Source organism: Oppia nitens, unplaced genomic scaffold (genome assembly GCF_028296485.1).
Source record: "Oppia nitens isolate AA-2021 unplaced genomic scaffold, nextdenovo-longstitch-racon4-pilon3 scaffold7_pilon_pilon_pilon, whole genome shotgun sequence".
Lineage (NCBI taxonomy): Eukaryota > Metazoa > Arthropoda > Arachnida > Sarcoptiformes > Oppiidae > Oppia > Oppia nitens.
In genome coordinates this window covers 3,926,245-4,070,423 of record NW_026533251.1, presented here as the reverse complement: position 1 = coordinate 4,070,423, position 144,179 = coordinate 3,926,245, and the positions used below count along the sequence as shown (strand labels likewise).

Genomic DNA, 144,179 nt, shown 5'->3' with positions numbered 1-144,179 from the left:
ATTTGTTTTTTATATAAATTTGTACAAAACATCTAATTTTTGTAGTTTGTATTTGTTGTTGATCAACAAATTAATTAAAAATATATATATATATAATTTATTTCCATATAATATTATTGTTAAATAAAATTGTTTTATTTATTATAATTAATTACATCATCATAGATTTTTTTGAATAAAATATATGTTTTAATTCATAGTAATCTATTAAAATAAAATATTGAATAAAATTTTACAAAACAGATTTTGATTAAATAATTATAATAACTGTATTTTATATATAGATATACAATTTTATATACTGTAGTAGTATTGTACATATAGTATAATAATATATGTATATTATTATACCTCATTGATATAGTATTACAATAGTTATAGTTATGGGGATCCCATTGTATTATATATTAAATTTCTATAGCAATAAAGTTTAATTTCTATAGAAATTTATTCTTGAGAAATTTTCTAGAAATTTTCTCAAAAGAATTTATTAGAAACTTACTATTTGTCTATCTAGAGGTATAAAATATATGCTGTATTTATTTTCAATGCACTTATTTATTAAGTTTATTTAAGTAATTTTTGTCTAATAAATTAAAAGTTATTAAACAATCAATAAGATTTTTTTGAATCAAATATTCTCATATTAATTGATTTTATAATTTATTATTTTTATTAATTATTGTTAACAATCAAAACATATAAATATATTATAATATATAATTATGAATAAATTCTAAGAAAAATAATAAATTTATAGATTTATAAATAATTATAACGGTATATGTATTGAAATAATTACTACATTTTGTGTTCAGTTTTGATATGGCATTAATAAAATAAAATAATAGTTTAATTATTATTTAACAATAAACTTTACATATATGTATATTTAGTATTTAATATAAGTTTTTCGAAAGTTAATTAAGCCTTAATTCCTAAATTAAATTCATAGATATTATTTAAATAATAAATATGTTAGACAAATTATTTAAATTAAACAATTATCTAGGTGAATCGTATTTAAGATCATTAAAATTCAACAGTAACCGTAATAAATGGTCGAAATTTATTAGTAGTTTAATTTATTTTTGTCATTTAATATATATTATTATTTGTCTAATCTGTTTGAATGCTAACTATGAAACTCGTTATGAATTATTTGATATAACATTATTCATTGGTGGTCTCTATCAATACAATTTGTTGGTACTATTAATTTTTAGCATATTATCACTAATACTTTATTATGTTTTACATAATACTGATAAAAATTTAGTTAATAATTATATTGACTTATTTAATATGTTAAGAAATGATAGAGTTGTTAGAAAATTGCGATTTAAAAATCAATATTTTATAAAAACTAATAATGAAATTTTCAATGTATTTTGCAATGAAAATTATATATTAAATAAATCAGCATGGTTAACAAAAATATTGATTTATGTTTGGTTTTTCTATGCGATATGTGCAGGTAAATTAATTATTCAACAAAAAAAACATTAATTATTAATTTTAAAGTTAATTATTTTATTTTTTTATATTTATTAAATTATTAAAATATTATAAATCTAGCACTGGGTATTGCAATTTATATTATTCAATTACAAATAGCTAATTACAATCATTGGACATTTATTCCTATATTAATTATCCAATTTATAATTATGACAATAATATTTACTATAGCTTCGTGTAATATTGCATTTATATTGACATTATTGCCAATATTATTATATATAACAATAGCCAAAATCAATATAATTAACAGCAAACTTAAAGACAATATTATAACTAAAATATTTAGTCTAAACGATATATGCGAAAGAATTGGTAGTTTTTTAGACCAACACAACCAGTGTTGCAATCAATTGAATAATTTTAATAAAATAGTCTCTAAATTGAAATTTGCTGAAATGTTTTGCTTATTGCCATTTAATCTGTTGTGTTGGCATCAGGTGTTGTTTGAAGACATTGTTTTTAATCTAAGACTAAGTTTGTTGGCTAAAGCTATAGCAGACATAAACTTAATATTAGGCAATAACTATCTAATGGCATATCTGTCCTCAAAGTATCATCAAAAGTGCAAACCATTGGCTCGTATTCAGTGGCGTATAAATAGTCGGTCATTTGGCTTATGTTTTAAACTAAAACTATTGGCATATTTTGAACGTCTGTCGAGTAATCGTAAAATCGGTTTAAATGTCGGACCGTTTGGTGCAATGACTTATCCAATGTTTCAAACGGTTTGATTATTTTTGTTATTAATTTTTAAAATTAATTATCTTATAATGTTTTTTTTATTTTTTTTTATAGATTATTGTAAAATATATACGATATTTCATATTAATTCATACATTATCTGCAAAAATACGAATTGAAGAAAAAAGTTAATTATTATAATTACTATTATTATCTATACATTTTATTTAATTTATTAATTTTTGTTGCTGTATAATTATTTTACATTAATAATAATATTTATTTGTTTTAATAAAGATTTTTTTATTAATAATAAATAGTAATGAATTTGATAATAATCAGAAAATAATTTAAATGATAAAATTAATTTTTATAAATTGTAAATTAAATAAATTTTATAGTAAATAAATTTAAGTTAAATTTAAAACAAAATTAATTAGTTGCATTATATTATACATTTAATTTTTTAAACTAGATGTTTGAAATAATATGACCGTATAATTGAGCATAAATATAAAAATGTTTAAATAATAGAAACTATTTAATAATAATATAAATAAAAATTAATTGTTAATAAAATACCGAAAAAAGTGTTGATTTGTTTTAATAAAAATATTGATAATTTCAATAAAAAAGATTAAACAAGTAATTAGTATTTAATATTTTAATTTTATCATTTTAAAAACTGTTGACTTTAAGTTTTTATACTGGATGTTTGAAATAATATAACCGTATAGTTTAACATAAATGTAAACATCTGTAAAAAGTAGATAATTAGTTAAAAATATAGATAAAATCGATTTTAAATAAAATACCGAAATAAGTGTTGATTTGTTGAGTTTAGCGAACCCTCCGATTGTCGGACACATTGTCGCTGTGTTTCCAATCATAGCCTTCAATGCAATCCATTGTCTAAACTCATAGTCAGTCATCACTCGGGTATTGATTTCATTAAACGATTGTTCAATTAATTTCAAACGCTGTTGTATTGAATCACTCAGAAAACATATTACAATAACATATATTGTGGATAAAACAATATCAATGATCATAAATATATCTTGATTTTTTGTACTCAAATATTTCAAATTAATTTCATTAATATAAACGGCACAAAATATACCAGACATTATTGTTAACATATAATAAACTAAATAAACAGGCATTACATACATCATTGTACTATTTAGTTGATTAATTAAATTAGTTAAGTTAGTAATTATTATTTTGTAATTATCAAAACAATTATTCAAACAATTCATATTTATATTTGAATTGTTAACTTTTTGTTTGTTTAAATTACTATTAGTAATGGTAGTAGTAGTAGAAAATGTTTCAACTGTATTATTAGTAATATTGAAATAATCTGTAAATAAATTAGATTTATTTATTTATTTTTATTAAAATTATAATAGAAAAATTAATTATTTAATATTACCATGTTCATTATTATTTATCATATAATATATATACAACATGATAAATATGATTAAATATATAAATATTTCCAATGCAATAGATTGCATTACAAATGGTAATAAAGTCATATAACCTAATACAGTAGCACCAATGTAATTTGTTAACAATAGATTAATATAACGTACTATAGTTTTCTGTATAGATATTAACCAACAAATTAATAAAATTATTTGCCATACATTTAGTTGTTTTCTATAACGCAAACTACAATTATTAACTATTGTTACAATTAATGTATACATTGTTTTTGAATTGATTGTACAAATTAATGCAATTAACAAACTACATGAAGTAATTGATAGTATAATATAGAGATAGATTAATATTTTACTACGATTTTTCAATAAATTAGATAATTGATAGATAGTAATGTTAGTAACTATACATGAGTAAAATGTTAGTAATACAATTATCATCATGGTAATATAGCCAAGATATTTGAATTTATTAGATTGACCAAGTTTGTTTGTTTTAGTATTAAAACTAAATCCACCAAAAGTTATACCAATAAATCGATGAAATATTAAAATTATCCAGTATAATTTTATTAAAAATTTCATTTTTATTATTTTAAAGTAAAGGCGTTTATCTTAAAAAAATCTAAATACACAATAAATGATTTTTTTAAATACAAATATATTAAATAAGATAAAATATTTGTTATAAAAATAATCAGTAATTAATTAAAAACAAATAATAAGTTTTTTTTATATAATTACTGTTTAATACTTATGTTGTACTTAAATTATTATTTTTTATCTTGATAAATATAGAAATATAATTATTTTGTTTACAACATAAAATTAATTGTATTTCAGATAAAATAAAAATTTATTTTATTTATTAACAATATTGTAAAAGCAAAATAATTAAATAATATAATAATCATTAATTATATGCTATATAATTATGTCACTATTAGTGACAGTATATTATTAAGCAAATAATTAAAGTTATTAATAATATTTGAATTTAAAAAATATTTTTAAACAAAAATAAGCAAAAATATCGTAATTTCGTAATCATAAATTTAATATATACAATTGTGATAAATATATATTATTAATTAAAATATTTTTATATAAAATTAGAACATTGCTAACATATTAATTATTTTAATTTTACGTCAAACACTTTTTTTTAATTATTTTAAATTTAAAAATAATTTTTAAATATAAATTTATATAATATAAAATATTATACTAATGAATTAGTCAATATATAAATCTAATAAATAATGTGACCGTATAATTTAGCAAAAATATAAAAATCTGTAAATTATTTAATAATAATAATAATTAATTGACAATAAAATACCGAAATAAGTGTTAAGTGTAAAACATAAATTTTTATTTACAATAGATTGTTATTTACATTTTTAATAAAAAAATATTGATAATTTTTCTAAACTAAAAAAGATATAATAAGTAATTACTACTTAATATTTTAATTTTATTATTTTAAATAATGTTAATTTCAAGTTTTTGTACTGGATGTTTGAAATAATATAACCGTATAGTTTAACATAAATGTAAACATCTATTAAAAAATTAAATAATAGTTATCATTAGTTAAAAATATAAATAAAATTAATTAATAATAAAATACCGAAATAAGTGTTGATTTGTTGAGTTTAGCGAACCCTCCGATTGTCGGACACATTGTCGCTGTGTTTCCAATCATAGCCTTCAATGCAATCCATTGTCTAAACTCATAGTCAGTCATCACTCGGGTATTCATACAATAAACTGATTGTTGTTGTATTGAATCGCTTATCAAACAAATTGCGATAATATTTATTGTCGACAAAACAATTTCAATGTTATAAAATACATTTTTATTGTTAGGGTTATTAAGTTTTAAATCAATTTCATTAGAATAGACGACACAAAAAATACTAGACATTATTGTTATTATATAATTTATTAAATAATTTGGCATTACATAAACCATTGTAGAGTTTTGCAAATTAATCAAATTAGCTAGGTTAGTAATGATTGTTTTGTAATTATCTAAACTAGTCAATTTATGAATATCTATACCATTTACTAAATTATTAGTATGTAGATGATTATTATTAATTGATATATTATTAGTCGTAATTGTTTTTAAATTTATAGTATTTGTAGTATTTAAATGATCTATAAATAAATGATAAAATTTTAAACAATTAACATTTTAAACAATTAATATATGTAAACTTTACCATGGTTGCTATTAAATTTATCTATATCATTTTTTAACGTTTCTAATACATAAAATGTTTGCATAGTTATTAAAATCATTAAATAAATAAATGTTGCCAATGAAATAAATTGTAGTAAATATGGTATTGTAGTTATATAATCAATTATTGTAGCATCAATTAACATAGTTAAATGATTTATATAATAAGTTATAAATTTTACAATAGATATTAACCAAAAAATTAATAAAATTATTTGCCATATATTTACTAGTTTTGTATTATAAAGTTTGCGATAATTATTGTTAACTACTGTTGCAAGTAATTCATACATTGTTTGTGAATTGAATGTATAAATTAATGCAATCAACAAAATACATGAATTAATTGATAATATAAAAAAGATATAAAGTAAAATTTTACTCTGATTTTTCAATATAATTAAAAATTTAAACAAATTAATATTAAAGACAATACATGAGTATAGACTAAAAATTGATATTAGTATAAAAATAATATAACCAAAATATTTCAATCTATTAGATTGACCATGTTTGATTAATCTATTATTATTAATATTATTTAAAATAAATCCACCAAACGTAATACCTATACATCTATGAAATATCAAAAATACCCAGTATAATTTTATAATCATTTTAATATATATATATATATATATATAGTGAAAAAAATATTTTAAAAATAACAGCTATTTTAATAAAAACTTAAAAACATTTATTACATGAAAAGGTTTTTCTATTAAATATAAAAACATATTAAATGTTTTCAAAAATACACTTATATTTTATATTATGATTTCTAACAAATCAATAAACTTATAAATTTAATTATTTTGTTTACAACAAAATATTAAAATTAAATGCATTGACAAAGAAATTAAATTAAATTATTATCGTATTAATTATTTTATAATAATTATGTCTTTTTACTATATATATAGTAAATCTTATTATAAATATTAATAAAAAAATATATGTTGAAATAATTTATCATAAATGTCTAAATTAATATATAATATATTATATGTTGTAATATTAATTTATAGAATCTATAGAAATTTAACTTTATTGTGTATACTATGGGATCCCCATGTAATATATATATAGATATATATATATATATATACTGTATATCATAGTCTAATATAACTAAATTATTTATTTACTTTAATTAATAACTAAAATACTAATACTAATTTTTAATTATTACTTATAAAAACAATGTGTTGTTTACAAATTAACAAATATGTAGTGAAAAAATTAATATGGGGAAAAATAGATAGAAATTTCTTTTAGAAACTTTCTAGACGTTTCTCTATTATTTTATAAATTTCTATTTTTTGCCAACACTAACAATAAATAGTTATTTAAATTTTAATAATAAATAATAATATTTTTTGAAAATGTTCAATAAATAAGATCTAAATAGTACTTAATAGTTTAATTTTATCATTTTAAAAAAATTTTAACTAAGTATTTATACTGGATGTTTGAAATAATATAATCGTATAGTTTAACATAAATGTAAATATCTGTAAAAAATTAGATAATAATAATATTAGTTAAAAATATAAATAAAATCAATTTTTTTATTAATTACCGAAATAAGTGTTGATTTGTTGAGTTTAGCGAACCCTCCGATTGTCGGACACATTGTCGCTGTGTTTCCAATCATAGCCTTCAATGCAATCCATTGTCTAAACTCATAGTCAGTCATCCATTGAGTAGTCATTTCATTAACCGATTGTTCAATTGATATCAATTGTTGATGTATTGAATCGCTTATCAAACAAATTGCGATAACATTTATTGTCGACAAAACAATTTCAATGTTTAAAAATATGTCTTCATTTTTAGTGTTCATAATTATTAAATCAATTTCATTAGAATAGACGACATAAAAAATACTAGACATTATTGTTAACATATAATATACTAAATAACAGGGCATTACATACAACATTGTAGTGTTTTGTATATTAATAATATCAGCTATTTTTGTAATCATTATTATTGAATTATCTAATTTAGTTAATACATATATATTAGTATTGTTTACTAAATTATTATTATTATTATTCAATGTAGTAGTTATTTCTGTATTTAGATGTTCTGTAAATAAATAAATAATTAAGTAATTAATTAACTTTTTTATATTAATTTTTATTTTATAGTTTTTAATATATTTTTTTATAGTTATTACCATGTTTATTTAAATCATTTTCAATCATATAAAGCTCATAAACTGTATGCAACATTATAAACATTATAAAATAAATAAATGTTGCCATTGCAATAAAATGCAATAAATATGGTAATAAATTTATAAAATCTAATACTATATTAGTAATAGATGTTGTTATCAAAATGTCAATATTATAAGTTATGGCTTTTATTATAGATATTAACCAACAAATTAATAAAATTATTTGCCATACATTTAGTTGTTTGCGAAAATGTTTTCTACAATTATTGTTAACTAATGTTGTAATTAATGAATACATTGTTTTTGAATTGAATGTATAAATCAATGCAATCAACAAAATACTTGTTATAATTGTTAGTAAAATAGATAAATAAATGACAATTTTGCTACGATCTTTCAATATACTAACTAATTGAAACATATAAATATTATTAATAGTACATGACCATAATGTTAAAATTATTATTAACACCATAGTAATATAGCCAAAATATTTCAATATATTTGAATGACCATGTTTGTTTGTTTTTATATTTAAAACAAGTCCACCAAATGTAATACCGATAAATCGATGAAATATCAAAATGATCCAGTATAATTTTATTGTGTATTTCATTTTTAGCTTATTAATTTTCCAAATACTTTTTTTACAAACTAATATATTAAAATTTTACATTAAACTATCTATCTGTAAGAAATAAAATTATACAATAGGATAAATGATATATTTTTTAAATTTTAAAAATAATTTACTGATATTTGTTATTTTAATTATCTATAATGGATTATAATCATTAACGATAAAAATAACTATTAAAATAATAATGTTCTTTAAATTGTCAGGGTAATAATATATATATATATATATATAATTATGCACAATCATAATATAGCTAAAATATAATGATTAAATATTTTGTTGTTGTTGTTATTATTATTAAATTTAGTAATTACTAGTAAATTGTTTTGTTTACAACATAAAAGTCATTGTATTTATAATAATTTGTCTATTTAATTATTATTATTTTTAATAATAATACTGACATCTAGATGTCACACATACATACATATATATACAGTACTCTCTTTCTCTCTCTTTATCTATCGCTTCCCTTTTTCCTTCAGTTAGTTAGACACACACACACACACAGTCATCATATTTTAATTTTTAATTTAATTGTAATTTTGATAATAATAATAATAATAAACTAATTTTGATTATTTGTTGTGTTGTTGTTGTTGTCATCAATTGATCCAAACATTGATCACATTTGGCGCAGTCGAAACGGATAACATTTTGTTAAAATTTAATTAACAAAATGTCTATTAACTCACAAAGTAATGCTCAACTGCCACGTGTACAGCAGTCGCAGCCATTAGCAATGCGTTCAACGCGTAGTCACAGTGCAGACCGGGTGGACAGTATAGCCAATAGAGACATACGGGAGATAGCCGAAAGTCTACTGAAGTTGAGCACAACTGTTCCAGCAATCGCAACCACTGGTACTACAGCAACTACGACCGCAATGGCAGCGGCAGCTCAGTCATCAGCAATGAGTGCACCGGTAATGCAACCGATACCGGCTCAACAGCAAATGTCTACACAAAGGTATTACTGTACTCCTGATTATCATATGCCCGCATATTCATTGCCGGCGCATTCCGAAGTCAAGCGAGCAAATCCATTGCTATGTGAGATATACAGCGGTACCGAGTCTAAAACAGATGTCAATGCATGGCTCGAGTATTTCGAAATGGTTACTGAAAGCTATTCAGACAGCGAACGCATAGTAGCGCTCGGCAGACACTGTACTGGTCAGGTAACTAATTGGCTATATAGGGAGGTATTCCCAATGCGATTAACGATGACATGGAGTGAATGTCGTCTTCGGATGAGTAAACGTTTCGGTCAACTCATCAACGACCCTTACAAAGAAGCAAAAGACCGTAGATTGACGGCAAAAGAGAACATACAGTCATATTATTTAGACAAAAAGCGTTTAATGGAATTGGCCAACATTCCCGAACACGTCCAGATATCGATGTTGAACGACGGTATTCCGTATAACTTGCGTGTACAGATCGCTGGCTTCATGCMTGGAAATACGGAACAATGGCGTGCCATCGCATCGAGTATTGAAGGCGCCAAAGACAAGAATTACGGCCGACCACAGAACACTAGCGTAACATTGACTGGTATTGCAACAACRCGACAGCATAAGGATAACAAATGGCAGAGCAAAAGACCCGAAAAACCTAAGTATCCCTGTCGTTATTGTRCTAAAGACAACCGGATTGAATATCATTGGGACGACAGGTGTCCATCAAAAACTCAACGTAGAACTGGTCCACGAGATCGTAACAATAGACGAAACAATGATAACRAACAGTTGGCCATCGATGGTGGTCCACAGATAAATGAAGTCAATGCTATACTCATCGATGACTTCATTTACATAAACGATGTCTATGTCAAGGACGTACCGGTACAAGCATTTATGGATTGTGCCAGTACGGTGACATTAATATCACTGGATGTGGCTAAGCGTGCAAAGCTATGGCCAATGCCTAACACTTCAATAACAATTGAAACGATTGCCGGAAAAATCGATTCGATGGGACGAGTAGACGCAAAACTAAGTATCGGAAAAACAGTGCATACCGCAAGATTACATGTACTCCGAGACTTCAAACACGATGCACTATTAGGTATGGACGTGATCCGTAACTTTGAATTATTAAATAAGATACCGGATCGCGAACTCATCCCTCGCAAACATTCGTGTCATATGGCAAAAGAAGCTGACAATCAAATTGTCAAACCGATAGTCACCTTATTGGATAAATTTGACGTGTTTTGTAAAGACGACAAAGATGTCGGTCAAATACGTGACGTCGAACACAAAATAAGACTAATGCCGAACGCACCGATAATACATGAGAAGCCGTTTCGTATGTCATTGAAACGAGAACAGGAACTAAAGCAACACATTGATGAAATGCTCGACAAAGGATTTATTAGCCAGTCCCGATCACCATATGCGGCACCAATATTTTTAGTACCGAAGAAAGGTGGTAAAACACGACCAGTAATTGATTACCGTAAGCTAAATGCGGTGACATTCAGTGAACGTGAACCGTTACCTGTCATTCAACAACTAATTGATAAGTTAGCCGGAGCTACAGTTTTCTCAAGTCTTGATATAGCTTGGGGTTTCTGGCATATCAAAATGGCCGTCAACTCTATCGAAAAGACAAGCTTTGTTGCACCATTCGGTCAATACGAGTTCTTGACAATGCCGATGGGACTTAAAAACAGTTGTCCTGCATTTCAAAAAGAGGTGAGACATGTTCTCAGAGAATATATCGGTAAAGGAGTTGAATGTTATGTCGACGACATCTTATTACATTCAAGTACAAGACATGAACACGAGATACTAATTCAACAAGTGCTTAAAACATTAGGCGACGCTGGCATTAAGTTACGAAGAGAGAAATGCAAGTTTTTTGAGACCGAATTCGAATTTCTTGGCTTTCAGGTAAGCGCCAATCAAGTGCGCCCGAATCCTACAAAAGTCAAAGCAATTAGTGATTTTCCGGTCCCTAAAGACAAGCTTTCAGTCCAATAGTTCATAGGTCTGGGTAATTTTTACCGACAGTTCATACCTAAGTTCAGTGAAATTGCCAGACCGTTAACAATATTAACTGGAAATGTAGACTTTGTGTGGTCCAATGATCAACAGAAGGCATTTGATTCACTTAAGTTAGCATTGACTACACCGCCGGTACTATAAATTTATGACCCGAATCGTCCAATAATACTACAGACAGATGCGTCTGCTAAAGGACTGGCCGGTATACTAATGCAAGAAAACAAAGAAAACCAATTGAATGTCATTAGCTATTGGTCACAGAAAGAAAAGTACTCGTCTTCAGCACTTGAATGTTTAGCTGTGGTCCGAGCCGTCGAACAATTTCATATATACTTAGAAGGAGTCCATTTCTCGATATACAGTGATTGTCATGCGTTGAAATGGCTTTTTAATATTAAAAACCCGAGTTCATTACTATTTCGTTGGTCAGTTAGACTCGGCGTTTACGATTACACTATATCACAGACCAGGCAATAAAAATCAAGCCGCTGATTGCTTGTCCCGTAATCCAACAGTTAATGTAGCGAAATAGCTTTACGTCAACACGAAATTAATGAATACAATGTCCGTAAACTTAAGTATAAAAATGGTGTGGCTATGGTTAGATACAAAGGTGTGGATCACGTCATCGTACCGAAGTCACTCACTATCGAAGTACTGAAACAGTTTCACGACAATATGAATCACATCGGTGTTGATAAAACAAAACGACTAATAAGTGCCCAGTATTGGTGGCCTAACAAAGACAAAGAGATAACAGATTATGTAAAAAGCTGTCATACATGTCAGACAATTAAGCGATCACACGAATCACAATATGGTACACTCAATGCTATTGAAACTCACGCAGAACCAAATCAATTGTGGGCTTTGGATACCATAGTTATCGGAAAAGCAGCTGACAACAGCTATGCTAAATACATATTGACATGTGTCGATCACCACTCGCGATATGTGTGGGCAAAACCTCTAAAAAGTAATACAACCGAATCGACAATCAATATGTTGAACTCATTGTTCACATGTGTCCGCAAACCTAAAGCTATACTGACAGACAACGGAACAAATTTCACTTCAAAACGATTTAAAGACTATTTGAGAACACACGGTATTAGACAATTGTTGACCGCTCCATACAGACCTCAAAGTAACGGACTCTGTGAAAAAATGAACGGCAACATCGCTAATGGTATACGATTGGCAATGATAGACAAGCCTACACTCAAGTGGTCATCGCATGTCGGAACTGTTGTCGACTCAATCAATGATAGACCTCATGACGTCACCGGTTTCTGTCCCAGGTATCTTCAAACTGGAGAGGTAGCCGATGGACAACCATTGCCGAACGTATCAGTCAACGAAGCCAGACGTATAGCTACTGAAAAGTCACGAAATGCACAGACAAACCGACAAATTAAACATAATGTTTAACACAGACAGTCTGATTTCAAAATTGGCACTTACGTCAAATACAGGTTACCAGAAAATCATCCGTCACGTGGTCGCCGACATTCATTGGTCCTTGCATTGTCCGCGAAATACTTGGCAAAGAGACGTATCGTGTCGATCAAGTCGATGTTAAAACAAAAGATACAATAAAGACATTTGTTTCGCATAGTGCATCACTAATGCCATACTATTGTCGTATAGTAGACAGCAGTAGTACAAATATTGACAAAAATGTCAACAAAATCAATAACTATACGAAAACAAGCGATAAAACTACAAAAAACAACGAAAATAACATAAAAGTCAAAAAAGAGGTGACACCTGGTGTCAAATCGGTCGATACTGATGCACGCGCAATGAACACGTATTGTATTAATAATAATAATATGAAATATTATTGTTATACGGCAAATGTAAAAAATCTCGCGCGTCGTCATTTACTACCGAACCGCTACAATATTATCAATAATATTAATAACAAAACTGTAAACAGTGAGACAACAATTGATAAACAATGCCTTTCAGTCATGATCAGTACGAATTGGGCCCGAGTGGACATCATTGCTACCGATTCGAGACAGCTGCCGATTTTCATTGGCCATCGGCACCCAAATGTTTGGTCGGCACCCGCAAGGTCGTGGACACCTATATCTCCGAAGACACGCGACAGGCATCATATCGTTTGGCCCGACAATGGCTGGAAAGGACCGTCGCCACAAATTTGCCGTATCTTGTCATCGAAGTTAGGAGTCATCAGGGACACGTCTTTGTCAGAAGTCTCGAACAGGTCCAGACGTGGCTCACACAAGTCGTCTTCGATGTCGATGGCAACCCAATCGATACATTTGGTGCCAAATTGGACGCCGGTTTGGTCACCGAAACAGATATAAAACCGTGGTGATGGCCACTTCAAGGACACGGGAATGACATCTAGTTGTCACACATACATACATATATATACAGTACTCTCTTTCTCTCTCTTTATCTATCGCTTCCCTTTTTCCTTCAGTTAGTTAGACACACACACACACACACAGTCATCATATTTTAATTTTTAATTTAATTGTAATTTTGATAATAATAATAATAATAATAAACTAATTTTGATTATTTGTTGTGTTGTTGTTGTTGTCATCAATTGATCCAAACATTGATCACAATACCAAAATAATTAATTAGTTATTAATTACAATATATATCTATTAATGTATGTTAAGTATATAATAAAGTCATATATTAGATTAGCTAAAAAATAAATAATATAATATTAATTTCTATAATATTTTATGACTTATATAAAACATATTTTTGTTTTAATATAATTTACAAATATTTTTTGTTATCAATTATGTCGTAGTTAAATTATTAATTTATTTTTATCTAGATCAATATAGAAATATAATTGTTTTGTTTACAATATAAAATTAATTGTATTTTAGATAGAATAAATATTTATTAATTTAACAATATTGTAAAAGCAAAATAATTTAAGAAATTAATAATATTTGAAATTTGAAAATACTTTTAAACAAAAATAATCAAAACCAGTTGAGAATGTTAGAAAGCATTTCCACATGAATTCCTAATCATAATTAAAAATTAAATTCAGTATGACAAAATAAACAACTATAGTTATGTGGGGTATCAAATGATTCAGTATTACAAAATAAACTACTATTTTCCTAAAAAATAAACTTAAAAACGAAAAAAATAAAAAATCAATATTTAAAAAAATTCAAAAAAAAATTCAAAATTTTTTTAATTAATTTTTGGACACCATTTTCTTCAACTTTCTAAAAAATAAAACTTAAAAACGAAAAAAATAAAAAATCAATATTAAAAAAAATTCAAAAAAAAAAAATTCAAAAAGAAATTCAAAATTTTTTTAATTAATTTTTGGACACCATTTTCTTCAATTTCCTAAAAAATAAACTTAAATAAAAAAAACAAAAAACAAAAAATTTAAAAAAAATTTGTAGCGGAGTGGATTCGAACCTATGTCCTCGTGGGACAGACAGACAGACCGACAGACCGACTTATAGAATGCATATACGTATTCCTTTCAGGAATTCGTGAAAATATAGTAAATAAGTTTTTTAAGAGTAATTTAAAAAAATACAATTTTATTAATTAAAATATTTTCATATAAAATTAAAATATTGTTAACATAGTTTTAGGTTAATTAACATTTTTTTATAATTATTTTAAGTTTAAAAATACAATAAATAATTTTTAAATATACAATTATTTTATATAAATTATTATACTAATGAATTTAGCCTTAAATCTAATTGTTTTGTTTATAACAAAACGCTTGATTTATTACAAAAAAATTAATATATTAATTAATTGAATAGTGTGTGTAAAATGTATAACACATATAATTATAAATATTATTGATAATATTTATAATTAAATAATATTTAAGGTTAAAATAATACATATGAATTAATTAAAAAAGATAATTAGTTGCAATTAAAAAATAATCTAAATAATAAAATTAATTTTTGAGTTATTAAATAATTAGATTAGTTGCATTATATTATACATTTAATTTTTTAAACTAGATGTTTGAAATAATATGACCGTATAATTGAGTATAAATGTAAAAATCTGTAAATATAAGAAACTATTTAATAATAATAAGAATAATAATATTTATTAGAATTAATTGTTAATAAAATACCGAAATAAGTGTTGATTTGTTGAGTTTAGCGAACCCTCCGATTGTCGGACACATTGTCGCTGTGTTTCCAATCATAGCCTTCAATGCAATCCATTGTCTAAACTCATAGTCAGTCATCACTCGGGTATTCATACAATAAACTGATTGTTGTTGTATTGAATCGCTTATCAAACAAATTGCGATAATATTTATTGTCGACAAAACAATTTCAATGTTTAAAAATATTTCTACATTTTTACTGTTCATAAGTTTTAAATCAATTTCTTTAGAATAGACGACATAAAAAATACTAGACATTACTGTTAACATATAATATACTAAATAACAGGGCATTACATACAACATTGTAGTGTTTTGTATATTAATAATATCAGATAATTTTGTAATCATTATTATTGAATTATCTAATTTAGTTAATACATATATATTAGTATTGTTTACTAAATTATTATTATTCAATGTATTAGTTATTTAAGTATTCAAATGTTCTGTAAATAAATAAATAATTAATTAATTTTTATTTAATTAGAAATTTATAGTTATTACCATGTTTATTTAAATCATTTTCAATCATATAAAGCACATAAACTGTATGCAACATTATAAACATTATCAAATAAATAAATGTTGACATTGCAATAAAATGCAATAAATATGGTAATAAATTTATAAAATCTAATACTATAGTACTAATAGATCTTGTTATCAAAATGTTTATATTAAAAGTTATGGCTTTTAGTATAGATATTAACCAACAAATTAATAAAATTATTTGCCATACATTTAGTTGTTTTCTAAAATGTTTTCTACAATTATTTCTAACTAATGTTGCAATTAATGAATACATTGATTTTGAATTGAATGTATAAATTAATGCAATCAACAAAATACCCGTTATAATTGTTAGTATAATAGATAAATAAGTTACAATTTTGCTATGATTATTCAATATACTAGATATTTGATACATATAAATAATATTAATAGTACATGACCATAATGTTAAAACTACTATTAACACCATAGTAATATAACCAAAATATTTCAATTTATTAGAATGACCATGTTTGTTTGTTTTTATATTCAAAACAAGTCCACCAAACGTAATGCCAATAAATCGATGAAATATCAAAATGAGCCAGTATAATTTCATTTTTTAGCTTACAACTTTTAAAATACTTATTTTCAAACTAATATATTAAAATTTTAACTTAAACTATCTGTGATGAAAAAAAATTAAATAATAAGATAAATGATAATTATAAAAATAATTTACAGATATTTATTATATAAATAATCTATTATATCATTAATCTGGATTATAATCATTAACGATAAAAATAATTATTAAAATAATAATGTTGCTTAAATTGTCAGGATAATAAAAATATATATATAATTATGCACAAACATAATATAATTATTAGATGTTTTTTGTATTAAATTTTGTAATTATTACAAACTAAATAATTGGTTTGTTTACAACATAAAATTGATTGTATTTATAATAATTTGACTATTTAATTTTTAGTATTATCATTATTATTAATAATTATATCAATTTTGTATGAAAACAAAATAATTAAATTGTCATTAATTACAGTATATAGCTATTTATGTATGTTAACTATATAATAAAGACATGCATTTTATACTCTACTATTAAAAACAATTATTTTAAATATAAATATTATAAAAATAATAAAATATAATTTTATCAGAATTTATATTTTATCATTAAAAATTTTTAATAGTTTAAAAAAAATTAATTATTTTTTATATGAAAAACATCTAAATAATAAAACAAGTTATTATTTTCAAAAAATACATTAATATTTTTTTTATATAAATAATCTATAAATTATTATAAATCTAAAAATAGGTATTAAAATAATAATAATAATAAATCTATATTCTGAAATAAATATTAAATAAAAAGTATATTAAGAAAATGTTAGTAACTATAATATATAAATATTTAAAACATAATTATTTTATTTACAACATAAAATTGAGTGTATTGAATTGAGTAAATTGAAAATTTTAACAAAAAGTTGTCAATTAAATTTTATTTCAATAGTATAATACATATAATTTATTAAACAAAAATAGTCATAATATTAATATATTGATTATGTTTGAAATGTTAAAAATATTAGACATAAAGTATAATACATATTCTACTATAAAGTTAACACAATTTAAAAAATAAAATCAAGTTATAGTTGCAATAATTTTTTATATGAGAAACATCTATCATTTACAAAAACATAAAATTATTTATAAATTATTGATTTTATAATTTAAAATTTCTATTATAAAATTAAAATTGTATTTAAAACTATAATAAATCACTTCATACTTTCACTATTTACTTATTTACATTTTATATTTACTTTTAGTTTGACAGTAATAAAATTTTAAAAAAAAAATAATAATAAATATATTTCTAACAATCTGTTTTATTGTTAATTGTTATATTTATTGATTTATTTAGTTATACATAGTATTTTACATATCGCATTTCAAACATTATGACTATAATAAACAATTATATTTTGTTATATAACAAATAGATTATTATTATAGATTGTTAAAAGTTTAATACATTATATATATACATACATACATATACGGTATATTTTAATAAATATAATAAGTGTAGGGTTATTTAGACACAGTCAAGATACAAATAATCAATAATAATTAAAAAAAAAATATTATTTTATTATTTGAATAACTTTAACTATTATAACTTTTTAAATAAATTTTTTTTATTTAAATTAAACAATAAGCATGTTTAAAATAGCCAGTTAACAACAATATTGAATATTATAAATAAGATTTTCTATTCAATTATTTTATTCTATTTTTTAACGTTCAATAAAAATAAAAATTCAAATAAAAAATAATTAATTTATTATTTTAATTAATAATTTAATGGTTTTATTAAAGTTTGTAAACCTATATAGAATTGATATTAAACTGTAATAGAAAACCAATATATATTTCATAATAAATTGATTTTTAAATATAAACTATTCTCTAAATACTGTACAATAATTGTTAACAATAATTATAATATAAAAAATGATAATAATTTTATAAAATATGTTATAAAATAAAATTTATATATTATATGTTCTTATTGTATGTTTTATGTTTTATATTTTATAATTATAATTATTTTAGTTTAATAATTATAATTTATACACTAATATATTTGTAGATTATTATTATATTATAGATTATTAATCATGAATATATTTAAGAAATTAATTAAATTAAATTATAGTTTAATAGATTTGTTTATAACATCATTAAAATATAAGAGTATTCGTAGCAAAAAGTCTGCAATTATTGAATTTGTAATTTTGTAATTAATGTTATTATTGATTTATAAATTATTTTATAAATTATTTTATAAAATATTAATTTATTAATGTAATTGTAGATTATGGCATATACCAATATTGAAAAAATATTATTTGTAATTATTTAATATTAATAATGTAATATTAAGATATAAATTATAAAAAAAATTTATTAATTTAATTGATTTTATAATTAATTTATATATAATTGAATAATTTTTACTTAGACTTACAATTACATAATAATTTTTAAATTAATATAAAATTTTTATTTTTATATTTCGATAGATTTTATTCTATTATTTCTATAGAATTAATACATTAATATTTATAAATGAATTATTATTGTAGACTTTATTATAAAATAATTAACATATAGTAAAAAATACACTACTCTATAATTTATAAATAATTAAATCATGAATATATTTAAAATATATATTATATTTATTAATTATTTAGTTGATTTGTATTTATCATCAATTAAATACAATCCTAATCGTAGCAAAAAGTCTAAAATTATTGAATTTATAACATATTTTTGTCATTTTATGAATATATTGAAATGTTTAATCTGTTTGAATGCTAACAATGAAATTCGGTATAAATTATTTGATATAACATTATTTATCGGTGGTCTCTATCAATACAATTTAGTGGCATTAATAATATTTTTTTTATTAATAACTATTAACTATTATATTATACATAATAATTGCAGTGATAAAAGAGATTGGATTGTATTGATTGACATTATTAGAGAGCCGATTGATATAAAAACATTGAAATTAAAAAATCAATTTTTCAATATTTTTTGTAATGATATCAATGTACTACAAAATGTATCATGGTTGATCAAATTAAGTTATTTAATCTCGATAGAATGGATCATATTTTCAGGTAAATTATTTATTTTTTTCAAGTTACTTATTTAAAAATTAATAAATATTAATTTTAATTTTAAAAGTATTAGTAGCCATTATCTACATATTAAAATTGCAAATTATTTATTATATCGATTGGACTTATATACCAATATTATTAATTAATTTCATAATTATTTCATTACCTTATACATTATGTTTATGTAATTTTGCATTTTTAGCAATTATAATACACTCTATACTATATCTAATATTCAATAAAATTAGCAAGCTAAATCGTGAACTTAAAATCAGACTAAAATTGAATTACAGTAATAATAATAATAATGATATCTATAAGAGCACATGTAGTTTTATTAATCAACACAATCAATGTTGTTATCAATTGAAAAATATCAACAAAATGGGATCAAATTTGAATTTTGCTGAAATGCTTTGTTTTTTGTCATTCAATCTGTTGTGTTGGCATCAGGTGTTGTTTGAGGAAAGTATATTCAATATTAAATTATTATTATTATCAGTAGCAATATCTATGATGTGCTACTCGTTTGGTGTAATTCTACTTTTTGCATACTTGTCCTCCAAATATCACCAAATGTGCAAACCTTTAGCACGTATTCAATGGCATCTAAAGCGTCGGCAAATTGGCCTACAATTCAAACTACAATTAATGTCATATTTTGAACGCCTGTCGAGTAAACGTAAAATTGGTATAAACTGTGGACCGTTTGGTGCCATAACTTTCCCAATGTTTCAAATGGTTAGTTAGTTTTGATTTCACTTTAGAGTATTAAAATGTTTTAATTAAATAAATAATAACAATTTTTTTTCATTATAATGTAGATTGTAGTGAAATATATAAGATATTTCATATTAATTCATAAATTATCTACAAAACTACACAATTAAGCAATATTAACTAAAAACTTTTGTAATTAATGTTATTATTGATTTATAAATTATTTTATAAATTATTTTATAAAATATTAATTTATTAATGTAATTGTAGATTATGGCATATACCAATATTGAAAAAATATTATTTGTAATTATTTAATATTAATAATGTAATATAAAGATATAAATTATAAAAAAAAATTATTAATTTAATTGATTTTATAATTAATTTATATATAATTGAATAATTTTTACTTAGACTTACAATTACATAATAATTTTTAAATTAATATAAAATTTTTATTTTTATATTTCCATAGATTTTATTCTATTATTTCTATAGAATTAATACATTAATATTTATAAATGAATTATTATTGTAGACTTTATTATAAAATAATTAACATATAGTAAAAAATACACTAATCTATAATTTATAAATAATTAAATCATGAATATATTTAAAATATATATTATATTTATTAATTATTTAGTTGATTTGTATTTATCATCAATTAAATACAATCCTAATCGTAGCAAAAAGTCTAAAATTTTTGAATTTATAATATATTTTTGTCATTTTATGAATATATTGAAATGTCTAATCTGTTTGAATGCTAACTATGAAACTCGTTATCAATTATTTGATATAACATTATTCATCGGTGGTCTCTATCAATACAATTTGTTTGGATCAATGATAATTGTTTTGTTTGCTACTATGAACTATCATATTTTACAAATTAATTACTTTAATAATACTATCAATAATCATAATAGAGATTGGATTATATTGTTGTATTTAGCTAAAGATCCGATTGCTGTTAAAAAATTAAAATTTAAAATTCAGTTTAATGTTGACATTAATAATGAATTTTTAAAAATATTTTGTTATAACTATAGTTTATTAGAAAATATATTATGGTTTATTAAATTGGCTATTTTCTGTACAACAAACTGGATAATCAATTCAGGTATTATAGCTAACTATAAATATATTACTAAAAATATAAATAAATAAATAAAGTATTTAAAAAATAATGACATTTATTAACATAATTTTTATTTATTTTTTTTCTGTATATATATATAGTATTAACATTTATTTACTTTATTGTTAAATTTCAAATAATTTATTACAATTGGAAATATTTACCAATATTAATTATTAATTTGTTTACAATGTTAATACCATTAATAATAGCATTTAGTAATTTTTCATTTATATTAATCCAATTAACAATTTTATTATATTTAACATTTAACAAAATCAATATAATCAATGGTAAGTTGAAAATGATCCAGCTAGTTGCTGCTAATAAACACAATTATTTACAAAATGATCTATATAAAATTACCGATAATTTTATGAAACAACATAATCAATGTTGTTATCAATTAAAAACTATTAATAAAATTGCTGCTAAACTCATATTTGCGGTAATGTTGTGTCTATTGCCATACAATCTGTTGTGTTGGCATCAGGTATTGTTTGAGGACATTGTTATTGAATTCAAATTGTGGTTATTGGGTACAGCAGTGGCCAATGCAAGTATTATATTTGTCAGCACCTTTCTAATAGCCTACCTGTCCTCTAAGTATCACCAAATGTGCAAAACGTTAGCACATATTCAATGGCATGTTAAGCGTCGGCAAACTGGACTACAATTCAAACTAAAATTAATGTCATATTTTGAACGCCTGTCGAGTAATCGAAAAATTAGTTTAAATGTGGGACCGTTTGGTGCCATAACTTTCCCAATGTTTCAAATGGTTTGTTAGTTTTTTTTTATTTTACTTTAGAGAGTATTAAAATGTTTTAATTAAATAAATAATATTATAACATTACCAATGTTTCAAACGGTATACTTATTAATAAATTAATATTTATATATATATATAAAAAATTTAATTAATTAGTATTTAAACAAATTTTAATTATTATTATTCTTAATTTCTAGATTGTTGTAAAATATATACGATATTTCATACTAATTCATACGTTATCTGCAAAAATACGTAATTAATATTTTAACAAATAACTTATTAAAATTAATAAATTTAAAAAATATATAATTTTATTGAGTTTTAACTGACTTTAATGTAATAAAATTTTAATTATTTAAATTTAGATATTTTTTTTGTTACATTATGAAATTGTAATTAAAATTTTATATTAATTTGTACGATAATATAAAATTATATCACTAATACAGACTATATATCATTGAATAATGTAGTATTAATTAGCAAAATTATGTGTAATATATTAATTATATGTTGAATTTGATTGAATATAAATTTTGTATAAAAACACAGTTGAGAATGCTAGATAGCATTGCTAAAAAAACTGTAAATTCAAAATTCGTTTAATTATAATTTTTTTGATTCAGTAATTAACAATATAAAGTTAATTAGAGTAATATTAATTATCGTTAACTATTGTAATAATTATCTTGTTATTTATAATATTAATATTATTTAAATATTATAAATAATTTTACCAAAAAAATGCTTTGCATGTTTTAAATAAAATTTATTTTTAATGTAATAATAAATGTCTATAATGTATTGGTATATAAAAGTATTTAATTAATATTATTTATTTTTAAAAATTTACATAAATAAACTTTTATATTATATAAATCTAGCAAAGTATATATCATTACTTAATACTAATTATTTACAATAATAATCATTTGCATTACTATAGCAATGGCTTTATTTCATTAAAATAATTGAATTTTTAGTTAAGTAAACAAAATAAATACTATAAATAAACTGTTAATAATTTGATTTATATAAATGTATTTAGTTATAGTATAATATTAAATAAATAATAAACTGTTTATATAATCTATATATGATATATATTATATTCTATAAGTATATTATTTATAGTATACATTGATTATTTGTATTATATTAAATTATACTAAAGCAGTATTATAGTATAGTATAACAACTAAAAAGTAACATTAAATAAAATATAGTTAATAATTAAATCATTTATTCAAATTTTTTTTTAAATATTTAAACATTGAAATTTTAAAATTATGTCTAAATCAAAAATAAATTTTAACAAAACAAATAATTCAAAAACACATAGCTTTAGCATTATGTCATGGATTCAAACAAAATTGCCGATTATTGTTTGGACATTAATATGGTTTCATCGGATATTTTGTATAACATTTGGTGGACTAGTCTATGATCGAAAAACTGGTAATATCTATGTTCAGAAACAATTGAAACTATTTGGCCAGTTAGCTATTTTACCAATAGCTGTTTGGGACATCTACATAATTGTCAATCAATTTGATGGTTTATTTAGTAAATCATTTCAATCGGGACTATTGATAATCTTACTATTTAGTGGTACATGTTTACTACAGTTTCTAAGTAAACTGGTCACACTAGTTATTGTAAATACCTGGGGCTACGATATTATCCAGATGTTTTTGACAACAATAAAATTGTTGCAACCAAATAAAATTACTGTAAAATTGCTATGGGTGTTTTTATTGTGGCTAGGTAATATTATGGCAGTGGATATAATTTTTGTAAAAGTAAACATCGAAAATTGGCTTAGATTATCAATTAATGATAAATTATCTGGTACAGTTTTTGCACAGTTTTTATTTTATTTTTGGATATCCTCATCGCTAGTATGGTTGATATCAATTTATTATAGTCAAGTACTTGATTTTATTATAAATGAGCTAAAAAATAATCCACAACAATTTAATTCATGTAAGTTTTTTTTATTGTTTTCTTATTAATTATTATTATTAAATTGATTTTTTTCTCTGAAAATTAGATTCACATTATTTGTCCAAACGATTGACTCCAAAACAAAATAAATTATTAGTATTTAAGACAACATTTGTAACAATTAGTACGACTATTATGAAAATGGATTTAATTATAAATTATAGTCTATTATTGAATGTAATATTTTCAATCTATTCACTTATGGTTAATATATACAGTGCTACACTATTAACTGACCATGATGGGATAGTTGATTTTGCACAGATAATTATTTTGAACACAACATCGATTACTGTTTCATTGATCGTATCGTGTTTGGTGTGCGGTTGTGTCCAACAGAGGACCGACACATTGGCCAAAGTGTTGGATCAAATGGACGCCCGAGATATGGATGACTGGCATTACAAGGAGTGGCAAATGTTTGTCAAAATTGTTCACAAATCGCATTCAATTGGCTTCTCTATCGCTGGTTTCGCCAGATTTAACAAATCGACATTAATTGCGGTAAACATTTAATTTAGTTTTATTTTATTGAAATTAATTTATTTTTTGTTTTATACAAAATTATTAATTATTTTTTTGTTTATTTTTTTCAATATGATATCAGATATTTTCATTTGTACTAAACTATACGGTCATTTTGTTACAAACTCGACTTAAAGCATAATTTTAAATAAAATATAATTTAAGTAATTTATTAATATTTCTAATATTAATCTATATTACTGTATTGTTATTATTATTATATACGAATAAAATTATTTATACAAATATTTTTAAAATCACTAAATAATTTTGTTCTTATATTTATGTTTACTAACTTTTTTACTTTATTAGAGATAACATAATATCTTGTTATTAGAAAATTTATTTATTTAATTATGAAACTAAATTAAATTTTGTAAGTTATAACAATTATTATTTAATACTGTATTAATAAAAAACACTATTTTTGAGATATATGGAAAAATATGAATTTGTATCTAGCATATTTTTTATTTTGCTTGTTTTTTCATATACCTTATAGTATTTGAGATATAACACATGCCAGTAATCAACTACACATAAACTCATTGATAGTAAAAATTATTAATACTTTAAATTTAAGGCTCCATAACTACATGAAATTTAATTTTTATATTTAAATTAAATATATATATATATATATATATATTTTAAAACCATGTTGATTATATAAGACTACATAATCTTTACTAATTTTTTACTAATCTTTACAATACTGTATTTACTATATAATAATTATTATGTATATTACTATAGCAATGGCTTTAGTTCATTAAAATAATTGAATTTTTAGTTAAGTAAACAAAATAAATATTATAAATAAACTTGTATTTAGTTATAGTATTAAATAAATAATAAGGCGTTGTTCACATATTACGTTCGCAGTTTTAAAAAATCTAGACCCCCCCCTATGTTCGCAATTGTTCGCATGTAATGATATTTAAAAATTACGTTCGCATGTCCTTAACTCCCCCCCCATCATTTAAATGAATATTTTATAAAATTATTTTCACTTTTAAAATAATCAAATAATAAAATAAATTAATATTATTCAAAAGTCATATATTTATTCAAAATTAGTTATTAAACCGTTTATCAAAGGATTAAGTTTACTCAAAATTAATCCCTTAAATTCATTCATTATTTAAATGCGAACGTTCGTATAGACTTTACCCCCCCTCCCCCCCTCGCCTTCGTTCGCAAAAGTTCGCTTTGGCCGACCCCCCCCTCCCCTCAAGTGCGAACGTAATATGTGAACAACGCCTAAACAGTTTATATAAATTATATATATTATATTATATATGTATATTATTTATAGTAAATATTGATTATTTTTATAATATTAAATTTTACTAAAACAGTATAATATAACAACTAAAAAGTAACATTAAATGAAATATAGTTAATAATTAAATCATTTATTCAAAAAATTGTTTTAGTATTTAAATATAAATAATATTTAAAATTATGTCTAAATCAAAAATAAATTTTAAAAAATCAAATAATTCAAAAACACATACCTTTAGCATTATGTTATGGATTCAAACAAAACTACCGATTATTGTTTGGACATTAATATGGTTTCATAGGATTTTTTGTATAACATTTGGTGGACTAGTCTATGACCGTAAAACTGGTAATATCTATGTTCAGAAACAATTGAAACTAATTGGCCAGTTAGCTATTTTACCTATAGCTGTTTGGGACATCTATAATATTGTCTATCAATTTAATGGTATTTTTAGTAAATCATTTCAATCGGGACTATTGACAATATTACTATTTAGTGGTACATGTTTACTACAGTTTCTAAGTAAACTGGCCACACTAGTTATTGCAAATACATGGGGCTACGATATTATCCAGATGTTTTTGTCAACAATAAAATTGTTGCAACCAAATAAAATTACTGTAAAATTGCTATGGGTATTTTTATTGTGGCTAGGTAATATTCTAGCAGTGTATTTAATTTTCGTAAGAGTAATCATCGAAAATTGGCCTAGGTTGTCAATTATGGATAAATTATCTGGTACAGTTTTTGTATTGTATTTATTTTATTTTTGGATACCGTCATCGCTAATGTGGTTGATATCAATTTATTATAGTCAAATACTGGATATTATTATAAATGAACTAAAAAATCATCCAGAACAATTTAATTCATGTAAGTTTTGCTTTTTATTTGTTATTAATTATATTAAACTGTTATTATTATTTTTTTAAATAATCAGATTCACATTATTTATCTAAGCGTTTGACTCGAAAACAAAATAAATTATTATTATTTAAGACAACATTTGTAACAATTAGTACTACTATTATGAAAATAGATTCAATTATAAAATACAGTCTATTATTGAATGTAATATTTTCAATTTATTCAATTATGATTAATATATACAGTGCTACACTATTAACTGACCATGATGGGATAGTTGATTTTGCACAGATAATCATTTTGAATACAACATCGATTACTGTTTCATTGATCGTGTCGTGTCTGGTGTGCGGTTGTGTCCAACAGAAGACCGACACATTGGCCAAAGTGTTGGATCAAATGGACGCCCGAGATATGGATGACTGGCATTACAAGGAGTGGCAAATGTTTGTCAAAATTGTTCACAAATCGCATTCAATTGGCTTCTCTATCGCTGGTTTCGCCAGATTTAACAAATCGACATTAATTGCGGTAAATATTTAATATATTAAATATTTTTTTATTTTAAACAAAATTATTAATTATTTTTTATATTATTTTTTCAATATGATATTAGATATTTTCATTTGTACTAAACTATACGGTCATTTTGTTACAAACCCGACTTAAAGCATAATTTTAAATAAAATATAATTTAACTAATTTATTAATATTTCTAATTATAATCTATATTATTGTATTGTTATTATTATTAATAAACAAATATTTATACAATCAATAAATAATTTAATACAGTTTATTAAACTATAGTAAAAAATATAATGAAAAAATTGTATTAATTTTTTAGTTTATTTTATATTTATAATATTTATGTTTAATAACTTTTTAACTTTCTTAGAGATGACATAATATCTTGTTATTCAAAGTTTATTTATTAAATTATTAAACTAAATTAAATTTTGTATGTTGTAATAATTATCATTTAATATTAATAAAATGCACTATTTTTGAGATATATGGAAAAATATGAATTTGTATCTAGCATATTTTTTATTTTGTTTGTTTTTTCATATACCTTATAGTATTTGAGATATAACACATGCCAGTGCTCTTTACTACACACATAAACTCATTGATACTAAAATTATTATTAATACTAAATTATAGGATCTTATAAATACATGTTACTAATAAAATTTAATTTTTATGTTTAAATTATATATTTATATAATCTTTTAAAATCTTATTGATTATATAAAACTATGTACACTACATAATCTTTACTAATCTTTACTAATTTTTATTAATTTTTACAATATTTAATATATAATAATTATTATTCATTTTACTATAGCAATAGAAATATTTAATTATGATAATTGAATTTGTATTTAAGTAAATAAAATAAATTGCTAAAAAATATAGTGAATTGACATTGTGTTAAACAAATCAATATATTTATATGAATTATTTAGTTATAAAATAGCATAAAGCAAATAATATTTATCAATACTATATATAATTTGTATAATTAGTATATTGATTAATATTTATAATAATAAATTATAATACAGCAGAAAAACAGTATAAACTATAATAAATTATAAATAGTCTATATTATACACTGTATAAATTAATTATTTTATTTTATGCAAGATTTTGATTTTAGTATTTAAATATTAATAATAGTATTGAAAATTGTGTTTAAATAAAAAATAACAAGTAATATAAATTTACAATGAAAAAAACAAATAATTACATTAAAAATATAAAGATATGGATTGAAACAAAATTACCGATTATTGTTTGGACGTTAATATGGTTTCATCGGATTTTTTGTATAACATTTGGTGGTCTGGCCTACGATCGAAAAACTGGTAATATCTATGTACAGAAACCACTGAAACTATTTGGCCAGTTAGCTATTTTACCTATAGCTGTTTGGGAGGTCTATATTATTGTCAGTCAAGTTAATGGTGTCTATAATCAATCATTTGAATATCAATATTTGCTAACATTACTATTTATTGGTAGTTGGTTACAACAGTTACTAATTAAACTGGTCACTCTAGTTATTTGTAATACCCAGGGATATGATATTATCGAAATGTTTGTGTCGACAATAAAATTGCTAAAATCAAATAATAAAATTACTGTAAACTTGCTATGGTTGTTTTTATTGTGGCTAGGCAATATTATGGCAATGGAAATAATTTTTGTAAAATTATTAATACAATATTGGACCAGTGTATCCATAATAGATAAATTATCCGGTTTAGTTTATGCACATTTTCTATTTTATTTTTGGATACCCTCATCGTTGATGTGGTTGATATCAATATATTTTAGTCAACTGTTGGATATTATTATAAATAAACTTAAAACTGATTCAGAGATCCAATGTTTTAATTCAAGTAATATTTAAGTAAAAAATATGTTTTTATACAAAATTATTTGTTTAATTTTTTTTGTCTCTAAAAAATTAGATTCACATTATTTGTCCAAACGATTGACGACATCAAAACAAAATAAATTATTGTTATTTAAGTCAATATTTGTAACAATTAGTACGACTATTATGAAAATGGATTCAATTATAAAATATAGTCTATTATTGAATGTAATATTTTCAATTTATTCAATTATGGTTAATATATACAGTGCTACACTATTAAGTCACCATGATGGTTTAGTAGATTTTTCACAGATAATCCTATTGAACATAACATCGACTACTGTATCTCTGATCGTATCGTGTCTGTTGTGCGGTAGTGTCCAACAGAGGACCGACACATTGGCTAAAGTGTTGGACCAAATGGACGCCCAAAATATGGATAATTGGTATTACAAGGAGTGGCAAATGTTTGTCAAAATTGTCCACAAATCGCATTCAATTGGCTTTTCTATAGCTGGTTTCGCCAGATTTAACAAATCGACATTAATTGCGGTAAAAATATTTGATTATAATTAGATATTTAATATATTAATTATTATTAATTATATCAATTTTTATTTGCAATGTTTTTTACAGATATTTTCATTTATACTAAACTATACGGTTATTTTGTTACAAACCAGACTTAAAGCATAATTTTAAATAAAAAAAATTAAATTAAAATATTATAATAACTACTGTTCTTAATTAAATATCTTTATATATTAATATATATTGTATTATTGTTGTTATATTTATTATTCAATCTACTTTACAATCATTACAATATATATTTGAGTTTAATATTATATATTATTATTTAGCTTTTTAAAAGTAATATACAAATAAATAATAAACAATAAATTAGTGTACAAATAATATTTCATTTAATGCTAGAATTAAATCTCTATCAATCAATCAATTAAAGAGTACAGTATTAATCAAAAAAAAATAAATATCTGATTATTTTATTATTATTATTAAACTAAATTAAATTTTTATACATTTTATCTCGTATTTATAAATGTATATTATATTTTGTAAAATAAACATCTATACAGTAATGTTATCTAATAAACTATTAATATTATTATTTTATTTGCTATTTAACTTTAGTAAAAATTAATTAATATATTACTGTTTTAAATTACTTATTTTTATTTATTACTAATTATTTTTAATTTGCATTAAGTTATGTATTTTTTATCATTTAAGTTATTTTTAAAAATGTACTTAAGCAATGGCATTGAATTTATGTTAGTTTTTTTGTATGGACCTATTATTCATATTACAGTATAACGTAAAATTTTATACTATATTACCACCAATTTTTATATTATTACTGTATTATGTAAACTCTCTTCACTTTAAGGCGTGGCTTTAAGTAGGTCTATATAATGGGCCGATATTTGAGATACTGGTCTCTTGGGTTTTGACTTTGCTATAGAAAGTAGAAGGATTTCACATATGGGTGCGAACTTTTTATCTGCATATTGTATTAAAAGTAAAGCTAACACAGAAAAAAAATTTGGAGAAAAAATATTTTTAATTAAAAATGCGCCTAAAAATCAAGTAAAATAGATATTACAATTCAGTTATATATACTGTATTTTATAGGACAAATATACAGTTATATTTTGAGTTTATTTGATAATCTTTATTCTAGTATTGAAAACATTTATAATAGATATTCAATTATTGAAAATAATACATCTATTCATGAAGTAGTAGTTAATCCTGCATATGGGATACTTGAGTTACACATAGTAGAGAAAAAGTATAGTCATAACGCAGATGTTCGCTTAAGAATCAACTAAAGTCCTTAAAATTCAAAATTGATGATATTGTTTTTGTTTATACTCCTACTAGAAAGTTAAACAAAAGCGAAAAATTATTGCATCGATTCTACGGTCCATACCGTATAATAGACATAAAATCCCCTGTTAATGTAAAAATAATAAATCCAAAAAATAAAACCGAAGTTTTACATATAAGTAGATTAAAAAACTACCAATATGAGACAGATAATTAATTAGATATTCAATATAAAAGCAGTAATATAAATGTCACAAACAAAATAGATAACAATGAATTCATAAATATATAGATTTTTATTAATTTAATTTTATTACCGAAAATGTATTATTAAACCATGAAAATATATATAGGTATACCCTGAAATTGTATTATTAAACCATGAAAATATATAGGTATACCCTGAAATTGTATTATTAAACCATGAAAATATTTAGGTATACCCTGAAATTGTATTATTAAACCATGAAAATATATATAGGTATACCCTGAAATTGTATTATTAAACCATGAAAATATATAGGTATACCCTGAAATTGAATACAATACTATGAATATGAATATACATAATATAAAAATGCATAAACATACCGTGAAAATATACATAAAAACCATTAAAATGTAAAAAAGTTTAAAACTTTATAATATAATTATCAAAAACCCCTTAAAAAGGTTAATTATTTTAACAAAAAAATACAAATATTGCAAAAAAATAAAGCAAATCAAAAATTGAAAAAAATAGTTTATTAGAAAAACAGTTATATATTAATTATAATTAATTACTGTATATAAGATACATTTATAAAACCTGTAAATATTTATATAATATTAAATATTACAACAACAAAATTAGTAATTATGAAATAAAAAAATATATATATATATAATATACACCAATATTAAGAGAAACGATTAAAGAAAAACAAAATTAAGAGATCAATTTAAGTTTAATATTGGCGTTCACCGGTGCTTTATTGCCGAGACAATGATGTTTCTTGGATTCATTTGAATGGGAACTAATATGGTCGGCACGAAAAAGACGCGTGGAATTCAAGATAACACCACATATGGGACAGACCGGAGAGTAGTCGCGCCAATATTCGAAAACAATTAAAGAGCCTGATTTTTCAATTAACGAGACCCTCTGGTACGACTTAAACATTGAGTCGGTAATAGCTTTCGAAAAGCTGGAACCAGCAGATACGCAAATAAATCCTATCTGATTAACAATTTCGGGCACTGGCGGAAAGTCGCAATCGCAAAGAAGTTCATTTGACTGGTGAACAAATTCTCGGACACCAGGAATAACCACAAGCTTTCGAGCTCCTGTCATCAATGTGCGGTCCAGATACCATCCTTCCGGCACAACTGTTTCTCTCCAATGTTTCAGTCGTTCAACAACGGCACTACCAGCAGCTACAGGTAAAACAACATGATTATCGACTGCCTCTACAACAATGGAAGCGGAATCGGAATTTTCGGGGATCAAAACAATGTCACAATTGACAAGAGTTTCTAATATTCTTGACTGGTAGGCAATGTGCTTATTCAAGGAAATCAAGTTATCATTGATTTCACCGATGGCGGCACACATAGCAGAGTTCGTTTGGGTTACACTTTCCCGAAGTTCGGTTAACTCTTCCTTAAGTATACGGATTTCTTTGGGTACTGTATTATCGAACACCGGTGGAAATAAACCAGCAACCGGTGGTTCAAGAAAGTCCTGAAAATAAAAATAATAATAATGATTAACAATAATAATATCGAACCTCAGAAATTTTGGGATTTTGGACACCCCTATTGATAAATTGGCGTACGGTATGCATAAATATATCGCCAAATCATAATAATCTGGTTCATCCAATTGGGGGCTCGAATATATCGGGAAATTAGGCTGTCAAATCGCGGGCTAAATAAATCATCGTCTCCTGAAACACCACTTACAGACATTGTGAGTAACTAAAGGATAAAAAATAAATAAATAAAAATAGTTAAAAAATAAATTTCGCATGATAATAATTAAAAATAATTAAAGTTTATCAAATAAACAGATAAATAAAAAAAATTAAATTAATAATATAAAATTAAAATAACGCTGAAAATAAATGACCTAAGCATGCAGGGACAAGGTAGGTATTTGGCAAAATTGGCATCTATTTTTATACTAACTTATTTTAAAACCCTGGTTATTTAAGTTTTTTTATTATTTAAAAATTAATAATTTAAAATTAAACACTAATATATTTAAAAATAAAAAAAAATTATTACTAAAATAAATAGATATATAAAATATAAATCAATAATTTTTTAATAATTAAAAATTCAAATTAATTTTACAAACAAAATTTAATTAATAAAATAATATTATATATATAATTTACAGAGATAAAATTATTAAAAAATTTATTAATAATTATACTTGATTAATTAATTAACTATTATAATATTAAATATATATATTTAATTAATTTTGTAAAATTTTTTATAGTATAATGTATACTGTTTTTTTTTATAATTTTATATATATATTTATTGATAAAAACAGTTATCATAATGCAATCAATATTAATAATTAAAATATATATTTTGATTATATTAAATTATAATATTATATCTGAAATTTTTATATAAACAAAAAAATATTAAGAAAAATTAATGATATTAAATAGATTGAATTTAAATAAATAAAAGTATAATAAATTATTTTAATGCTATTTATAAATTTATCATGATTAATAAATAATAAATTAAGTATTTACTAAATATTAATTAATTAATAAAAAACTAAATATTAAATAATAAATTAAAATTAATCAAATAACTAATAATTAATAACTAATAAATTAAATAATTTAAAAATATTTAGAGAGAGAGAGATACTATATAACTTATTTCTTTATGAAATAATAATAAGATTTAATTAATTAATTTATTAAAAAATTTAAACTCAATATTAAAATAATAAAATCAAAATTAATTATTAAATAAATATAATAAATTTAATTATTATAAATTTAATTTTAAAATTTAATATAGTAATCATTTTAAATATAATAGAAATTTATATAAAAAATTTTTTACTATAATATATTAGACTATATATTTTTAAATATTGTTTTTTTTCTTTTAAAATTATTTAACAACTTATATAATTACTGTATATTATGATTTTAATTATTATAATAATAGATTATGTAATTAATTTTTTTAACTAATTTTTAACTTAGTATTATTAAATGTTTTTATAACAAATATAAATTAATTTTCTTATATTTCAATATAATAGTGTAAAATTTTGATATATTTATTTTTTATATACAATATTGAGTTTATATGATTTATATTTTATATAAAAAAATAAATAATAATTAATAAATTGCAAGAATTTATATTAAATTTATTATAAAATAAAATAAAAATATTTATCATATTTAAAAATAAACATTAATCAATTAATAAATTAATAAATTTATTAATTAAAATTAATTAATAAAATTTAACTAAATAAATAAAAATATATATATAAAAATATATATATATAAAGACTTACATATATCACGTGACTATTGAAATTGAAGGTCAATGAATTGTTTGTTATAAACAGCTGATTTAAATTTCAAATAAAAATAAAATTAAAACAAAAAAAATTATATTAATTATAATAATTTAAATTTAATTAATTATCTAACTATATTTATCTAATAAATTTATATTATTTTATTTCAATACAGTTTGACCAAAAAAAATAAATAAATATAGATATATTAAAATTTAATTTAACTAAACTTACCGAAATGTATGCAGTAATTAAATTATCCAATATTAATTTAACACAAATTAACCAAACAAAATTAAATTAATAATTTTATTTTAATAGTTATAGTTATAGTAGTAATTATTATTATAACTATAAGTAATGAGAGATATTATTGAAATGACAATACTATCACTAATTTTAATAAATATATATACAGTATATATAGAGTATATATACAGTATATATAATACAAAAAGTCCCAAATTTAAGGTCAAAAATTAAAAACGTTTTTAATTATTTTTTTAATTAAATCGGGTACAGTAAGGGGTCAATTGGTGGATGTCCTCAATACAACTGTCCGTCAATTTCTAAACATACCGTATGCCGAACCACCAGTTGGTCCGCTAAGATTTGGCCATTCGGTACCACTTAGTAAACCTAAACCGGTAACAAAATTATTATTTATTACTAATTTTTTATTAATGTTTTATTATTATTATTATGTTGTTGTTGTTCATTAATTTGAAAATCTTAATAATAAAAATTTTTAAAAAAAAATAATTCAGAATATAATCGATGGCACAAAACGGGGAAATCTTTGCTATCAATCACCCGATACTCACGATCCGTATGAAAGCGAAGACTGTTTAGTACTAAACATATGGACACCAAATGCTAAGACTAAGTCTAACATTAAGCCAAAACCTGTTATGTTTTGGCTATACGGCGGCGGACTCAACACCGGCTCCATATTTGGCGGACTATATGATGGTCATCGGTTGGCCGCTACTCAGGATGTTATTGTTGTTACGGCTAACTATCGTCTCGGGAAACTCGGGTTTCTCTACGGTGCGGACAACTCGGCACCGGGCAATGCCGGACTATCGGATCAGATAATGGCGTTACGATGGATCAGAGACAACATCCAGGCATTCGGTGGCGACAGAGATCGGGTGACAGTGTTTGGTCAGAGCGCCGGTAGTCGATCGATATCGGCGCTGATAGTCTCACCCGAAAGTAAGGGACTGTTCAGACGTGTAATTTTGGAGAGCGGATCATTCATGCATTGGAAGCAAAGAGGATCACAAACAACCAGTGAGGCCCTCCAGGAGGCACAGTCTATAGCCCGACAGTTGAACTGTACAGTACATGACAACCACACCAACAACAACAACAGCAACAACAACACAGATGATAAACAATGGTTGGACTGTTTGCGCAAATGTAAGCCAACAGAGTTTAGCAAATTTTATAAAGAATTTACATTTCCATTGGACGGAACATCATTACTACCCATACCTATACAACAGGCATTTGAATCGGGAAAATACACAAAGGGTTAGTTATTTTTTGCTTTATAATTGACTTTATTATTATTATTAAACTGATACTATAATCTTTATTATTAAACTCACTTAGGTTTGGATATTATGGCGGGTGTGACACTCAATGAGGGTTCAACGTTAGCTATGGGTGGCTATCCTTTGTTGCAAAAAAATATAACTGAATCCGATTTTCTTAAGTTGATCGGCGAAGTTGACAACACTTATCACGGACTGGATGTCCAACGGGTAGCCGACCACTACTTAGCCGGAGTCGACCGCAAATCGCCAGAATCCCTACGACTGGCGTTTTTCGACTTTTTCGGCGATATTCATGTCAAATGTCCCCTATATTTGTTTAGCCGACAATACGCTCGGTTGTCCCATAACTCTAGTCGTCAACAACAAAACAACTATTTCTATGAACTAACCTATCAGAGCAAGTTGGCTAAAATGTGGGGATGCGGTGACGGTATGGGTATATGTCATGGCAGTGAAATTGAATTTGTTTTCGGTGTACCGTTGACTATGAACGACACCATACATACCAAAGTAGACAAAGAGTTTAGTTTATATGTCATGAAATTGTGGACAGATTTTGCTAAAAATGGGTAAACAAACAAATAGTTTTGATTTTATACTAAATATTATTATTAATATTTTCTTTTATATTATATAAGTTTTTATTAATATTTTTTGGCATTTGTTAGTAAACCCGATACTACTGGCACGTGGCCATTGTTTTTGTCGCGCGATGACAGTCCCGATCAGCACATGTATATCAAGGACCTTAATCCGTACAATAAGACGCGCGTGTTTACCGATTTGTTTAAAAACTCGTGCGACACGTTTTGGTACAATTATTATTTATAGTGTTATATATATGTATATACTTAAACAAATATTATAAACAGTTTGTCTATTAATTGCATTTATTTTTTTTCTAAAAAAAATATAATTAAATTAATAGATTACACATTAAAAAAAATTAAAAACAAATATTTTTTAAGTTTAATACTTATCTTTTTTTAAAAAAATAAATTCTACTACTGTAATCATATTTTTTTTAATTATTTTTTATATAAAATTTTATATTATCAGTTAAATAAAATTTTTAACTTCTTTGTGAATTATTTTGTTGTTGTTGTTATTATTTAACTTAAAAATAATAATTGTATTTAATTATATATTAATAAATGTTAAGCTATGCATTAATGCAATATTATATGATATTTAAAAATATATATATTTAAGTTTAATTAATAATAACTTATGACCATTTATATACACTAATCAGATAATCATTATCAAATATAATATATATATATCATAATTTATACTGTATATATTGTATTAACTAAAAAATACAATATTACAAAACGGATCTACAAAATATTTAAAAAATAATTGTTAATAAATTCTATATAAAAATATCAATGCTTTAAGTTAATGATAATTAAATTGTAGTGTATTATCTATTAAAACATTATTTTATAATTACTTGTTGGTTATTTTGCACAATTTATATTTTTTATACATATTTGTAGTGCACAAAAAATATACAATAAGTAAAAAAACATATGGAAATAATTTTTTTATTTCTCAATTATGGAATTATTTTTTTATCTAACAATAACTTCACTTTATTTAGATAATAATTTTATTAAACTATATATATATATATATATATATAGCTAATATTTAATATTTATAAACTACTAAAAAATATATTTGCAAAATTAATTAAAATATATATATAAATATTATTTGTGTTAAAAATGTTTAATAAACTATACAATAGAATCTGTTTATTAGTAATATTGTGCATACAATGTATAATATGTTTGAACAATGATTTCAATTTGGATGTCAAAACAACATCGGGTACAGTAAGGGGTAAATTGGTGGATGTCCTCAATACAACTGTCCGTCAATTTCTAAACATACCGTATGCCGAACCACCAATTGGATCGCTAAGATTTGGCCATTCGGTACCACTTAGTAAACCTAAACCGGTATTTATAAAAAAATAAGTTATAAATTTATTTATTAACTTTTGTTTTTTGTTTTTGATTAACTTTGAAAATCTTTTTTATGACAATTCAGAATATAATCGATGGCACAAAACGGGGAAATCTATGCTATCAATCACCCGATAGTCACAGTCCATATGAAAGTGAAGACTGTTTGGTACTAAACATATGGACACCAAATGATGTAAAATCGGATAATAAACCGAAAGCAGTCATGTTTTGGCTGTACGGCGGCGGACTAAATGGTGGCTCTATATTTGGTGGATGTGATGGCCATCGGTTGGCCGCTACTCAGGATGTTGTTTTTGTAGCAGCCAACTATCGACTGGGGAAACTCGGGTTTCTCTACGGTGCGGACGACTCGGCACCGGGCAATGCCGGACTATCGGATCAGATAATGGCGTTACGATGGATCAGAGACAACATCCAGGCATTCGGTGGCGACAGAGATCGGGTGACAGTGTTTGGTCAGAGCGCCGGTAGTCGATCGATATCGGCACTGATAGTCTCACCCGAAAGTAAGGGACTGTTCAGACGTGTAATATTGGAAAGCGGATCATACATGCATTGGAAGCAAAGAGGATCACAAACAACCAGTGAGGCCCTCCAGGAGGCACAGACTATAGCCCGACAATTGAACTGTACAGTACATGACAACCACAACAACACGAATAACAAACAATGGTTGGACTGTTTACGCAAACGTAAGCCAACAGAGTTTAGCAAATATCATAAAGAATTTACATTTCCATTGGACGGAACATCATTCCTACCCCTACCTGTCCAACAGGCATTTGAATCGGGAAAATACACAAAGGGTTAGTATGTGTTTTTTTTAAGTATATCGCTAGTATATTATATACATTTAGGATATTAAACAGATATTGTGTACTGTCATAGGCTTGGATATTATGGCGGGTGTGACACTCAATGAGGGTTCAATGTTGGCTATGGGTGGCTATCCTTTGCTAAGTAAAAATATTACTGAATCTGATTTTCTTAAATTGGTCGCCGAAGTTGACACCACATATCACGGACTCAATGTCAATCGGGTAGCTGACCACTACTTGACCGGAGTCGACCGTAAATCGCCAGAAGCCCTACGACTGGCGTTTTTCGACTTTTTCGGCGATCTTCATGTCAAATGTCCCGCCTATATGTTTAGCCGACAGTACGCCCGATTGGCCCATAACTCCAGCCAACAACAAAATGTCTACTTCTATGAGCTGACCTACGAACGAAAAAACGGCTGTCCCCAGGGTATGGGTGTTTGTCATGGCAGTGATGTTGAGTTTGTTTTTGGCGTACCGTTGACCTCACACGACTCGGTGTACACCCAATTGGACAGAGATTTTAGTTCAGATATAATGAAAATGTGGACAAATTTTGCTAAAAATGGGTAATTTTTTTTTAAATTGAAATTATTATTATAAATAATAGTTTAGTTATATATGTTTATAATTAAGTCACTTAATTAACTTATAACGTATATTGCTTACAGTAAACCCGATACTACTGGCACGTGGCCCGAGCTTTTGTCGCGTGATAGTCCCGATCACATGAAAATCAAGGATCTTAATGCACACAATAAAACGCGCGTGCTTGTCGATGTGTTTAAAAACTCGTGCGACACGTTTTGGCATGATTATTATTTGTAATTTTGAGTTTTATTGATAAAAATTACACGAAAATAATTAATATTTTTATTATTATTACATAATAATAATAGAATAAATTAAATGAAACTTGTTAAATAAAATAAAACTTAATAAATAATATAAAACTAAATAAATAAAATAAAACTTATTAAATTCAATATAACTAATTGAATAATAAAAACATTAATAATAATAATTTTTATGATAGTAGCAAAATATTTTTACTAAAATTTATAGTTTTTATCTTGAATTAATAGTTAATAAAAATGTTACTACATTTTTTCAATAAATATAAAACAATGAAATTAATTTAATTAATTAATATAATAATTAAAAATCTATAAAAATATTTATACTAGTACTTTTTATTTTATTATTTTAATGATTTTGCAATTTATTTATTATCAACATTTACTTAGATATTTATTTAATGTAATGTCATTAAAAACAATTTCAAATTTAATAGTACTGGTATACTATAAAAATATATTTTATATATTTTTTATTCATATAATTTAAAAGTATAAAATTGTATTAATATATTGCAATTTTCCATTCAATTCAGTAATATTACTGTATTTTTAAAAATACTTGAAATTTTTTTTTAAAAAGGGAAAATAATTTTAATATTATAATCATTTATTTTTTTATTATAAAAAATGTTTAACATTTTAAAATTATTTGCTTTGTTATTGTTATCGGTATCTAATGAATGTCTCAAAACAAATAATACGATAACTATAAAGACAGTTAGTTCAGGTACACTGAGAGGACAGTTAGTCAAAGTATTGGGCCATCAAATCGGACAGTTTCTGAACATACCTTACGCCGAACCGCCAGTCGATAGATTACGGTTTGCTAAACCGGTGCCATTAAAGGCCAGTGCCACTGATGTAATAGTTTTTTTTATTAAGTACTTGTACTCTATTAAGCACCTTGATATATATGATTTATGATTTATGATTTAATATGATTTTTATTGATAGACTGTCCGCGATGCTACCAAACCGGGTAACTCATGTATGCAATCGCCCAGCGATTCAAGTTTGCATGAAAGTGAGGACTGTCTAGTTTTGAATATATGGACACCGATTATTGGGAGCACCGGCAATAGTAGTAGCAGTAGTGTTGGACACTTGAAACCGGTTATGTTTTGGATCCACGGTGGTGCCTTCAATCGCGGCTCAATATTTATGCCACAATACTACGGCCATAGACTGGCCACGTATGATGTGGTAGTAGTTTCGATCAACTATAGACTCGGTATGTTTGGCTTCCTATACGGTGGCTATAATGATGAGTATGAGGAGGGGGCGCCCGGAAATGTCGGATTGTATGACCAGTTATTGGCACTCAAATGGGTTAGTTAGATATAAAAACAGACATTTAGTTAATATACGTTTGTTTTATTATTAAGTAAGTAATTCAACATTTATTTGTTTGGTTTGATGTACAGGTGCGCGACAATATACACATGTTTGGCGGCAATAAATCGGCGATAACACTATTTGGTCAAGGTGCCGGTGCTATATCTACCACTGTACATATACTGTCACCACTTTCCCGGGGACTGTTTGCCCGGGCCATCATAGAGAGCGGTGCAGAGTATCACTACTGGGGACGTCCATACAGGACTCCAGAAGAGTCACTCGACGACACTCATTGTTTGGCCAAACAGTTTGGTTGTAGTGCGGACTGGTTGTTGTGTTTGCGTAATGTCAGTGCCGACAAACTAGTCAAATATACCGATCATATTACCTATCCGTTAGAGGGAACTCCTATTTTACCAGCATCTGCACAATACGCGTTCGGTAACGGGAGTTATGCACAAAGTAAAGCTGATATAAAATTTTTATTTTGCAATAGTAGTAATAATAATAAAATAAATAATTACTAGACATAGACATTATGGCTGGTGTTGTCAAAGATGAGGGCTATCCTGGCATTGAGTACGACTTTCCCGATGTTTCGGACAGTATGACTGAACGGCTATTCAATTTGTTGGTCAACGAAGCCAACGACCAGCTTCACGGCATTGATGTCAAAGCGGTTGACCGATTTTATTTGCAACACGTCAACAAATATAACCCTGATCAACTATGGCACGCGTTTGCACGTGTTTACGGTGATGTACAGATCAAGTGTCCGACATATCTGTTTGCCAAACAGTATGCACTGCACGATAAACACCACACAACTAATAGTAGTAGTAGTAGTGTTGGTAGTCGTGTATACTTCTATGAGCTAACCTACCGAAGTCAAGTGAGCACAGATTGTCAGACGACAGGCCGAGTATGTCACGGTTCAGACCTGCCGTTTGTGTTTGGAGTTCCTCTGAATGACACAACTAATTACAATATAACTGATATAACGTTCAGTACGGCTATTATGCAAATGTGGACCGAATTTGTCAAATACGGGTAAAAGAGATAACTTTTTAAATATAGTTTTCTAGTTTTAATGACACATTTATTTATCTGGTTGTTAGAGCACCGGGACCTCAATGGCCATTGTTGCTGAACACCACAGCAAACAACATAACCAATTATACCAGTGATGTTTCATCAATGACTAATGTGCGCGAACTGAACCCGTGGACTATGGCGACGACACGTGATTTGCACCATACGTTTGCCCACACGACGTGCGATACGTTTTGGCGAAATTATTTCCAACCCGAACCGGTACCCAAACCATTGTCGTCGACTAACAGCACCGGTATGGATGTGCACCCGTTGTTTGCCGTACTAAGTTTATCAATGTCATTTTTGATTTATTATGCTATCAATATATAAAATGCTGATTATTTATTTTTTATTAAAAATAATTTTTTTGGTAATGTTATTAACATATTTTATTATTTAATAATTAGATGATCCAAATTAAATAATGTTATGTAATGTTAAGCACACAATTATATTTATATATTACATAATATTAAAACATCAAATTGTTTATAACTGTTATAGTAATAATTATATAGATAAAGATTTATATATTATATAGTTATAATTTTTAAAATAAGAAATTATATTAACAATAATAATATAACAAAATTATTAAAATATATTAACAAAAAATTAATACTAATTTTATCGTAATCTCTAATACCTGTATATTATCTCAATACTATTTCATATATTTTTTATAACTTAAAAATTTAACTATATTTTATTATTTTATTCATAATAATCAAGTTTAAAATAAAGATAATTAATATTTTTATTCAAGTCTATAGACAATTATTATAACAAACAAACAAACAAACAAACAAACAAACAAAGTTTGTTCAAAATTTTTATTAATTTTTTTAAATTTTTTTTTAATAAATATTTATATCTGGTATAACATTATTGTCGATATTATTATCGGATAAAAAATTATTTTCATTATCTGGTTGTTGTTGTTGTTATTGATCACTGACCACCTAATCATATAATCTGATTCAATCAATAATAAATCGCAAAAAATAAAATCATATACTTTTTTTGTTAATATTTCTATACTTAAGTAGCTTTTATTATATTATAAAAACTTATTAAAACTTATATTATAAAAATTTATTAATTATATACAAAAAATATATACTTAATTTTTTGTAGACATTATGACTTCAAAAATTAAATTATAATAAATTATATTAATTAATTATTATATCGATTCCATAGACTATTACAATAGTTATTTTTTAAATTTTTATTATAGTTAGTCAAACGTTTGGGTTTATTACTAAACTCATAGTACGGTGCGATGACACTACTGTCCAATGAGGTATAAAATTTAGGCCAATTCTGGTTATCCATAAAACCCGGTTTTCTATAAGTTTACAAAAAAACAACAAAATAAATATACTGTATATCATGTTATTTTAAGGAAAATAGTTTTTTTTAAATAGATATAAATACCCGGTTTTAGCAAAATTAGTAAATATTTGCATCATTTCTGCGGATATTTCCCGTTCGCGATCCGCGTATTTTTTTGCCATAAGAAAGGGTTGTCCAAACACTGGGAGGACATCAGTTGAATGACAGGCACCCATCCATTTGGTACACAACGAGCCCAACCATTTAGTCAGTAGACCAGCTTTTGTTGGATCAACTATTTTGGTATTATAATAGTATTGATAGACATTTACATCGGTGTTGTTGTTTTTGGTCAACAATTTGCCGAATCTAGTTGTCGGACACGTCATAACGTAGTCGCCAAACGCCTGACCAATAGTACGGATCAGCTGATCGCTACTAGTTTTATTGGACAGACCCTTGAAGTAAAGTTTAGACACTTTATTACCATCAATGGGACGATTAGCTGAAAGACGGGATGAAAATTGTTTCAAATAATCATAGGCTTCACTGTATGTAAACTTTTTGGGTGTAAAAAAGTTGAATGTTTTCGGATCGACTAACAGTGCCAACAGTAATGATCCCTCATCTCCGGTATTACCAATCAATAGACTAAAGTTTTGTTTGTGTTCACCCTTTTCCAACATTTTCAAACCGCTAGCTGTTAATAGCTGTCCATCTTTAACTGCTACAGGTATTAGTTTGCCTGAACTGTCAAACGGTGTACTGGGATGTACAGCCAATTTATCTGCCGGCACCTGACGTAGACAGTCAACCAGTTGTTTAGTGAATTTACTTCTACTTTGATTTAATTTATCACTACTACTACTACTACATCCTAGTGTTTTGGCCTGACTTAGCCAATACCGTATACTATCAGTTGGCTCTGCAATGCTCTTGTAGACAGTGGCGGCACCGGACATCATAATTGCATTTTGAAACAAATGTCGACTTTTCGGCGATAGGATTAGTGCACTAATGGATATACTGCCGGCACTGCCGCCAAATACAGTAACTCTATTGGGATCGCCGCCAAAATGTCCGATATTTTTTTGTATCCATTCCAGTGCCTGTATCTGATCCCAGATAAACATATTGCCCGGTGCCTCATCAGAACCCACGTTTATTAGTCCTAATAGACCTAATCTGTTAGATAAAAAAATATAATTTATGATTATTTTTTATTAACATAACAAAAATTTTTCATATAATACCTATAATTAATAGTAACAACAATTACATCTCCTTGAGTGGCCAACAACATAGGATTGTAGACGTCCTCACTGGACGAGCCCATAATAAATCCTCCTCCATGTATCCAAACCATTACCGCTCGTTTACGGTTATTATTATTGAAGGACGACTTTGCGTTAAAAACATTAAGATAGAGACAGTCCTCACTGGGTTTCGGATTTTGCATATACACCAAAGCTAACGGTTCTTGTTGGCAGGGTGCCGGCCATTGGTAGGCATCTAACGGTTGCAACCATTTCCTAGCCGGCAGCGGACGCCGAAATCGTAGCGCACCGACCGGTGGTTCGGCGTATGGAATGCCTAAGTAGACCTCAACTTCTGTACTTCTGTTGTTGTATGGTTGGGTGCGACCATTGATACGACCGTTTTCTACCGTTACCGACACATCGCCAGCTATGACAACATTGATCAAAATTATTACATTCAGTATAGATTGTAATGATTTTTGTTGTATTGTTGTAATAAACATTATTTTATCAAATATTTAGTAGCAATATATTCTTATACTTGATTTAAATTTTATAATTAAAAAAATCTCTCAAATTTTTATATACAGTTTGTTGCACTATATGTTGCACTATAGCACTAGTTGTACCCTGGTATTTTTACTGCACTTATTAAGGTACACTAATACAGTATATTAATATACAGTATTTTTTTAAAAAAAAATTACTGTATATTAATATTGTAAGTACAATATACTGAGTAACCTTGTATATAATTGTTTATTTATTTATTTTTTGAAAACAATAAAAATTTTATAATTTTTACATTTATTATACATAGGATTGCCAATTATACTCCAATTGATTATTATTAAGTAAAATGCAATAATACATATTAGTACTTCTACTAATAAAAAAATAATTATATTTATTTACTAATAAAACATTTTTTTAATTTATTTTATATTTTAATTATAATAATAATAAGTTTTTTATTAAATTGAACTAAATTTTTAAAATATATTAAATTAGAAATGAAAACATAATTGAATACAATATAAGTTAGAGTTTTATTTATGTTTTGAACGCATTGTTATTGTAAATTACATTATAAAATAATTTATTAATCTAACAAAAAAATAATAATAACAAAAAATAATTTAAATTTAATAAAGTTTTTTATTTAGTTTTATATATTTCAATATTTAACATTTGATTAATTAATTAATTTATTAAACAAATAAAATTATAAAAAATTTTGAATTTTTATATACAATAATAATTAGTTATATGAATTCCATAGATTATCACAATAAATATCTTTTAAATTATTATTATAATTAGTCACTGGATTTGGTTGATTAGCAAACTCATAGTACGGTGCAATTACATGACTGTCCACTGAATAAAATTGTGGCCAATCGTCGTTATCCACAACACCCGGTTTGCTATTTAGTAAATATTTGAATGAAAAATATTAAATATTAGTTATGATATTAAATTTTAAAAAATTGTTTCTATATTTATATAAATACCCGGTTTTAGCAAAATTTGTAAAAATCCGTATCATTTGTGTGGATATTTCTCGTTCGCGATCCGCATATATTTTTGCATTAAGGAATGGCTGTCCAAACACTGGGAGGATATCAGTTGAATGACAGGCACCCATCCATTTGGTACATAACGATGCTAACCATTTGTCACCTGTTTTTGACGGATCAACTATTTTGGTATTATAATAGTATTGATAGACATTTACACCAGTATTATTGTTTTTGGCTAACTGTTTGCCAAATCTTGTAGTCGGGCAGGTCATGACATAATCGCCAAATGCCAGACCAATCGTACGAATTAATAAATCATCGGCTGTTTTGTTTGATAGTCCGGTGTAGTAGAGTTTGGCTACTAGTTCGCCATCGATGGGACGGTTAGCTGGAAGATGTGATGAAAACTTTTTTAAAAAATCATAGGCTTCACTGTATGAAAACTTTTTGGGTGTAAAAAAGTCAAATGTTTTCGGATCGACCAACAGTGCCAACAGTATTGATCCCTCATCGCCGGTGTTACCAATCAATAGACTAAAGTTGTGTTTGTGTTCACCCTTTTCCAACATTTTCAAACCATCAGCAGTTAACAGTTGGCCATCATTTACAGCTACGGGTATTATTTTGCCGGTAGTATCGAATGGTGTAGTGGGAAGTAATGCCAATTTGTCTGCCGGCACCCGACGCAAACAGTCGACCAATTGCTGACTTGATGTATTACTATTAATACTACATCCCACTATTTTGGCCTGACTTAGCCAATATTGTTGACTATCGGCCGACTCTGCAATGCTCTTGTAGACAGTGGCGGCACCGGACATCATAATTGCATTTTGAAACAAATGCCTACTTTTCGGCGATAATATCAGTAAACTAATCGATACACTACCGGCACTGCCGCCAAATATTGTTACTCTATTGGGATCACCACCAAATTGACCGATATTTTTCTGTATCCATTCCAGTGCCTGTATCTGATCCCAGATAAACATATTGCCCGGTGCTTCATCCGTACCAGCGTTGAGCAAACCTAACAGTCCTAATCTGTTAGATAATTATTTAAAAAAAAAAATAAAAGTTAGTTTTTCTTCAATAACAGTTCATATATATATATATTCTAATACCTATAATTAATAGTGACAACAATAACATCTCCCTGTGTGGCCAACAATAAAGGATTGTAAACGGTCTCAACCGATGACCCCATAATGAAACCTCCGCCGTGTATCCAAACCATTACCGGTCGCTTTCGGTCATCATTTGTATTTACCGATGACTTTGAGTTAAATACATTGAGATAGAGACAGTCTTCACTTGCATTTTTGTTGTGCACAGACACCAAACCAAACGGTGTTTGTTGACATGGTGACGGCCATTGATAAGCATCTAACGGTTTCGACCATTTTGTTGCCGCCAATGGGCGCCGAAACCGAAGCGCACCGACCGGTGGTTTGGCGTATGGAATGCCTAAGTAGACCTCGACATTGGTACCGTTGTATGATTGGGTACGACCATTGATTCGACCGTTTTCTACCGTTACCGACACATCACGGGTCACTACAGTAGTGATTAATAAGGATATTAAAAATACGTTTAATATAACTAAAAATGATTTTTGTTGCAATAATTTTATTTTTATAAACATTGTCTAAATTTTTCAAAATTTATTAGTATCTAATAATATAAATATCATTAATTTATTTTAATTTATTAACATAAGTTATAATTTGCTAATAATTAATAAATAACATTAATCAATTAACATTACATTATATATAGGTATAGTACACTGTACTAAACAAAAATTTGCACCCTGGTATGTAATTGCACTTAAAATCTTGTACTATGTATAATTTACTAGATTATTTAAAAAAATTAGTAACTAAGTTTTACTATCTAAACATCATATTAAATATATAATATCAATAATGCAGTACTTTGTACTAAATGTATATTATGTACTATTTATGTGTATTAACATCCAAAATAACCTTGAATAATTGAAAAAAATAATTTTTCCAAAAACAGGTAGTCATAAGTATTTTATTGACATTTTGTATTAACAAACAAACATATATTAATATTACATAAAGTAATTCTAAAATATTATATCAAAAATTTATTTTTTTAAAATGACTAATCAATCAATCAATATAATCACAGGTAATGTATTTTTTCAATATTTCAATATAAATAACTTTTACTTTTGTATTTTGAAAAATAAAAAAATTAATTTGCTATAATTAGTTATTATCATAATGTTGTTTAAAGTAATTATATATTGCTTTAATTATATATTGCTATACTTATATATTGCTTTAATTATTTATTATTTATCTAATTAAAAAAAGTTTTTATCATTTATTTATAGTATAATAATTATAAATTGTTAAAATATAAATAATATAATTTTTTAGTCTTTTTTAATATGCATTGTTAACATAAATTAGTATTTATTGTATAGTATAAAACAAAATACATTATAATTGAGTAAATTTAACAATAAATAATATTATTAAATTTCCGTCTATTTATATATCAATAGTATTAAGAATATTATATGAATTTAATTATTTTTTAGTTAATTTGATTGATTCCATAGATTATCGCAATAATTAGCTTTTAAATTATTATTATAATTAGTCACTGGATTTGGTTGATCAGTAAACTCATAGTACGGTGCAATTAAGCGACTGTTCATTGAATAATATTGTGGCCAATCGTTATTATCCACAACACCCGGTTTGCTATTAGTATACAAAATATAATGTAATTATAATAAACTTATTAAATTAAAAAAAATTATATATATATATATATAAATACCCGGTTTTAGCAAAATTTGTAAATATTTTCATCATTTTTGCAGATATTTCCCTTTCGCGATCCGCATAGATATTTGCGTCAAGGAAGGGCTGACCAAACACTGGGAGGATATCGGTTGCATGACAGGCACCCATCCATTTGGTACATAACGATGCTAACCATTTGTCACCTGTTTTTGTCGGATCAACTATTTTGGTATTATAATAGTATTGATAGACATTCACATTGTTATTATTATTATTATTTTTAGCCAATTGTTTGCCAAATCTAATGGTCGGACAGGTCATGGCGTAATCACCAAATGCCAGACCAATTGTACGGATCAAAAAATCGTCGTCAGTTTTATTGGACAGTCCGGTATAGTAGAGTTTGGCTACTAGTTCGCCATCGATGGGACGGTTAGTTGGAAGATGTGACGAAAACTTTTTTAAAAAATCATAAGCTTTACTGTATGTAAACTTTTTGGGTGTAAAAAAATTAAATGTTTTCGGATCGATAAACAGTGCCAACAGTATTGATCCCTCATCGCCGGTATTACCAATCAATAGACTAAAGTTGTGTTTGTGTTCACCCTTTTCCAACATTTTCATAACATCGTCGGTTAATAGCTGTCCATCATTGACTGCTATGGGTATTATTTTACCGTTAATATCAAATGGTGAACTGGGATATAATGCCAATTTATCTGCCGGCACCTGACGCAGACAGTCTATTAGTGATTTACTAAATTTGACTCTACGTTTACTTAATTTATCACCACTACTACTACATCCCACTGATTTGGCCTGATTTAGCCAATACTGTATACTATCTTTCTGGTCTGATATGCCATTATAGATAGCTGTAGAGCCGGACATCATAATTGCATTTTGAAACAAATTGCGACTTTTCGGTGATAATATCAGTGCACTAACCGATACACTGCCAGCACTTTCGCCAAATATGGTAACCCTATTAGGATCGCCACCGAATTTATCAATATTTTTTTGTATCCATTCTAGTGCTTGTATCTGATCCCAGACAAACATATTGCCCGGTGCTTCATCAGTACCTCCGTTAAGCATACCTAACATTCCTAATCTGTTTACAAAATCAATAAAAGTTTAGTTTTAGTTTAGATAGTTATTTACAATGAAATTTTTTTGTTGTTGAATACCTATAATTAATAGTGACAACAATGACATCTCCCTGTTTGGCCAACAACAATGGATTGTAGACTCTTTCGCCGGACGATCCAATAACAAACCCGCCGCCGTGTATCCAAACCATTACCGCTAGTTTTCGGCTATTGTTTACCGACGACTTTGAGTTGAATACATTCAGATAGAGACAGTCTTCGCTGACATTTTTGTTATGCATAAACATCAAACCAACCGGTCCCTGTTGACAGGGTGCCGGCCATTGATAGGCATCTAACGGCTGCGACCATTTTGTTGCCGGAACCGGACGCCTGAATCGTAGCTCACCGACCGGTGGTTTGGCGTACGGAATGCCTAAATAGACCTCAACTTCTGTACCGTTGTATGATTGGGTTCGACCGTTGATTCGACCGTTTTCTACCTTTACTGACACATTACGACTCAATACAGTAGTGATTAATAGAGTTATTAAAAATACATTCAAAAAAATTAAAAATAAATTTTTTTGCATTTTTTTGTTGTTGTCACTAACTTAACTTTTTTAGTAATAATTTTATAGGCTATAACTTATAGCAATTTTTTTTAAATAGATATTTGATTATTTTTAGTATTTTATCACTTATCTACAAATTTATTAATATACTGAAACTATCTTTATATATATATAGACAAATATAAATTGATTATGATTTTACTAAATAATAACATGTTTGCCCACTGTTTTTTTTAATACTCAGAAAAGATTGTATTCAATGGTATTATTTATTAGATTATATCAGGGCATTGTAATTAAGATATACTATACTAGATAGATAATATATACTAATCTATAATATTAATATTGTACAATACAGTGATATTAATTATATATATATATTTGTAAATTTTTATGAATTAACATTTGATTTACCTTGAAGGAAAAAATATGTCAAAAAAAACAAGTATTATTAATAATAAATGTATAATACATAAGAGCTACAAAATATTTGTTTAAATCTATTCGTACTTAAAAAGTACTTATATATATATACATGCAATAAGTATAATACAATTTAAAAGAAATAATTCGCTAATATCTAATTAATAACAAAATACTATATTTGTTTTTATATGTAATTTTTAACATTTATTTTATTTTACTTTTTTTTAATAATTTGTTAAAGCTAGTTATCATTATATTGTTGTCTAAAGTAACTATATATTGCATTAATTAAATATATTATTTAATAAACTTAAATAAAATTATATATCTAGAATATATTTTTTATTTTTAAACTTTTATAATAAGATTTTTATTCATTATTTAAAAAAAATTATAATACAATATATGTAGTATAAATTAAATCTTTTGTATTCAATAAACATAACATAATTTATTGATTATTAATAAACTAAATAAAAATGACCTGAAAAAATTAAGTGATTTTTTTCATTTACATTGTTTACATTAATCAATATTTATTGCTGAAAATACAGTACAACTTAAATAAACATTTTAATAAAAATAAAATAGTAATAAAATATTTATTTAGCAATATATACAATAATAATAATAATATTGATTTATTTAGAAATATACTGTATTAATGGTATTCAAACTATCATATTATATGAGTCAGTAAATTATATTATAAAATTTGTTAAAATTAATAATTGAAGTTATTTTTTTCAATATAAAAATATTCAATATTTAAATTCAATTAAATCATACATTTATATACATACAAAAAAATATTTATTAAATAATTAAAAAATTAAGTTTGTTTAATCATGGTAATAATAAGGTCAAAATTTATTCAAGTGTACATGCTAACTTTTATATATATCTATCGACTATGTGGTGTAACATTTGGTGGACTAGTTATAAAATTTAGCAAAACTCATCATGCTAGATTAAGCCAAAATAAATTATGGCAATTTTATGGCTATATATTCTATGCACTTTATATCATTGCATTATGTTTAGCTCAGTACAATCAATTTGTGCATGATAATTTTTTTCACATTACCAATAGCACTATTTATAATTGTATGTTTTTGTTGACAAATCTATTGCATTGTCTACACAATCTATACTTATTGTATCATTGTAATTTTAAATTATTTACACTGTGCACTGTATTTAATAAGTTAATTAAAATTGATATCCATAGTAAATGCACTAAATTTTCAATTAAATTAATCATGCTAATATTATTTTCAACATTATATATTATGGGCATTTTATTAATGTCAATAATGGGATTAGTAGTGGACAGTTATATTAGTCAAACATTTCAAAAAGTTATACATGTTATACATTTTAATATAACATTTATACAATTAAGTGTACATCCAATACTCTATTGGTTGATTACACAATACAATTGCGATCTATATGATTGTCTTATTATAGACCTTGATAATCATATACAACTAAAATTAAGTAAGTAATATAATTAATATTAATAATTAAAAATTTTTAAATATCTAATATGTTATCTATTATTTTAATCTATGTAATCTAGAAAATTCATTATATGATATGACTAGAAAACTAAAACAATTACTTAATATTATTGATAAAACTAAACAAATATTTAGTAGAATCAATGATAATCTATCATGGTTAATTACAATTTTAATATTGCGTTCAATTATTGTTATAATGAACGGCATATATGGTATTATAGTATACATACATATAGATTATATTAGGACACAACTAAATAATTATGTGTTTATTACAATTGTATCGATTATGGAGATATTGATGTCATGTTTAATATGCGGTGCTATTGAGGACAGGGTTCACAAACTTAATGATCTATTGGATTCATTGGTAAGCCGTGGGCTAAGAGATAATGAACACAAACAATGGTTGGTCTGTAAGCAAGTGATGGCAAATACTAATAGTTTGTATTTAACTATCGGTGGTTTCGCTAAATTGAATAAATCAACACTTATTGGGGTAAATATTTTTATTATATTTTCAATAATATTTTTAAAATAATTTTTTAATAATTTTGTTATTGTTATTGAAACAGATATTAACATTTGTGTTGAACTATTCAGTCATATTAATACAAACATCAAAAAATTAATCTATATAAAAATTGAAAAATAATTAATTATCATGCATTATAAAGTATAAATTTTTATTTTTATAATAAGAAACAATTAGCAAATTGTTCATGCTAACTTTTTACTTATTCTGTTACAATAATATTTATATATTTAAATAAAATTTTTAACTTTAAAATAATTTTTTATAACAAACATTAAATAATTTGATGACAAATTAATTTGATAATTATTTTGTATTATTTTGTATTATTTTTATTATAATAATTACAGTATTATTTACTAATAATTATCTATAGCTTTATTTTATAATATCATATTAATAACTTATTGTAAAATAATTAAAAAAAATTATTTTTTGTTTACATAATATAAATATTTTCAAAAAAATGTTTATTTGTTGTGCATTAATTGCATTATATATTATTTAATGTTAGAAATATTTTAATTATACTTCAAATAAAAAAAATATTAGTTGATAAAATAAACATTTTTAATAATAAAAAAACATAATAAATATTTATTTAGCAATGTTTACATTACAATATTAATAAATTTATAAATAGATTAACCAAGAAAAATATATTAGATAAAAATAAAACAAAAAAATATTTGATAATTTTTATAAGTATTGTTTACTAAATAAAAATAATTAATATTTATTTAAAAATAAAAAATATTATAAAATTGTTATTTTATTAAAACATTTTTAAGTAAAATATTTTTTTGAATAATGGTGTTAATAAACTCTAAAACTATCAAATTAACCATGCTAACTTTTATATATCTCTATCGACTATGTGGTGTAACATTTGGTGGACTTGTTATAAAATTTAGCAAAACTCATCATGCTAGATTAAGCCAAAATAAACTATGGCAATTTTATGGCTATATATTCTATGCTCTTTATTTCATTGCATTATGTTTAGTACAATACAATCAATTTGTGCATGATAACTTTTCTCATAGCACTATTTATAATTGTATATTTTTGTTAACAAATCTATTACATTGCCTACACAATCTATATGTATTGTATCATTGTAATTTCAAATTATTTACACTATGCAACCAATTTAACAAACTAATCAAAATTGATAATTATGCCAAATGTCATAACAATTGTAATTTGTCAATTAAAATGATCATGCTAATTTTATTCTACACACTATATTTTATTGTTATTTTAATTGTCACAATATGTGCTATCATTGATTATAATGCTATTAAAATATTAGAAATATTTGTTTTTTGTATAACATTTACACAACTAAGTGTACATCCAATACTATTTTGGTTGATTGCTCAATACAATTGCGATCAATATGATTGTCTAATTGTGGACCTTGATAACCATAGACAACTAAAATTAAGTAAGTAATATAATACTTTTTAAATTATGAAAAAATATATTTTAAAAAAATATTTAATATGTTATCATAATTTTTATTATTTTTTTTGTTTAATTCATTAGAAAATTCATTATATGATTTAACAGTAAAACTAAAACAATTGATTAAATTTGTTGATAAAACTAAACAAATATTTAGTATTATTAATAGAAATTTATCATGGTTAATTACATTATTAATATTGCGCTCCATTGCCGTAATAATGTCCGCTATTTATGGCATTACATTATACAGACATACAGATTATGTTAGATCACAATTGAATATCTATTTGTTTGTGGCTATTGTATCGGTTTGTGAACTATTGATGTCTTGTATTATATGCGGTGCTATTGAGGACAGGGCTCACAAACTTAACGATCTATTGGATTCACTGGTAAGCCGTCGACTAACAGATAATGAACACAAACAATGGTTGATCTGTAAGCAAGTGATGGCAAATACGGACAGTTTATGTCTAACTATCGGTGGTTTCGCTAAATTAAATAAATCACCACTTATTGCGGTAAATATTATTTTAAAATTATTAAAATAATTTGCTTTTTTTGACAATTAACAAAACTAATTAAACATTCAATTTTTTTTAAATAGATATTTACATTTATATTGAACTATTCGGTCATATTATTACAAACATCAAAATATTAATCTACTTTATAGAGAAATTAAATAATTATTAATTAGTTTATATTAATGTTTTATTTTTATTATAATAACAACAAAAAATATTGATTCAAATATATATATATTATACAAATAATAAAATAAAATAAATTATTGTTTTATTTCAGTTTTATAGTTAGATTAGTATTTTATAAACTTTTTACAAATATTTATAATATAAATCTATAAAAATCAACTTATTATTTATTTATTTTTTTGAAGTAATAAATGTATAATGAATATTGATATATTGATAAACAAATTACATTTACAAATAAATTATTATTTGATATATATGATTTACAGATATTAAATTAATATTAATAATATTATCATAAAAATGTATAACTCAAAAAATAAATAAATTTTTTAATTAAACTATTTTATTAAATATTCATAATATGTATCTTTTAGATAAACAAGTATCTAAAAAATATATATTTAATTATTGTTAGTTTTTAATATTTCAAAATTATTATAATAAAAAGTTGTAAATTAAATTTGTGTTTTTGTCTAATTATTAATAATTACAACATTTATTATTATTATTACAATTTATAATTAATTTTTTGCTAATTAAATAATAAAATTGTATTTTGAAAATTTTAACACAATTGTTAACATTATCATACATTAGCATTGATATATATATACAAAAAATTAATTAACAACATTGTAATGGGTGCAGAATTTTAGTATAATTTTATATTTGTTTTTTACAAATTCAATTTGAATTACACTAATTAATATACAGTATTATATTATTATTATTATTATATTGCTTTTTATACACATATTTATTGCATTTTGTGTAATATATTTATAGATTGAATTATATACATTGATTTTTAAAAAAAAATTAATTAACAAATATTTTGAATGTATTAGAGAAATTAGTAAACCATAGTGATATATTTTATGATATTTTTAAAGTATCAATGTTAATTTAAACAAATATTTAATTAAATTATATATATATATATTAATGATTGTTCCATAAAATTATTTGTATTGTATAAGTAGGTTATGTTGGCGTCTGAAATGAGTCGGTTGAAAACTAAAAAAAAAATATTTATTATTAAAAAAAAGTATTTTTTAATAAAAATTAAGATTTTTATAATTAATTTTTTATATATAATTAATTTACTCGTTGAGCAAAATGATTGGCGCCAGTGATCGACATTTGAAGATTTGTTTGTATGGCTTCCATAAAACTGATCTGGGATCATTTAGGAAACAACAACAAAAAACAACATATATAAATTTATTTAAAAAGCATTTTTAATATTAATGCAATTATTTTTGTCATCATTTAACAAAAAAATAAAATTAATAAAAGTACATTGTTGCGTTTGGCTTCCATGTTGGATTTGAGCACAAATTCAACTAGCGCAACCAACATTGCCAATATTAGGCCACCAATTAGTATGTAAAAGCAACCGGCTACATTATCCAATGTTAGCTCGCTTTGGTTAGCATCCTGTTTGCAAAAAAAAAATATTTTTTAAAAATTAAAATTTTAACAAAGATAATAATAATAATATAACTTTATATATATATATATTAAATTATCTATGTACCTTTTTCTCTCTAATTTTACACTCACTCCTATCGAACCACCATTTATTTTCTAGTTTAGTCAAATCGCCATTTTCTTTTAGAAATAACACTGCTAAATTTAACGAGTCTCTGTTTATTAAAAAAAAATTATTATAAATAATAGTATTATTATTAAATATATATTTTTTAAAATTAAAAGTTTTTTTTATTGTAATTACCTTATCGATGAACCCAATGGTGTGGCCACACCATAACCTTTTGCATCTAATATATATATAAATTAATCATTTTATTTATAAATATATTAATTTTACATTTGTTAATATTAAAAAAGTTACCTAGATTGCGTCCCACTTTCATAGTGTCACATGGATATCTAATCAAAAAATTATATAATAAATTAATCTTAAAATTTTTTTATAAAATATATATTTGTAATAAATTAAAAATTATAATATATGTTAGTAAAATCAATTAAATAATTTAAAGTTATTATAAATTTTTAGAAGAGTCTATGATTTCTAATCTAAGATTCAAATGTCTAATATTTTTACTAAATATTTTTTTTAATACATAATTACATTATTACAATTTAAAAACTTATTTCATATCATTATTTTGTTATTTATAGTTTTTTTATTAATCTATATATTAGTTTATTTATCTATAGTTTAGAATATATTAAAAATAAACTCAAAATAATTTAACTATTTGTTACTATAATTACTTGTAGTAATGATTAGTGTCAAAAAAAATAATTAGAAAATTTTTCTAACAATAAAAAATAATCACAAAAATACCTTTCATTCACGTAATCATTTTGAGTGCTCTCTATAAGGAAAGCATATTTTCCTTTTGACTCCCGAACCCTACGTATGCCTTCCTTTGATGAATTGACAAAAACATTTTGTTTGGAACTCATAAACTCCCACATTCTCTGATGGACAGCTATTTTTGATCTCTAGATTTAATTTTATTTTTTAAATAAATTAAAATTATTTAGAAAAAAAACTAATAATTAGTATGAATAATGTAAAATACTAACCCTAAAAAAATCCATAGTTGATCCATGTTTTAGTACACCGTACTCGACCTCTGTTTGTTTGGCCAAATCATCGGCCGAATTAATAGGGGTAACCATACGTTCAACCTATAGGTTAGTTATTTTTATTAAAAATAATAATAATTATTATTATAATGTTTAAGTTTAATTGTGTTTTATAAACATAGTTTCTATTGTATTTGTTAAAAAAATATATACAGTAAAAATTTTTATAAATAATAATAATAATTATATTTTGTTGTTGTTTTTTTATCATGATGACTTACTGTTAGAAAAGCGGCCAAATTAGCTGTATATGATGATAATAGTATCAGGGTAAAAAACCACCAAACACTGCCAACAATACGACCCGGAACTGATCTAGATTATTCAAAATAAAATTAATTTTATGTAAATTTATTGAAACTAAGTTTATTTATTTTTTGATAACTAAGTTTCAATTAACAATAATACTATTATAATGTATAAAAAATATTCAAATATGTAGAAAATATGTAGTATTTAAAGTTTATAATGAATAATGTTGTTTGCAATAATTAGTAATTAAAAATAATAATTTTATTAAATTTAATATTTTATATTTTATATAATAATAATAATATTAATAATAATTAATACTATTAATTAAACAAAAAAAAACTTTAGGTAAAGGCTATTAGTATAGCAATAATATCTAATTTAAAATATATAAAAAAATATTTTTTAAAAATCCTAATCAATCAATCGTAGATCACAATCATAATTAATACTACAAAAATTATTTATATTGTCGGCCAGTTAGCCGACAATTGCGTAATAAAAACGAAACGATTAATAAAATTAATGTTTATTTTAATATTACACAAAAACGATTGATTTATAATAACTGAAAAATACGATACAATTACGTTATCTTATATACGATATATTAGTGTCGATTAAAGTGCATAACTGTCGACATCTGGTCGACAATTCCCCGACCGCGAAGGCCAGCGTCTATACGGTGCGGACGTATCGGGTGAATGTTTGCCAATTTGTACGGCCAAATGGACGGTCTATGAACACTTGAAACGTTAACATCCGCTGATGGATTGATGGGCGTCGTTGAGAATCGGTTCATAATGCGATGACTTCGATGTTGTTGTTGTGATTGATGGCGATTAGTGACCAAACGATTTGACGGCGTGAACGACATGTCGTTACGTCGATTATCGGTAGTCACAAACGATTTGATATCCGATAAATATTGCGAATTTGATAGCATCTCGTGATTTATCGATAACATTCGGCGATCTTGTAGTGTGTTAGGCGTTGTTTCGACGAATACCGTATTGTCTATGTATTTATCGGTGGTGTCGGCGATTTCTTGTCCAAATGTGACGCTGTCTGTCGCCATAACAATGTTAGGGATAGTCGTTGTCTCAATAGGACGACATGTTTCGGTAGTAGATTCGAGTTTAGGTGTCGACCGAATCGGTTGTTTGCATTCGTTTGCATCGTTAATTGTATTGATATGAGAATCGATATGTGGTATTACTTGAACGCAAATCGTGTAGTCTTCGGGTGATGAGCTCTCAGATGAGCTTTCGGTATAACTGTCGTCTTGATTACGACCAGTGTTATGTCGTGAATGTTTGCGCTTTATTTTTGCGGACTCGATATTGATGGCGACCTCATACCAGTCCTGAGGTGTCTTCAAGCGAGACGCGCCTAATATATGTCGATAACTATCGGGCATACCGTCGGTAAGCAAAGCGACGGCGTTGATGTCGTTGAGACCGGCCTGTTGTGTCAGTCGTCTCATATCGTTGTAGTAGTCGATGACGAACTCATTTTGGTTGAGTTGTCGATGAATTGCTTCGACTAAAGGGTTCGTTGATTTGCGACTGAATCGGGAAATCATGAGATCTCGGCACCGATTCCAGGTCATGGTGTGCCAGTTCGGCTCGATTTCCTCGGCCATCCATGAGAGCGCTTCTCCGGACAGGTGGCGGGCGAATACTTTAAGTTTTTCTTTGTCATCGTTGACATCGATGGTGAGCAACGAAAACATACGTAACCATTCTTCGATGGTGATGTTCGGGTCGGGACCGCTATATTTATTGCATACCAGACCAATGATTGGTTGATATACAGTCGGTATAGCGGGTGTGTCATCGATATTGTTTCGTACCAATGCCGAGTGAGATGTGTGTCGAGTGTTAGCGCTTAAGCTCTGTTTGATCGGTGGTTGCGGTGGTCGTATCGGACGGTTGGATGTGGACATCCGAGAGACCAGTGAGATGGTCTCGACATCGGTGTCGCTGACTCCAGATACCGGATACTTACCGCTTTTCGAGTGATCGTTAGCTCCTATGCGACGACTAACACGTGGTTTCGGTGTGCCTACCGCTCGGGTACGGCTGCGGGTGCTGTATGTGTACGGCATGACGGTTGATACGATATTATCGATGACTGTCGTGACGATGAGTTATTTTACCGACTGCGCCAGAATGTCGGCCAGTTAGCCGACAATTGCGTAATAAAAACGAAACGATTAATAAAATTAATGTTTATTTTAATATTACACAAAAACGATTGATTTATAATAACTGAAAAATACGATACAATTACGTTATCTTATATACGATATATTAGTGTCGATTAAAGTGCATAACTGTCGACATCTGGTCGACAATATTTTACTTATTATTTGAAATTTATATTTTACAGTTTGCAATTCAAAAAAAATCAAAATCAAATTAAAAACAAACACATATACAGTAGTAGTAGTTAAACAAAACAAATAGACTGTACATACCGAGGACAGACATCACATCCCTGCGACATAATGGCGCCCAACGAAAACCATAGGGAATTATAAAATGAGAAATCATTGCTAACGTGTGGACCCATTAGGGTGTCCTCATAGCGCCACTCTTTCGGTGAAAATCTTGAAACCAGAAACAGTACAACCGATACACCGACATATGATAGTATAACACACATCCATATTTCGCTTGACAATGGATTCATAAACGAAAATATACCCGGGTTCTTTTTTACCGGTTTCTTAATCATTATGGATATACCTAATGACATAAACGGTTTGGTAAAATCGATGACCCGTTCCCGGGCACTGGTAATTGTTAACGGTGCTATAGCCATATCAGCTTCCTATTATTATTATTAGTAGTAGTAGTATAGTATTTTTAGCATGGTTAATTTTGTAAAAAAACTAGTAGATTTTTGTTTTGTTGTTTTTAAATAAAACAATTATTTCTAAACAGTTATGTTTATATTAGTGTCTATACATACATGTCTGATAAGTTCGCCGACCATACCGTTCCAGCCGTGATGAGAGATGACATCCAGACTGCCATACTTTCCATCTTTAACCAACCGAAGTTCGTAACCGATTTGCAAATTATTGGCAATCAAATCGGCTAAATCTTTACTGTAGCCCTCAAAGCGATCGTTGCCTTTCAGTGTTTCGCCCGTTTCCTCTGATTTCATCATTAGATACGGTTCCTCCTATGTGTGTGTATATATATATAGCAGGGATAACAACAACAACAACAAAATGGGACAGTTATGTTAGAATTGTATACATTATTTATATAATTATATATATATAGTATAAATATTTTTAATACCAAAATTGATGTCACAATATATGTTTTGTTATCAAATTTTGTCTTTTCCTGTAATACCCGATGATATTTGGCCGGAACTATTGTCAAGCCTTTCTCCTGAGTCCACTGTGCTATCTATACATATAAACATATTTTTAGAAAAAAAAATTATTTCTAATAATAAATAATTGTTTTAAATGGACAAACCTTTGCCATTTCGCTATTGATGGTCATCTCGACGACATCTACCGAAAAGTTTTGCCGATATCCCTGTTCATCGAACTCTAATACACCGGTCAGTCCATTGATATTTGTCTAATAAAGATAATTTTATTATTATTTTTTTATTTAAATAAAACTATTTGTTATTACCCCTCCCCAACCACCCAACCCTCCCATTAGAAAATACACACACTGTACCTTTCGCATAAATCGGGCAACATTGTCGCCATGTTCCCATTTGACAATAGGCTCAGTCCTACAGTCGATACCCTTATATCCACTGTTATACATTTCCCCGCGTCGATAGTTGCTGCGAAACGTGTCCGCGTGTCGGCTATACAGGCGCTCATAGGTGTCCAGCAATACTTTAGCACCGTCATACATCATGGCAGCATCGGCCTAGTTTTATATCATATATATATATATATACAATATATAAATTTATATTATCCAGCATTTTAATCAACAAGGATGGTATGCACCAAAAATAAAAATAAGTATATTTTAATTATTTAATAAAAAATGTAAGTTTTTTTTAAAAAAAAAGACATTATTTGGTAAACTTATTAAATCTATATAAACTACAATAATATAAATTAGTTATTTTATATATATATATTTATACTACAACTATTAGTACTACTATTAATACTACTACAGATGTTATTATTTTATACTGTATAAGTTATATACCATATTAAACTACAAAGTAGATAAGCTTATTAGTTTTATACTGTATACATGTACTATATATAGGTATAGACAGTATAATATATATTATATATACTGTACTTGAGTTACAAATTGTAACTTACAATAGTATAAAATAAAATACTAGTAAAATTATAGTAATGTAAATATATCTATTAATTAGTTGGCAATAATAATTAATTCATAGAATTTACAATATTAAATATAAATTATATTTATTAATATAATTCAAAAAAACAAAATTGAAATATTCTATACTCTAAGTATAAAATAAAATTACAGGTAATAAACATTTAACTGAAATACTCACTGATATGATTGCTGGCACCTTCCTATTATCATCATAAGGCGGTTCCCGGCGCTGCTGCTGTTGTTGTTGTTGTCTGCCATCCGACTGTTTGCGCCAATGATTGAAAAATTGTCTAAACTCTTGAGTGGCCGGTTTGAGTATACGAAACCCAGTTATATTTACGGCACCAAATTCCGAGACTTTTTCATTCAGATAGTCATCCATAACCAGTGAGGTTAGCAAAAAATGGAAGTTCCTTTTGCCCATATAGATATCCCGGACATGATTTATGATTATAGATTTGGCTGTAAGTGCATCGCACTCCAGGATTACATATTTTTTATCATAAGTATTGTTAAATTCAATGTCGCGCAGGTAGTTGTTGGCCTCGTCGACCGTAATAAACCGTTTGACTGCCCGAAGCTCTAGCGTACGATTGGTGTCGACCAACGAAAACAGATGCTGTAGTTTTAGTAGGCCTGTCCCACCAATGAGTTATGAATAGTCAATAATAATAATATGTTTTTTGTTTTTGTTTTTTGATTATTAAATTACTAATTATTATAATATTAAATTAAAATCTTGTATTTATATATACTATAAAAGTTTTTTTTTAAAAGTTAATAATTTGCAACTAAAAAGTCAAAATTGAAACTAATTAGCAAAAAAAAGTAATTATGTTATATAGTCAAATGAAAGTGCATATATTATAAATGTACAGTATTTCATATAATATACATTGTAATCTAAAAAAATCACTATTTTAGATAATTTAGATTAGTATAGTATAGAGAAAAATAATAATAGTTTAGCATTTTTCTGTTAGTTTTATATTATAATTTTAACTTATAGATTACCAACAAAAAAAACAGTATTAATCTATTGACAATGCGCTAATTTGGGAATTAAATAATAATGATAATAAGTCTAATACACACATACACTCACACTCACACACACACACACACACACACACACACACACACACACACACACACACACACACACATATACACACATATACACACATACACACACATACACACATACACACATACACACATACACACATACACACATACACACATACACACATACACACATACACACATACACACATACACACATACACACATACACACATACACACATATACACACATACATAAACACACATATATACACACATATACACACACACACATACTTATACACACACACATACATAAACTCACATATATACACATATAATACACACAAACATACACACACACATACATACACACACACATACATACACACACACATACATACACACACACACATATTGCTTGATTAATTATTCATTAATTTATGTTGAAATGCTCATAACATTGTAATGTTGTTATACATTTAAAGGCCGTACTGACTGTACAATAATACCATATAATATAAATAGTATGTTATTTAAGTTATTTTATTTTGTCTTTATTTTCTTTACAGATTAATACAACATAGATTAATGTAACAATTAGTAGTGAATAGGAATTTAGTGATGGAGTGAATAAATAAAATAAATAACTAAATAATTGAGTGAAACATAGAAATAAAGAGAGAAAGAGAGATAAAAGAAAGATAGAAAGATAAATAAAAGCAAATCTTTAATATAATAATAATAATACACAACTAATGTTATTATATATTACTTTTATATATTGTAGTATAAATAAAATTTAATAATTAAATTATTATTATTATCATTATTATGATTGTCTATAACTTCTTAGACAATGTAATAACAATTTTCTGTGTGTATACACGTCTTTAATATTATATTTAGCAAAAGTTATTATTATTAAAATCATTTATGTATGAAAAGCATAGTATTATTATTATTATTAAATAAAGTTAACATTAAAACTTGTTTTAATACTTATAAGATAAATGTAATTATTATAATTAAACAAATTTATTTTATTTAAATAAAATTTAATTATGATTTATGTCAATGATAAATTAGAAACTTAATTTTCTAATATAAATAATATATTATATAATATATTATAATTAAATATGTGATTTATAATAATAATTTGTATTTTAACTTACAATTTTGTTAAACATTCTTTTAGTATTCAGATATGTTTTTATATGTTATAAAATATAATATGATCAGTAAGTTATTAAAATTTTATATTGTTACATTATGTAAAAAATAAAATAAAATATTTTATTCCATATCTATAATGCTTACTTATTTTTATGAATTGTAAGCAAAATTATGATGATTTTTATATTGCACATACTAATGTGTATGTGCAATATTCATGTATGATTATTATATATGTGCATTACTATAGATAGTAATTATATATATATATATATTTATATATAAAAAAATCAGTTATTACGATATACATGTATATATATTATATACGTGAGCATATTGTGCTGATGATGTAGATCTAACGTAAACCAACAACAAAAAAGTGTTAAGAGTCAAATAGTGGACGAGTGGGTGAGTGGGTGAATGAGAGAGAGAGAGAGAGAGAGAGAGAGAGAGAGAGAGAGAGAGAGAGAGAGAGAGAGAGAGAGAGAGAGAGAGAGAGATTAATATTAAGGCAATTGCAACACAATTATAGCTAATAGAATTCGTGCGGCAATAAAAATAAATGCAATCCTAATAATAAACATAAGAATTGAGGCAATGAATGATAGAAAAAAATAAGTTTTTTCTACATTCAAACAATATATATATAAATATAAATATATTGTAATACATGTACTGTATATATATATATATAGTATAACCTTAAAGAATATAGATTTCTTATATTATTAGATTTTCTAAATATATACTGTATTTTAATATATATAGTATATTACATAATGTGAGATACGATAGTATCATACAATATATTTATCTTTTTTTACTGTATATTATATCATATTATTTATTAGTGAAATATATTGCTTATCGGTTCAAATATATATATATATATATAAAACCTCCCAATCGTTGCAATCATTGAAAATTAAATTTTCTCTCTCTCTCTCTCTCTCTAACGAAAAATTTCATCTGAAAAACAAAATTATTTTTCATATAAAAAACTATAGTTAAATCAATTTTTTATATTATAGCTCAAAAATAAATTTTTATATTATATTATAATATAGTTTTTTATCGATGAATAATACATAAAGATTGTATAGTACCAAAATAAAATACAGTAAATGTACAATGATAAAAATATAATAATAATAATAATAATAATAATAACAATTGACTTTATAGGATAGCACAACAATAATAAAAATAAATATAATAAGATTTTTAAAATTAAATTAATTTTTTATGATATTTAAAGTGTGTTTGTGTTGCGCTAACAAATTTATTTATTTAACTTAAATATATCACAATATAAAATTTATTATATTTTCTAATAAATTTATTAAATTTATTGCCTATTTTTTAAAATAAAGTACAATAACTATAAAATATATTGTATACTGTATAATATATATATATTTATTTTATAAAAGTATAAATAGAAAATGATTTTTATATATAAATTTTTAAAATAGTACATAGATACAATATTTATAAACATAATGTATGTAAAATAATAATAATAAAATATTTTGTTTAATATCTTATATGTAGCTTTTTTATATTATATAAAATAAGATAAAATAACTGTACATTAATAACAAATAGATTGTAATAATAATAATACACATACTTACCTGTATTTTTGAGATAAATGATATATATATATACAGTATATATATATTATATTTTATTTAACAAAAATAATATCCCACAGATTCCCGTTCCCACTCAATCATCGGTCGGTTTTTTACACAAAGAAATATATATTTTCATTGAATTTTCTCTCTCTCTCTCTCTCTCTCTCTCTTTATATATAAAGTTTTTCCGCATTAAATCACTTATATCACAGTAGTATCACTTAAACAAAACAATATATCATACACTTTATTATATAATAATATCATATATATATATATATATATATATATATATATAGTATATTATGTCTTTATTTTCTATTTTTTATATAAAATATTTTCAAACATACAGTACTATTGTGTGCAAATAGAGTAGAAAAAATCGTTTATTGTATGTATTTTTTTATATAATTTTTCATTTCTTTATCATTTTTAAAAAAAACTAATAGTTATACTAAAATAATATCTTAATTTAATTTTTGAATTAAAACTTCAATCTTTATGTTAAAAAAATTTTATCTAAAATTTTGTTTTTTTCTATGTCTTAAAATTTTGCATAAAAACATTTAAATTCATTTTTATTATTTATTAATATTTTTTAGTTAAAATTTTCTCCATCACTATTACTTAATAGTAAAATTAATATAACTAACTATTTATTATTTTATTATAAACCATTTAATAATTTTAAAGAAAGTTAAACTATTAATTATTATGTATAAAAAAACTAAAGTAGCCAAAAAAAATTATTTATATTTACTAATAATTTAAATTAATAATATGATTTTGAGGACACATTATTATATAGTTGAGACATACTGTATAAACTGATGGATAGTTTAGTTTAATATAATATTACACATAATAAAAATATGTTGATTATTAAACATTATTATGTAATAATGAATTGCTATTTCTATAATAATAATAGTAGTGATAATAAGATAATATTAATATTTATTTTCTTGCACTCATCAAAATATTTATGATATATATATATATATGTATATAAATATGATATAATACATAAATAATTATTAGATCTTATATTAGTATAGGAAAAACATATTAATAATATAATATATTGGAATTTATATTTATATATTATCATAATAATAATAATAATAATATATTATATTATATAATAAAAAATAAATTTATTAAAGAAAACGTATATTATATGACCCAAAATTTTTTATGCAATATTTTTAGCTATTTTTGTCAAACAAAAATATAATAGACTTTTCATAACATATTTATTAGTATATTAGATATACGTATATATGATATATACATTTTAGTATTGTTGACCACAAATATTATTATTTTATTTTATAATACATTAGTATAAAAACATAAACAGAAAAAATCAATTTATAACTTTAAAAAAACATTTTATGTCAACCATAAGTTATAAAACCTGATACATAACTGTAATAATTTTTTTTGTGGATATTATATACCATATAACTTTTATCGTATACAATATTATATAAAGCAAACAAGTCTATACTTATATATATATATTATATATAAATATATTATTGATATTTTTATATTATATTTAAGATTTAAAAGTAAATCCTGGTTGAAAATCATTTTTTATTTGCTAAATCTAAAACAAAAACAATAATAATAACAACAAAACAATATAATAAATAATTTTACGTCTCATTTGCCAATAATATAAACTAAAATTACAATATTATAAAAAATAAAACAAATAAAATACTAATGCTTTCAGAAATGTTTGAAAAATACTTTAAAAATATACTTTACTATACATTTATATATAGAAAAATTATTTTAATATTTAGAAATTTAAATTTTTATTCAACCTATTAGGCGTATAACATATATTATTAAGTTTATAATAAATTAATTAGTAACTCAAATAATTTTTAAAATTTATTAATTGTATTAATTTTTACTCAAAATACTATATATTTGTTTAAAGTGCTAATATTGTATACATGAGTTTAGAGTACGGTATATATAATTTACAATTGCTAATAAACTATAATAATTTAATTTTTTTCAAATGATACACTTTTGTATAATAATTAATAAATTATTACAGATGTTGTATATACAGTATAAATATTACAATAATTTACATTTCATTTAAATAATTTATTATTATTAATATTTTTAATTTATGTAAAATGTTATTAGAGTACTGTATTGAAGATTTTTGAGGACATCAAAAAATATGTAATTTCATTAATCTTTTAGTTATATCTTAGTATATCATATGTAAAGTATATGTAATATATATATATAAATATATGAGCGATTAATAATATATTGTACCAACAAATATGATGATTGATGGCATATTATTTATATAATATTATATACCGTATTTAATATATAATATATAAGTTATGAATATAAGAGATGTTATGGTTTTTTATTGAGCCAAAAATCCGGTGCCTCTAAACAATCAACGATAACTCTCTCTCTCTCTCTCTCTCTCTCTCTCTCTCTCTCTCTCTTTCTCTCACTTATCAATCATTTACTAACCCGTTCTCCCTTTCTCTTAGATTTATCTTTAAATCATTGACTTATTAATGGAAAAAATGTCGTCATATATACAGTAATATATATATATATTATATATATATATATTTTAAATGTCATACAAAACTAGAGTCTTATTTAAAAATCAACAACAATATAATTATACATTCAAATTACAAGTTATTTAATTAATAAACATTTTAATTATAATTTTTTTAAAAATATATTTCAATTGTCTTAATATAATTATTAAATAACTGTAATTAAATAATAGTTTAAATTGATAATATATTTTTCATAATTTTAAAAAATATATATTCAATTAATAAATCATATAATTAGAGTACAATATTTAATACAGTATAAATATATATTGTACTGTAGATTCCCCTAAGTATAGTACAGTAAATGCTGTTATATTTAATATAAAGGATAAGCATAAATAAATAAATGATAATAACAATAGAAAGGACACACATATTAAATAGCGGGTGAATACTGTATATTGTCTCCGACACGACATAAAAATATTTTTTGTTTGTTGAGCCCTTTCTTTAATAATTTTATTATTATTATTATTATTATATTTTTGTGTTAGTTTATTAATATTAATAGTATACCAGAATATTCTTATTATGAAAGTTTTGTATTATTAATATTTTTTTTGATAATTATATTTAATCATTAATACTTATATATTAATATATTCAAATTTTTCTTAATTAATATAAACATTTATTAATCAATTAATTAATTTATGCATTCAATTTATTTTCCTTAAATAGATTCATAATTAAATCTTATTAACTGATTAGTAAAACTTTTTTATCAATTTATTTATTATATTATTAAAAATATATATATTATTAATAAGTGTTAGAAAATTTAATTATATTTAACCAACAACAACAACAAAATGTAAACATTTAAAAAAATAATTATGCAAATAATAATAATTAGTATATTAATATCAAATCTTTGTTTAATAAATATATCAAAATTTTTTACTACAATATCTTTGATTATTAATAAACAATAATATTAATAATTATTAAATATATATATTTTTTGTATATCATTTTCACAAAAACATACCTTCATCTGAGTCGTACAAATAGATGATACCTCTCCAACCATAATATTTGATAACATCGATAATGGCCGGCAAATACCGGGGTCTCAATGATATGCCATACAGTGCCGGCCGAAAATGGGAGGTCTGCGAAAAGCCCGGGTGTATAAAAGGCATCTAAAAATAATAATAATAATAATAATAATAAACAAAATAATTAAAATATTATTATATTTATTTATTTACACTAATGTTAATTAATAAATGTTTGTAAATAAATAAATAAATAACAAAATTAACCTGGAACGTATTTGAATATGATACTAGTGTCTCATATGATGGTCCAGTCATAGGCGATACCAATGTAAATATACCACGATTCAATTGTATGCATACTATATAAAACAAACGAGTATATCAATAATATAAAAACAAATTATATATATTGTATTATATTTATAGTAAAATAAAGTAAATTTAACAAAAAAAATTATATTAAATAAAATTGATACTTTAGAAATTTAGTAATAGAAAAAAATTTTTTTTTCTCTCTCTGTATATCAAATATTTATGAATTTTTTACGATTTTAGATTTTTAGTCTATATATTGCCTATATATTGCTTAGTCTCTAATATTATCTCCAATTTTGATTGTGATTTATGTAAAAAAACAAAAAAAAACCAGAAAAAATGTTAAAATTTTTTTGAAGTTTAGTTGTCAAAAAATAATCTATGAGTTTTATATTTAAAATAGTAAACTCTAAAATTATTTATTATTGATTTATCAGTGTATTGTTTAATCACATAAACAAAATTTATATATATATATATATTCAATTATCTATTGCAATTTTAATAATTTTTACTTATTATTAAAAAAAATAATATAATAATATTATTATACAAATTTTACAAAAATTAATTATTAAAAAAAATATTTTATATACATAAACTTTATATCAATTTATATTTACTACAAACTATTAATATAATAGATATACATAGTATGATATTTATCATACTGTACTACAATTATTATAAAACCATTAAACTATCATTTAATAAATATTTTTAAACAAATATTTATTATAAATATATTTTTTGATGAATTATTTCATCTAATTGAAAATATTTGCTTTATATATTTTTCATCCATAAACTATTAACAGCAAATATATTGTACAACAAACATATAAAAAGTACATAATTTAATGATTTTATTTTCGGGTAATAGTTATTTTGTCAGCTAAATAATCTCGATGTCCTAAAAATATTATACAGATTATTATACTGTATATAATATTTATATTACTGTATATAATATAATACAGACATACATACATACACACACACATATATATATACAAGTCTAAATGCATTATAAACAATACAGAGAAATATTTATATATACAATATATAAGTATGTTTGTGAATCAAATAATAATAATAATAATAATGAAAAAATTGTAGACATTTTTTCACCATAAACTACATTTATATTTATGTTTTTTTGGCCAAAGATTAGAAAATGCTATCCATTATAATGTTAGTCAACAATACTAACAACAACAACAACAATACTAAGATAAGAAACATATATATATATATATATATATATATTATATAACTATACAGTATATATATGTCACTGGGAGTCCACTAATTTTAGGTTTGAGCTCAACATTTAACGTACATATAATATATAATATAAATATATTTTTTATACAATAAAATTTCTTCAAACATTAGTTTATTGTTTTAGTTTTGTTTTATGTTTTTTTATTTAATTTATTGTCTAATAATTTACTTAATAATTAATTAAATAACATTTGTTTTTGTTTTGTTGGTATGTATTTGTGTGTGTTGTATGAGTGTATGCTATAAATTATTGTTTTTTATTTTTATTGTCACAAAAAATCTTAAGTAATATTATATTTTATATATATATAAACGTTTATGTGACTAAGCTAATAAAATAAAAATTATATATTAATATAAATTGAATATAAATATACAGTAAATGTATAAAATGTTGCATTTGAGAGAAATAAAAATTCATAATAAAATATGCTAAAAATGTTTTTTTTATAATACATTATTACTTTTTCATTGTTTTTCAAATAGTTTTCTAAATTTTTTTTTTATATAAAACAGAAATAAACACTAAAATCATAAATAGAAAAATGTTATAAATATTTTTTTAAAAACATATATAAAGTAGAATATTATCTAAAATATTCACATAAGAGTTATATTAATAGACAAAGTTTTAAAAGCAATTGTCATCTAATATGTCAAACAAAATTATATTATATGTATGTGAGCGAGTGAGTGAGTGAGTGAGTGAGTGAGTGAGTGAGTGAGTGAGTGAGTGAGTGAGTGAGTGAGTGAGTGAGTGAGTGAGTGAGTGAGTGAGTGAGTGAGTGAGTGAGTGAGTGAGTGAGTGAGTGAGTGAGTGAGTGAGTGAGTGAGTGAGTGAGTGAGTGAGTGAGTGAGTGAGTGAGTGAGTGAGTTAGTGAGTGAGTGAGTGAGTGAGTGAGTGAGTGAGTGAGTGTGTGAAACACATAATTTAAATGAATGACTAAAGAAAAAACATAAAAGACTAATAAAAGCAAAAAAATAAATAACATTAAACTAAAAATAACTTTATTTTCTGTATATCTATGAATTTAAGTTTATAAAAGACAATATAATACAAATACACCTTTAATTGTGAGATGAAATGCCCAATACGTTAGTGAGTGTGTGTGTGTGAGAGAGAGAGAGAGAGATTATTATATATCTGTGGCAAAAAAGTGGTCTCAAAGTGTATAAATCATTGTTAAATTCAATTGTTTGACACTTCATGTTAAGTAAAGTTAAGATAAATTTTATATCTTTTTTTGTGTGGCTTTTCACCAGAAAATCTCTGTTAAAAACTTTTCTTTTATATAAGGCTTTAGGCATTAATATAGAACTGACACTCAATCAGACACACAAACTGTAAGTATTAAATACTAATAATAATAATCGTTTATATATATAGTATTTATAGATTATAATTATAAATTATAACTCAACTATTTTTGAACAAATAATATTATATTATATTATTATAAATATAAAGATAATTAATATGAATAGTTTATTATTGTATTTTATTTAAAAGCATATATAAAACTTTGAAAATAATAATCTTATTTACAAATGATTACTTTTTTGAATATGATAATAATATTTGTACAGTAAATATTATTAAAATAAAATTATTATAGTTATATAATATATATACTGTACTGTATATAACTTATATCTTACTGTACATTAAATTTATTATACAGTATACAACTTGAACTGGGTAAATAGTGTTTTGCTTTAAATATAAATAAATTAAATATATTAAATATATAATTCAATATATTGAAATAAATTATTGTCAAATATTTCGTTTTAAAATACTTTAAATATATTAAAAATTTTACTGTATTTATTTATTTATTGTGTGGATATTAAACTAAAAATTTATTTGCATTTCATAGTAATAAACAGATTCAGAAATGACATGCTCTCTCTCTCTCTCTCTCTCTCTCTCTCTATATATATATATATATATATATATATATATATATATATATATATATATATATATATTCTGTATATAAATATATAAATTATTTTTTTAATACCAATTTTACTTTTATTTTGTGGTTTTACTATTGTTTTGTTGGACAGCAGCTGTCTAGACAATGCCTGAAGCAATAGTGAAGTATTGAAAATAAAAGTAATCACTTTATAAAATCATATATTCAATAGACATCATCAATAGACAGACAGTAATATATTATTGAGTGTCATATTTGTTAAGCATCTAAACACAACACAACACAAACACAACATAACATACAAACAACACTTAAGTCATATCAGATAAAAGAGTTGTGTTATTATTATTTATGTTTTCATACAAACATCAATTCTTGACAAAAAAAATATAGAGAAAAAAATCTTATTTTTTAAAAAATATTTTTTTGTTCAGTTGTTAAAAAAAATTCAATCGTTTTTAATGTGATTTTTATCCGCGAGGGATATCTACTACTATTACTACTACTTTCACTACTAGTATGTCATTTGGGAGCAACATATGTTTATATGTGATTGTGTGTGTGTGTGTGTGTGTGTGTGTGTGTGTGTGTGTGTGTGTGTGTGTGTGTGTGTGTGTGTGTGTGTGTGTGTGTGTGTCTGTATATGTGTGTGTCATATCATTTTTTATAAAAAAAAATTGTCAAAAACTTGTTTTTTATATTTACTATTTATATATATATAATTACAAGTACAGTACTACATAATGTATAAACAATATGGTATAAGATTATGTGTTTAGTTTTTAATTTATATTACAATGTATTATATAATAAATTTTTCACAAACATAAATATTGTTTTATAAGAAAAAATAATTAATTATTTATTTTATTTCATAAATTCATTAATTTAATAGTAAAGTAATAATTGCTTTATATAAATTATTTAGCTAAAATCAATTAATATAAAATACAATAAAACAGTTTATTTAACAAATCATTTATTAAATTATTATATATAAAACTATTAGATTAATAACTAATCGGACATTAAAGTATTTAGATTAAATTTTATAATATAAAGTTAAATATTATAAAATCTACAACATTTTAAAAAGTAATTATTTATAAATTAGTTTTTTTAATAAAAAATAATAATAAACATTTATAATTTACACAATATTTTGTTTATAACCCTTAAAGCTGTTGAAAATTATTTATCATTTTGGTATAAAAATTATTTATCCGTAAATTACTTTTTAGTTTTTACATTTGTTGTAATTTATTTTATTTTTTTGAATAACTTGAATAAAATGTAAATTCATTGAAAGTCTTATGCAATGTATATTTATATATAACTTTACATTGTTTTTGTTAAAAATCAAAAAATTAAATTGTATGAAATATAATATTGTTTTTTTTTGTTTTTTTCAAAATAATTAAATAAGTTTTTAAAAAAAATTATAGTTAAACAATACTAAAAAAATTATTGCTGTTTAAATTGACTTTTTTTGAATGAAAAATAATATATTAAAAAATAAAATTTTGAATTCTACAAAAATGTAAATATTAAACAAAATTTAAGTAAACATTAATATATTATATATATGTTTTAATATATATATATATATATATATTCTGTATTATTTTGTTAGCTATACATACTTTAATATTTCTAAAAATGTAATAAAAAATTGATTTTAAATTTTTTATTAAATACATTTGAAAGATTGAAATAATATAATAATAAATTTTTTAATACGGCACTGAATTTTTATGGATGTCTACAAAAAAATATTTGGTAATGTTTTTTCAAAAATAAATATCATATATTTATTTATTTACATATTGTGTTTAATATTATTACATTTATTGGAATATTTTATGTTTTATTTTATATATACAGTATATTCTGTATTAAAGTTATTTTATAACAAAATTACTTGAAAGCTAATGTATGTTATATGTTGTTTTTGTTATTAATATTATTATTATTACCACTGTATTATGTTTATCTATAAAAAAAACATTACATATAAAAAAAATTATATAACATTTTTATTTGTTAAACTATACCATATTTATATGTATTGAAAACTTATTAAAAAAATTCAACTATGAAATTTTAATGTTTTTATTAAAGTAAATAAACTATATTATTTTTATTAATATAAAACATTAGTTAATAGTAATTATTAAAAATAATATTAACATTTATCTATTTGTTTAATATTATACTTTTAGTTATTTATTATATTTTGTATATTTTTTCACTACATAACAAATAATAAAATATTTTTAAATAATTATTATAATATCAAAATAGATTTTATTGAAAGATATTGTGATTTCAAGTAAAATACTAACGTTTTATTTATTTCTATTGATTTTATATTTAATATTAAAATTTATATATTTAAGCTTACAAACTATACATCATATAATTGAAATATTTATAATAATATTAAATCAATACAAATGGGAAAACTATTGATATGACAATTTTATATATTTTATATGTTAAATAAAATCATTAAAAATATATTATGGATTTTAATATATAAAATATTTTTTATAAAAAAAATTATTTGCAATTTAAATTTAATTTATACTATTAATTTTCTAAAATTTATGGACTATATATTATTGACATAAATAATTTATAGTATATGGTACTAGGTAATGTAAAATTACCATACCTTTAACATACAGGTAATTGAATTATAATAATTGAATGTTTATTATAAAAAAATATGATTTATTAGACAATTTTATTTTTAAGTAAAAAAAATAAAATCATATATCAAAAACTTTATTTAATTTACATATTGTCTTTAATGTTGTTATAAATATTTAACATTTCCCTTTTTAGTTTCAATTTTTTAGAAATTTAAAAAAAATATTTTATTTTTATATTATATATAGTTTTATTCTATATATATTATATATACATTAGGTATATATGGATTAAATCATACATAAATAATATACACATATTGTTCATGTATTTTACATAAATAAAGTGTGACTCAAAATGCTTTTACATTAATTTATAATAATAATAATAATATATTATACAAGAAAAATAGATTTTTCACAAAATAAAAATTTATATAATATATACAAGTCTATATAAATAAATAAAATATTCACAAAAAAAGTAGTTTTATTTAATAAATATATATTTTTTTTGAAGTGCACTTATTTGTTATAACTCATTAGTAAAAAGTTTTGTCTACTAATAATCCTTTTTATTAATATACGAAAAAAAAATTTTTGTTTCAAAACATTATAAATTTAAATACGATTAATAACAACATTAATAAAATGAAAATTTTTATAATTCCTTTATTCATTTAATAATTAAAAACCTAATTATAATTGTTTTATATTGTATTTGTAGTGTTCCCACAATTTTAAATAAAATTTAAACTCACTTTATCTGAAGTATTTTATATGAATTTAATTTATTACATAATGTAATGTTTTTTTGTAAATATAAATAATTGTTTTAGTAAAACTAATATTAAATATTTCTAAATAATTATTTTTATATAGTATTTTTCAATCTAAAAGTAGTTTTTAATGACTTAATAATAATGATTATACAATATTTATTTGATGTTTTGTTATTTTACAAAATTATTTATTATACTAATCTTGTAATACAATAATCCTATTAAAAACTAGTTTTCTAAATCAATAATATAAATCCTTTTTAATTAATTGTTTTTTCAAAAAAATATTTCATATTAAATGAAAATATTTTTACTTTGAATAAGTAAACAAATTACATATTCAAATATTTTTTAAAAATTAAAATATAATTTCCAAATATTTTATATTCATTTAATTTGAATAAATCGATATTTTTTAAAAAAAGCGATAACTTTAATAATAATTATATTTATAATAACTTTTATTACTATAATAATAAGCCAATGATATAAATATTAAAATCATATAAAATGATTACTTTTAAAAAACAGATTATTTACATGTTTTTTATTTTAAAAAATGGGTTTTTAAGCACAAAATCCATTTAAATAAAACACAATTTGATAACCAATTACTTAATAATATTATTATTAAAGTGTAGTATACTATAGATAGAGTTCGATCAACAATATCAGTGATGGGAAGTTCCCGGAAAATATTATTATTACAATATTTATTATTATATTTAATATTATTACAATAAATAGTACCGAAACTTAAATATTTTTCACAAAAAAAATTATTTATATATTTTTTAAAAATTTCATTCAATAAATTTAGTGAGACTATATTAATCACTATAACTTTTTAAAATACAGTTTAATGTAATAATTGTTTTTTTAAAAAACATTATAATAAAATGTGTTGTTTAGAATTTAATAGGTTGTAATAAAAATGAAATAGATACCCTGGGAATTCCCATTGAGAGCAGGGAACATTAGGAACTTTTGGTTATAAAAAAAACAATGTATGGGAATCTGATCTAACCCTAACCATAAGTATTTACTATTATATATATATTACTTTTTAACACATTAATAAACAGTTTATGTTTTATGTCATGGCATTTATATAAGACATAATAAAATTTAAAACAAATGTTAACTATTTATGTTATATATATATAAGATATAAGTTTAGAAACACACAATTTCATAAATAATACACACAAAAAAAACTAAATGAAATATATTTTCATTGTCTATATTGTCTAATAATTTGCTATTACATCAAACATTATTATATTTATTTCAATGTCTGTTTATTTGTAAATATTTAATATAAGTAGAAAATAAATGTCAATCAAAATTTATATGTATTGTACATCAAAAACAACAACAAAAATAATAATAATAATACTAACTTTTGTACAATACTTTTGCCACCAATAATGTTAATCATAATAATAATAATAATTTAATAACCTATTGTTCACATATATGAAAAAGTTGTCAATTATTTACTGTACTATACATTATGATTATAAGTGCAGTGATAATTAAATTGTAGAAATACTATATATTTTGTTAAATTAAAAATTTTCAATTATAAAATAAAAATGTTTATAAATTTTAATGTACAATAAAACTAATTGTCAGATAGATAACTATTATAAAATTTTAGTATTACTATTACTTGAGTATAAAATAAAATAATTTACAATTTATTTATTGTTAATTTTTAGTAGTAATTGAAAATAAATGATTAAATTTTATTTATAAGTTATAACTAAACTATTATATCTTATTCTTTCTATCTTTATTTCTCTCTCTCTCTCTCTCTCTCTCTCTCTCTCTCTCTATTTCTTTCTCTCTTTATCACAAAAATTAAAGAAAACTTGTCTGAAATCAAACATATTGTACATTAACTTACAGCATATGTATCTCATGAGTAATCAATTAATGAAAATGCATTAATGATCTTTTTAAAAGTATATTACATATAGTGTATAATATATATATATATATATATCCCACACATATATCAATATATAACACACTCTCCCTTACTCTCTATAACACTCACATACATACACATACGCACACATATACATTACAACGAAAATAACAATAAAATTAACTTAAACTCAATTAATTATTCATAAACTTTTCTGTACACTAATGGACAACTGATTGAGACTTTAATTATTGGGAAAAAATGATGACATCAAAGATAAAGATAAACATATAATAAATAAAATTTTTATATATTCATTAGTAAATTATAGCTATTGCTAAAGCATTTATATCAATTTGACAAATATTATGATTTTTTAAAATACATTAAAATTTAATTAAACTATTAGATAATTTTTAAATTTGATTAAAATATTCATTAATTATAAAAATATTAGAAAAATAAATTTATACATCAATCTAATTTCTATATTTAGATAATAATTTAACTTTTTTAAAGTATTAAATTTGTCAAAATTTTTTTTTATTTTTGTGAAAAAAAATAATTAGTAGTTATATAAACAAAACAATAAACAAAAAATTTGTTGCTTAGCTTACACTGTCGGGTGACAACATATGGATCATCGGTGTCGACGACATCGATAATCGGATCGACTTTGAAACGATTTGAATCATTTCTGTTGTGAACAGTTATGGCATACCTGAAGGCGCTCTGGATTTCCTCATTTCCCGACATAAATATTGCACCTGTATTTCGGAGAGAGAGAGAGAGAGGGTTAGACAGGTATAGGACATATACATAGATAATATGTATGTACACTACTATGTATCATCAAAAATAAATAACTACTAGCAATTGAGTAGTAGTAGTAGTAGTAGTAGTAGTAGTAGTAGTAGTAGTAGTAGTAGTAGTAGTAGTAGTAGTATTAGAAATATAGTTAAATAGCTAACTGAGAAAAAAGTTTCTTTTTTAATATCCGTTTTTTCTATAACTTTAACTTTTAGTATACATATTAAAAAAATACAAATATAATGTTATGTAAGTATATATATATTTTTAAAAACTATAAAAAGTTTTTATTTTGTTTGCATATTTTTTAAAATATACACATATATATAGTGTAATTTTTATTATATTATAATGTAAATTATTTTAAAATATAAATTTATTTACTTTATTGATTAATGGTCACTTTGATAATAATTTTTGTTGTTGAATAAATAATAAATTTTATTAACAATAACATACCATAACAACAACAATAAAAAGATTAAGATATTTAATAAAATAAATTGTGATTATTATTATTAATTAAAATCTACAAAATACAATACACAGACATATATTAATTTTAATCTTTTTAAATCGCAATATTAACTGAATATAATTAATAATAAACCAACTTTCTTAATGATTAATATAATATTAGTTGTATAATATTAAATATAATTTAAGTATATGTGATATATTCAATATATTAAATTTATATAATATATGTACAGTAATATATATTATATATTACACAATATTGAAAACATGTAAAGTACAGTAGACATTGATAACAAAATTATAGTCCTGTATAAGTCTAAACGTATAAATTTTCTACTAATATGTTAAAATAAAAGATTAATATTATAGGAATAATTAATATAATTCTCTATAATTAATAAAAAAGACAATAATTTATTGTTGAAATTTAATTAAATAATAAATTAAATGCAATATTTTTTGATAATTATTGTAAATCGTATATTATATATTAAATTTTAGCTAAACTAATTTAAAACTAGTCTATTTTCTTAATAAATATTAATACTTTAAATATTAAAAAAGTGTCTAAAACTTTTAATTTAATATATAATTAATTTAAATAATAGATAATAATATGCATAATATTAGAAATAACCTAAATGATAAAATTATATATTTATATTATCAAAATTATCAAATTTTTAAATTTTAAATTTATTTAATTTTAAGTTCTAAAAAATATTAAATATTTATTCTATGTAATAACACTATATAAATATAGTCTTTATTTTAAAAAATAATTTATATTCAATCATTTATATATTAATAACAATTTTTTAATAATAAGAAAAATTAATTTTCTATAAACTTACCAATAGGAATTTTATCATATGATATGCAATAAGTTATTGATATATTAGAGAAATATAAAATTATCAATAAATGATATATAGTCTTAGTTGAACACATTAACAATACTGATATCATAATTTTTTAAAAATATATATGAACTTTTTATAATAAAAATTGTAAAAACGCCAACAATTCAATATTATTTAAAATAACATTTTAAAATTTAAACATAAACATTTTTTTTATTTAAGTATTAGATTACATAGTGATTGTTAACTAATAAATATTATTTGTCTTATAGTTTACGTTGAATTAATTATTGTGATCATTATGTTATAAATATTAGTATATTTATACTATATATATATATTTATATTTATATTACACACGTTTAGGAAAGTTTACATCACATTCATAACTGATGCTCTCTATCCCTAACACTAGTAGTCAATGCTCTGGGAATGACTTTATCCAAAAGCACCGGTTGTTGTTGGCATAAGTATGGTATGTGTTTGTATGTATGTATGTATGTATGTGTGTGTGTGTGTGTGTGTGTGTGTGTGTGTGTGTGTGTGTGTGTGTGTGTGTAGTGTATGTGTGATGTACTGTAGTTTTCTGTGCTTTTTCTCACACACTCAAACACACTAACTGTTATTATATTGATAGGCAATATAATACACTATTTATTTGTTATTTTATAAGAGGTTATATATATTAAGAATATTCTTATTGTGTTTTATGTTATACTGTATATTATGAGAGAATCTGTAGGCTTGTAGTCAAGTGTAAAGAGAGTAAAGAGAGAGAGAGAGAGAGAGAGAGAGAGAGAGAGCACTGGTATTATAGTTAAGAACCCATTAGGAAGAGGTTGTCTCTCAGATATCGCAAAGTTATCGCTGAACACACAACAGTTTTGTCTCATTTTGTATGTCGACACCACACAAACACACACACATGCAATACCAGACAATGCCACACAAGCGCACCGTAAGATTTATCTACCGATTCATATAACATACAGTACTGTACTGTATATACAGCACTCAAATAACATTACATTATATTAGGCAAAAGCAAATACTCTTCATTCAAAAAAAGACATGCTTTCTAAGTGTGTGTGTGTGTGTGTGTGTGTGTGTGTGTGTGTGTGTGTGTGTGTGTGTGTGTGTGTGAGAGAGAGAGAGAGAGAGAGAGAGAGAGAGAGAGAGAGAGAGAGAGAGAGAGAGAGAGAGAGAGAGTGGTTTGTATATCAATGTTTTGCCATAAAGTATATACAAAATGACTTACATTAGCGACACATATCTATAGGTAAAAGTAATAGAATATTGATTTTTATTTACTTTTGTATTAATAATATAATATAATTTACTTATCAATCATTTATTAGATATTTATATTTTTCTATAACAAATACGATTATTTGGTAAACTATTTAAAAAATATATTGTGAATCATAATATATAATTTATTTATTTACTAATTTTATTTGTAATTACAATGTTTAAATTATAACTAGTTAGTTTATAGAAATTTATTATACTAAATAAATTTATATTTTATATTTTTAAATATAATTAAGATAAGAGCAATTTTAAAAAATAACAATAATATAAAATTGGATATTTTTACTTTAAGATTATGCAAATATTTAAATAATATTATCAAGGTATTAAAGTATATAATAATCATTTTATAGTTTGAAACAATATGATGATATAGCTTGCAATAAAAGTCAATATCTGTAAAATTAACAACAACAAAAACAGTATATAAGAATGGAAATTAATTTATTATTTAAAAAAAATAAAATATTAACTGAAATAAGTGTCGATTTATTCAATTTAGCGAAACCACCGATAGTTAGACACAAACTGTCCGTATTTGCCATTACTTGCTTACAGACCAACCATTCAGTGTATTGTCTATCCGACAGTCTATTGTTCATCAATCGGTCCAATAAACTCAATAAAAGTGTTAATTATAATAAAAGATATGACAATTATTTGTGTATCAAATGTAATAAATTTGAAGAAAGCTACCGTACCATAGATACCAAACATAATTAGTTGAATATTATGCAAAGTTTGTACTAATAGTATAGTTGACAGACAGCTATCAATTTTGTACATAATTTGCTTAAGTTTTGTAATAAGTTTTACTGTTTTTTGTAATTGTATTGATATCTCATCTAATAAAATCAATAATAATATTATTTTTTAAAAATAAAATAAAATAAATATTATTCTAATACATACCATTTGTTGACATTATTTTCCTATTATAGTCAACGATCATATGATTATAAAACTTACAATAATAGTGTGATATAAGCAAACATATACACGGATATAGCCATTGATATATAAAATTAATAAATGTTAATAAACCTTTTAATAGTCCAAAACAAATATCTACTTGGATAAATTTATATGTCGATAATATAGTTATAGATAATAAAATAATTATATAAATTATCAAAATAATACATATTATTATCAGTGAATTATTATTATGATTAGTCAATTTATGTTTACAATTATGATAATGAAAATTATTATCATTGTCTAGTTTGGCAACTAAATAAATTACCATGTATAAGTTTTTACTATTGATAAAAATTGTCAAAATTACTACATTTATAAAACGTCCAAGATGAACTACTAAATTCATTGAATTGAATGATGTACTAACATTAATATGATAATAGTAATTATATATTTTATAATATATAAAACCGTTTAAAATAATAGCAATTAATGCATAAATATAGCCATAATATAACCAGTATTTGCTCCTGGATACTTTTACTCTACTACAATTATCATGGTAGTATATCGATGATGATCTAGTTAGTTTTAGACCACCAAATGTAATGCCAAATAGTCTACACAAATTAATTAATAGATTTAAATATTTATAAGACATTGTTTTTATTAACAATAATATAAATAAAAGTTAATATAAATCAATTTGAATATAAAATATATATACAGTATATATATATATATATATAATTATTCTACATTATGACAAATAATACACTATTAGTAGATATACTTTTAAAAAAAATAATTAGATTAAATTATCATAAATAGTACATTTTAATTGAATATTATAATAGTGTAATGTATTGATTATTTGAAGTAATTTTATATAGTATGTAAAAAAAAAGTTTTAAAAAAATATATTTAGTTTATTAATAATATATTTTAATAGTATGATAAAGTTGTTTTGTTTATAAAAAAATAACTTACTATATATGTTATTAATGATTTATTATTATATATATTTTAAATGTCATATATTTTAAATTTAATATTATAAAAATATTATTGATTATATACTCTATACAATTATTTTAATTAGTTTAATCTTTTTGATAAAATAACTTTTACAATAATCAATAGTATTTAATGTTGTACAATTAAATAGATGTGATTGAAATTGTTTATATTTAAAAATAAATAATTAAAAAACATAGATTAATGCATAAACAATTTAAATAAAGTTTATTAACAATTACATACTTTTTTTGATTTAAATATATTATTTAAAAATAATAGAGTTTTAAGTTTTAAAGTAATATAATTAGTTTATAGTTTGAAATAATATAATAATATAACTTGATATAAAAGTCAATATCTGTAAAATTAACAAAAAAATAACATTATTTATTAGTTTAAAAAATAATATATATTTTTTAAAATTTAATTTAAATTTTAACCGCAATAAATGTTGATTTATTCAGTTTAGCAAAACCACCGATAGTTAGACACAAACTGTCCGTATTTGCCATCACTTGCTTACAGACCAACCATTCAGTGTATTGTCTATCAAACAGTCCATTGACTACCAATTGATCCAATATATCATTAAAATATTTAGCCTCAACTTCAATAGCACCGCATATACAGCAAGTAATTGTTAACTCAATAAAAGTGTTAAATATAATAAACGATATGACAATTATTTGTGTATCAAATGTAATAAATTTGAAGAAAGCTACCGTACCATAGATACCAAACATAATTAGTTGAATATTATGCAAAGTTTGTACTAATAGTATAGTTGACAAACAATTATCTATTTTGTACATAATTTGTTTAAGTTTTGTAATAAATTTTGCAGTTTTCAGAAATTGTATTGATATGCCATCAAATTGTTTTCCTTATTTATTTTTAATCAAAATAAATAAAACAGATTTAAAAAGTTATTTTTAAAAAATAAAATAAAATAAATATTATTTTAATTCATACCATTTGATACAATTATTTTGCTTCTATACTCAACTATCATATGTTTATAAAGTGTACAATAATAGTGTGATATAACCAAACATATACACGGATATAGCCATTGATATAAAAAATTGATTAAAATTAATAAACCACTTAATAGTCCAAAACTAATATCTACTTGGACAAATTTAATTGCTGATAATATGGATACAAATACTATGATAATTATAGTAATTATCAAAATAATACATATTATTAACAGTGAATTATTGTTATTATTAGCAAATTTAAGTTTTTTACAATTATAATGATAATTATTTTCATTGATTAATTTTGAAAATAAATAAATTACTTTGTATAAATTTTTACTATTGACAAAAATTGTTACAATTACTATATTTAAGAAATGTGCAAGATGAAATAATATATTCATTGAATTAAATGATGTGCTATTATAAACATTTTGATAATAATAGTAATTATATAGTTTATAGTGTAAAATACCATTTAAGATGATAATAATCAATGCATAGATATAGCCGTAATATACCCAGTATTTGCTTCTGGATACATTTACTTTACTACTATTATCATGGTAGTTTATTGATGCTAAACTAGTTAGTTTTAGACCACCAAATGTAATGCCAAATAATCGATAAAAATTAATTAATAGATTTAAATATTTACAATTCATTTTTGTTACAATTTACAAATTTAATATTGAATAATATTATATAATAATTTGCATATATACAATAATAATATTGTATATTACTATTGTATGTCAAATAATACTATAGATAAATATTTTATTACTGTATTTTAAATTAATATTAATATTGTAATATATTGATTAATTAATTAAATTATTTTAAACAATAAGTAAAAATGTTTTTTATATCTAATACATTAATTAACTTAATTTATTTTAATTGTAAAATAATAGTTTTGTTTATAATATTATACTATTTTTTATTATAAAACAAGCGTATGTTATCATATATATATATATATGCTGTTCAATAAATTATTATTATTATTATACTACTTTACATTATATTTTGAAAATGTTGCAATAATATTTTAATCACTTAAAACAATTTAATATAATTAATTTTAGTTAGTTACATAAATAAAACTATTAGAGTATATTTTTATAAAAATTAAATTACTTCTAAAAAAATATTTAATTAAATATTGAATTTTAATATTGAAATACATTTATTTTTTTATTTGAAATTATAATAGTTTGTATAATAAATCTATTCATTAAAATACATTAATATAACTATTTCTATGGAATAAAGTAATAGAAAAATAATTACTTTTTAGATATACTTATTGTAAATTAACATGTTTTCTATAAAATATTATACAAAATACAGTATTTTTATTATATTAAAAATAAATTAATTTATATTTTTAAAATTAATTATTTTATTTATATTCATAATTTACATTATTTATAACAAACAAACAAACAAACATTTATATAATTAAAATATTATTCACATTACATACAAATTTTTATTAATAATTTTATCATATAATTAAAATATTTTTATAAATTATTATTTATAACAAATATTATTAATAGTATTATTTTCATATTTTATATAAAAAACTAAATTATTTTATTGTTTGAATTAATATAACGGTATAGTTTAATATAAATGTCAATATCTATTAAAATAAATAAAATATATAATTAATATACTATAATAAAGTATTGTTAAAAATATAAATAAAATATTTTAACCGCAATAAGTGTTGGTTTATTCAATTTAGCGAAACCACCGATAGTTAGACACAAACTGTCCGTATTTGCCATCACTTGCTTACAGACCAACCATTCAGTGTATTGTCTATCCGACAGTCTATTGACTACTAATCGGTCCAATAAATCATTAAAATGATTAGCCCTGACCTCAATGTTACCGCATATCCAACAAGTAATAGTTATCTCAATAATAGAGTTAATTATCATAAAATATATTACAATTATTCGTTTATCAAATATTGTTAAATTATTAAACACTACCGTATAGTATATACCATACATAATCATTTGAATATTATAAATTGTTTGCATTAATATTATATTTGACAGACAATTATTCAAATCATTCATCAATTGTTTAAGTTTTGTAATCAATTTAATTGTTTTATGCAATTTTAGAAACCAATCAATTTGTTTGCCTTTTAAAAAAATATTAAATAATAAATTATTAATTCTAATAAAAAAAAACTAAATTAAAACCAAATTACCTTCTGATATGAAAATATTGTTAGTATAGTCATCAATCAGATGATTATAAAGCATACAATAATAGTATGATATAAGCAAACATATAGACGGATGTAGCCATTGATAAATATATTTTAAGAAAACTAATAAACCATTTAATAAACCAAAATAAATGTTTGATTCGGCAAATACTAATCCCGATACTATTGTTATTGATAATACACTTATTATATAAATTAGTAAAAGTATAATAATAGTAATAATATTTGATATATTATTTGTCAATTTAACTTTCAAATGATGTTTATTATTAATGTTAACCAGTTTATCGATTAAATTAAACAATTTGTTACTATTTATAAAACTTAGTAAACTTATAATATTTATATAAATTGTTATTTTGTATATTAAATGAAATAATTGTTCAATTGTAAAATTAGCAGAAATACTAAAATAGTTAACAATTACTTTATAGCGTAAAATACTATAGAAAACAATAAATATTAATGAATAGATATAACCATAATATATCCAGTAATTGGACCTTGTAACTTTTGTTACATTACAATTATTACTAATTGATCTAGTTAGTTTTAAGCCACCAAATGTAATGCCTAGTATTCGAAACAAATTAATTAATATAATTATAAATTTCATATTAAAATTCTTGATATTATTATCTCAAAATCTAAATACACTTAAACTGTAATTTGTGTATATTTTTTATTAAAATGCAAATGAATAATAATAATAATAATATTGTATTAAATTATTCAATAGACTAAAATACTGTATGCTATTGAATAAATTAGTAATTAATTATTATGTTGTAATTGTGTTATGCATTTATATAATAATATTGTAGTGTATAATTAATTATTTTTTTTAGTAATAATAGATATTATAAAATATTTATATTTCATTAATTTATTTAACATATTTACTCTATTGTCATAATTGAATACAGTTAATTAAAAATGTGATAATTATATAATAATATAAATGATTTTATTATAAAACTTATTATGTGTTATTATTATTGATTTTTAAAATTTTAATTTTAAATTTTTTATAGTACGAAAATATAATATGCTTGCTAAACATTTATTTTGTTTGTTTAATTATTATATAAACTAATAAATAAACAAAAACTATAGTGTTTTTTACAAATTAATTTTTTATAATAATAAATACAGAATATCTAAATTATACTTTTATGAAAAATGAATGAATTTGAACCAACTTTTAATAATATTTTTATTTTATTGTTTGAAAAAGTATAACCGTATAGTTTAATATAAATGTCAATATCTAAAATAACAATAAAATAAGTAATTAAAATAATATATAATTTATAATTGAACATTTTTCTGAAATTTACCGAAATAAATGTTGATTTATTTAGTTTAGCGAAACCACCGATAGTTAGACACAAACTGTCCGTATTTGCCATCACTTGCTTACAGACCAACCATTCAGTGTATTGTCTATTAGACAGTCCATTGCCTATCAATCGGTCCAATAAATTATTAAAATGTTTAGCCCTGACCTCAATAGCACCGCACATCCAACAAGTAATTGTTAGATCAACAATAGATATAATTATACTAAACAATACAACGATTGTGTGTTTATTAAACATTATATATTTATAGTACTCAACACTACCGTATATACCAATCATAATCTCCAGTATATTATGCAATGTATGCAATAATATTATATTTGATAGACAATTATCTAATTGTTGTAAAATTTGTTTAAACATTGTAATAAGTTTTACTGTTTTACATAATTTTACTGCCAATTTGTCAAATAATTTATCTTAAGATTTAAAAAAAATATAATATAATTTTAATATTAAAAACAAATACTTAAATACCTTTTGATTCAATGATAATCGTATTATAGTCAGCAATCATGTGATTATAAAGCATGCAATAATAATGAGATATTAGTAAATATATTAATGGTAATAGTGATCGATAAACAAATCTAATAAACATAATTAAAGCATTTGAGATTGCAAACAATATGTTTACATTGACATAATTTAAAAACCATACAATAGCTATTGATAATATTAAAATTAAATATATTAGAAATATTATAAAAATTTTGATGATTATTAAATTTTTGTTAATTAATTGATGTTTAGGATTATATTTATTATCAGCCAATCTAACAATTAGTTCAATTATTTGAAATAAACATTTACTATTGAGAAAAATTGCTATAATTATTACATAGAAATAAGTTGATATAACATATATTAGATAGATTGAATTAGCTAATGTAGTTTCAATTTTATCTCCATGATAAAATAAATATATTTTATGATAAATAATACTAAATAAAACAATTGATGCTATTGTATAGATATATCCATAATATAACCAAAATTTGCTTCTGGAAACATTTATTATAGAAATATTATTTCTAGTTGATCTAGTTAGTTTTAGACCACCAAATGTAATACCAAATAATCTTGATAAATTAATTAATATACCAATATAGTTGATTTTATATTGATACATAACTTAATAATTTTTAATTAGTTTATTATTTTAAAATACTAATTTTAATAAAGTTTAAATAATCAAAAAAAAATATTAGAATAAAAATTATTACTAAAATATAAACTTTTAAATATATTTTATAAGACTAAAAATGTTAATAATATATTTTAAATAATAAATAATAGAAATTTTCTTATAATGTAATAAAAAATTATTATGAAATATGTTAACCATATAATTCAATACAAAAATCAATATCTATACAATTTTGTTGTTTTGTTGTTTTTATTATTATGTTATTAAATTTTATATCTAATATAATAAAGTGATGTATTAAATATTATTTTTAGATATAATTAGTTATTATTAAATGTCATTTTTCAACTATTTTACTTTTTTAAAATAAAATTGAATATATTAAAATAATTTTTAAAAAAATATCTTTTAATATTAATATTTCAATACAATAATTAGTTATTAACTGTATATTCATAGATTAAAAATCTATTTTATAAACTAGTTTTAGTATAATAAAATAAAAATAATCTAAGATATTAAGATAAAGATATTATTTATTATTTTAATATACAGTATATACTATATATAGTATAAAATTTAATAAGATAATTAATAATATACAATAAGGTATAAATAGATAATAAAATTTTGTTTGAATCTTATAACACATTAAATTAAGTTAAAATAATAATAAAATTACATTAATTGGTTTCAATTATTTTGCTATAATTGTATAAAATTTAAAAATTGATAAAAATTATTTATTTATTTTATTGTTTGAAAAAGTATAACCGTATAGTTTAATATAAATGTCAATATCTATAATAAAAATAAAATAAGTTTTTAAAAATACATAATTTATTATTTAAAACTTTTTTGAAAATTTACTGAAATAAGTGTTGATTTATTCAGTTTAGCGAAACCACCGATAGTTAGACACAAACTGTCCGTATTTGCCATCACTTGCTTACAGACCAACCAATCAGTGTATTGTGTATTAGACAGTCCATTGCTTATCAATCGGTCCAATAAATTATTAAAATATTTAGCCCTGACCTCAATAGCACCGCACATCCAACAAGTAATTGTTAGATCAACAATAGATATAATTATACAAAACAATACAACGATTGTGTGTTTATTAAATGTAATATAGTTATAGTACTCTACAGTACCGTATATACCAATCATAATTTCCAGTATATTATGCAATGTATTTAATAATATTATATTTGATAGACAATTATCTAATTGTTGTAAAATTTGTTTAAATTTTGTAATAAGTATTACTGTTTTATGTAATTTTACTGCCAATCTGTCAAATAGTTTATCTTAAGATTTTAAAAAATCAATAACAAAATATTAATATAATATAATTTTAATATAAACATAAATATTTAAATACCTTTTGATTCAATGATAATCGTAGTATAGTCAGCAATCATATGATTATAAAGCATGCAATAATAATGAGATATTAGTAAACATATTAATGGTATTAGTGATCGATAAACAAATCTAATAAACATAATTAAAGCATTTGATATTGCAAACAATATGCTTTCATTGACAAAATTTAAAAACCATATAATAGCTATTGATAATACTAAAATTAAATATATTAGAAATATTAGAAATAATTTGATGATTATTAAATTTTTATTAATTAATTGCTGTTTTGGATAATATTTATTATCAGCTAATCTAACAATTAGTTTAATTATTTGAAATATATATTTACTATTGAGAAAAACTGCTATAATTATTATATAGAAATAAGTTGATATAACATATATTAGATAAATTGAATTAGCTAATGTATTATGAATTTTATTTCCATGATAAAATAAGTATATTTTATGATAAATAATACTAATGAAAACAATTGATGCTATTGTATAGATATATCCATAATATAACCAAAATTTGTTTCTGGAGACATTTATTATATAAATATTATTTTTAGTTGATCTAGTTAGCTTTAGACCACCAAATGTAATACCAAATAATCTTGATAAATTAATTAATATACCAATATAGTTGATTTTATATTTATACATAACTTAATAATTTTAATAAAATTTAAATAATCAAAATATTATAAATTAAAATTATTACTATAATATAAACAATAATACAATATATTTTTTATAAGACTAAAATTGTTAATAATTTTATTCATAATAAATAATATAAATTTTCTGATAATGTAATAAAAAGGTATTATGAAATATGTTAATCAATATCTTTATTTTTTTTGTCTTTATTATTATGTTATCAAATTTTATATCTAATATAATATAGTGTTGTGTCAAATATTATTTTTAGATATAATTAGTTATTATTAAATGTAATTTTTCAATTATTATATTACAAAATTTAAATTTTTATAAAAAAATTCAATATGTTAAAATAATTAAATAAAAATATCTTTTAATATTAATATTTCAATACAATAATTAGCTATCAACTTTATATTCATACATTAAAAATTTATTCTATTAATTAGTTTTAGTATAATAAAATAAAAATAATCTAAGATATTAAAATAAACATATAATTTATTATTTTAATATTCAGTATATACTATATAAAGTATAAAATTTAATAAGATAATTAATAATATACAATAAAATCAATATAGAATCTTACAACATATTTAATTAAAATAATAATAAAATTACATTAATTGGTTTTAATTATTTTGCTATAATTGTATAAAATTATTTATTTATTTTATTGTTTGAAGCATTATAACAGTATAATTTAATATAAATGTAAAAATCTATAAAAAAATAAAAATAATAAATATATAAAAATATTAATAATAGTCATATTATAATAATATAAGTAAATTTTAACCGCAATAAGTGTTGATTTATTCAATTTAGCGAAACCACCGATAGTTAGACACAAACTGTCCGTATTTGCCATCACTTGCTTACAGACCAACCATTCAATGTATTGTCTATTAGTCAGTCCATTGACTAACAATCGGTCAAATAAGACATTAAATCGTTTAGCCCTGACTTCAATAGTACCGCATATACAACAAGCAATTGATAGATCAATAATAGAGTAAATTATAATAAACAATACGACTATTAACTGTGTATCAAAACTATTGAATTTAATATAAACTACACTATTGTATATACTATACATAATTAGTTGTATATTAATAAATATTTGTATTAATAATATATAAGACAGACAATTATCAATTTGATTCATCAAATGGTTTAGTTTAGTAATAATTTTTACTGTTTTATGTAATTTTAGCGAAAGCCCATTAAATATTTTGTCTTTTGAATAATAAAAAATAAATAAAAATAATAATTATAAGTTAATTATAAAAAGATAGAAAATATTAATAAAATACCTTTTGATAATTTTATATTGTTTTTATAGTCAAGTATTAGTTGGTTATATATTTTACAATAATAGTGTGATATTAGTAAACATAATAACGTTAGTAGACATTGATAAACAAATTTATTAATTATTAATATACAATTAAATAGTCCTAAATAAATGTCTATCTGAATATATTTTATCATTAATACTATTGATATGGAAATTATTGAAATTAAATAAGTTATTAGACTTATTTGGATCAACAAATTATTGTTGTTGTTTGAAACATTAAAATTACAATAATATTTATAGTTGACTAACTTAGCTATTAGACTAATTAAATTGTACAAATTTTTGCTATTGACAAAAATTATCAAGATAATTAGTTGTACTAAATGAACTAGGTTATTTATTGTGTGAAATATTGTATGAAAAGCTATATTATAATTACGATAATAAATAAATAGTTTATAATAAATACTACCAATAAGTATACAAAATATTATTGCATAAATATATCCATAATATAGCCAATATTTGCTCCTTGAAACTTTAATTATACAATTATTATTAGTATCACTAACTGATCTAGCTAGTTTTAGACCACCAAATGTTATACCAAATATCTTAAATATATTTATTAATATAACTATATATTTAATTTTAATAAACATACTAGATAATGTTAGTATTTTAATTTACAAATAATATTATATATATATCTCTAAAACTTATAAAAATACAAATGTCTAATAAAATATTGTAAACAAGATAATAGATATTAAATTTTATGACAGTTTTATGAATAATAGCATATTTTATTAAATAGTTATTTTACTTTATTATTAAAATAAATTAAAAAACTAAAACTAAAAAATAGTCTTTTTTTATAATATTCTATTATAATACAATAATAAGTTTACTTTATATAATAAAAATTGTTTTTTATAAATTAGTTTTAGTAAACTAAAATGAAAATGAGCTAGAATATTATTAATAAAATATAATTAATTATTTTTCTTTACACTATATAATGTATAGATTAATATATAATACTTACAAATTTAATAATGCTTTTAACAAATAATAATATTAATTTGAATAATAATGAAATGAAATAATTAATATAAATATTAAAATTAATAAAAATTGTTTGAAACATTATAGCAGTATAATTTAATATAAATGTCAAAATCTATAAAATAAATAAAAATAAAATTAATATACTATAATAAAGTATTATTTAAAAATATGAATAAAATTTTAACCAAAATAAGTGTTGATTTATTTAGTTTAGCGAAACCACCGATAGTTAGACACAAATGATGACAAATGTAGCCAATGATAAATAAATAAATTAATTATTATTACTGTATAAAATTTGACAGTGCAATATAAATGTTAACATGGACAAATTTTATGAAAATTACTATTGCTATTGATAATATAAAAATTATATATGATATAATTATAATTATTATAAATTTTTGAATATGAATTTGAGTTTACAATGATATCTATTGTTAACTAGTTTATCAATTATACAATTTAGTTTGTAGAATGTTTTACTATTGATAAAAATTATTTAGATAATTATTATTACTAAATGAATTAAGCTATTTATTATATTCATTGTATTAAATATTGTATGATTAATATTGTTATTATTATTGTAATAATAAATAAATAATTTATAGTAAATGATACCAATGAATACAAGATTTTATTGCAAATACTGTTTTATGTTTTATTGAAAATATAATGTTTTAAATTATTTTAATTATTATATTTTATATATTATTATTTTTTAAAGAAATTTTTTAACCTTTTAACAAAAATTATTTTTAGTTTATTTAATTATATATAAAATTAATTGAGTCATATTATATAAATTGGATTTAGCAATATCATATTTATTTTGAAACATTAAAACTAAATTATTATTAATATATTAATATAATTTAGTTTAAATTCTATGATAGTATTATTATAATATAATTAAATTATTTTAAATGTATTTTAGATAAGTTGTAATAAAATAAAAATTTACTAAAAGTAATCATTTTATTTAAAATATACAAGTATAAAACATATTAGTTAAGTATATCAGTTAATTAATAAATAATAATTATAATAAAATTAAAAAATAAGTAATAATAATTATATAAGTAATTGAAAATAATAATTTAGGTCAAATGTTGTATTATTTAGATTTATAAATAATATATAATAATAGACTTTATTTTTTTATACAAGTAATACAATTAAAACAATATATGATAATAACTAATAAAGCATTAATTAAAAAATGATAATCATATATAATTTTATATTTTTTGAAATGAGTCATATATACTATATCAAAACAGTAACAGTAAAATTAATACTGTATCTGTATAAGTATCAGTAAATTATATAAAGCAATTATAAATCCATATAATCACTTATATGGTATAAGTAATGTATATGTATTAATCATTAATTGCGAAAAAAGATACAGTAAAGTATGTATCGATAATTAGTTTATTAGATATAATGTATTATAATATAATAACTGTTGTCAAACTTTAGTTAATATAATACAAAGTATATAATACTTAATAATTATGTGTTGAAAATATTTTTCGTTTTGTATTAGAAATACAGTACTTTTTATTTATTATAGTTTTTAATTAGAAAAAAATAATTATTTTAATTTTTGTGATTACAATGTTATTAAAATCATTAGTTGTATTACTATTATTGATAACATTAAGCACTACTGTTATAGCCCGTGATGTATCGGTAACGATAGAAAATGGCCAAATCAATGGTCGCACCCAAACATTCAATGGTACCGAACTTGAAGTCTATTTAGGCATTCCATACGCCGAACCACCGGTCGGTGCGTTGCGTTTCAGGCGTCCGGTTTCGGCTAGAAAATGGTCGAAACCGTTCAATGCTTACCAATGGCCTAATGCTTGTCCGCAACAAGAGTTCGGTTTGCCGACGATGTACAACAAAAACCGTAGCGAAGACTGTCTACAACTCAATGTTTTTACTGCCAACTCGTCGGTAACTACTAACCCGAAACCGGTAATGGTTTGGATACACGGCGGAGCCTTTATTATGGGCTCGTCCAGTGAAATGCGATACAATCTATCAGTGTTGGCCACAATGAATGTGGTAGTCGTGTCCATTAATTACAGGTAATATCATTGTTGTCGATGACTACAATGATAATATCAATTACTTTATATATAATATCAGATTAGGTATGTTGGGTATGCTATATACGGGTACAGATGATGCACCGGGAAATATGGCTTTTTGGGATCAAATACTAGCACTGGAATGGGTTCACAACAATATCCGACATTTTGGTGGCGATCCTCAACGGGTTACATTGTTTGGCCAGAGCGCTGGTAGTATATCGGTTAATACAATGATAATGTCGCCCAAAAGTCGACATCTGTTTAAAAATGCTATTGCAATGTCCGGTTCGCCTCTAATTCACGGTATGATTGCCGAACCGGCAATGAGTTTGAAGTATTGGCTACGACAGGCAAAAGCTGTGGGATGTAGTACTGGTAATAACCATCAGTCGGATAACAATAGTATAAGTGATAGTAATTATAAAATGTCGGCAAAAGTTATTGAATGTTTGCGTCAAATACCGGCCAATAAGTTGACAGAAAATTATACAACATTTGAGATCAGCGGTAGTGTTGATCCGATATTTGTTATCGACGGTACTATCTATACGGGAACGGTTATGGAAATGTTGGAAAGGGGTGAACATAAACACAATTTTAGTCTAATGATTAGCAATACTGAGGACGAGGGATCCATTTTGTTGGCTTCGTTGGTCGACTCAAAGATATTCAATCCGTTTTCACCGAAAAACTTTACGTACGGCGAAGCGTATGACTATTTGAGTAATCTATCGGCCGGTCTATCGGCTAACCATCCTATCGATGGCCAACAAGTGTCCAGACTTTATTTTACTGGTCTATCCAATCGTACGGATAGAGAAACTCTGATCGGTCACATTGGTATAGCTTATGGCGATTATCTGATGACTTGTCCGACCATCCGATTTGGGCGAACACTGTCCGCAGCTAACAAACCGACAACTGGTGTCGCTGTCTATCAGTATTACTATAATAGTAGGTTAGGAAATGAACCCAAAGAGGAAGTCTGTACCAAATGGATGGGTGTCTGTCATGGACTGGATTTATGGCCAGTGTTTGGCATACCGTTCCTTAATAAAGACAAATACGCTGATCGCGAACGAGAAATATCCGGACAAATGATGCAAATATTTACTAATTTTGCAAAATTCGGGTAATTTATCGAAAAAAATAAATATATAAATATATTTTCTGTATAATAAAATTATTTTTAAAAAAAATTAATTCATAGCAATCCGGGTATTGTAGACAACTATAAATGGCCACAATTTTATTCAATGGACAGTCATGTAATAGCGCCGTACTATGAGTTTAGTAATCAACCGAATCCAGTGACTAACTATAAAAACGACTTAAAAATTGATTTTTGTCAGTATTTATGGGATTCACACAATCAATAATTTTTTATACAGTATTTTTAGAAATATACTTATTTTGAAAATATCTATAAATATATGTAAAACATTTGACAATAGTATTACAATTTTTTTTCAATTAATCATAAATTAAATATATGACTTAAAATTAAGTTGAAAAAAATTACAATCTATTTAGTAAATCTAATTAACTTATAAACTATTTTTTTATTATTGATTTATTTATATTTTAAGAGATAAATAAATTACAATAATTTTTATTTTATTTAATATATAAAGTTTATTTTAAATATAAATTAATTTTATTTCATAAACAATTGTCAATTTTATTTAGGTTATAGAAAATATATGTCATTTCATTTATTATTATTTTTTAAATAAAAATATTACTTAAAAAATATAATATCTATAATAATGATAATTAGATGTTTAAACAGTGACAATGATTGTTAATTTTTACAATTTACTTTATTTAATATACTTAATATGAATTATTAATAAAATTATATTTATTTTAAAAAATTCAATTATTTGTTATGTATTTTGTGTCTGTATTTTAAAAAAATAAAATAAATATTATTTAGAACTAAATGTTTATTAAAAATAAATTATCCAGGCCAGTTAATTCATATTTAAATATATTTTTATTGATAATAATCAGTACATTATTTGTTATTGTTGTTTATAATTTGTTAATTGTTTGCACAACTATTATAATTATTAATATCAAACCTATGAATGGCAATCAATTAGTATATAATAAAACAACATTTAATAATACACTAAAAGTCAATAATAATGTATATTATTTTTTTTTAAAATATAAAACATGTTTTTTGATTAAATTTTAAATTTATTTATTTTTTAAATAAAAATAATTAGTCTAAAACAAATGGATATATATTCAATACAACAACAACAACAACAACAACAAGTAATGACCATGGTATTAAAAATAATAAATTTATAATAAAAAATTACATTGGCAATTTAAATCAACAAATTATAAGTATGAGTTTAGACTATAAAAATAAATAAATATTAAACATTTAGTTTATTTCATATATCACATAATACTAATAATTAATAATATTTGCAGTAAATTAATAAATAATTTAATAAACATAACTATAGTATTGTATTATATTGTTATTATTTATATATTATTTATATTTATTAATTTTTTTTACAAATATTATAGATTATAACAGAAATAATACTAATAATAATAATACTTATTATATGACTACTAAACAAACCAAACGAGTGGCACATGTGTTACGTAATAGAAAAATATATACCGAAGTGACGGGTAATATAATTTGGTGGACATCCGAACAGAGAGGACAGTATACTGTGCTTAACAATTATATTCTCGGAGCCATAGATCCCGATCCAGTCAATCAACCGACAACATTGACTACACAGTCGACATATGAAACTATCGATCACGTGGTTAAACATTGTCGTCTATTTCGGGGACCTCTATCGGTGGCCGTATACGCACCGGGAGATGATTTTCCATTGGCTATCAATTTGATATACTTTTTACGGGAACAGTGCAGTCCAATAAATAGGTGTATCTATTTGCATGTAACATGGCATATTGTTTACGATAGCGAGCACCCACCTTATTATGATGCAGTAGGTGTTAGTGGCTCTAGCATAACGTTTCCCGAAAATTATGTGGGCAGTTTTGATTGCAAACACGATATGTATAGCGATATTGTCGACAGATTTTACCGAAATTACAAATCAGATCACAGGCTAACATTGCCGATGAATGTGTGCCGATCGGTGTCCCGACAAAATGCCCCGACCCGTCAAGTGGTACCCATAGATATGGATTGATATCCATCTAAAGTGTTGTACAACAATACTGTTCCTAAATAGTCTAAATTAATTTACAATACAGTATTTGACTATTAATTATAAAATATAATATTAATTAAAAATTATTGTAGATTTGATTATAAGTTTATAATTATTTTATATTAATTAAATATACTGTATTATTTATTTATTTATTAAACATACTTTATAATTATAGTTATTAACTATTTTATTGAAATAAATAACACAATAATAAAAAAATTATTATAAATATAGCTATGAAAATATAATACTAAAACTAATCTGAAAAAGTTATACAATATAAAAAGTTATACAATTATTTTTTAAATCAATCAAATCAATAATTTTTTTTATTTATTATTTATGGGTTACAGTAAATGTTTGAATAATAATAAAAATAAATTTTTAACTATTAATAAATTAATATACTTTATAAAATTGCTAATAATAATAGTTTTTATACTAGTTTTTGATAGATATCACAATTATAAATAATATATATTTACAAAAATACACTTTAAATACAAAATTTTAAGTATAATTATTTTGTTATGTTTTAAAAATAATTTTAATAGTAATTTTCATTATTAGTTTTTAAAACCAGTAATGTTAAAATTTTATTATTTAAATATGAATTTATTGATGATAGAAATTAACACGATTTATCTAATAATAAATATGCAAACTATTTAGTAAATTATAGTTTAATAATTAGTCTATAATGTAGTAAAACATTTATATTTAATATTTTAATATATAATAACATTAAGATAGTTTTAATTGTGTTTAACTCGTTAATTGTCACGTAATAATTATTAATGATTGCAATTATTATTGTATATTATAAACTTCAATCAAAAATTATTTTGTTTATACCAACAATAAAAAATATTGTATTTTTTAATGTAATATAATAATTATATTATAACACTAATTTCTAAAAATAACTAAAACTAAATATTAAAAATCTATATATCTATCAAATTAAAACTAAAACTTAAAAATTACATAACAAATAAAATGTTATTTAAATCTTATAGTTATTTAAGTTTACTATTGAGACCATATATAAGATCTCTATGTCGTACAGTAGTGCCGGTACTGTTCATTGCAATTGTTATTATACTAATTGAAAATATAATATTAAAATCATTGATTGAAGTGAATGATAATAAAAATACTACTATTATTTATAGTAGTAATTATGGCCTAAATAGTAAACTTGAACCAATTCAAGTCAATCAAAATTATTTAGTTGACAGCAATTTGAATTTTTGGCAACAGGTAAATTATATTATTATTATAAATATTTTGTTTGTATTGTCAAAAATTATTAAGATAATAAATAATTATTAATTTTTTTTAAAATAAAATTTTAGTACAACAAAAATATCAATAATAATAATGACATTTATAATAATAAGATCAATGATAATGATAATGATAAGGAAGTCGATAATAATAATAATAACAATAATAATAATAATGACAATTATGATAACAGCAATGTTAATGTAAAAATTCAATCAATATATGGTGACCAGATGACCACAAGTATCCAAATGTCTAGCAATGATATTACTACTACTACTAAAACGACTACTAGTAGTAATACTATTATTTGGTGGACCCGTCAAACACGTGGTCTGTACACTGTATTGAATAACTATATACCGGCCGATCTGGACCATTACGATCAATTGGACACAAGCGTTACCATGACAACCCAGGGTACCTACTCGTTTATACATCACATTGAACACCAGTGCCAGCGCTGGGAAGGGCCCATATCGATGGCCGTCTATGCACCGGGCGATGAGTTTGCATTGGCCATAAACTTGATCTACTATATGAAACAATGTAGCAATCCGTGTGTACGCACCCGTACCACTTGGCATCTCGTCTACGACACATTGTACAGTCCTGCACGACCTGCTGGAGGAGCTGTCAATACTAGTTTCCCTGATAGTTATCTAATAGCATTTAACTGTTCAGAATCCTATCAGCAGATTATTGACAAATTTAATATCAGCCAAAACAGTTCACAAACATTTAGGTCCGTTCATAAGCTAACGTATCCGATAAATGTGTGCCGAAACGTGGCCCGACTTAATGCCAAAACCCGATACGTTTCGGCCATCGATAGCGAACTGTATCCGAGTGGCGGTTTGGTGTCCGGATTCGTCAAACTTATGGAACGCGAGCGCAATATTTCCCGAAACTATCCCGTAGTCTATGTGATGCCTATTTTCGAAGTGGACGAATCAGTGGCGGAGGCGCCCACTAATAAGTCAGAGCTAAGTAAGCTTATGGCTAAAGGTATGTCCCATTTATTATAATTTTTATATATAAATAATTATTATATATACAAACAAACAAAAAATTTAGGTAAAGCCGTATTTTTTCATCACTACACATGCGATTCGTGTCAAAGTTTTCCCAATAGAAAACAAGTAATTATTAATTAATAGCATCACAAAAAAAACGTTAAAAACAAAAAATTAATTAATTAAATAATAATTTTTTAAATAATAATTAATATTTTTTCAAAACAAAATTAATGGTTTCTTTTTTAAAAAAAAATAATAATTAGTGGCTTAACTATAAACCTAAAACCAATGACTCGTTGGGCATATTTTTGATAACACAACGCACCCGTATGATGACCTACTGGGAGCCATTGTATATTGGCACCAATAATGAACCATGGTACGATGAACGAATAAATTGGGATGGTAAACTTGATAAAATGACACATGTAATTAATATCATTTTTTTCATTATAAATTATTTACGTAATAATTATTATTATTATAATAATTTAAGTTTTATAAAATAAGATTATTTTTTTTGAAGTAAAAATTGCTTAAACAAAATATAATAGAAAAATAATAATTAAAATGTTTTTTTAGATGATTGAAATGTGTTTACTTGGCTATCGATTGGCTATTTTGGACAATGCTTTTCTAGTACACGCACCTGGTATTAAGCGGTCAGGTAGACAAAATGATCAGGGTCGACAAAAATATATCAATCAAAATAAGCAAATATATTTTAGCAAGCTAAATGAATTTAAACATAAATATGGTCGCAATGATAAATGTTTGTGGTAGAAAATAAAGTAGTTTTACTGCTAATTAATATATCTAAATTTTATAATACAATTAACATAAATTTAAACTAATTGTTAAATTTAAAAAAAAATTATAATTATTACAATCATAATAAAAAATTTTAACTTAACTAACATTAATATTTATAATAAATTTTAATAAAAATTGAATAATTAGAAAATTTTTAGTAAAAAAAACTTTATAATTTATATAACCAATGTAATGATTAATAATAATAATAAAAATCTAGTAATCTATAATTTATTAAGTAAAATCAGTAAAATATAACTATAAACAAAAAAAAATAAGTTATTAAGTTATATTAAACTATAAAAAATACAATATTTTAAAATATATATTTATAACTAAAAAATCAAAAAAAAATACAGTATTGTAAGTATAAATCCTATTATAATTGTTATTATAATTTATAGTTTTTATTGTTGTCTTTCCCAATGCAAAACTCTACAACACTGTGAGCTCTCAGATCTTACCAAATAATTAAGTTTATATATTATTATTATGTAATAATTATAAAAACCAATTATTATTATTATAATGAATAACAAAAATAATAATTTAATCATAGATTTAATAGTATTATATTAAATCAACTTTATTGTTAAAATAATTTTTAAAAATATAATTACAATAGTTAACTACATTTTATTAATTATATTATTAATCCACTTTTTACAATATGTTTATGTATTGTACTTATATTTTAAAAATTAATCAAAGTAACTTTAAAAATTATTATCAATGATACGCTAAAATTTAAACATTTAATAATAATTATTATTATGTATAATCATATTATCAGTACTAATATTTATTATACTTATTGCTAGTAGTTATTCTGACTAAAATAATTTATATAGTGATTATTATTAATAAGATTTATCAATTTATTTAATTAAAATTTTTAAAAAATTATTTAAAAAATATAATTTACAAAAAGTATAATATCTAAGTGGATAAGGTATTATTATTAAGTTTGATTAACAGTTTTTTGTTGTTGAAAAGTTTATTTAATATCTTAAACATTAGTTTATAATAAATAATTATTTATAAAAAATACAATTGTAATTTTTTTTTTATAAATCTTATTTGATGAAAATAATACCATTATTGTTAATAAGTTAGTTATATATTAATAGTACTGTATTTTAAAATGCAAGTAGATTAAATGTTTATATCAATAATTTAAACATTATATACTAGAAATGTTTTCTAATGTAGAAAAAAATAAATATAAAATAATATGCTTAAGAATTAAATTAGTTTTGAAAAATAAAAATATTTTAACTTTATTTTTTCAATATTTTTACAATTAATATAATAATATTCAATCAGTCAATCCTAAGTTGTTGTTGTCTTTCCCAATGCAAAACCCTACGACACATATCGGCAAACGTGTTGTTAACTATTTCGACAATAGTCTCATTATAAGTGTAGGCAATGGTATGATATCCATGCATACACCAACCGCTATGTGCAAAATAGTTGCCCCGAATAAATGTATGTATCGTATAGTAATCACTATCCCATTTCGGATAATACATGGCAAACAGTTTAGGACATACCTCCGATTGTATGCCAAACGGATTACCATCGATAACGTTAATAACGTTTCGGTGTTTCTGAGCCAACTTACCGGGCAGTTCGCCGCCCGTATAGAACCACAAGTCGGCTCTATAATCGTGAAACGAGTCGATCCATATCTTAATAAACCGGGCGTTTCGGTGAGCTATCATTGCTTGCGGACCGACACTCGGTTCGCTATCTTTGAAAGTCAACTGAAATGTCATTTCATAGTTGCGAAACTTGTGCAGACTTTTGACAACATAGATATCATTGTCTAGAAATATGCCCCCAAAGTGTGACAAAACCATAATACGGGTTATGTCTGCCGCGTGAAAGTTTCTATATCGACGACTAAGTAGTTTACCGAAAATATGTATCGGTTTTTTAATTTGATGTAATATTAATGTAGTTGTCGTGTGTCTAATCAAACTGACCAATTGACTGTAGTAATGACCAGTCAATCGGTTACAATCGCAGTGAATCATAATGACTGCCGGTCTATGATTTTTCAGTACCGATAACAATGATATAAAGTGTATGAATCGTATTTCATGTATTGTAAACAATATCTGGTGTACAACGTCGGGCACTATAGGCTGCGGATACCGGTCCACTGGTCCGTCAAATTTAAGTAACTGGTGGTCATCATTGGACAGATTGGCCACTAATTGTTTAGCCACTGATAGCCTAACGTATCGGTCGAGTAGAAGGTGTTGTTTATTGTTATTTATCTGAAATTTTTCACTATTTTTAATAATATGTGGGATTTTAAGTTTTACAAATTTATTTGATTTATATGTTATTATATTTATAGTATAATAGTAATATAAACCAATTAATGTAATAAGACATAGTAATACTATTAATTTAATCATAAAGTAAAACTTAATTTTTAAAAAAACTATTGTTAAAATAATAAACTAAATAATTAGTTGTTTTCTAAATAAATATTATTACTGTTAACTATATCTATTATGGTATAATTTTTGTTAAATAAGTAAAAGTAGTAATAATTAATAGTGATTAGTAATATTAAATAGGCTAATATTTATTATTAAAAAAAATATTATAGATGATATGCTAAAATATGTTTAAGCTAAAAAATGATTTAATTAATAATTATAAAGCATAAAAACTATTTTATTATTTTTATAATTGCTATATAATGATAAAAATTAGTTAAAAACAGTTTTTAGTATTATTTGGTTTTGTTAATTAAATTTAAAAAAAACTAATATTACAAATTAAAGATTTAAAAAATTAAAAAATTAATAATTTCTTATAATATCCTATCCTTAATGTAGTTGTCTTTACCATTGATTAATACAATGACACATATCGGCAAATGTGTTTTTAACCGTTTTGACAATTGTCTCCTATTTAATACAAAACAGTTGTATTAAATCCATGCATACACTAACCGTAATCATGGAAATCAATTGCCCCGAATAAATGTATGTATCGTAATAGTAATCCCTATCCCATTAATGATAATACATGGCAAACAATTTAGGACATATCTCCGATTGTATGCCAAACGGATTACCATTGATAACGTTAATAATGTTTAGATGTTTCTGAGCCAACTTACCGGGCAGTTCGCCGCCCGTATAGAACCACAAGTCGGCTCTATAATCGTGAAATGAGTGGATCCATATCTTTATAAACCGGGCGTTTCGGTTAGCTATCAGTGTTTGCGGACCGACATAAGCTAACCGATGGTCACCGTCTTTGTAAGTTAAATGAAGTGTTAGCTCATAGTTGCGAAACTTGTGTAGACTTTTGACAACATAGATATCATTATCAAAATATATGCCACCAAACTGTAACAATACGGTAATACGTGTGATATCTTCCAAATGATACTCTAAAATATTAACATTAAGTGGTTTACCGAAAAAAATGTGTCGGTTTCTTGATTTCACGTAATATTAATGTAGTGTTTGTGTAGGCAATCCTACGTAGCACTCGTTCATAGTAATGACCAGTCAATTGGTTCAATTAAAAACCAATTAATATAATTACTAATAATAAAAATATTAATTTAATCATAAATATTAATAATGTAGAATTAATAAGTTATAAATAGAGCATTTATTTCACATATAACTTATATTTTTAGTGATTAAAGATATTAACAAAATAATTAGATATATAAGCAATTGATTGAAAACTGATTATTATAGCAAAAGTTTTAGTCACATAAACACATATAACAACATATTTTAAAAGGTAGTCACATATTATCAAATATAAGCACATATTTTGCATATAACTATAATATAATGGATAATAATAGTAAAAATACATTTTTATTATGTTTTTTTAGTATATGTATTATTTTTTTCAATATTTTAAAATAAAAAAGCATTTTATTTTTATTTAATGTATTATACATTATTACTATTTCATAATTTTAGACAAATACTGTATCATAATATTTATGTTTTCTAAAATTCTACTAATTTCTAATATCTAATAAAAGACAATAAGATTTAAATATTTATTTGTATTGATTTTAATTTATACTAAGAGTTTAAAAGTTTTGATAAAAAAAAATTAATTTATCATTAATTGTACACAATTTTTAAATTGTTATTAAATATAACCACATATTTTGACTATTTTAACAAAATATAATAATATATTTTTATGTTTTTAAGCAAATATTTAATTCAATAAAACATAAATTTTAGTCACATATATCTAAAGTCACTAGTTATAAACAATATAAAAATAGCAAATATTAGTAAATATTATTACATTAAATATTTTATAATACTTTAATAAATTAATAAAATATTTTTAATTACTTATGTGTAAATACACAGTATTAACTAATGATATGTTAAAATTATGAACTAAATTAAATTGAAAAATCATTTTAATATGTATTTGAATATTTTAATATTTCAATGACTTAAACATTAATTCTTAAAAATAAATTATTTATAAAAATAAATACAATTGTAATTTTTTTTATAAATTTTATTTAATGAAAATAATATTATTAATAGTTATATATTTTAAAATGCAAATAGGTTAACTGTTTATATCATTAATTTAAACATGATATGCTAGAAATGTTTTTCTTATGTAGAAAAAAATTAAATAATAAAAAATATATTTAAGAATTAAATTAGTTTAAAAAAAATATTTTATTTATATTTTTTCAATATTTATATAATTAATATATTAATATTAATAGTCAATCCTAAGTTGTTGTTGATGTTGTTGTCTTTCCCAATGCAAAACCCTACGACACATATCGGCAAATGTGTTGTTAACTGTTTCAACAATTGTCTCGTTATAATAGAGTATATCGGTATGATATCCATGCATACACCAGCCGTGATGATAGAAATAGTTGCCCCGAATAAACATATGTATTGTATAGTAATCCCTATCCCATTGCGGATAATACATGGCATACAATTTAGGACATACCTCCGACCAAATACCAAACGGATTGTTATCCTTAGCATTGGTAATATCCCGATGTGACTGAGCCAACCGACCGGGCAGTTCGCCGCCCGTATAGAACCACAGATCAGGTCTATAATCGTGAAACGAGTCGATCCATATTTTCAGAAACCGGGCGTTTCGGTGAACAATCAGTGTTTGCGGACCGACACTCGCTTTGCTACCTCTGCCCACTTGAAATGTCATCTCATAGTTGCGAAACTCGTGCAAACTTTTGATAACATAGATATCGTTGTCTAGAAATATACCCCCAAACTCTGATAATACCATCGCTCTCATGATGTCTCCCGCATGAAAATTTCTAAACTGTCGACTCAATGGTTTACCGAAAATATGTGTCGGTTTCTCGATTTCACGTAATATCAATGTAGTTGTGTTTATCCGGTCAATCATTTGTACGACACTTTCATAGTAATTGCCGGTCAATCGGTTACAGTCACAGTGTATGACAATGACTGCCGGTCTATGATTTTTCAGTACCGACAGCAACGATATAAAGTGTATGAATTGTATTTCATGTATTTTAAACAGTATTTGGTGTACAACGTCGGGCACTATCCGTTCAGGGTATCGGTGCGCCGGACCATCAAATTCAAAGTCCTGGTACTCGGCATTAGCCAATTGGCCGACCAATTGTTGGGCTAATGCCAGACTAACGTGTCGGTCAAGTATAATAGTTTGGCCATTGTTTTGCCGATATTTATCAATTTGTTGTGTCAACATTTTATGTCGTGCCAACCCTTGAGGTCCGTATATCGGTAACGATATGATGTAGTAAACTGTAAATATTATAAATAAAATTATTAACACTTTTAGCTTGTTCATTTTTGTTGTTTTTGTAGTAATATAACCAACAAACAAACAAAAATTATTAAATAATAGAAAATTTTCAAAAAAATATCAATAATAAATTTATAATGTAACAAAATGTGACTTTATGTCACTAAATAATTTTTAAAAATATAAAAATAATAAAATTATACATAAATTGTTTACATACCGGTTAATATTAAATATTATTTAGTTTATTAAAATCGTGATACTGTATAAAATAAATTTTATTATATAATATTTTGAAGCTAATGCATACAAAACGTGTTAACAAATTATAAACATTTATATTATGAATTAATAATAATATATGATATTTAATATTTTATACATGTTTTATGATTTGATTTAAATTTAATATTACTTATAAACATTATAATCAAAATATAAATATTTAATGTATTTATATTTAAATAAAACTATGTAATTTAATATTGATGTAATAATTTATTAATAGATAATATAAAATATTTATACAAAAAATACATTATTAAACTTTAATTAAATTTTTTTATAAATTACTATCAATAACTAAACTGATACTTATTTAATCGATTTTTATATTAACTTAGAAAAAATTCATAATAAAAGTTGTCATCAATATTGTAAAAATGTTATAATAATTATAAGGCGTTGTTCACATATTACGTTAGCACTTGAGGGGAGGGGGGGGGGTCGGCCAAAGCGAACTTTTGCGAACGAGGGGGGAGGGGGGGGTAAAGTCTATAAGAACGTTCGCATTTAAATAATGAATGAATTTAAGGGATTAATTTTGAGTTAACTTATTCCTTTGATAAACGGTTTAATAACTAATTTTGAATAAATATATGACTTTTGAATAATAATTATTTATTTTATTATTTGATTATTTTAAAAGTGAAAATAATTTTATAAAATATTCATTTAAATGGTGGGGGGTTAAGGACATGCGAACGTAATTTTTAAATATCATTACATGCGAACAATTGCGAACATAGGGGGGGGTCTAGATTTTTAAAAAACTGCGAACGTAATATGTGAACAACGCCTAAGTATTTCAAGTTATTTGATAACTAATTTCTTTGATAATTTTCTAATTAATAAATAGATTTGTGTTTTGAAAAATAACTAATTTATAGTACAATATTTAAAAAAAATAATAATTTAGTTAATAATAGTTTAATAATAGTTAATACTTTAAATAGTTTGGACACTTATTTTTATTCATTAATTGAAATAATATTGCTATCATTTTTCAACACTAAATTTGTGACAACTTTTCACTAATTAGTTGAAAACTTTTTGTCAAAACTTTTCAATTGATTTAATTGATTGAAATTACTATTCAATTCACTCAATATCTCATTTATTGAACATATTTTTAAAAAATAATTATTTCTATTATATATGATAGTAGTTATGGCAGTAGGATAACGGAGGTCCACTATAACGGAAATGGAATTAAAATAGTTTAGTTCAATAATATTGATAATCATATTTAAATAATTATAATTAAAAATAATGTTTATTAAAAAATAAATTATAATATAAATAATTAAAATAATAATTAATATTTAATTTTGTCCCCATTGGCCGCAATGCAGTCTTCTATACTGCGCGGCATCCTTTCAATGAGGGACTTCAGATGTTTGGGAACAATAGGTGACCGAGCGATCCGGGTCTTTCTCGAGTTCGGCCTTCATTATAGCGAGAGATTTTCAATGGGATAAAGGTCTGGATAAAAGGGTGGCCAGTCCAAAACTGTATACCCCTCGTTCTCCAGTCATTCCCGTTTGTAGCGGACTTTGTGCCGGAGCATTGTCTTGTTGAAAGACAAATTCATCTGGGTATAATACCCAGATAAATTACATGTGCTCCGCAAGGGTGAGTTGGTAACCCTCGACATTACTAGACCCCCTAGTCAACGACAAGTCCTTTGTTACCGATATGAACCCCTTTGCTGTTGTGACCCCCGGCTCCAGTGACATAGGAGTGTTCTTCGAGCCTCCTCTTCTGGTCCACACTTATTATTTTCTTTGCTTTTAAATGGAATTTTAAAATGTTTTATATATCATGTGATATATCAAAATAAAGGATTTTAATCCATTATTTAAATATTTATTAATAATCTCCATATATTTTAAGATATAAAAGTTTATGAAGTTTAAAAACTTATATTTTATCAATATATTTGAATTAAACTGTATAAGCATAAAATCATTTACAAAAAATTAAAAAATTAATACAGTTTATTATACGATTGCTTATATCGGCTGGGATGGTTTTACTTAACATTAATTTATTATTATTATTATTATTAATTTTTTTTGAATTTATTACAGCATGCCTTGCCCAACAATGTTGGTATAATATTTATCCAATCATTTAACATATGTAATTTATAAAATATAAAATATACTAGATTTTTTATATTAAAATTTATAAAAATTATCAACATTTGTTGTTCTTTACAAAGCGATCGTTACTTTTAAAATATTTATTACATTTTTCAAATAAAATTCATTTTTACTAGATTATTAATGAAAGTAAATACATAAATATATAAGGCGAGACTTCAGTACCGCTTCACGGCCATGACGAATAAAGAAGTATCGTGCTATTGACCCTAAATATTAATCAATAGGTTATATATACATATCTAAAGAGATTACCTAGATTAAAAGATTTATCGTACAGTATACTACACTATCTACATTATATTATAATAAAGTTAGTATATATTGATTAGGAGTATAATATATTTTTGCTGATTTATTTCAGTATATAAAATATATAATTACATTGTTAGTTAGACAGTCATTGATTCATTAATTCAATTATGGCTTATAATTTATTTTGATTAGGCCAGTTGTTAACCAATAAAGAAAGGACGTACAACTTTCTTCGAAACAACAAGTTGCTTCCCCATCCGACACAAGAAACAATATGTGGATTTAACCAAAGCCGTGGTGAATGCACACCAGACTTGAATGGTGATCGGCACTGAAGATGGAGATGTCAAAGAGCCCATAAAGGTTGAAATAGGGGAAAGTCTGCTACAAATCAATTGCTGAAAATATATGGATTGCATTTGAAAATTTGAAAAAGAAGTCAATCCATTAAAGGTAAAAAATTTGTGATTATTTACAAACAATACATAAATAAATCAATTATCTGTTATAGGTTATTTTTTTAACTTATTGTTTTGCAAATAAGTTAACATATGAAGATGCTACTAGAGCTTTTAATTAGATGCTCCTAATTGGTGAGAGAATGAGTACAACATAAATGGAAACAGTATGTGATTGGTATCAGTACTGTCAGGTCATATTTGCCGCACGACGCCAGAATAGCTGAAGGCAAATTGGGTGGTAAGGACAGTGATGACAACGATGTTATTGTTGAAATCTATTAATCAAAAGTTGATAATTAAAAATGTGATGTTGGAAGGATTCGGGAGGGTTACTGGTTCTTTGAATAAGTCGAAAGAGATACCAATAGTTGTCTATTGATCCAATGCACTGACACAAAGAGATACAGTAACTTTAATTCCAATCATAAAAGCCAACGTCTAACCGGGATCTAGGTTTCTGGAATCCAGGATCAGGAAACAGGTTTATTGTATTGTACTATTTATGTATTATATGAATGTAATGTAATGTACTGAACAAAATTATAATGTTTTTCTCCCCTCTTTATTTTTATTTAAAACAATAGAGAACAATAGATGGCGCCTATATTTAGTCTATACCTAATACTACTTTCATAACAACTAAAAAAAATATTGTATTATTCTTATTGAGTATTATTATTGAATAATTATCTATTAATTTATAATAATATTCTATTGTTAATCAATAACTTATATAACCTTAAATATTTATGAATTGCATAATAGTTAATTAAGTTTTTATTTTAAAAATATTATTAATAAATATTATTCACTAATTTCTTGATAATAGATAGAAAATAAAATAATTTATAATTAAAAAAAATAAAATAAAATTAAAAATAAATTATTTAAATTCATTCTTTTTATTATAAATATTATTATTATTATCTAAAAAGTATATAAATAAGTCAAATATATTATTTATTTGAAATTATCTCAAATAATTTTTTTGTTAAGTATTTTTTTTGTACTAATTATTACAATACAGTATTAATTATACTGAAAACTATTAACTAGTTTAATGTTTATATAAAAATAACCAAATGATGTGACAATTTTTTTTAAATGTATAATAAATGTAAAAAAGTATTTTTATAATTTTATAAAACTTTTATTTAGTTATATTAGTTTATTTTATAGTAATTTATTATATTATCAAAAATTATAATCTGTTTATACAATTATTACTTTTTATTTTTAAAAAATATATAAATATAATTATTTTTTAAATTTAGCACACATATAACATTTATTAAATTTTATTAAACAATAAAATAATGTTTAACTTATAATAATTAAAAAACATTAATAATTATAATTATACTAATTGAATATTTATAACTATAATACAAACAATGTATGGTATATAATATATGTAATAAAAACTTTATAATATATTTAAAATATTTATAATAATAACAAATAGATTATTAAATATATTTAGTTTGATTCCCAATGCAAAATCTTACGACACATATCGGCAAATGTGTTGTTAACTGTTTCAACAATTGTCTCGTTATAATACAATACATCCGTATGATAGCCATGCATACACCAGCCGTGATGATAGAAATAGTTGCTCCGAATATACGTATGTATAGTATAGTAATCCCTTTCCCATTCAGGATAATACATGGCATACAATTTAGGACATACCTCCGATGAACAGCCAAACGATGTTCCACTGATAACATTGATAATGTTGCGGTTTTTCTGAGCCAACTTACCGGGCAGTTCACCGCCCGTATAGAACCACGAGTCAGCCCTATAATCGTGAAACGAATCGATCCATATCTTTAAGAACCGGGCGTTTCGGTGAACTATCATTGCTTGCGGACCGACACTCGGTTTGCTATCTTTGAATGTCAACTGAAATGTCATTTCATAGTTGCGAAACTCGTGTAGACTTTTGACAACATAGATATCATTATCAAAATAAATGCCACCAAACTGTGACAATACTGTAATACGGGTGATATCTCCCGCGTGATAGTCTCTAAACCGACGACTAAGTGGTTTACCGAAAATATGTGTCGGTTTTTTGATTTCACGTAATATTAATGTAGTGTTTGTGTAGGCAATCCTACGTATCAGTCGTTCATAGTAATGACCGGTCAATCGGTTACAATCGCAGTGAATCACAATGACTGCCGGTCTATGATTTTTCAGTACCGATAACAATGATATATAGTGTATGAATTGTATTTCATGTATTGTAAACATTATCTGATGTACAATATCGGGTACTATGGGTTGCGAGTATCGGTGCACTAGTCCATCAAATTCTAGATACTGGTGCTTAGCATCGGACAGTTTGGCCACTAATTGTTGAGCCACTGACAGACTAACGTATCGGTCGAGTAGTAGGTGTTGTTTGTTATCATTTATTTCAAATGTTTTACTGCTTATAATTTGTGGGATTTTAAGTCTTCCCAAATAATTTGGTTCACATATTATTATAATATAATAATAATAATAAAAACCTATTAATAATAATATTAATAATAACAAAATTAACTTTATCATAACAATATCATTAATATAATAAATGTTTTGAACAATTTTTTTGAAGTAAATTAATACTAAATTTTTTTGTTAACTAAGTTTAATTTGTGTTAGTATTTTATTTTATTAAATATTTTTAGTAATAGTATAAAATGTTTATAAATAATACACAGTATTAACGATGACATACAAAAATTATGAAACTAAATGAATTTGAAAAAATCATTTTAATTATGTTTATATAGTTTATTATTATTACTATCAAAATATACAGTATAATCATAATACAGTAGTAATATTAATAAATAACAAATACATATATGTATATGAATTCATTATAATTTTATTTTTTTAACAAATAATATATTAATATTTCGTGTAATAATTTTATGTATTTTACCACACCTTGAGGTCGGTATATCATTATTGATATGATATAGTAAACTGTAAATATTTACAAATAATAAAATTAATACTTTTAGCTTGTTTATTTTTTGTTATATTTTTTTTAAAAAATAACAAAGAAACTGTTTTTAAGTAATAGAAAAATTTTTGAAAATATCAATTATATAATTAATGTGATTCTATGATAACTTATATTTTTTGTAAAAACATTTTAAATATTTATTTAGATATAGTTATATAAATATTTTTTATTTTTTTAAATAAGAGATATTGTAAAATATATATGATATTGTATATTATATACAGTGTATAATACAGTATAAAATCTATAAATAATATTTTAAATTAATGAATACAAAACGTGTTAACAAAATATAAACATTTATATTATGAATTAATAATAATATATGTTATTTAATTTTTTTAGAAATAAATGTTTAATAATTGTCTTATTTTAATATTCCTAATAATCATTATTAAAATTATTAAAATATTGTAATATTATATTTATATTACTGTTACATAAAAATATATTATTATTTTTTAAATATGAATTTTGTTATTGATTTTCACATTAGTTTAAAATACAAAATAGAAAACTCAATTTACTTAATAAAATATACAGTGTTATTGTAATTGAAATAAATACAACATTTATTTACCTACTATTGACAAATAAATAATAAATTTATAAATAATAAAAAAAGTGTCATGGCAATATAACAGTATTAATTATTAGCATTTTAATTATTTTTGATTTATACAAAAATAAATACTATTTTAATAATAGTATTTATTTTTGTATAAATCAAAAATAATTTTTATATATTTATATACATTATTATATATAATAGAATTATTCTGTAAATGTAAATAAATAAATAGTTAAATATCAAAATAAGTTTTTAATGCACTTATATTAATGAAAAAAAAGTTAACAATCAATATGATTGATAAATATATTTTTAGTTTATATGTATTGAATTTATTATTATTTTTTTATTTTTGCAAAAACTATTTTTTATAAAACATTAATATACAAATTATATGAAAAAATAAATTTAAATAATAATAATCATAATAATGAAATTACAAACAAAATACGTGATCATGTTTTTCAAAATAATTCTATGGTGTCATCGTATATGTGGACTAACATTTGGTGGCCTAATGTTAGAAACAATTGATGGCAAATCATTGAAAATTATTTCCCAGAAATTTTGGCAATATTATGGTTATTTGGTAACACTATTACTATTAATAGTAGCCAGTACATTTCTATTGCCTAATGTTTTCACATCAATTAACCAATACAATAGTTTTTCACTATTGTTTACAGTTTGTAATTTTTCAATTCAATTATTCTATGTAATCGAAACAATAATAATAACTGTCTATGTAAATATATTTAGCTATAATGATCTAGCTAGAATTTTCAATATATTTTTACAATCACAACAATATGAAAATTCAAGCATGGTCATATCTAAAAAATTTCTATTTATAGTTGTTATATTTTTGGGACATAAACTGTTTTTAGTTTTATCAGTAATAGCTATTTATTTTAAAAATAATACACAACCAACGATAGAACTATTAATTAACTCAACATATTACCTAGTTACATTTATGTCATACATGATTATACCCTTAATTCAATGGTTAACTATACTTGGTAATTTAGCTATTATAGATCAAATACAAGTTGATTTGACCAATGAATATGCTAATAAATTAAATAGTAAGTAGTAATCAATTTATTATTGAGATAGAAAAGTACAAATTTAAAATTAAATTATTTTATATATATTTGTTAATTAAATTTGTTAATTAAACTAAGATAAACCTGGATTATCTATGAAACTAAAATCAGCAAGCAAACGTTTGCTTAAACTTAATCGTGATATCGATAAAATTGATTCCCATATTACTTATATAGTAATGATAAGCGTAATCAAAATGATTATATCATTAATGTTTGGTATTAACGTATTGTGTCGTAACCATCAATATCAGTATTTTCTAAATATGTCGACAATTACGGCAATATTTTGCTGTGTATATGCCGTTATGTTTACCATACAGTGTCTGATATGCGGATCATTGAAACATAAAATACTAGAATTGGCAAAACTTGGCAATTGTTTTGTTATTTCAATTAATATGTCGGACGACGAGCTCAAGGAATGGCATAAATTTCGCGATTTAACAACCGATATGTTGACCACCAATGCTATTGGCTTTACTATTGGAGGATTTGCACCGTTAGATAGATCTACTCTCATAGCGGTATTATATATATTATATAATTGTCCCTAAACTTAAAAATAAATAAATAAATATTAATAGTCATTATCTAATTTAAACAATTTTTTCTGTTTACAGATATTTATATTTGTTTTGAATTATACGGTTATATTAATTCAAACGTCTAGTTAATATATATATATATATATACAATGTTTGTTTAAAAAATGTTTGTCATATTTGGTGTTATAAAATTTTTTTTGAACTTTATTACTTAATTTTTATTAATATGAAATTGTTAATAATATAAATAATATAAGTTATTTTAAAAATAAATTATAATTAAAAATAATAAAATATTGAAATTTATTATTAGAATTTTTCAAGTTTACTTAGCATCAAAAATATTAAACTGTTTTTATTAGATACTTAATTTATATTGTAACTATAGTTTATAAATGGCTATTTTTAAAATTTATTTTATAATTATAATATATAGTCATATTTATTTAATTTATATATTTTATTTAATAATATTTACTTGAATTTTATATTTAATAGTTTTAATAAAAAATTAGGTGCATTTATATCTGTACAATAATATAACTTGTATAAATAAATATTTGATTTATATGTATTTACCGGTAATATAAAAATAATTTTTCTATTTTTAGCTCAATACAGTTTTAAATTATTTAACTTATAATATCATATAATATCTTATAATAATTATTATATAATTACAAATATAGTATAAAATATTATTATTATAATAATTTATTAATATTTTACTTTAACTACTATTATCATATTAATTGCTAATTCTGATTGAAAATGTAATTTTCAAAAAATAATAATTAGTATAGAAAAAATAAAATTTTAAAAAATAATAATCCAATGGCTTCACTATTAGGATTTTTTAAATCATTCTTTATTATAAATACTAATCCAAACCAATTAATTAATGATAGTTTTAATTGTATACAAAAATTTGGTACAAAATATTTGGTAATCGTTCGCTCGATCGACGACTACACCAGTGGACAGCCTATCAAATCAAAACTATATATTGCTATAGTTGTTAGCAAATTATTTTGTCTACTATTCCCCATACGCTATATATTGGCACAGATATTCCTGAACAGTCCAACCATCCGATGGTATCTGTGTCCGACTGGTTACGTATTCGGTAACGAATCGATGGCCAACACATGGATCATATTGTTGACTACTATTACGTGGACCTGCGGAACAATAATCAACTACCAGGACTGTACCGATAGTCTACCGATGCTTGTATCAGCCTATCTGATCAAAACAGATCAGATTAGGTATCCGTTGAATGCAGAAAACAAGCGTAAGTTTGCCCGACTATTGTCGCTAATGGTATTGTTTTTCATTAAAATTGTTTACATACCGGCCGTCATTATCACAGCTGGCGTACACTTTGCTACAACCAAATGGTTGTATATCCAGTCAGAGGGTCAGTACTCGTCTATGGGTGTCATCACGTTTTGGGACATCATTATGACAGTGGTTTCCATACAGATGTTTAGTATGCTTTGGCTATCTGTAACCTTTTGTATAGTTTTGAGCTATTATTTGACACTAAAATTTGGTGAAATTAACCAAAAAATTAAGTCAAGTCTACAAACTGGAGACTATCCGGCACTTTGGCGGACAATCGCTGAACACAAACACTGCGAGCTAACTGTTCGCAACTTTAATGAATGTATCAAATATTTTGTATTTATTATCTACTATATGGCAATACCTGGCTTTCAGGTAGTCATCTATGGTGTACACAAAACGGACAGTTCATCGTACGGCAGGTTTATGTGTGCATTGATTACTGTTTTTTGTTTTTGTGCAGTCATTTTGTTGACCTCATTGGTCGCCCGTATTAGCCAAGCGGCACACAAGTCGTACGATTTGATGTATGGGTATTTCAGACGCAATACTACTACTACTGGTAATCGTATTCAGGCCATGAAAGTGGAAAACTTTATAAATCGATTGTCGGGACCCGAAATCGGTGTCTATTGTTATGATTTATTTCCAATGAATAGCTATGAATTATATCAGTTTGTCTATATAGCCGGTTCTAACTATTTTCTAATTATGGATTTATTTTAAAAAATTTTAATTAATTTATTTATTTAATCGCATGATTAGATATATATAATAACATGAATTTGTATAAAACATTTGACTCATATGAAGTTTGTTTTATTAAATATTTAATTTGTAAATACAGTTTTATAAATGATAATTTTTAAAACTTTTTACTGTATAAGCAATAAGTTTTTTTAAAACATTTCGATTAAAATAGTCACATTTATTTACTTAATATTGTTTAATATTTACTTGAATCTTATGTAAAAATATATTTAATTATAAATTATTTGCATTTATTGCATGTATACCTGTACAATAAAATAAATTATAAACCTGTATGTATTTATTTGATTTTTATATTTTCAATAAAAATAATTTAGCTATTTTTAACTTAATACAATTATTTATTTATACTATTCATGAACAGTATATTATTGATGTAAAATTATTCATACATTAACTACTATTTCCTATTACTAATTCAACTTCAAATTATATTTATACTAATAATATAATTGTCTAAAATTATTGTTAGAGATTAATTTTATAAAAAATATATATACAGTAAATCAATGGCATCTTTATTGGCATATCTCAAATCAATGTATAATAATCCAAACCAATTAATTACTGATAGTATTAATTGCATCGATAAGTTTGGCAGAAAATATTTAGTATTCATCCGAACAATTGACGACTACGCCAGTGGACAGCCTATCAAAACAAACTATTATATTGCTATAGTTGTTAGCAAATTATTTTGTCTACTATTTCCACTACGATATCTATTGGCACAGATATTCCTGAACAGGCCTACCGTCCGATGGTATTTGTGTCCGACTGGTCACGTATACGGTAACGAATCGATGACCAACACATGGATCATATTGTTGACAACTATTACGTGGACTTGCGGATCGATACTCAACTATCAGGACTGTTTCAATAGCCTACCGATGCTTGAAACAGTCTATCTGATCAAAACCGAACAGATTAGATATCCGTTAAATGCAGAAAACAAGCGTAAGTTTGCCCGACTATTGTCGGTAATGGTCGGCGTGTTCATCAAAATTGTCTACAAACCGGCCGTCATTATTATGACTGGCGTACACTTTGCTACAACCAAATGGCTGTACGTTCAGTCAGGTGGTCGGTACTCGTCTTTAGCTGTCATCATATTCTGGGACATCAATATAGCTATGTTATCAATACAGATGTTTAGTCTACTTTGGACAGCCGTTAGCGTATGGGTTGGGTTTAGCTATTATTTTATACTAAAATATCGGGAAATTAATCAGAAAATTAAGTCCAGTATTCAAACTGGTGATTATCCTGGACTCTGGCGAGCAATTAATGAACACAAATACTATGAGCTAACTGTCCGCGACTGTAATCACAGTATCAAATACTTTGTATTTATTATCTACTATATGGCTGTTCCCGGCTTTCAGGTTGTACTCTACGGACTACACAAAACCGATATATCGCCGTACGGCCGGTCAGTTTGTGCTCTGATAACTGTATTTTGTTTTTGTGCAGTCATTTTGATGACCATTATATGCACCCGTATTAGTCAAACAGCACACAACTCTTATGACATAATGTATGGGTATTTCGGACGCAATACTACTACTACTACTACTGGTAATCGTATTCAGGCCATGAAAGTGGAAAACTTTATAAATCGATTGTCGGGACCCGAAATCGGTGTCTATTGTTATGATTTATTTCCAATGAATAGCTATGAATTATATCAGTTTGTCTATATAGCCGGTTCTAACTATTTTCTAATTATGGATTTATTTTAAAACCAATTTTAATTAATTTATTTAATTTATTTTTTTTTTTTGATTGAAAAAATTTCTATAAAAAATTTGAATTTAATTAATAATTAGTTTTTTTAAAATACTTACTATAAATAACTGCAATTAAATTATTGCTAAAAATTACTAAAATAAATTTTAATGTATTTTTTAATATACATTTTTAGCCTTATTTTATCAATAATATTATGAGACATTTTTTGTAGATATTAATACATATTATTAGACTTTAATATTAAACAATTTGTTTGTTGCAAAAATTATTTTCTAAATAATATTTTTATTCAATGCAAACACCGATAACTTCCTCGAAATCTATAATTTACTTGTGATTATAATAATTGTTACAAAAGATTTTAAATAAAGTTTACCTTGAGTTTACTATTCATATGAAAAACTTGAAATCATTTGAATTTAATGTTAATTATTGCAACAAAACTATCACTTATAAATCTAATCTTATAGGACATCAACAAAGACACAGTTAATAAAAATAATATCTCATATATTTGATGTAAAATAAAGTTACATATATTTAATATTATTGATTTGACGATTGTTGCTAAAATTTAATGTTATATTTAATGAATATTACATTAAAAATTAAAAAAAATAAATGTAATTAATTTGTAATATATTTTCTATAAAATAATAAACAAAATTTTAAAAAAAATTATAATAAAATTTATTGAATTTAAATATAACAAAAAATATTTTTAAATATTATTTATATATTATTTCTATAATTATGAAATATTATATATTGTATTAATTTAGTTAGCTTTTAGTATATTGCTTTTAGTTTATTGACACAAAAAAAACATTATTATCTATCACTATCTGATTAAGTTTTTATATTTAAAAAAATGTTTTCTCATTAATTGATATAAAGCAATAATAATATTACATACAAAATGGCTATATAAATATTTTTTAAAAATTAATTGCTTTTATATAATAAAATATTGAAAAACATTTGACACACAAATTATTTTATTAAATTTGTTTATAAAACTATTAAAATGTTATTATAGTATTATAGAAATATACGTATATATAAAAGCATACAAATTATTCATATAATTAGTAGTTTGAAAATGTGTTCAATTGGTACAAAATAAATAAATAATTTTAGCTAATTAAACAGTAATGAGTTTTATGATATAATAAGTAAAATAATAATAAAACATTTTTTTTGTTTATTTTTAAATAAAGTTGATTTGATTTATTTTTTAGTTCATTGACTTCAAAATTATTTATTTGAAAACTAATGATATAAAAGTAATACATATAAATTTATTAGTACAGTATATAATATATTAAACATATTTATACTAATGTTGTGTAATTAATGTAAATAATGGTAATATAAATAACATCATATAAAAAGAAATATTTAAAATAAAACAGTAATATATTTAGTAATTGTTTGCATATCTTGAAACTAACTAAATATTTTATTTAGTGTTATTGTATGGATTGAAAAAAATTACTAAATTATTAAAAATTATCAAAAAAAATGTGTTCAATAAGTAAGAGATTAAATGAATTGAAAAGCAATTTAAATAAATTCAATGAATTAAAAAGTTTGACAACAAATTTACAACAAATTAATTACAAATTTTGTGAAATACTTATTATACACAACTTTAATGAAAATACTAAAAATATTGAAACAAATTGTTGTAATAAATCATTAAAAATATTTATTAATTATTATGACTGTATTATAGATAATAAAATACGTTTGAATAAAAACAAACGATTTACATGTTTTTGGCCTAAATGTTGGTTTAAAACTAAAACTAAATATAATTTATATTCACATCAATTGAGTCATTCATCAGTTAAATCATTCAAATGTGATGTAAATGATTGTAATAAATCATATTATAATAAATCAAACTTAATTAAACATAAATCTAGTATTCATTTAATGAAACGATTTAAATGTAATAATTGTTTTAAAAGTTTTACTCAAAAATATAACTTAACTGTTCATCAAAATAGAGTACATTCACTACAAAACCAATTCAAATGTGATATCAATTATTGTTATAAAACATTTGATAAGAAAATTCATTTAAAAAGACATAAATTATTACATTTATCTAAACATCTATTTGTTTGTTCAGTGAAAAAGTGTTTGAAAAGTTTTACAACAAATCATTGTTTACGACAACACATATTACGCAACCATTCAATTGAACCGAAATACCGATGCGATTATAACAATTGTGACAAACTATTTACATACATATCTTCATTAAATAGACACAAAAGTGTTGAACATTTTTTGGGTTTAAAATTATTATAAATGCAATGTCGACGACAACTGTGGCAAACAATTTATTTAAGACAACATCGATGAACACATTCATGCAATTGAGTTATTTTAAACCTTAAATAGATTTAATAAATTTTTGTTAAACATTTAAATATATATATATATATATATATTAATATGTTTATGTAATTACTTATTTATATAGATTAGAAATTTTACTTATTCAATATTATTATATGATATTACATTAAGATATTTTTTAAAAGTTTATATCAATAAAATAATTATATTAATACTGTAGTCTGTAATATTAATATATTATAAAAATATTATATTTATACAACATTAGCAAACTGTACTTTTTTATATTGACTATAATATTAATTTATAAAATCTAGTAAAAGTATTATATGTTTGATACGAAACATTATACTATTAATAATCTAATTTATGAATATTTTTTTTTAAAAAATTCATCAATACTTTATCATGTATTTTATGAATGCATTGAATGTGTTATTCATATACTGTTTCAAACAAAACAACAAAATTATTGTTCGTCTGAATTACAAATTATTTAAATGTGATGTCGAATATTGCGACAAAACTTTTAGTCAGAAAATTGATTTAATTAAACATAAATTTAAACATTTATGTAATAAACGATTTGTTTGTTTAGTCAATGAGTGTTTTGAAAAGTTTTACAACAAATCATTGTTTACGACAACACTTATAACATACGAACAATAAATTGAATCCTAAAATCAAATGTGATTACAGTAATTGTTGCAAAATGTTTGATAATAACTATCTTTTTTAAATCAATTTAAAAATATAGTTCATATAAATGTAAGACAATTGTTATTTCGACAACTGATACAAACAAATATTGCTAAAAAATATAAAATATTTTACTTCATAGACAAACCAAAAAATAATTTTAAAAAAACAATTACTTTAATTATAATTGAAATATTTTAGTAAAATTTTATTTTACTATATTTATTAGAATTTTTCTTAAATCATAAATTGATTTTAATTATTTTATTTTCTACATCAAACTGTGTAATTAATTTAAGTTAAAAAAGTTTTTTAAAAAATGTTTTTATTTTAAGTTATATATTTTTTTTAAAAATAGTTGTTAGCTATATTCACAATAAAAATATTTAAATTTACATATAAATTAATTTTATAATAAAATATGTTATAATTATATATTAGTAGTCTATCAGCAACAGTACTGTACAGTCCTATTCACGTCCTATACTAACTGCTAACTGAGTGCCTCTTTTTATTAATAAATGATATGATAAATCAATTATTGATTAAAAAATACTGTTTTAATCACTAGTGCTTCAAACAAGTGAAACTGTAGTTTTTTTTCAATATATATATACTGTACCAAACATTTGGTGATAGTTTAGTTTGTCATATAAATACAGTATACAAAAAAAAACTGATAAAGTTTGAAGCACTCAATACATATTATTATTAGCATTACATTATGAGTCTCTCTCTCTCTCTCTCTCTCCGAAAAAAATTCATATTAATAGATATGATAATAATTTACAGTATTTAAGACTTTTGTTAAACAAATTTCTATATAAATATATCGGTATATTATTATCTCATTTTCAATATTTGTTTTTTTGTTTTGTTAATATTATAATAAATAAATAATGCTTTTATTTGATTTTCATATACGAGTTGTCCAAACAATACTAATGTATAATATTATATATAAAAAAATTAAATTATAATACTTTATGGCAAAGTTTAACTATTTTTTAAAGTAAATTATTTTTTTTATTTTAAAAAATAACTGTATTTTAATTATATTAATTAAATACAGTATTTATATATTATATATATTGTGTGTATAAATATTTAATTAACTAAATACTGATAATAATAAATAAAAATTATGACAAAAGTCGATATTATCAGCGATGAAGAAGAGGAGACGTCACGATTGTTATCACCATTTCATCCAAAATTCAAGTCAACAAAACTGATGTCCAAATCAAACAACAACAGCTCATACCAAACCATATGTGATGACAACGACAAGCACAGGGAGGTCAGTGAGAAACACCAGTCGTCAGATATGAATGCAAATAATTCAATGACCGGCTCAACGATGGGCCATAACTCTCGGGCGCCGTCGGTAGCATCGCTGGCGTCGTCGACGGCATTGACAGTGACCTACAAATCGGAGACCAATCTTCTGACCGCCGCTAATGAGCCTCAAAAGCGACGCCATATACCAGCACTGGGCATATTTTTGGCATTTATGTCTGTGCTCTGCTACTCCCTGGGCTCGGCTATTGTCAACCTATTACCTGCATTGCACTCATTGGAGATATTGCTTATTAGGTATTAATTTTTTTATTTTTATTAATTGATAATTTTTAATGATATCGATACTTATTACTTATATATGTATATAATTTATATTATATATACTTTAAATAATTGTATGAATTCAACAAACATTGAACGTCTAGTAAAAAAATAAAATATTTATTTTATTTTAAATGTATTACCGGTTTGTTTTCAATGTCAGACATCAAACCACTTAATAGGGATAAAAATTAAGTTCATTTTCAATAACCACTTAATAATAATAATTTATAATATATTGATATTTTTATGAAAATAGGAAATACTGTACTGTGTGTATATATAATATAAAATATAATTATGTAATTATTAATATCAATAATTAGATAAAAAAATAAATATTTATATATTAATTTTCTCTACTTGAATTTTTTTTTTCTTAAAATTTATATTCTTAAAATTTTCTTAAAAATTTAATTTATTATATTTGTTTATCAGTTTTTTAACTATAATTTTTAGCTATAATAATTATTGTTAACAAAAAAAAATTACAAGATTATAATTTTATTTAAAAATTTATCAATTTTAAAGTTACCGGTAATCAAATTTTAATTATCAATTTAATAACAAAACTAAAAATTATTAAATAGTTTACCGGTTATTACTAGTTAAACAAACAAACAAACACACTGTTAACGTCAAACAATGTTTTACACATACAAACTAAATATTAATATATTATCAAATTTTTAAAATATTGATAAATACTGTTTCAGTATTATACTGAAAATTATAATCAATATTTTTAAATAATCTAAAAATAACTATAATTTTTAAGAGTACTATAAGATTATTCACATATTGACGTAAAGGAGGCCAATATTTTTTGCTGACGATAATAAAAATAAAATAAAAATTAATAGATTAGTTGAAATGATAATGAATTGATTAGTAAAACAATTATTAGTAATAATAATAATAATAATATAATTATTTCAAATTAAAATTACACGAGGTATACTGATGACACTAAAATAATTCATATTTTAATTAAATATTATCACACTTATTATACAATTATTAAATGAAAAATATTATTTTTATGCTATTATTAAAATAATTTATTTAAAAAACAATATCTATTATACAATTACTATTAAACAATATTTATAATATAAATTTAATTAAAACAAATAATTATTATTTTGTTTTTCACTACATGATAAAGCATAAAAATAAAATATAAAAAAATATTTTTTACAATAATTTTTAAAATAATTATCTCAATCATAGTTTTAATTTAAATAATTTAAATAATACAATATTATTATACATTTTAGGTCAACATTTCAATTCATATCATTCGGATTTCTAGTGTTAGTGAGAGGCTATAGTATAGTGCCGGCCGACGGCCATCACATGTATCTGGCCTTACGGTGTATATCGGGAACAATAACACTGACCACAGTGTTTGTCGCCTATCGGATGATGCCGTTGGCCGATGCGTCGACCATACAGTTTTCCTCACCCGTATTTGTGGCCATATTTGCCTATTTTATGCTTCGGGAGCTACTGTCGTGGCTTCAGGCAGTAGCCGGTTTGGTCACACTGGTCGGCGTAGTGGTCATTGCTCAGCCGGAATTCATATTCGGGTCTCAAGCGGATACAGTGTACGACCAGCGACTACTCGGTACTGTCCTGGCAGTGGTCAGTTCGCTATCGGGTGCTTTCAGTATGATAACACTACGTAAACTAAAGTCGACACCCGTACCCGTTATTGTTATGTGGTACGCACTGGTAGTTATTGTTGTCACTTTGATTATATTGTTTGCATTGGACGCACTGGTAATGCCTTGGGGTTGGTATACCTGGGGATTGTTGATTGGTGTCGGTGTGTTTGGTGTAGGTGACCAGTATTTTGTATCGAAAGCCATGCAGTATGAAAATGCCGGACCGGTTTCCGTTACCCGTACGCTGACAGTGGTCATGACTTTCGTATGGGAGGCCGTAATATTGGGTGAGACCATCGAATGGCTGTCCCTATTGGGCGCCACTATTATTACATCATGTATACTGTTGCTGGCAGTGGACAAGTGGCGACACGAGTCGCCCGAAACGTTTAGCCGACTTTCAAGCTATTGTTGTTGTTATTGTCGTTGTCGGGAAATGTCGGACGACTACTACGATAGCGAGGAAACGCTGGGAAAGCCGTTTGCCGACAGATATGCCGACCAATACTACGACAGTATCACTGATTATAAACATAGGAATCAGTTATATTATAATCAGTTTGAAGTGGCTATCGATGGCTCGCCAAACGGTCCTAATGTAACACAAAAATAAATAGCTAAATATTTTTTATTTATTGATTATATAATTTATATAAATATATATTTTTAATTAATTATAATTTTGTTTGTATTTTATAATGATTTTTGTTGTTGTTATTATTTTTTTAATAATAATTTTAATTAATATATTTGTGACTAATTTTTTATTATGTATTACTGTATTAACATTATTATTATATTTAGCGTAAATATTTTATTTATAACAATTTTTATACAATAAGTACACTATAATTATATACAGTATTTAATTGTGTATATTATATAATGTATAAAAAATATATAATATAATTATTTTTTGTTGTTGTTGAAATCATTTAACTTGTGTAAATGACATTTATTTCAAACAAACAAAAAATAATATTTACAATTTTATTTATTAATAAACAAATTGCTAAAATAATATATATAAATTTATTATAATAATTAATTATTAAATAAATCTATAATTTATAAATTACTAGCATTTTAAACTATATATATATATAATTTATATATATATATATATAGAGTATAATACTGTAAAAACTGTTAATCTATTAATAATTATCACTAAATAAAATAAAAGGTATAATTATAAAATTGATTAAACGTTAATAAACTGAATGAATGAAAATAAAAAAATAAATTTGATAACGAAAAAAACTTTTTTTTTTATTTTAGTTTATTTTTTACCAATTCAGACAAACAGACTGCACACATGACAACCAAATAAAAAAAATTGTGATAAAAATATTAAGATATAAATAAAAAATAATTGATTAAAGATTACTTGTTGTCTGTGAACTTTGCAACACTTAAATAACTGTCAATACATTTATATTTTTTAACCAATATTTTGTCGCTTACTGTCATCGCAATTAAATAATATTAATTAATATAATGATTATTATAGTTTAAAAAAAAATATTTTACTTAAACTAGTATAGTAATTATTTTTTAAAAATTTATTAGTTTTGATAAATTTATTATAAAATATTGTTTTTTTTTCTAAAATAAATTACATATGGATGAATCAACAATTATAATTGATAAAAATTATAATCAAGTTCCTTTAATAAGTAAGCAATTACTATATTTTATTTTTACATATTATTAATATTTAGTCAAATATAATAATATGTTTAAAATTAAATATATAATACATTTATAATTATTACATTATTTTTTATAAACACTATACTAAATATATATATTTTTAAAAAAATGTAATTTATAAATCTATAAAACTATACACTAGAATATTCATCAATTGATTATGAAAATAGTGGTTTATTTATTAAACGTATTACTAGATCATCATGGTACAACAACAATAACAACAATGTACCTGGATGTTTATTATACATTTCCATATTAGGTATTTATTGAAGACAAAAAGTAATAATAATTTTTATTTAAATTAATTTAAAAAAAAAAATAAATCTGTTAACAATAGGTGCACTATCAGTATCGTTATCGTCAATATTTATTAAATCACTTACCGATTTACCTGTACTGGAAATATTAGTATTCAGGTTATTATAAATAAAATAAAATAATATAATTAATTTTAATTATTTAAAATAATAGTATTAATGTTATAATTAATTTAATTCACACAGATCTATTTTACAATTATTAATAAATTTGTTAATAATATTATGGAAAAAACAGTCACTGGTTGGCGAACCGGGAGCTAAACGTATAGATCTAATCATTAGTACAGTTACCGGATCTATAGCACTGTTGTCGCTATACCTGTCCTATCGACTGTTACCGTTGTCCCAGTCGACAGCACTGTACTATACGGCACCGGTATTTGGCATAATATTTGGCTATATTATATTACGTAAAGCTATTACTTGGCAACAGGTGCTTATTGACTACTTATTTATAGTTATATTAATTATCATTATTATATATAATAACAATAATAATAATAGCTTTTATTTTAACATAAGATTATCATATGTTTGATTGGCATTACGGGTATGATAGTAGTGGCCAAACCGGTATTTATTTTTGGCTACACTAATGATGAACTGGTAGATAATCTGACTGATGACCGAGCACTGGGCATTGGTCTGACTATAGTCGGTGCCATAGCTGCGGCAATGGCCACAATTAGTGCCCGTAGACTACAGCACACACCGTTGACTACAATAAACATGTGGCGATTTTTAGCACTGTTAGTATTGGCAACAGTTATGTCGACACTTTTCGGCACTTGGCGATTGCCTACCGGTACCAATCAGTGGTTGTTTCTAGTATTGGCTTCAATGTGTGGTGTATTGGAAAATATATTCCAGTCAATAATTTACGATAATTATACTAATGATAATAATAATAATATTATTGATGATGATATTGAAAGCACCGGTAGATTAATAACTATGGCTTCACCATTAATTAGTATTGTTCTGTCAATTGTTTGGGATATTATGATATTCAATATATCGCTTGATTGGATCCCATTGATTGGTGGCATAATTATAATCAGTACTTTGATACTTATAGCTAATTATGACCCAAATTATCATTTACTATAATAATAATATATAATAATTATTAAAAGTACTAAAATAGCTAATTGTTAAATAAAATTTATTTATTTTTTTTTAGGTTATAAATGTAGAAAATTAATTAATCTATGAATGTATCATATATTCTATTAATGAATATTAATACTAAGTTTAATTTAAATTATTTCTAATAAATAATTATTAAAAAAATGATTTTTAATGTTTTAATTAAAAATCATATGCATAATAAAATTGATATAAGAATTTATTATTAAATATTAACTAAATATTATAGATGTTAAAACAAATAATTTATTTTTTAAAAAGTAAACTTAAATATATTTTATGAGTACAATCTATGAGATAAATTAAAATTAATTAATCTATAGATAAGTAATATTCTTTAAGTAGTTTTAATTTTTTAATTAAATTAGTTCAAAGTTTAATAATTTATGTTTTTATTAAGCTTTAATACTATAGATTATTAATTAGTTTACACATTCATGGAAAAAATATTTTACAAATATTTATAATATTATACAATATTTTAAATAATAATATCATAGTTTTAAATGTTTTTACAGTCAACTCTAACTACTCTGACTTATCTGATTGTTGAGCGCCGGCCTATTATACTGTTTGATTAGGTGGGCGCCCATTTCGCCGATCATCATCGATACGGCCTGTGTGTTGGCATTGACCATATCGGGCATTACAGATGAGTCGACAACCCTTAGACGATGGACACCCTTTACCCTTAGTTTGTCGTCCAGTACTGTGTCGTCGCGCTTGGGATCACCCATACGACAGGCGCCACCCAAATGATAGTCACGTAGACCTATCTGACGGATCAGACATGTAATATATGTGTCGCACTCATGCAATGGCCGGTCGTAACAGTATTTACAGCCAGGTATTGGTCTAAATAAAATTAATTAAATATATTGTATATAAAGTTTTTCATAATACTAAAATAATAACTTAAGTGATAAAATATTTTATATAAATAGTAAAATAAATAAATATATATACTGTATATATAGTTTTCTCTCTATTGTAGTCAATAATAAAATTATTGATTATAGACTAAAATATAAAAAATACTATTATATATTTTGCTTATTATTGCTATATTTTAATAAATTAGTATTATTATAAATATAACTATATTTATTTGATTATAACTTTTTTTTTAATAACGTTTAAGTTGACTATCATTTATTAAACTATTATTATTTTATTATATTTGCTTATCTATTTAGCTAACAAACAAACATGCAAACAAAAAACTACCTGGGCAAAACAACATAGCGTGAAAATTGTGTTTTTTCAACAATATAGTAGAAAAATTTAATTATCTCTACAAACGCCTGTAGATCTCGTTTGTCGGACAAATATTTCGGATCAATCAGTGGACTCTCAAACGGATCGGTCGATCGCAACCTAACGTATCCCTTGCTGTTGATCCGTACAACACTGGCTGCCGCATAAAAGTATCGTCTATTGTGGAACTGGCGATAATATGACTCCCAGTCCGCACGCACTGACCTATCAAAACTGGCGGCCATTTTTCGGGGATCGTTCAAATAGTTTTCGATCCACGAATAGATACAGGTATCCGGATAGTCGGGCTCTTTGTTCAAACTGGTACTATAGTAGGTCAACATTTTGGGAAACTGTATGAGCGATCCCGATTGGTTGGCAAAAAAGTCGTACACATGTTGGCCAGTTAGATCAGGAGGCAGCAAACTATCTGTACTACTGTTAGTTGTGTCGTTGGCCAACAGGAAATAAAACGGTACGACTATATGATCTTTTAGATGATCGCCAACCGGTAGGTCTGCCACACACTGTATGTCCAGTGATTTGAGATGAGCTTTGGGTCCAACGCCTGACAGCATCAGCAGATGCGGAGATCCTATGGCACCTGTAGTTAATCAACAACAATATATTACATAAATATAAGCACAAAATCATTTACAAACACACAAAAAATTAATAAAGTTTATTATACGATTGTTTCATCATATAATAAATTGTATAAAAGCAATCGTATAATAAAATGTATTAATTTTTTGTTTGTTTGTAAATGATTTTGTGTTTATATTAAATATATTAGACAATTATTTATTATTATATATCATATATACAGTATATATATATTTCTATGTAAAACACATAATTGTCTTTAAAATACAAGTGATGCCTGAGCTCACACACTGACAATAATTGTTTTTTTTTCTCAAAAACCTTGACATTAATTAACATAACTGTTTCAATAACAGACAACAATATTATATCATAATAAAATAGTAGAGTATATACAGTAATGTATTTCTAGCTTTTAATATATTATACTGTATTTTATACATACCGGCGCTCAGTATGACCTCAAAATCGGCAAACACTTTATATTTTTGGCCATAGCGTACAAATTCTACACCAATAGCTGTGCGGCCGGAAAACAGTACCCGAGTTACGTGTGCCCGACATAGTATATGCAGGTTATCTACATTGTCCATCAAATAGGCACTGGCCGTACTGCTTCTCAGGTTATCTTTGATGGTAAACTGTATTAGTCCAGTGCCCAACTGTTTCGGGCCATTCAGATCAATCGTTTCCAGTTCTAAATCGTTGAGCACCTGCTGATAGGCTACTAGTGCTCTATCGAGCGGCGTCGCTGCCACTGCTATAGAGCTTACACCTATCGGGCCATCTGTTCCATGCATACCAGGGTTGGCTCGAACTACATCACTGTCCGTATTGTTTTCACTTTTTATGAAAAACGGCAAAACGCTGTCATAGTTCCAACCTTTTGCCCCGAACTCCCTGTCCCAGCGGTCATAGTCGCGACGATTGCCGCGATTGTATACCAAAAAATTGATGGCCGAACTGCCGCCCACTAACCGACCTCTGGGCTCTGTTTGTCGACGATCTACATAAGCTAAACCCATGTGTTGCTGAGGTTCTGACATGTAGTTCCAGTCGTAGTCCGTTCCCATCAACCAGGGATACATTGTTGGTATGTCAGTCCTCAGGTCGCCGGCACCGCCCGACTCAAGTAGCAAAACGTTGACACGACTGTTTTCTTCGGCCAACCGTTTGGCCACAATAGCACCGGCCGAACCCGAGCCGACAACAATGTAGTGATATCTGTCCAGCCATTCACGCCGCTCGCACTGTGACCGATGTCGGGCGTCGCGCTGTAACACCAGTGCCAGTAACGAGTAAGTCATATATTGCACCGGTAGTTGAGGTGCAGTAGTAGTAGTAGCAGTAGTAGTTATATTAGCCATTTATTTACAGTTTAAAAAATTATAAATTAATATATGTTTAGATAGTTTAATAATAGTTTTTATTAATCATTTAGATAATATGAGCATTATATTTATTGTTTTGTTTATAGTTGTAACAACTATTGTAATTACATATATATGTGGTCACAAAATAGACAAAATATATTATCGATACACTACTGTAGATTAAGCACCAAATAAAATTAATCATATGTAATAATAATAATTTATAAAATACAATATTATCAATATAATTTTAAAAATAATATAATAAATAGTTACAATCGATAAAAATTTATAATCTTAAAAATTTTATATCTGATTAAAAAAAATTATTTTATTTTTAAAATAGTAGATTATGTTTATAAAACAATAATATGTCAAAAAATAAATGTGAATATTATGATATAAGTTATGTAAGTTATATACAATATATAATATTTACAAATATTTATTTAATTTCATAACTATAAACATTGAGATATCCCAATAGTAGTGTTAATTATAATACAAAAAAATATTTAGACAAAAAATTTGACCTTCAATTTATTAATGTTATATAATTTAGTAGTTATTTTAGTAGTATTGTCTGCTAATTATAATTTTAATTTAAAAGGAAATATTGATTACTTGTTTTTTTACTACAATTATAAATTACAAAAATTTTAGTTATATAAAGAGTATTATGTATTAATTAGTAGACCTTTAAATTTAAACAAAAAAAATAATTCATTGATTGAAACAATTGATTATTGACACACATAACAACTGTTATTGATATAATTAGACATTTAGTTACAACATTAATATTAAAATACCGGTATACTGTATATTAGTAATAGTAATAAAATATACTACAAATAAGTTAAACTATATAAAAAATAAAATTTTAATATTTAAATAGTATTTATTTACTGTATTATATTAGTTATAGAGTTAACATATATTTATAGTATACAATATTACAGTTATTGAATGTTATGTAATTGTAAATAATTAAACTAAAATATTGACATTAAATGATGAAATATTTTAAGTTAAATTGAAATATTAAATTAATGATATTTAATTTGTGTTTTTACTAATTTTTGTTGTAAAAATAATATTTCTAAAATAAAATAAGTGATATAGTAATATTATTAAATAAATAAAATAAAATGCAAATTCAATAAAATTATATTTTAATCTATATATTTATCCATATTTTAAAAATGTGTTTTAAAAGTGCAATATGTATACAGTGTTATATTTATAACTTATAAAAATATACTATTATACAATATATAAAGTTAATAGTTGTATATTTAATTTATATACAAAAAAATTATAATCATATATTCATCGACTAATACATTATTTAAATAAATGTTTTTTTTTATATGTGTGTAGACATTAGTTAAAATTATTTTGATTTTCAATAAGTAATAGAAAATATTTGATCAAATTTTCTAAAACCTTTAAATAAAAACAAAATAAAATATTATATAAAATATATTTATCAAAAAAATATAACTAATTGCTAACCTCTTGAAACGTCAAAACTGATAATAATTGGCCGGTTATTAGATAAAAACCCTCGCGATTGACTTTAATCCGTTCAATGTATTGCATCCACTAAATAGATATTAATAATAATAAGTTTTAAATACAACAAACAAATAATAATAACAAACAAAATAGTAAAATAAAACTAAAAAATTAACTTTTTTGTGTTAACCTTGAGCTTAGTATTCAGTGTAATCGTTATGTTATTAAATTTTATTAACAATTTAAACGTTTTGTTAGACTCGCGCCAAACTATTGTCGATGAATAGGTAATTATTGTAAGCAATACTGCGTGACCTGAAAATATGACCCCATACTGCAAATAGGTATACCAGGGTACCTGGGCGTAGGTCAAGAAAAACAATAGAAAACATATGATGACTGTATAGCATACAAAAGTTATGGTCAAATATTTGCGCCAATATTTGTTGGCCACCAGTATTTGTCGGCATATTATTGAATGCTCGTGTAATAAGTCACGCATATATCTATCCCTATATTTTTTTTATAATATAATTTTTTTTTAAAAAAAAGTTATAATAATTAATTATATATTTGGTACTAGTTCATTTTTATATATTATTATATTTATGTATGTTTTACATTTCTGATTTATCATTTAGATTTTTGCCTAACAGTGCCGCTAGTCTATCATTAACAATAGCCAACCGTAGTTTTATATAATAGCACATAACATAGAAATATGCCGGCAACCAGTAGACAGGCAATACCCCTGTCCACGTCCATATACCCCATAGTATAACCCAGGGTAGACCCCATAGGAAAAAGTCGACAGTAGTATAGTTAATAAAGTAGATGACGGTTGTGATGAACATAAATCCGCCAAATATTTGCCAAATATATTGGTCGGCCATTGTAAAGGCTATTTTGGTGCGCTTCTCCAATTTGCTCAGATAGTCACTGGACAGACCTAATTGTTTTGCACTGACGTATTGTGAAATATCTGATAATTATTTGGGGGGAAGGGGGTCAACGAAAAAAAGTAAACATATTTTGTAATAATATGAAAAACAGTTTTATAATAATAATTATTAGTTATATATATATATTAAAACAATTATTTATATTATTTTACTAATGATTATTAATATTATCTTTAATTATTGTATCAAATGTATTAAATTACAAAATTACCTTGTATATTATCCCTATTCAAATAGTTGAATACAGTTAGCCAGCTAAACTCGGTTACTGGTCGACAAACACAGTAGTGGTAGAGTATGAAAACACTGACTGTCCACGATAGGGCCACAATTTCCGTATACAGTGCCGGACCGCCCATATACAATGAAAATGTACCCAGGTAGACATGTATTCTAGCATGGCGGTCAATAACTGGTTGGTCCAGCAGTACGGAAAAACATTTGAGAATACGGAATAGCATCAAAAATTTAAACCACATATAAGCCCGCCATAGACGCGGATAAAATGATCGGTCACGTTCGCGCAGTGCTTGGCCATAGTTTCGGGTCCAGTAGCCAATAAAACCACCTTGATATTTGAGCACCTTGGCTACTAGTGTTTCGGTTGATGGCCGCCGCCGTTGCACCGGTGGTTCAGTAATTAGTTCGTCAATTGGCTCCGGGAGGATACGGGTTGTTTTAATTTTGATTTTGGACATTGATTTTATTTGATGACAATTTTCACTATATGTAAATAAAAAATATGATAAATAATAATAACAAATAATAAACTAATAAACATTATTATAAAATATTGATTATATAATAATTGATTACAATATTATTGTTTCCTGTAATTAGTTAATATTATAGTTATTTGAACAAAATGTTAAATAATATTCAAAATACTCACGAAAAAAATAAAAATGCTTATTATGTCATAATAATTGTCATTTTATTATTAGTAATTATCAAACATTATTATTTTTGAATTATTATTAAATTTATAGTTTATGAATGATAGAAAATACTGTAATATAAAAGTTAGTAATAACTAATTTATTAAAAATTAGTCTACAAATATTATAATATTTATAAATGTCATAAATTTATTTATATAAATTATATAATTTTTTTTAAATAACTTTTATAAAATCAAAATGATATTATAGTAAAAAAAAAAAAAATCTAAATTGGTCTAATAAATTATATTTATACCTATTTATAATAAAATTTATTTTAAGTAAAATATTAAAACTATAAGATAAAATTATTTACTACAGTTATATTGTAAAAATTACGTAAATGATATATCATACAGTAATATATATATATATACTGTAAATATAATATATTATTATTAAAAATTATTATATAAGATTAATATGAGATATTATATGACAAAATAAATATAACCTAATTTTTATATTTAAAAAATAAATATTTTCTATAGTTTTAAATGACAAATAGACAATATTCACGCATATTAATTATAATATAAATTATAATAAATTATAATAATATATATAAATAAAAATTTTAGATTCACAACAAATAATATTTTAACAAATTATTTTTAATAAACTTAATATATTTTTTTATATTTCAGTCTAAAATTTATTATTATTATTATCATTATAAATGCACCTAGTTTATAAAATAATAATAAAACATTTACGCATTGAAATATAAATTAAATAATTATTTTTTTCGGCACTTAAACTTACAATTAATTAAACAATTAATATTTACTATTAACTCTATTAACTAAATAAAAAATATTATTTTATTAAATTTATAAATTTCTATGGTAATAAAAATTATTATATCATACAAATTAATTAATTATTTTTAAAAAATATTATATCGTATATTATAGAAAAAGTAAATATATTACCTAGCTTAAATTCTATACAGTTTGATAAAATTACTAGCAAAACTACTGTATAACATAAGCCAAAAAATAGATTATTATTTAATATTGTAAATAATTATTTATATACAAACACACTAAGTTCAATTACCTACATGTACCATGGTCATTTATATTATTGTATATATAATATACAATATTATGTTTATTATCATGTAATTTAATACATATTGTTACTTGGAAAATTACTGTAATTGTTTATCATAAAGTCAATTGCAATAAGCAAAAAAAAATTATTTTTAAAATTTATATTATTTTTATTTAACAATTATTATGGTTATTTTTTAATCATAATATTATTTGATAATAATTATGATTTATACAGTACAGTATATTAAACATTAGTTTGTTGCTATATTAAGATATAAATATAATTATGATGTATTTTTGAAGGTTATTGAGTACAGTAATTAATAATAATATTAATTAATATATTGAAAATAATAAAATATTAATTATAAGTTATACAGTAAATTATTTTTGTTTGATAGTTATTTTTAAATTCACTTATAATATAAAAATAACCACAAATATTATTTATAGATTATTAATTTTTAGATAAATATTATAAATATTTAAACAAATTAAAGAAAATAAAGTATCATATATTTGATTTAAAAAATTTTATCACATATTTGTAAGCAATGATTACTATTTTTTATAGTATAATATATTTATACTGTATTTAAGCAAAATTTTTTTGATTATCAACAAATAGCAGAAAATATTTATACAAATTTTCCGTGACCTATAAAATATAAATTAATAAATAAAAAATTAAATACTAATTATTATAAGTAATAATATTAATAATAATAACCTCTTGAAATGTAAGCACATGTAGTAATTGGCCGGTTATTAGATAGAAACCCTCGCGATTGTCTTTGAGACGTTCAGTGTATTGCATCCACTATTTAAGTAATATTTATATTATTATATATATTTTTTTAAAAATATATATATTTAGTAATACATCATGTCAATTTTTAGAAACATAAAAATAATTTCTATTTACAAATAACTATTAAATAATTATGAAAAAATAAATAATATATTAAAAATAAATAATTAATTAAAAATAAATAATGAATTAAAAATAAATAATGAATTAAAAATAAATAATGAATTAAAAATAAATAATGAATTAAAAATAAATAATGAATTAAAAATAAATAATGAATTAAAAATAAATAATGAATTAAAAATAAATAATGAATTAAAAATAAATAATGAATTAAAAATAATGAATTAAAAATAAATAATGAATTAAAAATAAATAATTAATCAAACAAAATCATTTACCTTAAATTTAGTATTCAATTTGAATTTGACCATGCCAATTTTCATTAACAATCTATAGGTTTCATTAGATTCGCGCCAAACAATTGTAGTCGAATAAGTAATTATTTGCAATAAACCGAAATGGGCTGAAAATACATATGTAAATGCTATACGTATGTACCAGGTACTATCAACCATTAATACAAAATAAAGTAATAGGCAAACAACCATCATGAAATTATAGAATACTATTGTCAAATATTTGCGCCAAAATTTATTGATTACCCCTAAGTGACGACATAGCTTTGAATGTTCTAGCAATAGATTGCGCAATTGTTTCCCGCTATATGTATAGCAATGCCGTTACAATATAAATAAAAAAAAATATTTAAATTATTATTAGTTAATATTAAAAATTCATATAAATTACATTTCATAATTATATAATAATATATAAATAATAATTATAAATATAAACTTGTACAATTAAGTTTACCGATTAGTTTGACAGTTAGTATTATTTTCTTTATGATAATTAGATACTAGCTTGGCCATTTTTATCATTGATTGTTGCATATTTCAATTTCAAATAATAGCAATTTATATAGAAATAGCCAGGTCCCCAGTAGGCAAACGTACAGCCCATCATACACCATAGACACCAGATAATTGACCAGGGTATGCCAAATAATATTAGGTCAACTAGATTGTAGTTGGAATAGAACTGGTAAAATGTAATAAACATAAATGTAAATGAACCTTGCCAATAATATTGATAGCATTGGCCCAGGGCAAATTTAGCCCGTTTTGTCAATTTGATAATGTACCCAGGACACAGTCCTAATTGTTTTGCTGTTACACTATTTTCGCCATCTATTAGTAACATGATATTTAACAAATAAACGAAAAACATAACATATAATTAATTAGATAATTTTTAATATAGAAAATAAAATAATTTATCAATTATCTAATTGTTTATTAAATTATTTAGTTAAAAATTAAGAAAATATAAAAATTTTATTTATTTATTTATTTAGTCAAGTATTAGACTAAATAAATTAACAAATAATAATAATAATGATAAATACAGTAATACCTAATAATAATAATAATTAGCTAACTAACCTTGAACATTGTTTCTATTGAGAAATCGGAAAACAGTTAGCCATTGATATTCAGTAACCGGTCGACAAATACAGTAGTAAAACATTTGCATTTGTCCGACAACCCTCAACATTACCAATACCTCCGTATAGATAGCCGGACCACCCGTGTACAGTGCCCATGTACCCAAATAAACATGTAGGCGATTGGATGTATGGGACAACTGGATGGCCACTATAATAAATCGGATAACAAAACAAACATTGCACCAGACAAACGTACGGGCCAGTGGTGGACAAAATTTTTGGGCACCAGTATGTAAACCATCCAAATAGTTTCGGGTCCAGTAGCTCATAAGCCAACCATGATTTTTAATTACTGGTAATTGTTGGCTAGACTTACTAGACTGCTGTCCACACGGTTCCGGGTGCTGATTGCCTCCATGTGTTTGCACAGTTATTGTTGTTGTTGGCCTAGGAGTAACTTTAAGCATAATACATAATTGATTAAATTAAAATAGACTGTATATATTATAATATGTATATACTGTATATACAGTATATTTTATATAAATAATTTTTATTTTAAAACAAATTTTTTCTATTGAAAATATTATTAGTTTAATACTAGAATCTTAATTTTTACTATTTATAGTTAGTAAATATTAGCTAAATATATATATATAATAAATAATATACTGTTATTTATATATACAGGGTCAAGCAAGGAGGGGGTAGTGGGTCAAGTCAAATGACCCCCCCCCCACTAAGATTGAGATTTTTTAGATTTGCCCATTAGATTTTTTTTTTGATCAAATTGAAAAAATTGTCGCTTAATAACAAAGAAAAAACGACCCAATTAATAATTTTAGGGAATATTTGGGAATTTTATTTTGACCCCCACCCCTTGATATTTGAATTTTATGAAAAAATTGCCGTTTAAAATGCAATAATAATCTACACCCCACCTTAGACCTGCCTCAAGATTTTTCAAGATTTTAGTTATTTGACCCCCTAGACCCCCCCCTAAAATCCAAAACCTTGCTTAATAATATAGTCTGATGATATAGTAAACATGAATAAACTTTATATCATTAATTCATATTAAAATATAATTTTTTTTCTTTATAATTTATTCATAAATTTTTGTCATATTATAAATACATTATTTCATTATTATAACGACTAGACATAAAAATAATTTATTATTGTTTAAAAATAATTTTTTTTAATAAATATATTTTTATTTAAATTATAAACTTATATATATATATATATTTTGATAAAATTATGATTTCTATAAGTTATTTTTTATGACTTATTGTTGTTATTGTGTTGAAATTTTTTAGAAAATTACTTAATTATAAAAATAATAATACATTAATTATTGAACTAATAAATATTTATTACAATAAAATTGTCATATTTTATTACGACATTAATTCACTAAATATGATTTTTATATTTAAACCAGTTAAGAATGCTAGAAAGCATTATTAAAAAAAAACTTTGACGTCATAAATTATTATCTTCGCAAATTAATTGTCAGTTGACTTTAGTCATTTAGTAAAATGACAAAATAAATTAAACTTTAGTCATGTAGGGTATCAAATGATTCAGTATGACAAATATACTCAACTTTAGTCATGTAGGGTATTGAATGACTCGGTATGACATATTAAACCAAACTTTAGTCATGTGGGGGATCAAATGATTCAGTATGAAAAAATAAACAACATGTGCGGTATTAAATGATTAAGTATAACAAAATAAACAGCTAAAATCATACTTTGCCGCCATTTTTAAAAAAATAAAATAATAATTTTGATATATTATATCTTATTTTTGATGCTCTATACAATTCTAAACGTTAAAATTGTTACCTAAAATTTTTTACTTTGGCCGCCATTTTCTCTATGTTCCTGTAGAGATATCAAAATTTTAAGGCATATTTCTTATGCTTATTTTTGATGCTTTATTCAAATCTATACTTTAAAAAAATTTTCTTAAAATTTTTTGTACTTTGGCCGCCATTTTGTCTATGTTCCCGAAGATATATCAAAATTTTAATACAACTTTTCAATAGTTCAACTTTTCAACTTTTTTTTGAAAATAAAACATCTATATTTATAAATTTTATTTCAATAATATTATAATATTCAATACATCAAAAAAGCATATTAATTATTATGGATAAAATTTGTAAAAATAAATTTTTCAAATAACATATTATATAATAAATAAAACAAATAACATAAAAACCAAAGAAACTAATTATTTGATTAAACTTTAATACTGTTTAATAATAAATAAAAATCATAAAATTTTTTACGCAATTAACATTATATTGATTTTCAACAAACTGTTAGCTTTTAAATAGATATAAATATTTTTTAATGCAAAAAATTATTTAAATAACATGTTGATGATATTTAAATTAATATCATCAATTATATATATATATATATATATATATATATATATATATATATATATATATATATATATATATTATTTATAAAAA

At 23.5% G+C, this 144,179-nt stretch overlaps 13 protein-coding genes across 13 annotated transcripts; 6 read left to right on the top strand and 7 right to left on the bottom strand.

The window, feature by feature from the left end:
* Positions 1–33,863: 33,863 nt before the first annotated feature.
* LOC128963727 (cholinesterase-like) lies at positions 33,864–37,699 on the top strand. Its single transcript, XM_054310241.1, has 5 exons — positions 33,864–33,876; positions 35,826–35,950; positions 36,071–36,842; positions 36,924–37,437; positions 37,537–37,699. The coding sequence occupies exons 1-5, from the start codon at positions 33,864–33,866 to the stop codon at positions 37,697–37,699; spliced, it is 1,587 nt and encodes a 528-aa protein (XP_054166216.1).
* A 954-nt stretch (positions 37,700–38,653) lies between these two features.
* On the top strand, positions 38,654–40,517 carry LOC128963726 (acetylcholinesterase-like). The gene is made up of 4 exons (XM_054310240.1): positions 38,654–38,841; positions 38,933–39,677; positions 39,760–40,258; positions 40,361–40,517. The coding sequence occupies exons 2-4, from the start codon at positions 39,074–39,076 to the stop codon at positions 40,515–40,517; spliced, it is 1,260 nt and encodes a 419-aa protein (XP_054166215.1). The 5' UTR covers positions 38,654–38,841; positions 38,933–39,073.
* A 680-nt stretch (positions 40,518–41,197) lies between these two features.
* Positions 41,198–44,048, top strand: LOC128963725 (cholinesterase 1-like; the record flags this gene model as incomplete). The annotated part of the gene is made up of 6 exons (XM_054310239.1): positions 41,198–41,410; positions 41,504–41,878; positions 41,974–42,349; positions 42,415–42,937; positions 43,006–43,268; positions 44,029–44,048. Coding segments are annotated over 6 exons (1,770 nt in total), but the record flags the coding sequence as incomplete, so codon positions are not given.
* A 113-nt stretch (positions 44,049–44,161) lies between these two features.
* Positions 44,162–46,397, bottom strand: LOC128963724 (acetylcholinesterase 1-like). Its single transcript, XM_054310237.1, has 4 exons — positions 46,385–46,397; positions 45,574–46,006; positions 44,423–45,505; positions 44,162–44,333 (listed from the first exon to the last, which is right to left on the bottom strand). The coding sequence occupies exons 1-4, from the start codon at positions 46,395–46,397 to the stop codon at positions 44,162–44,164; spliced, it is 1,701 nt and encodes a 566-aa protein (XP_054166212.1).
* A 443-nt stretch (positions 46,398–46,840) lies between these two features.
* LOC128963723 (cholinesterase 1-like) lies at positions 46,841–49,138 on the bottom strand. Its single transcript, XM_054310236.1, has 4 exons — positions 49,129–49,138; positions 48,227–48,659; positions 47,193–48,146; positions 46,841–47,006 (listed from the first exon to the last, which is right to left on the bottom strand). The coding sequence occupies exons 1-4, from the start codon at positions 49,136–49,138 to the stop codon at positions 46,841–46,843; spliced, it is 1,563 nt and encodes a 520-aa protein (XP_054166211.1).
* A 545-nt stretch (positions 49,139–49,683) lies between these two features.
* On the bottom strand, positions 49,684–52,951 carry LOC128963722 (cholinesterase 1-like). Its single transcript, XM_054310235.1, has 4 exons — positions 52,948–52,951; positions 51,085–51,493; positions 50,028–51,008; positions 49,684–49,849 (listed from the first exon to the last, which is right to left on the bottom strand). The coding sequence occupies exons 1-4, from the start codon at positions 52,949–52,951 to the stop codon at positions 49,684–49,686; spliced, it is 1,560 nt and encodes a 519-aa protein (XP_054166210.1).
* A 5,028-nt stretch (positions 52,952–57,979) lies between these two features.
* LOC128963040 (glutamate receptor 1-like) lies at positions 57,980–71,346 on the bottom strand. Its single transcript, XM_054309495.1, has 13 exons — positions 71,267–71,346; positions 70,990–71,143; positions 63,665–64,122; positions 62,842–63,042; positions 62,629–62,736; positions 62,443–62,556; positions 62,105–62,320; positions 61,608–61,963; positions 59,095–59,188; positions 58,811–58,915; positions 58,566–58,726; positions 58,104–58,141; positions 57,980–58,029 (listed from the first exon to the last, which is right to left on the bottom strand). Exons 1-13 carry the CDS (start codon positions 71,315–71,317, stop codon positions 57,980–57,982), a joined length of 2,106 nt encoding a protein of 701 aa, XP_054165470.1. The 5' UTR covers positions 71,318–71,346.
* A 25,686-nt stretch (positions 71,347–97,032) lies between these two features.
* LOC128963041 (acetylcholinesterase-like) lies at positions 97,033–99,002 on the top strand. Its single transcript, XM_054309496.1, has 3 exons — positions 97,033–97,611; positions 97,673–98,749; positions 98,828–99,002. Exons 1-3 carry the CDS (start codon positions 97,133–97,135, stop codon positions 98,994–98,996), a joined length of 1,725 nt encoding a protein of 574 aa, XP_054165471.1. The 5' UTR covers positions 97,033–97,132; the 3' UTR covers positions 98,997–99,002.
* A 1,212-nt stretch (positions 99,003–100,214) lies between these two features.
* On the top strand, positions 100,215–104,444 carry LOC128963720 (beta-1,4-glucuronyltransferase 1-like). Its single transcript, XM_054310233.1, has 6 exons — positions 100,215–100,687; positions 102,331–103,145; positions 103,215–103,279; positions 103,420–103,584; positions 103,739–103,841; positions 104,374–104,444. Exons 1-6 carry the CDS (start codon positions 100,215–100,217, stop codon positions 104,442–104,444), a joined length of 1,692 nt encoding a protein of 563 aa, XP_054166208.1.
* A 9,987-nt stretch (positions 104,445–114,431) lies between these two features.
* LOC128963719 (uncharacterized) lies at positions 114,432–117,541 on the bottom strand. The gene is made up of 2 exons (XM_054310232.1): positions 117,519–117,541; positions 114,432–115,395 (listed from the first exon to the last, which is right to left on the bottom strand). Exons 1-2 carry the CDS (start codon positions 117,539–117,541, stop codon positions 114,432–114,434), a joined length of 987 nt encoding a protein of 328 aa, XP_054166207.1.
* Positions 117,542–126,300: 8,759 nt separating this feature from the next.
* On the top strand, positions 126,301–129,062 carry LOC128963718 (solute carrier family 35 member G1-like). Its single transcript, XM_054310231.1, has 2 exons — positions 126,301–126,752; positions 128,060–129,062. Exons 1-2 carry the CDS (start codon positions 126,301–126,303, stop codon positions 129,060–129,062), a joined length of 1,455 nt encoding a protein of 484 aa, XP_054166206.1.
* A 3,099-nt stretch (positions 129,063–132,161) lies between these two features.
* Positions 132,162–134,807, bottom strand: LOC128963717 (L-sorbose 1-dehydrogenase-like). Its single transcript, XM_054310230.1, has 3 exons — positions 133,946–134,807; positions 132,865–133,498; positions 132,162–132,492 (listed from the first exon to the last, which is right to left on the bottom strand). The coding sequence occupies exons 1-3, from the start codon at positions 134,805–134,807 to the stop codon at positions 132,162–132,164; spliced, it is 1,827 nt and encodes a 608-aa protein (XP_054166205.1).
* Positions 134,808–136,419: 1,612 nt separating this feature from the next.
* On the bottom strand, positions 136,420–138,054 carry LOC128963716 (uncharacterized). Its single transcript, XM_054310229.1, has 2 exons — positions 137,568–138,054; positions 136,420–136,481 (listed from the first exon to the last, which is right to left on the bottom strand). Exons 1-2 carry the CDS (start codon positions 138,052–138,054, stop codon positions 136,465–136,467), a joined length of 504 nt encoding a protein of 167 aa, XP_054166204.1. The 3' UTR covers positions 136,420–136,464.
* Between the last annotated feature and the right edge of the window lie 6,125 nt (positions 138,055–144,179).

Excerpts from the sequence above, each read along its gene's own strand:
- LOC128963727 (XM_054310241.1), top strand. Across the intron at positions 35,951-36,070 it reads CACTTAGTAAACCTAAACCG|AATATAATCGATGGCACAAA; the intron begins GTAACAAAATTA and ends AAAATAATTCAG. Across the intron at positions 37,438-37,536 it reads ACAGATTTTGCTAAAAATGG|TAAACCCGATACTACTGGCA; the intron begins GTAAACAAACAA and ends GGCATTTGTTAG.
- LOC128963726 (XM_054310240.1), top strand. The coding sequence starts at position 39,074 with ATGTTTTGGCTGTACGGCGGCGGACTAAATGGTGGCTCTATATTTGGT. Across the intron at positions 39,678-39,759 it reads ATCGGGAAAATACACAAAGG|GCTTGGATATTATGGCGGGT; the intron begins GTTAGTATGTGT and ends GTACTGTCATAG. Across the intron at positions 40,259-40,360 it reads ACAAATTTTGCTAAAAATGG|TAAACCCGATACTACTGGCA; the intron begins GTAATTTTTTTT and ends TATTGCTTACAG.
- LOC128963724 (XM_054310237.1), bottom strand. Across the intron at positions 45,506-45,573 it reads GTTGTTACTATTAATTATAG|ATTAGGTCTATTAGGACTAA; the intron begins GTATTATATGAA and ends TTTATCTAACAG. Across the intron at positions 44,334-44,422 it reads ACTAATTTTGCTAAAACCGG|AAAACCGGGTTTTATGGATA; the intron begins GTATTTATATCT and ends GTAAACTTATAG.
- LOC128963723 (XM_054310236.1), bottom strand. Across the intron at positions 48,147-48,226 it reads GTTGTCACTATTAATTATAG|ATTAGGACTGTTAGGTTTGC; the intron begins GTATTAGAATAT and ends ATTATCTAACAG. Across the intron at positions 47,007-47,192 it reads TCAACTGATATCCTCCCAGT|CAAACCGGGTGTTGTGGATA; the intron begins GTTTGGACAGCC and ends TTTACTAAATAG.
- LOC128963722 (XM_054310235.1), bottom strand. Across the intron at positions 51,009-51,084 it reads GTTGTCACTATTAATTATAG|ATTAGGAATGTTAGGTATGC; the intron begins GTATTCAACAAC and ends TTTTGTAAACAG. Across the intron at positions 49,850-50,027 it reads GCAACCGATATCCTCCCAGT|CAAACCGGGTGTTGTGGATA; the intron begins GTTTGGTCAGCC and ends GTATACTAATAG.
- LOC128963040 (XM_054309495.1), bottom strand. The coding sequence starts at position 71,317 with ATGACTGGACCATCATATGAGACACTAGTATCATATTCAAATACGTTC. Across the intron at positions 64,123-70,989 it reads TTTGTACGACTCAGATGAAG|GCCTACTAAAACTACAGCAT; the intron begins GTATGTTTTTGT and ends TTGGTGGGACAG. Across the intron at positions 58,916-59,094 it reads ATTTGGCCGCTTTTCTAACA|GTTGAACGTATGGTTACCCC; the intron begins GTAAGTCATCAT and ends ACTAACCTATAG.
- LOC128963041 (XM_054309496.1), top strand. The coding sequence starts at position 97,133 with ATGTTATTAAAATCATTAGTTGTATTACTATTATTGATAACATTAAGC. Across the intron at positions 97,612-97,672 it reads GTCGTGTCCATTAATTACAG|ATTAGGTATGTTGGGTATGC; the intron begins GTAATATCATTG and ends ATATAATATCAG. Across the intron at positions 98,750-98,827 it reads ACTAATTTTGCAAAATTCGG|CAATCCGGGTATTGTAGACA; the intron begins GTAATTTATCGA and ends ATTAATTCATAG.
- LOC128963720 (XM_054310233.1), top strand. The coding sequence starts at position 100,215 with ATGACTACTAAACAAACCAAACGAGTGGCACATGTGTTACGTAATAGA. Across the intron at positions 103,146-103,214 it reads AAGTAAGCTTATGGCTAAAG|GTAAAGCCGTATTTTTTCAT; the intron begins GTATGTCCCATT and ends CAAAAAATTTAG. Across the intron at positions 103,585-103,738 it reads AACTTGATAAAATGACACAT|ATGATTGAAATGTGTTTACT; the intron begins GTAATTAATATC and ends ATGTTTTTTTAG.
- LOC128963719 (XM_054310232.1), bottom strand. The coding sequence starts at position 117,541 with ATGTATGACATAAATGTAACTAG. Across the intron at positions 115,396-117,518 it reads TATGACATAAATGTAACTAG|CAGTAAAACATTTGAAATAA; the intron begins GTAATATGTTGA and ends ACAAATTATAAG.
- LOC128963718 (XM_054310231.1), top strand. The coding sequence starts at position 126,301 with ATGACAAAAGTCGATATTATCAGCGATGAAGAAGAGGAGACGTCACGA. Across the intron at positions 126,753-128,059 it reads TTGGAGATATTGCTTATTAG|GTCAACATTTCAATTCATAT; the intron begins GTATTAATTTTT and ends TATACATTTTAG.
- LOC128963717 (XM_054310230.1), bottom strand. The coding sequence starts at position 134,807 with ATGACTTACTCGTTACTGGCACTGGTGTTACAGCGCGACGCCCGACAT. Across the intron at positions 133,499-133,945 it reads TGAGGTCATACTGAGCGCCG|GTGCCATAGGATCTCCGCAT; the intron begins GTATGTATAAAA and ends GATTAACTACAG. Across the intron at positions 132,493-132,864 it reads CGCTATGTTGTTTTGCCCAG|ACCAATACCTGGCTGTAAAT; the intron begins GTAGTTTTTTGT and ends AATTTTATTTAG.
- LOC128963716 (XM_054310229.1), bottom strand. The coding sequence starts at position 138,054 with ATGTCCAAAATCAAAATTAAAACAACCCGTATCCTCCCGGAGCCAATT.